The sequence below is a fragment of the Leuciscus leuciscus genome (assembly GCF_965113295.1).
Source record: "Leuciscus leuciscus genome assembly, chromosome: 25".
Classification (NCBI taxonomy): Eukaryota; Metazoa; Chordata; class Actinopteri; order Cypriniformes; family Leuciscidae; genus Leuciscus; species Leuciscus leuciscus.
Window position 1 is genome coordinate 22062919 of NC_138724.1, and position 144179 is coordinate 22207097.

The window sequence follows — 144179 nt, forward strand, 5'->3', positions numbered from 1 at the left end:
CTGTCCCAAAAGCCATTTTTCTCCTAAGGGTATTGCGTAAAAGCTCTGGTCTCGCATCAGCTGCTGTGGCCTAAGGAAAGCTTTCGCGTCATGTGATTGGGTGGAAAAGATTAACCAATGTCATTTGACTTCCTCTTTTACTTCTTGTTTTATCCAGGATTCAAACTATATTTTTTTTAAACAAATGAACCGCTTCAAAAGCGTGAAGGGCACTAATTCAGCCATTTAAAGTAGCCTACAGTAAATTATTTCTGCACTATTACTGGCCCCAAGTGGCATTGAAAGAATATTGGAAAACAAACTAAAACCGCTCGTACGAAAATCTTTGGACGTCAGTCTTTGGTATATAAAATCAGTTTGTTGTGTTTAAACAAGAATGCCATATAACACATATATTTTGCTGCGTGTGCTCGCTGATGGGTGTAGGAAGTCCTTATATGGACATGTTTTTTTGGCGCGTTTTATGCAAATTACTAGCTGCAACCACTGAAGGTCGCTCACAACGAAATCGGAATTTCGGATTATATTGTCGGATTATATCGGATATCATATAGCAACACCAAAAACTTCCATTCAGACTCAGTGGCCGTGCATAATAATAAAAAGTTGGCTGTTTTTTTTTATCTACCAACATTAAAACGAGGTAGAATAAATGTATGTGCAAACATGTAGGCTAGTTGTGAACATTTTGTCTGAGAACCTTTTCTACGCACATTAATACGTGATAAATTACGTAAATTAAATTAAATTAAAGGCCCAGCTGGTCGTTTGATTTCAGCAACGGGAAATACTTTATATATATATATATATTTCTTTTTTACGAGTTTATAAAACTTTTTTGTGGGAAGCAGAAAAGTTAATGAATTAAATTAGAAATATTCTGCTCTTTGCATTTGGAAAATGAGCTAATCATTTTTTTATGTTTTACATGACATAACATTACAACCTTATTGTGAATTGTTTTAACAAGTCAAGCACCCTAAAAGTGCCAATGCTAATGAAGAGACTATTCAACCATAAATACTTTTTTTTTGTCAGCATTTACTCACCCTCTTGTTGTTCCAAACCTGTAAGAGTTTCTTTCTAATTTTGAACTCAAAAGAAGATATTTTAAAGACTATTGGTAACCAGACAGTTGACGGCACCCATGACCTCTATATAGGCTTTTTTTTCCCTACGATGGAAGTCAATGGCTACCGTCAACAGTTTGATTACCAACATTCTTCAAAATATCTTCTTTTGTGTTCGACAGAAGAAAGAAACTCATACAGGTTTGAGGGTGAGTAAATGCTGATAAAGTTTACATTTTTGGGTGAACTATCCCTTTAAGTTTCAAGGCACGGGGCTTGTCTATACACAACATTTTTGACAAAGTGTTTGTGTAATAACTTCGAGTAGCTTTAGACTGTTAAATGTAACATGTAGACACCGACTGACCTGACTGCAGGCCTCATCATGTGAAAGGACAGTGTGTCGTCTGTCAACAACAGCACCTCTTGTCGACTGACCGGTGTGATGCTTGACACATAAGTCAGATCTGCAGTTCTATTTTCTAATTTTGTATGAAATGTTGGAGAACCTGTCAGGTAAGTTATGTCCTTGTTTGAAGTCAAAGAATCAACAGCTCCTGTTAGTCAAATAATTTTAGTGATATTTTTGGTATTGCATGAAATGTGAGCATTTTTTGTAATCAACATTTCTTTAATCATCTGCTTTCTAAATGTTTTTTTTTTTTCACTGAGCTTGTCACAATGCATTTTGGGATGTCCATGTACACCAAGGATGTGATGCTGCCTTTTTATTTGGTAAAAAAGAACAAGCATACCTTTTTGGAAGCCTTTGTGATTGCTCCCTACATAGGCAGCACACTCGTTTTTGGAACAGAGCTTATATTACCCCTTCATCGCCCCTATCTGCACTGCTCAAAACTTCTATGCTCTCAGTGTCAGGGAACACATGTGATTTTACACCTAAGTGTTTGCTGTGATGTACATATTGGAGAACAGGGTTCTGTGTGACTTGTGTGCGAATGAGCCTGCATTACCAAAGAAAACAGACCCTCCGCTCCATCACGATATCAGCTGCACAAACGGCTTCTGTATTAGAATCGTGACCACAGAGATGTCTGTGATATAAAGAAATGAGATGAGAACGGAAATTGACCATAATGAAAATATTGAACACTGTGGAAACAAATGATGTTATCTTTGAACCAGAGAGAAATTACTGATGATTTGCCTGTTGCCAAGAGACTAAAGCAACAGAGTTATTTCTCTCAGGTAAACACACACACACACACACACACACACACACACACACACACACACACACACACACACACAATGTCATGGAAATACAATGTCAATAACTGCAATACCTTTTTATTCGAAAATTATTAATTTAGTGTATGGTAGTGTATATTAAGTAAGATTTAAAAAATTGGGAACATTAAATTGAGCAAAAGTGATAGTTATAACATGATAGACATTTATAATGTTTTGGTCTTCTATTTCAGATAAATGCTGTTCACTTGAACCTTCTATTCAAATGTTGTCATCATTGATAATAATAAGTAATGTTTCTTGAGCAGCAAATCATCATATTAGAATGATTTCTGAATGATCATGTGACACTGAAGACTGGAGTATTGATGCTGAAAATTTAGCTTCGCATCACAGGGAATACATTATATTTTTAAATATATCAAAATAGAAAACAGCTATTATAAATTGTTATAATATTTCACAATAATACAGTTTTTACTGTATTTTTTATCTAATAAATGCAGCCTTGGTGAGCATACTGTGTAAGAAACTTCTCAAAAACATTTAAAAATCTTACCAATTTTGTCACAATTCCGGTTCTGTGTTCAGTGAGGTGATTCATGTTATTGTGATTGGCTTGTAACCTTCTAGCAAATTTCAGGATCTCAAACCTCTTATTTACCTCAGGCAGACTGACGTGGCTCTGAGTCTGACTGTGAGCAAAGCATTACTAAACCTCTATGACCAATAAATATTATTTTCCTTTCTCTGTGTTCTGACGTAGACATTTCCATCCGGTTGCCACATCTGAAAACGAACCTCATTGGCACTTAATCATTTAGCAGACACTTTTATCCAACACTTTACAATAAGGTCCCATTTGTTAACATAAGTTCTTCTTTGTAGTTCACAGTACATTAAGTGATCTTAACAGATATAACTTTTGATTTGAATAATGTATTAGTAAATGTTGAAATTAACACGAACTAAGATGCTGTAGAAATGCTGTAGAACTATTGTTCATTGTTAGTCTAATTTTAATTGGACTATTTTACACTACATTAATTGCTCTATAGATTTTAGAGTGTCTAGTTAGCTTAGCAATATGCTAATGTAATCATGGCTATAATGTCCACCATAAGCACACTATAGTCTCAGCCTCATACATCACGCCTAAGGACCGTTGGTTGAACGTCTGATGCATATGGCACACAGAATTGGAAACACTTCAGGAGTTTCAAAGTTGACATCCATTGCGTCCAAAATCGCATACTGAGTACGTACTACATTTGAATTTGAATTTACTTTGTGACCATAGTATGCTCTATACAGTATGAATATAGGTAGTATGAATGAAATTCGAATGTACTACATTCGCCATGTTGTTACTGTCACGTGACGTACCAGCGTCACTTGCATCGCTTCACTTCCATTAATAAATCCCCTCCCGTGGCCTCATGGGATTGCAAAGTGTCAATTGAATGCGCACTTCAGAATGTCGGTGGAAGTAGTAGGTCATCCGGGACCGAACTGTGATTGGTTGCTTTACATGTCAATCAGACGGCCTCTGGGCGGTCCTTGGCCAAGAAAAGCTGCGATGGAGTCCAGACCTTCTGCCATCAGCCTGAAGGTCTGGTTACGCGAGACAAGACCACACTAACACGTTGACATTTGAACAAATGACCGCCCACATTTACATATCAACACTTTTTAAGTATTTAGCAAGTTTCTGATAAACAACTTGAACTATGTCGGTGTTCGTAAGTTAGCCAACCATATCAATCATTTTACATAAAGAAGTCTTAAAAGTACAGCCTTCTAAGGGTAAAAAGAGGGTGCGAAATGGTCATGTAATGCTAAATTATGTCTATTTTTGGTGCAAAACTAAGACTAACATGATAAGTAGATAGAGGTTAACAAAAAGTATACAGCATGTCTCTTTAACATATTGGAAATAATCATATCTGTCCTCAGTGATCCTGCTTGTTGTGCACTCATATACAAGAAATGAAGCAGAGAAATCACTCCTGACAGGCCTCGTGTCCTTCTGCACCATTTGTTTTTACGGAAAACGCATGGCTGGACAAAAAAACAACAGGAGGCTGGGATTGGAATGGGTGGAGAGACAGAGGTGAAAAGGTGTGGGGGTGAGACGTATTACTGGAAGTCTGGAGGCAGAGAGGCTCACACACAAACACACACACACACACACACACACACACGCACGCACGCACGCACGCACGCACGCACGCACGCACGCACGCACGCACGCACGCACGCACGCACGCACGCACGCACACACACACACACACACACACACACACACACACACACACACACACACACACACACACACACACACACACACACACACACACACACACACACACACACACACACACACACACACACACACACACACAAAAACAAACACACACAGAGAATTAGAAAAATCTCACTGAAGGTCACAATTCCACCCTCACAATGGCGGTCAGGTGACTGGAAGAAAGATTCAAGCAGTCATGTGCTTGGCAACAGACTTTTATTTGTCCTTTATGTTAGAAAGATTTAAAAGGGACAGTGCGCCATATCCACTAACCAAGGTTGGTTTTTGTTTTGTTTTTTACTTTGCTTGGGAGATTTTTTAATCAAAATGCACTGTTATACTCACTAAAATTGCTTGTATGAACTAATTTTTTGGGATCACTTTAAAGCCTATTTTCATGGTCTCATTTTTCACTTTTGAGGCCAACTGTTTCCACAGTGTGTAAAGAAAACCAATGACATTTCATACAGTTTCTCTTGCACATACATAGTACTGACTAGTAATAAATAAGAGTGCCCGTCTGATAAGGATATCTCCTCTGCTCCTGAGTGTCAACAGTACGAGAGGATATGTCTCACAGATTCAGATCATTTTAATTTCCTCTGGCCTCCTGGACCGTTACGTAACACTGAAACGTGCCGCGTAACAGAGTAGTGTCATTGTTTTGTTTGTCGAGTCAACACCTTATAATGGATGTGACTTTCGATAAAATATTTGTTCAATATTCCACATTATTATGGAAAAAGCTTTGCATGGGACATGTATGTTAATTAGTGTCACAGTTATGAGGAGGATGGGAAACAGCTTCATGTGGGTCAGGGCCCGTAGGAGTGGTCCCATGGTAAACGAATGTAAACCTTATCAGTTCACTCTGTTAACACATTCCACATTGTTCAGGGGAATGTAGAGGCTTCATATTCATACATGATTTGACATATGACCTTTTCTGGGTCAGCAAATTATAAAACACTATCTATAATATATGACCAAAGCCCCCTGCTGTTTGTTGCATGATGTTGTGCAGTATATCGTTCCAAGACGTAGGGCCTATGACTGGAAGAATTTTTTTTGGTGCTATTTCCATTTTTAAAGATGTTTAGTTTTAGACATTGTTGTATTTGTGATATATCAGTGAAAACAAGTTACTATTGGACGGTGTACTGCAATTCACAGCAGCTCACCCAGACCAGCAAGTGTCGCTGTAGCGCAGGAGCGTTCACAACAAACCATCGAGCGTGTTGTTGGCGGAAGTATATCGTACGTCCGTCTTGTAGTTCATTTAAATCTCCATGTGGCTGTAATTGTCACGCTTACTTCATTCTGCGTTCTCTAAAGCATTCAAAATGGGTAAAAAGGGCAAAAAAGAAAAGAAAGTGAAAGGAGCGGAGAAAACCGCCGCCAAAATGGAGAAGAAGGTGTCAAAACGATCGAAAAGAGAAGAGGTGAGAGAATATATACCAACACAACACTCTAAACCAGCATACATGTCAGAAAACTATACTTTTGTTCTGTGTTTTATTGAAATAGGAGGATTTAGAGGCTTTAATAGCAGAATTTCAGTCTCTGGACGCGAAAAAGACGCAGGTGATCGAGAGTGCGTGTGACCCTCCGTCACCCAGGTGCGCGTTCATGTGTACAGGTGTGAATCAATCACGTGACTGTTACTGTGACATTTGACTGACAGCTCGTTCTCTTCACAGGTTGAACGCCTCTCTATGTGCGCATCCTGAAAAAGACGAGCTGATTTTATTCGGAGGGGAATTTTTTAATGGGAAGAAAGTAGGTTTTTGATTGTACGCCTGTTGGTGAATGTGTAGCTATGCTTTGGAGCTGGTTCTAGCTGATCTATGGTGGTCATTAGCTTGTCAATCAGCTGTCATGTTTCGAAAACCATCTTGACCACCTTATTCTGGTTTGGTTCTGGTGCAAGATGGTCTACCAGGTAATGACCAGCTTGGACCAACTAGAAAACCAGATACGAGATACCAGTTTATTTTCCAGCACAGGTCATATCATATACCTTACAAAACGGTGCCATTGTAAATTAAACCATATAGCAAATGCCACAGTTTTCAAACTGGAGTCTCCCAAGTGTAGAGAAAAATAGTGAGGGAAAATAACAAAAAAAGATTAAACTAGATGACTAACTAACTAAATAAAAATGGATAAAATTAAATAAAAGTTCTATTAAAATGATACAAATTAATTAAAATAACACATCTAACAGGACAGTATTATAGTGTAGGAAAAAAACAATTGTATGATATGATAGAAACTAAATACTTTCCAAACAATATTTTTACATATACATTTTTCACAGTATAAATTTTGTCTTTATACATGAGAATATATAGCTGGCTTTTAAGTTTTAGGATGGGGCTCCCTTGCATGAGGTTGTATATATTTGAGTGTGATTGTGGCATCAAAAAGATTGAACAGACTTAAAAAAATTCAATGTAAATTTACAAATGTACAGAACAGCTGATATATTAAGTGTTTAAATGGAAACTGTGAAGGCTTTGGTTGATAATTACTATGTGCAAACTATATCCTTCCCCAAAAAACCTTGACTTGATGTCACTTAAATGTTTCCATTCTTCCAGACTTTTCTGTACAATGAATTATTCTTCTACAACATTAAGAAGAACACCTGGGTGAAGGCAGAGATCCCGAACCCTCCTCCAAGACGCTGCGCTCAACAGGTACTTGAAATATGTAAAAAATTATATTTATTTTTTTACAGAAAATATATGAACAAAAAGCATTATGCAGCAAAGGAACCATGTTCTATTTTGGTAATGAAGGACATGTTATTACAGACTTCACCACCAGGGGTCAGACTGTCTTTACATAATAATAATTTATCTCAAGCATATTTCTGTAGCTCTCTCTCCATCTCCCTGCAGGCAGTGATAGTTCCCCAGGGTGGGGGGCAGATGTGGATATTTGGGGGGGAGTTTGCGTCCCCTGACGGCGAGCAGTTCTATCACTATAAAGATCTGTGGGTGCTTCACCTGGGGACACGCACATGGGAGCAAATCAAGTAAGTACTGTTTTGTTTTTGTCAACTCACTGTGGACTATGCAATACTCAACAATGTATTACAAGTGAAAGACAATGCAATCTGAGCTAATATCTAGACACCATCATCACATACTTAGTTTTTGCAAGCCAAAAGCTGTTAAAATCTGCTTAAAGAGAACATGACATCATAAAAGACCCTATTTACACAAGCAACAAGTTATTTTTAGTTTTATTATTATTATTTTCAATACTATAGTTGATAAAAAGGTAATCATTCAGTACCATAATATACTGGTATATCAAAATTCTTTAGTGCATGTGATACTACTAAAATGTTTGTTTTTGCAATCTTTCAAGTCAAGTCATCTTCATTTATATAGCGCTTTTAACAATGCAGATTGTTCCAAAGCAGCTTTACAGTGATAATAGGAAATTACAGTAACAGAGATAAAGTTATTGTCCAGCTAAAGTTAGTTTTGATTGATTCACTTCCGTCGCAACGATCATTAGTTATTAACTTAGGGGCCGCTAACACGACACCGTTTTAACAGAAAACTCTTTCATCATAATATAATATATAATAGCATAATAGTAAGAAAAATATAGCTTTTTTCTGCTTAACATCGAATATTGTGGGATTTGTGACATCATATGGGCAAATACATTTGCATATGCCTGCCTCCAGAGCAAGACATTGGCGAATCGTTTTTCATCATCACACCATAGGCCCCTCCTTCTGGCGTTCACTTGCCTACACCGGATGTGAGCGATGCGCCGCGTCAAATGCAAATATAACCCATTATTATCACTGACGCTGTCGACACTGGATACAGTATACAGATGTTTGTTCAGTTTCTGACTTACTCCATGCACGTGTGTTTGCCAACGACAAGACATATGGAAAAATAAATTTAAGCATGAAGTAACATTCACTTTGAGCCTGTTTAAACGGCTCATTTACTAATTTGTATAGAGACTTCAGAATGATACCAGCGTCAGGAACAAGTGGATGTTTTATTTTTAACGGTGTCATGGATCACAAAACTTATATTGTTATTTATTAACATTATAAGTGAATGTTAAAATATAAAACAAATCCATGTTATGAGTCCTTCTAAGTCGGCATGAATCGGAATTTGCAACAGTTTTTTCTTTTTGACGTAAAACGACTACCCAAATGATCAAAATGTATTATAAATGTATAATAAATACTGCAATATTTAATAAAAAATAAAATAAAAATAAGAATTGATTTTTGTTTTTATGGTGACTCTAACTAAAGCTAAAGCTAAGAGCAAAAAACCAAAAAAATTTTTTACATTAAATAAAAGTAAATGTTAACTGAAATCAAATATGAAAAACATCACTTTTTATGTACTAAAATAAAAAAGTATATAATAAAAAAAATAGACATTGACAAAACATACAACAAAATAACTAAAATGTTAATTAAAATGAAAATGGAAAACAGAAAAATAAAAACGAATATAAAATATTAAGGAAAACGATAATGGTATCTCGATAGTAAAACAACTCTGACACAATCCATTTATGAAGACCGTATTCATTAAGTCGAACTGGAAGTCTAATTGTATTTGCCCTTTATGGAAGCTCAGCAGGGACTTTAAGACGTCTGTCCACTGTTGTGTCGTCATGCTGTGACTAGAGTTTATAGAGGTTATCCCTAAACTAACAGGATTGACTTTAGACTTGGCATCCTGACCACCTGTTGAAATATGTCTTCTTTGTCCTCTCAGAGCTCCTGGCGCTCCGTCTGGCAGGAGTGGACATCGCATGGTCCTGAGCAAACGACAGCTGCTTGTGTTTGGAGGTTTCCATGAGAGCACCAGGTACAGGCAGATGCAGAGGTCCCCATCTTCAACTTGTCATTATTAAAATCAGTATTGTAAGGAAAATATTAACTTTTTGTTGTACCCTGAAGCGGGAATGAGATCTGCGTCCCTGGCTACAGGCTCCAAAAAATGTGTATAAGAATATGAATTAATATATTCAGTGAGTGTTTTTATTTATTTATTAGAAGAGATGACCTTCTAATAATAAATAATAATATTATATATATAATAATAATAATAATAATAATAATATAGTATGTTAATTTGAATATTGGATTTAAATATACAAATACATATACATACACATATAGATATATTGGAAATCAATATTCAAATGAATGTTAATACTGTTTGAATATTCTCTATTCTCTGCTCTACAGGGATTATATCTATTACAATGATATCCATGCATTTAACCTGGACACATTGACATGGAGCCGTCTCCAGCCCACAGGAACTGGCCCCTGTCCACGTTCAGCCTGTCAAATGACCCCCACCCCCGACGGCAATGGCGTCATCATCTATGGCGGATACTCCAAATCGGTATGTGTTTTGGTTATTACTGTGTTTTTCCTTTATTATTCACACTGCAATTGATAACTCAGATTTTACACTTAAAGGGGTTCTTCACTGCTGGCAAAATGGGCTTTCAATAAAACTAGGCTGCATATACAGAAGAAATGCAAAACATTTTGTTTTTTAAAATCGGTGTTACCTGACTAGAGACAACAGAGAAAAAAAAGGCTGTTGTCTTCCCTTTTGTACTTCAACACTCATAATTCACTGGGCATGTTGCCATCCAAGGCCACTTCCACCACACTGCTATGGATATGGTTGACCAGAGTCAAACTTGCTTTAGTAGGAAATACTTCTTAGCAAACTTTTATTCATAATTGTATCGACTTGTGCAAGAATTTATAGAGTAAATGTTTAGCGGAGTGAGTTACTTTTGGTTTCCAGTGAGGATCCAGCACGTTGTAGGAAGTGGCTAAAGGCTGCAAAGAATCAGAAGTACAGAGAGAGCGCTGCGATGGAGAATCAGAAAAACCTCTGTGTTTGTACTCAACATTTCAAACTGGATGACCATCATGAACAAAGTGTTTTAGGCCGAACGGAGGGGAAAAGCTCTCTCTATCCGAGTCATCCAACTGTTCGTGGGTGGGGATTTAAAAATGCGCAATCTGTAGTTTTCACGAAAGCCCTGAGAGCTGATGACGCAAAGCTTTTGTTGACAAATAAACATGAGTTTCTCTGTCCAGGCAAAGCGGAGACCAAGTAAAAATTGTTCATTTAGGTATTTGTCCATTACATTGTAACAATACAAAGCAGTTACGCCTCATTAGATCTAGCATTCTTTCCGCTTTGAATCAGACACCGAGATAAAGTAGTGCGTAAGATTACATCTGTGTATGTGTGTGTGCGCTTCAATGAAAACAGCGCATTGATATAGAATGGTGATTCAACTGACTTGGAACTACCTGTGCATTAAATGGTTTTATTGCACACCTTCCAGCCAATCAGAATCGAGTATTCAGACAGACCATGGTATAAATAATATATTATATATAAATATATAATATAATTTACCAGCACAACTGTTTTCATCATTGATAATGGTGAGCAGGAAATCAGCATATTAGATTGATTTATGAAGGATCATGTGACACTGAAGACTGGAGTAATGATGCTGAAAATTCAGCTTTGATCACAATATTTTTATGTATATCAAAATATTCACTTTCTACTATAGTGGTCCTACTATAGTATACGTACTGTGGGAATACTGTGTTTTTTGTACATGTCCAATAAATCATGGTAATAGTTGCTAAGCAACTTGCCACATTATTATAGAATCCTATTGATGTCTGGTCACATAAACTATTTTACAGTGCCTTAATTTGTACAGCCAACTATTCCAATATTATGCAACAAAATATGAACATGACAATTGAATTGAAGGCTGTTCATTTTAAAGGTTTAAAATGGGGATATTCAGCACCTCCGTATTTAACATGCAAGTTTGTGTAATTAATTTAAAAGTATGTTTTGCCTTATTTGTCCATCATTAGGTAAGCTATGTTGTGTTTAGCCTCGCTTTGCATGAGCATGTTGATGCCAACTTCAACTGCTCTACACAGAGAGCAAGGCATTCTGTCATGTCCAGGAGCTTGTCCTTGAGTAAACCCACAAGAGTAAACAGACGTAGGTGGTAATGGCCGCTTTTCTCTTCCAGAGAGCGAAGAAGGATGTGGATAAAGGAACCATCCATTCTGACATGTTCCTGCTGAGGAGGGAAGGCAAAGAGGAGCAAGGTACCATAATTAGAGCCTCAGTGATCGCTTGTTTAATGTGGGCAGCTTTTCTCTCCATTTCTCCATACACTTTCCCATTTCTGAGAAAAAGAGAAGCTCATGATTTTTGGCCCCTGTCCTACAGAAAAGTGGACATGGACGCGAGTGAACCCTGCAGGAGTGAAGCCCCCTCCTCGTTCTGGCTTCTCATTGGCTGTGGGCCCCGGGGGCCGAGCGCTCCTCTTCGGTGGCGTCTGCGATGAGGAAGATGAGGAGTCTTTGGAAGGAGACTTCTTTAATGACCTTTACTTTTATGATATCAACAAAAATCGGTGGTTTCCTGCCCAGCTAAAGGTGATGTTTTGCTTTAGTTAAGCCCCTGAATAGAGACATTAATATATATATATATATATATATTTATTTTACTTTTCTTGGCAGGGTAACAAGTCAGAAAAGAAGAAGAGGCGCCGTGGTGCGAAGGTAGAACAGACGAATGAAACTGAAGAGGAGAAAGAGGAGGCACAGGGTCCCACCGAGATTGTTAAAGAGATTGTCGCCGAGGACGGAACGGTTATGACCATCAAGGAAGTGATTTCAGCCGCAAAGGCAGAGGAGGACATTGAGGACGAGGAGGAGGAGGATGACGAAGAGGTGGAGGCGGCTGCAATGGCTTCCCTGGTGGAGCCCTGTCCTCGCTCTAGCGCCATGGCAACAGTAAAGTACGGCAAGTTGTACTTGTATGGCGGTATGTTTGAGGTGGGAGATCGACAGTTCACCCTCAGCGATCTCTATAGCCTGGACCTCCATAAGATGGACCTGTGGGACGTCCTAGTGGAAATGGACCCCAGTAAGTGGAAAGAGCCCCAGAATTCCCTTACCTTAATCTATCTATCTATCTGTCTATCTATCTGTCTATCTGTCTGTCTATCTATCTATCTATCTATCTATCTATCTATCTATCTATCTATCTATCTATCTATCTATCTATCTATCTATCTATCTGTCTATCTATCTATCTATCTATCTATCTATCTATCTATCTATCTGTCTATTTGTCTGTCTGTCTGTCTGTCTGTCTATATCCACAGTTTTCAGAGAATGCTAAAAGTTCTCATAGACTGCTGTTCAAACTAACGTCACATATAAATGTTCAGTGGCTGAAGTATACCAACAGTATTTTGATATTGCCACACTCGAGCACTAAATTCCTTATTTTAGAGACGCAGGAGTGGCTGGAAGAATCAGAAGAGGAAGAGGAAGATGAAGAAGAGGAGGCAAAGGGAGGTGATGAGGAGGAAGATGATGAGGAAGAGGAGGAATCTGAAGAGGAGGGTGAAGAAGGTATGTATTTTGCCACTGTCCTCTTAATTTTGAAGTTCTCTTCATACACATTTATGACAGGGAAAAGTATTTTGATAGTAAGTTTTACTTTCAAAACTGATCAAAATAATCTGTTTCATACCCGTTTAAGCAATTCAAAGCCCATCCCTGGACACACACATTTTCCTTTAATGATCAAGGCCATGATTTGGGTCAGGTCCATGAGGTAGACATGACCAAGGGTTTAGCTGCCAAGACCCAGATCAACATCCACTGATCCTCTTTGACAACCAGAGCTGTGTGTTTTGCTTTGGGGTCCTTCTCGCTTAAATTCATTATTGTTAGATGCCTGTTTCGCTTGTCAGTTGTAATAACATCACTGATTGTTAGCTTGTGGCTGCCTAATGGTTGGGTAGCACGCTAAACAAAGAGACTTTGTTGCCTCATCATCCTTATCAGGGGTGTTTCGTGTTCAAAGTATCTCCATTTCAGTATTTCAGGTCCCAGATTTTACATTTAACATAAAGTGGCAATACCAAAGTTGTTGAGGTGAACAAAAAGGTATATTTTGGGGATTTTTAAAGAAAGCGGAAGAGGTAATCTGAACAGGTGTTGACATTTTCTCTGTATCTCTCTATTAGATGCGGACCATCCCCCAGTAAATCCCGGAGAAGCTCTTGCGGATTATCAAACACGGACTGAGAAGTATTGGCTGGGTCTGGCAAGAGCAAACATGGGTCCTGATGCCAAAGAGAAGAAAGTACAAAAGGTCGGCCACGCCATGGCAAAGGTGGTCTTTGAGGATCAGGAACGAGATTAAACATGTATAAGTGTGTGTGTGTGCTAAGATAATTAAAGGGTTTGTTTGTGAGAAGGAGAATGTATATGTGTTCTCGTGTGTGTGTGTGTGTGTGTGTGTGTGTGTGTGTGTGTGAGAAAGTGAACAAAAGAGAATGAATGGATGTGTGTTTGAGTTTTAAAAGAAGCTAAAGCATGTTCTTCTGACTTTAATGTTTATAAAACACGGCCTTACCTCTTTTTTCACCATTTTGTCCTTATCATTATTTCTCCATCACAGTAGTTCTACTATTTGCATTTAGTATTGTTTTTCCCTGTTTTCCATGACCCTTTCTGAACAGATTTGGAAGCCATTTGTGAGTAAAAAACAATGAGCACTTTAAGTGCCATTATCCCTGACTAGTGATTATCAAAAATGGATTTATAAAAGTGAATATTTCAAGAAATATTTTTTATATTCTCACATACGTGACATGTACAAATTGAGTCAAAGAGATATTAATGTCTACTAAAAGAAAGCTTAGTGAATGTTACTCTCTTTGAACAACTTTTACCCTAACTTTTTACTCCTTATCATCAGTAGCTTGACTAGGAAACCTTTTTTTTTGTCTTTTTATTGTACTTTCCTGCCATTGAGCGCTCTAAACACAATTAATAGGAATGAAATCACAAGAGGGGGGAAAAAAGCTGAATAAATGTACTGTCATAAGGATAAAAGCAGTGTTGTTGTTAATATACTATTATCATATGTATTAATTTTTTTAATGAGATTTTTATTTATTTTTATTTTAACATTTTTAAATTTCATGTGATCAAGATTTCTATTTTTCGTTGACTTTTTTTTTTTAAGTCTAAGTTTTTTATTTAACTTTAAATTAATCAAAACAATTTTAACAGTTTTAGTCAACAATAACAGCACTGGAAAAAAACTTTTTTTAAGGAAAAACTACAAAATACTCTTGCCGCCAGTAAAACAATAGAATGCGGTGGCAAAAAGCTAATTTTATAAACGTGAGAGATAATAGCAAGAACAGATTTTGTTGTGTTTTGTGAAAGACAGAAACATAAATGAGAAGTTTCCTCAAGACTTTGAGCTAAAGAAAGCTAAAGAGGATGGCCAGGCGGCAATCACAGTTTCCAAATGAAAGGCGCTTCCCACATTGACCTATTTTTTTTGTTGGCTGTGAAGAATGAGCGATGTAGAATGAGAAGCTAATGAATAATAAATGGCGGATAGAGAGATGGATGAGGTTACGATTACGCAGCCAACTGTCTCCTCATCTCCCCTCATTCTCTCTCCATCTCTCCATCTTTTTTTAAAATTCTGGATTTCAATTTAAAAAAGACAGAGTTTATAAATAACTAAAAAGTCACCATTTTTAAAACGCTGCTCTGACGTCCTGAAGCACATAAAACTGCTGTCGTCAGAGACGTGTCAGAAGAGTGAGTGTGTGTGAGAGAGAAAGACATTTAAATAAGGAGAAACGGGGACAGAATTGCTAGTTCTTTAAGATTTACGAAGATGTTTGTTGGTCACATTAGTTGATTAATTCAATCTATTTACCTAGTGGCTGTCTTTATGACCTCATTAGTCCGCTGAACCAATCAGAAAGAGAGTTTGATAAAAGATAATGATTCATAATTGAGGCTTGACTAATTCTATAGCTTGGGGACACTTTTCCTCACATTAGCTAATTTGTTTGGACACAGTTTGAATAGGCTTGTAAATGGAGCCATTTAATGATCTCTTTCTGACCAAAAGTAACAATGAAGTTTCAGAAAGCATCTGCCCAGTAGAACCTCACAATATATATATATTATATTTCAGATAAATGCTGTTTTTTCAAACTTTCTATTTATCAAAGAATACTGAAAGAAATCACGCTTTCCTCAAAAAATATTAAGCAGCACAACTGTTTTCTACATTGATCATAATAAGAAATGTTTCACAATATAATTGCAAATAATTGCAACCTTGGTGAACAAATGAGACATCTTTAAAAAAATAAAAAGTCTTAATGGCCTCAAACGTCTGAATAATAGCGTGTATATATAATCCTATTTTTATTTGTAAGATTTTTTATGAATGCATTGCATTGAATGGATTCATAAAAACATTCTCTTCACCATAATGCAAAAAATCTCATTCTCATTACTGTTTTTAAATTTCTACATTGTCATAATATTTGTTGTACTGTCTTTATGCTCATGTAAAATAATTGTATGATAATAAACTTTGATACAGTAAAAAAAACATTACTGTAATGCAATAAATTAAAAAAATACTTAAATTATACATTATTGTAATATTTGGTGTACCTTTAATTTATGCTGCTTTAAATAAAAGAATTGTATTATAGTGTGTTTTACTGTAATATAGTTACAAAAAATACAACTAGAATAATAATAAAAAAAAAAAAAGTAAAACTAAAGCATCTGGGCCCATTACAATAATGAGAATAACATTTTCTAAGCCTAACTGTCATGAAAATAATGTTACATTTTAAAAAAATCTTAATGATCCTAATAATTGGCGTAACTCATTATACAAAACATATTTGGTTTCTCTCTTTGATTTAGACATAACCTGTAAATGTTTTTGTGAGATTTGCCAATGCGCTGGAAGGGTCGTTTCTAGAACACGTCATCTTTGTCTCTTTCTCTCGCTCGCTCTCCTTCTTGACTTCCGTCTTACCAATAGATTTAAAGAAATCACCCCTAATCCTCTTCTAGTGCTGGGACAAGACTGAACTCTACACAGTGATTCTGTTACAGTAATCTCAGACAAAATTGGCTTAACTTCCTAGCAGACAGGCAACCGGTCAGACGCACAGTAATGTGGAGGGGAGACAGAGGCAGCCATGTAAAAATGCCACCGATGCCCAGTAGGGTCAAAGGAAGTACGCTGGCGTGATGTCATTAGAATATCCCACAGGTTGTAACTAACCCATACTTGCACCCATGCTGAAATTCCAGTATTATGTTCACTATGTGGTTTATTGGTATGCTGTAGTGTTAAGGCCCGTTCACACCAAGAATGATGACTATAACGATAACTATATTAGCGCCCACACCAACGCAAAATATCGGGCTGTTTATTATAGGCACACTGCCGCTTTAAATGCTCAAGCGCTTTAAAGCAGGATGGATTCTGATTGGCTGTCAATTTTTATCGTTCATCGGCTGGAAAATGTTTTTCGTCAAAGTGATTCCAATGATATCGTTCCCCTGTGTCTTGATCGTTATAGTTTTCGTCCTTGGTGTGAACGGGCCTTTATTCTTGTACCCAGCTAGCTTTAAAGGAATAGTTCACGAAAAATAAAAAAGTAGCTTAAATTGTAGTTTGTATTTTCTTGCAGCAAATTAGGTTATGTACCACTTTTATGTTACTGTTATATTTTTTGTCCCTAGTCCCCATCCACTTTCATTATATGGAAAAGAGCAGCCAGAACAGTCATCAAAATATCTTCTTTTATGTTCCACAGAAGAAAGAAAGTCATACAGGTTTAGAACGACATGAGGGTGAGTAAATGATGACACAATTTTCATTTTCATGTGAACTATTCCTTTAAGATCAAGATTTGAGGACATTTGCGAACCATCTCAAGTCAGTTATAGGGGTGGATTTTTACGCTTATTTGTAAGCATTCCACCTCCATGATTCAGTGATGTGACAATAGGAGAGATGACATGGGGTTAGTTTCTGCAGGAGAGGACAAGGATGAAAGTGAGAGAAAGAGACAAAACAAGGACATGAGAGAGACTTTGAAGATAAAATGAATTGACCTTGTGCCCCTGCAGACTGTATTTCATATTTTCAGTGCATTTCTTTTTTTTTTTTACTCGCAATCCATCAAGTAGGTTCATTTACATTCATGACAATCTTTATAGAGGACGTCCTGACAAATACGAACGGTGCTTTTTTCAAAATAAGATAACCTTCATATGTGTGAAGTGTCCAGTTAGATAGGCCACGCCCTTAATTCTTGGCCACACCCCTGGCTTGCTGGAGAACAATTCCATATTAAGGTTGCTATATTGCGATGACACACTCTCACCGGGGAAATCTGAATGCATCACCTGCTTGTCTGTTTTTGTTCACAGTCGTCTGCACTGAGAATATTGCAGCATTTTCACTGTAACTTGTGTAAAATGAACCTATGAAGATGTCTGAATTGTATTTTACCCCAAAATCAAAAGAAAAAACATAAGAATTTTATTTTGAAAGACAATGAATGACCATTACTGTACTTTTTCTTGCAGTGTAACATTTTCAAGCAAATTTTCCTCCTCTCATTGCCTTTTTTTTTGTAAATCTTATTGATGATTCTCATTATTTATTTTACTTTATTACTGTAATAAATTCTGTAATACAATAATTTTTCTATTAAAATCAACATAAAGGTTGTACAAGCATAATACAATAATGTATAAATGCTGTACAATTCAAATAATATCAGGAAAAAAAATAAGAGATTATATTTTACTGTATGTAAAGACAATGAAGCCTATTGATATTTTTTGCATTGTTTTCATGACAGTTAAGCACTTTCCCCCTAAAATCTCAGTTCAGTAATGCATCCAAATGGTTTACATTTCTTTTTCTTTTTGTAATTCTTTCAGTAATTAAATAATTTTCATCGCTGTAGTAATTTTATTTGAATAAATGTTTTTCAGAAGAAAAAATTACTTATGACATATTACACTGTAGTATTACTAGTAGCGTACAATTTAATTTAGTTTCACCACAGTAATGGTGTAAAAAGTGTATGTCTGGGGAGAGTGCATTGATATCTTAATTGCCATGAATAATCTCACAGTTAAAAATATCTGGTTACACTTTATTTTAAGGTGTCATTGTTACAGTGTAATTATATATTTAAGTACTGAGTAATATTAATTAACTACATGCACTTACATGGGTTAGGGCAGGATTAGGATTTGGTTGAGGGGAAGTTGCATGTAATTATGCATAATTTACTGTTATTACTATGGTAAGTACATGTAAAGCATGTAACAAGGACACTGTAAAATAAAGTGTAAACAGTTTTCATTGTCTGTGTCCAGATATATAATTTATTTTTGTTTTATTTTTTATTTTTTTGTTTTGGGGTGAAACATTACTTTTTTTGTCAGCTTGACCCAATGATTTTTTTTTTTTTTTAGAGTTCCACAATATCATTCCCATCTTCTGTAAATGCATCACCACATGACCGCTTGTTACTTTTGTAATAGATACAGAGAAAGACAGCAGAAACAAAAACCCAGACTCAATAACCACAACACAAGTGCTTACTTTCAAACACTTTCATTATTTTCTCCATATAACTCATAAAGAAACAGATCCCCAGGAAAAGTAAAGAACTGAATGATAGAGGAAGAGAAAGAGAGAGATAAAAGAACTGGGCATGCTTGGGCATGCTATAGGCGCATAGGGTGACGGATACATCCAGGCCAAACGGTACAAGAGCCGGCGGTGCGGGTCAACTGCAGCAACTCCCTGCTTCAAAGACCCTTTGGAATCCCACCATCCCCGTCACATACAGCCGTTGTGGTTTCAAAGTGAGCCAGTCAGCAATTCGCAAACTTTCTGGACCAACCCAAGGACTCGAGGTGAGCAAATGCACAACTCCATACATTTGGGCCCCCAGCTTGCGTTCCTTTACATCAGCATAGTTGTCATTTGTACATTTCATTTTTTTTTTTACCTTTACTATTCTTTTTTTTTACCGGCTGGATAGAGAAACGGAGAAATATGGGGAAGGAAGGGCGAGAAAGAGGGATAGAGAAAGAGTACACAAACTGTGAGTGAATCATTGCCAGGAGGACAGACTCAAGGGGGGAGAGTACAAGCCCATATACACATGCTATAAAAACATCTCAGTCTTTACGTTCTGTTAGCTGGCTATAAAAAAATAAACAAAACACCTCTCTTTGATTGTTTTAGTTTCGTCTCTGATTTTGGGGCGGAAAGGCCTCTGGATGCCGGGACCAGCACTTGGACCTCGGGTTCATCATTGGCATGCCCGATCAGACCTGTTCCACTGTGTATCATGCCGTTGGCCAATAAGGTAAAAGATTTCAAAACTTATGACAGTTTGTTGGACAATTGGTGATAATCTCATTCGTACGTTTTCATAGGGTCTGCTTACGTTCCTTTGAAGGAACGACATTCACCCAAAAATGAAAATTCTGTCATCATTCCAAACGTGTGTGCATTTCTTTCTTCTGCTGAACACAAAGGAAGATATTGAAGAATGTCGGTAACCAAACAGTTGATGGGACCCATTGACTTCCATAGTATTTTTGGAAGTCAGTCGTGCCCCACAACTGATTGGTTACAACCATTCTTCAATATCTTACTTTGTGTTCAGCAGAACAAAGAAACGCACACAGGTTTGGAACGACATGAGAGTGAGTAAATGATGACATAATAATCATTTTTGGGTGAACTATCCCTTTAAGTGTTCGTTTTAGGGGTCGGCCTTTATGGTGAAGTTTTACCAACAAATCATACATTTTCTTACGAATGAGGTCATATGAATTCATAGCCAATTCGTACAATAGCCTACTCACGAATTTATGAACATTTTGATGCAAGTCCGAATGAAATCTGTTTTTACAACGTGTCCAAAACTGCTGTCACACTTTTCCACATGTTTTTTTCCCGATAAGGTTATCTATACAAAACTAAAACATACATTAGCATGCAACTTTGTTTTTTTCTTTTACTTTTAGAAAAACAAGGCAGTCGGCATTTTTCAGACGTCTTGCAAATAGCTAAAAAAGTTTTTTTTGTTGTTTTTTATCATTAAATATTAGTTTTTTTGAAAGCAGCAGTTGGGAAAAAAACGTTAACAGTCTCTTGAATGTCTGGTTGGGAACACCAGCATCTCGCGCAGCATGGCTTTCAGGTGTGCATGGTGAGGTTGGCAGGTGCTCGCACGTTCTCGTGATTTCATCAAAGAGAGTGTAGGAGGGGTAGAGGTTTATAATGATGACCTCACAGAATGTCATGTGCTAGCCCTCATACAACATTCGAACAATGTTTAAATAACATATAATTCTGCCAAAAAAGATCAAACTTAGGAAAGTGCTTCCGAAGATCAAACCCATGCTACGTTTTGTTGAATGTACAGTGTATAATCTAACATGCAGGACCTGTTTATGAAAAGATAAATGAGTCAAACTATGTTATGATTTATTTTGCTGAAATTTGGAGCAAGATTAATGACAAAGCCCTTTCAGATCGTAGAACTTTTGCATCTGGGAATTTTTCCAAATGCATATGGGTCAGATTCGCCCGAGTGCAAATGTTGCAAATGCAGAAACTGTCTCTGTGGTTATCAGACTTGAACTTTTACTAACCCACTTTGGTGTGGTTGTGCTTGTTTGGCCGATTTCTTTTTGACATACGCAACATATTTAGGCAAAATTACAAGTGTTTAGACATCAAAAAGCTTTAAAGCCTCAGTTTAGGTCCATTATCATTAAAAAGTGTCTTTAATTCTCATTTCAGGCCCACCATGACATTCTGGGGTCCACTGGTATTTGACGTACCACACAGAAGGAAAATGGAGGTGTACAGGAAATGAGAGGAGCGCTTGGCATGTTATTCCGATGAGTGACAAAAACAAAGACATGGAAAAACACAAGCAATGCTTAGGAGTGGTGCGCGAGGGAGGCGGGTGGTGTTAGACAGGGGCCGTTTCCCATCACTTTGAACCTGTTGACATCATAGCTGTGTAACGCTGCCATCACCCGAAAAGATGTTGATGGTGGTCTCCCTTCACCCTTACGCCACCTTGCACACCCTCCCTCACCAAAGCCACCGTTCAAATGAGTCCAACACCCAAATACAAACCAAAAACCAAATGAAAACCGAGAAAAGCCACCAGCATTGTCAAGAAAAAGGCAAGTAAGAATATGAAATAAAAAAGAGAAACAAGTATATCAATTTATATCAGCATTAATGAGTGAGTGAATACATAGGATAAAACTAGAAGTTCAAAAGGATGCTTGTAACTATTTCAGAAAAAAAAAAAAAAAGGAAATTAAGAAATCAAAACGAGCTCTTTGGAGACAGAAAAGCAGACAGAACCGCTGAGCCCAGTTTTGTGTTGTTGCCTTCCTCAGTCCTCTTACTGACATGCTGTAACTTCGATAGAAGTACATTGGTCGTTTGTTTTAAAAAAACGGGCCGGAACCAGATCAGTCGTGATGATACTAGTATTGATTTGATGATAGTGTAGCTGGACAAGAGGAATTGATAGGCAATGCAGAGTTTAAATAAAAAAATGGACAAACAAAATGGCGACTCCAATGTTGAGCAAAATCACCATGACTACCAGAATAGAGTTGGAGCCCTGTTGAATGAGAAAGAGAAAAAGAGAAAGGTCAGTATTTGTTTATACAGTGTGGATTTCACTAAACACTAATAGTGTTTATTGGCATGCTGTCTAACTTGATTCACTAAAAAATGAGTATCGGGTAACAGTGCAAACACGCTCAAAAATCTGTGCTAAACACAATTTCTAATAATACAACAAGGACCCCAAAATGATTTAATTTGCTGAAAGAGCCTTTAATTAGTACTCTATTTAGTGCCTGATTAGAAATCCTACCAATTAACTTTAGTCTAAACTAAATTATGACAATTAATGTCTGAAGCAAAAACAATAGTAAAACCATTTTTGTAGTAGGTGAACTAATCACTTAGTGCACTAGCTTAGCATTCAGCTAGCATAGCCTATACCCTATGCAAGTTGCTCAAGCTTAAAGTAAACTTCAGTTTTGATGAGAACGCTTAATGTATGGATGCAGCCGAACGCATAGCTTTTCTAAGTATCACAGAGTAAACGCATCAAGTAAATCGCTTGAAACATGCCCACTTGAAAGTTTCAACCTTGTCCAGAATCTGTGCTATTTCTCTCCAGAAGTTATGACAGATACAAATTTCTTTGTACTCTTTTTGCAAACTACTTGCAGATATCTCTTAACCCCCTCACACAAGCGCTTGTAAATGCGGCTGTCTGTTGTTGTTGCTGTTTCCAGTAGTTTGTTGACATCGTTCCGTCTCTTCCTTTTCTTTTTTTAACCTTGAAACAATAGGCTGGCACAATTTTAGCACCTTGTAGACAAACTAATTAGTGCAACAACTACAACAAAATCAATGGGGTTCTCAAGCTGAGTTTACAGATTATGCACGGTTAGAAAAATCAGTCTAATCAGTATAATATGCGCATACTATGCTGATGTTGAAATTTACGTCACTCACAAACCATAGTGTATGCATTAAAATCAAAGTATATTTTGGGTTTTACCCTACACATAATCACAGCAAACCTTACTGATTTTTATGAACGTCTATAGTCAGAATTGTTTGTACCAAAATTGCCATGTTGTGGAGTTATGCAGCTGTCAGGTGTACTTTCCTGGGACATTACAGCATTGCATTACAACTACAGTCTAGGCCCCTAAACAAGCTCTTTAAAATGCCCAAAAGTGCACTTGACTACACTCTGTGTCTGGATATTAGTTGGTTATAGCGCTCTTCTCAATCTTACATTGGTTGTGGGAGTGCTGCAAATAATTAACATTAGTGCAAGTAGTTCTCACTTTTGTGAATACACTGCACTCTATAAACCTAATTTGCATAGAAAGCAAGCGTGTTTGCAGTGATAAAGAAAGACAACGACTGAAATACTCAAGCTGTTGCGTGAATATCGCTGTGAAATTGCGCTGAAATATCACATGCTAAAGTTGTGCAACTGTTTAGTGAATTTCCTCTTCAGTGTATTAAGCAGTCAACATACTAGAGTCCTAGATTCACTTCAAAACACACTTGCACACTACAGTGGGTGTTTAAAGAAAGCCTGCATGATTATTCCATTCCCCTCGGCTCACCGGAGAGATACGGTATTATCTGAATGGAAATGAGAGTCTGTACTGCATTGTGCCAGCCCTCGTAAGGACGAACGTATTTGCAAAGAGCTCCGTTTGTCGAGCACGCTTTTGTAATTAATGGGCTCATGTAAGCGTATCGTGGACAATGTTTACAACCGTTGAGCAGAGGGACACGCGCGCTGCACATGCAAGACACATGTGAGGCATGAAATTAGGCTGTGACAAGCGAACCGGACACAGTACAGTTAAGAAGATGCCGTGAGCGTTGATTTTGCACATTGAATTAGGACAATCATATCTTACACAGTCACATTTAGCGCATCTTCCTGTTAACCAACCACATTTTGCTCTCCACAGTTGTTTTATTGTATGGTCAGACAGTTGAGCCTTGTTTAGGACCTGTTCTTCTTCCTGCTGTGCTAAGCTAACCAGTTGTTTAGATATCTCGGGAATGTATAAATGTTGTTAAAAGCATTGACAGTGTTTGTTAATTCCTGAAGTAGGACTAGCTATTGTGCCGATGTGTTTCTGTTTCATGTTAACCTGTCTTACACAAGTCTGCTGCATTGCTTGCCTCTCTGCAGCTACAAACATAAACCCCCTCCTTACTAGAACTCAGTCTTGTCATTTGATTGGCCACAACCTGAGCAAGGCATAAGCTGTTCCCTAGCAACAGAGTGTGGGACAGCCAATGCAGGGCTGCGTTGTGGAAGGAGCCACTTTGCCAATTTGCTGTTACCAAGGTGTTCTTAGTGCAGCAAGAGATCGTAGGGCCGCTAGGCAGTGGAAGGGGACAGTTTGAAGTTTGGATATGTGTGCAGGTTATGTGTCTTGGGCTGTTGTCGGCTCCTATGTTCCATTGGGACTCCGAACGCCTACTCTATGTTTGTGGAGATTATTCTTCCTACCCATGCGTTCTCAGGCACCGATGCATACTAGAACATCTGGTGCGGTTGCAATTGATTAGAAATGTATTCAATCTGTTTTAATATAGTATAATAAAATGTTATGATTCAATATTCAAGTGTTTTATTGCACAATTTATTGGGCAAATATTAAGATTCTGTTGTCATTTACTCACCCTCATGTTTTTCCAAAACCCATATGACTTTCTTTCTTCCATGAAATACAAAAAAAGAGACATTCTGAAGTCTGTACTTGTCACTTTTGTCCTTGTAAATACAATGAATGGATACAAAAACACCATAAAATTGTTACGTCCAATCTTGCTCCTGGAGGGCCACAATCCTGTTGAGCTTATGCGTTTTGGTCGATCGGCTCACAAGTAGACAAGGGAGACACATTCCCGTTTACACCTGGTGTTTTAATCAGTCTCTTTTGTCAATTTTTGACCACTTCTGTCCTGATTTCTTCGTATTTGGCGTCGCCCACTTGAGATCGGATTGACGAAAATGCTCCTTAATTATCAGATGTAAACATGGTCTTAGATACAGTCATAATAAAGCACACCTGAACTAATCAAGGTCTTCAGAGTTACTAGAAATGTCCAGGCAAGTGAGTTGAGCCAGGTTGAAACTAAACACTGCAGGATATTAGCCCTTCAGGAGCAGGATTGGATACCCCTGCCATAAGATTCCATCATCTGTTTCTCACTCAGAGCTCACAAGGGCCACTTTTACCATACTTTTATGGTGTTTAGCGTCCTTTTTTAAAGCTTTAAAGCTTCTGTCTTTAAAGCTTGAGTCTTTAACAATTTCTCTTTTTGTGTTGCACAGAAGAAAGTCAAACAGATTTGGACCGACTTGAGGGTGAGTAAATTATACCAGAACTTTTCATTTTGGGTTAACTCTCCCTGTGTTCAGTGTAGTGCATCTTCACTTACCGAGTTCACTTTGAGCTGAGACTGATTCTCGTCTTCGTGCTGTAGTGCAATAGGTGGGGATTTCTGTGGGGGTGAGAGTGTGAGGTCCCTGCGGAGGGGCCGTGCCTCTAACTTTTCCCCCACTCGTAGACTGTCCAACTTTTGCACTGAGTCTGGAGCCGGCCCCTCCCGGGCATCCCTGGGCCCTGAGGCATCACGAACGTCCCGCTCCCGGTCGCGATTTTTACCTCGTCGCTGTAGTGTATGTGCTCTGGACTCCGAGTGACCAGGCCTCTCCTCCCCGTGCCCATAGGGCTTCTGGGAGTTATGGGAGTCCATTGGCTGTAACGGCCTCATCTCCATTTCATAATTGCTCAGTTTTTCCTCGTCCTGCTCTAGGAGACGGGAGTGAGCCAAACTGTCCCCTTGTACCCGCTGAGACGTCCAGGAAGCAGAGGGTCCGTCTGGCCTTCTTTCCCGTGGCGTTTTATGATTGGAGGAGCTGTGGTCTCGAGGCTTATGATTGGAGGCGTGCTTGTGGCCGTTGGCCCGTGCCGCCCCAACCCGCACCTCGTCCTGTACAGAAGGGGTTGTAGATCGGCTGCTGCCACGACTACCGCCTCTACTACTGCCCCCACGAGAGGCACGCTTGTCCTCACTCCAGCTGTTAGCCCTCAGGTACTCTCCACCTCCACCCGAACCGCCACCACCTCTCCCCTCCATCAGCACCTGGATCTCTTGCGTTCCCCCGCGCTCCTCGTCCACTGCAGTCTGTCGCAGGAAGCGGGCATTTTTGGTGCGGTGGGAAGATTTGGTGGTCGGGCTTCGGGGAGGTGTGGAGGGCCGGCTGGGAGTAGGGCTCACGTCTGGGGTCAGGTCTGGAGGTGTGGAGCCCTTCATATAGAGCTCAGTGCTGTCCGCAGTCCCACTGGAGATCACTTCTACATCGTTCTCACTCGAGTTCTGCTGTTTGGGTCGCTGGCACTCCACTCCTACACGAAGACATAGAGACAAGTCTAAGTTTTAATTTTAAAACATGTATTCATGCCACATGCTTGAAATGTACTGAAAAGGGGGTGTATGGGATAGGAACATGCTCTTGAAGAAGCTTCCATCTGTCTTAATTCACTTTTAGGATTTAAAATGAATTTGGAGTATTTTATTAAGACAAAATGGTTAGAATGGTTGATATCTACCATTAATCAGTTAATGGCTATGAGACATGAAAACAACTATCAGCTTATCATATCAGCCAGAATTTTAATATTTGTGCTTCCCTTATGTTTTTTATAGTCTTTTTGATGGTATGGTCACTTTAAGCTGTAGATATATGAAAAAAGAACGGCAAGAAGATTCTTCAGTAATTCTCCTTTTGTGTTCCACAGGAAAAAAATAACAGCTCAGTTGGTGGATTTGGAACAACATAAGGGTAAATCATAACAGATTTTTTATTTTGGGGGTGAATTATTCCTGTACCTCGCTTGATTGCTTGAAGCACATGAACCATTCCTGGTAGTACAGTTTAACTTATCAAATCTTTCCTGAGTCAGCACCATGGCTGCTCGAATCAGCTCGGCTAATGAGAATGAAGATTTCATCCCTATGCGCCTGTACGTACATAACTTTCAACTTAACCTTATAAAGGCTTGTATTGCAACTGTAAACATAATTTACAAATCTGTTGCAAGTCAGCACATCTCAGCCAAGTTTGTCCTAACATCTCTAAGGTCATCACATGACGTAAATTTATCATTTAGAAATATCAACCGTTCCAGGAGGTCTCATACACTGATCCAGCACAGCGTGTGTGCTTATAGCTCTCCTGTAAAGGGGTGTTTTGTGATGGGATTGGCATAAATTCTGCCAATGTGTGGGGGTGTGACAGCGACCGAAAGAGTGACTGCGTTTACAGTATGTGTGTTTATGTGTGTGGGTGGTGTGAATATGTGTGTGTGGGTATTGTGTGTGCATGCATAAATTTCATTGTGTATGTCGGCTAGCTTCGCGTGGGCTTGTCGGAAAGGTCAGCGCTGACCTCCCCTTATCTTCTTATTGCCTCTTCTATCACTCATTCCCCCCGCACGGCACGGTAGGAGCATTGACCCCTACAGCCCTGAACCCATCCGGCACCTACACGTACGCACATGGACGCTTTCACCGTCACTCTGTTGTTCCTACACTGAGCTATTACTAACGTGTACATCTACCTCTTGCTGCTCGCAAGCACTAAATTGTAAGTCATCTAGAGAATCGGTGAATAATATTTACAGCTTTTAAATCACGGTTGGAGAGTGTTTGTAAAGTTAACTAATTGGCATATTTAGCATTCGCAGTGAACCGTAAAAGCTTAGTCGTACTGTCAAACAGTTTGAAGTCCCAGTTATTTTTAGTCTCCAGACTCGGCTGGTTGCACTCACTGTTTCCTCTGTGCTGGAAAGAAGGGGAAAACTCTTTGGCGGTGATCCGGGCCAGCCTGCTCTCTTCCTGGGCTTTCTGCGCTGCCGTTGTCGCGGCGTCAGCTTTCCCTCTGGCGTGAGCTGTCCTGTGGATGTTGCGGTCCGGGCCAAAGCGGTTTAGATGTAGAGAGAAAGACAGGGTTAGAAAAGGACAGGGCTGGTGGTCTTGCATTTAAGTTGAAGTGTTTAGTTTATGAACCACTAGGGTTACCAAAAGGAATTGAAAAGATGCTTTTTAACACTGAAACAATTACACACTTTAGTTTTAAACTCAAATATTTGACAACTAAAGACACACACACACACACATGTGTATTTATTCATTTTAAAATGTATTTTATGTTGTCATTAAATTCAAAATATATAATAAACATGTTCTAATGTAAATATGACATGCTGTGGTTAAATGATACTTTATCAAAACTTTATCCAGAAACTATTTCAGGGATGTTTGAGACAAAATGTTAAATCTTTATAGGCTAAAAAGCTAATCTAGGGACCAGGGACATTTAAAGTCAAATTTAGCCAGTTTACTTGCAAGTTCCTGGTCTTATTGTAAATAAATCACCAATGATTACACACATGATTACAAATAAAAACATGCCTTTGAATTCTTAAATTACTTTTCCTCTGAAAAGTCTTTCTTTTTCCTTTTTCTGATATTTAAGCATGTTTTTTTGCAAACTCTCATTCTGGCTCCATTCTGGTACGTAACACACATTAACAAAAAACTGTTTATAAATCTCTCATTATTCTATATTATCACCAAATATTGGATTCAATCTTTTTGTCAACTTGTTTTCTTTTAATTAGGACAGGTTTTGTATTTATTTTTTAAAACTGATTTATAATAGGCCTCGTTGATCTGAGCTTATGCACCTCAGTTTTTGAGTGAAAAAAAAAAATTATTTGTGGATAAATTTGTGAATATTCAACAAAATGTGGAAATTCTTTTCACTGTTTATCACACCAGTGTGCTTTTAATATTTAACCAGGAACTTTGTTTTGAAAAGCTTTTATATTGTACAAAATGGCAAAAAGTATTGTGGTGTACCTGGTAAAAAAATTACTCTTTCAATTAGGACAGGTTTTGTATTTATGTTACTTATTGATCGTAGGCCTCATTGATCTGAGGATAGAGTTCATCTCTGTGAAAAAGAAAGCCAGTAATACTCAAAATAGTTTGTTTGTTTACATGATTGTGTGTGTGTGTGTGTGTGTGTGTGTGTGTGTGTGTGTGTGTATCCATGCATGCACAGGTCTGAGGCTTTTATCTTTGCAAGCACTCATGTTAATATGTGAACATGAACATGATTAACATGCTCCTGAACACTAAATGTTTATCTTATTTTCCATTTCCCCCATTCATTCATGCCAAAATTACCCACAACAAATAATGCTTTTATTTTTGGTCAAAAAAGGGGCATAAGCTCAGTTAAAGGAAGCCTACGATCAATCAGTTTCAAAAAGAAATACAAAACCTGTCCTAATTGAAAGAAAACAAGTTGACAAAAAGATTGAATCCAATATATGGTGATAATATAGAATAATGAGAGATTTATAAGCAATTTTTTATAGGCTGTTAATTTTTTACCAGGAACACCACAAGTTGTAACAAGGTGAGTGAAATAATCACAAAGAAATAGAAAAATTCTCAAAAATTGTTGGGTGAGGTAGTTATACCCTGGGTGAGTAAAGTCAGTAAGTTTTATTCCAACGCGATAACTTTAAATAGCATAGTTTGGGTCCAAATGACCCGAACACAACATGGGGGTTAAAGGTATGTCACATTAAAGAAAGTTTTACACTGAAATTTCAGTCAAAAGTATACATAAGTATAGGCTTACCATTATAGTTTTATCATGTTTTATGGATGGTGTTTTTGTTGTTTGGTTTTTATCTGGGAAAACCTTGCTTTACGAGGCAGACCACAGCGAAATGCACATAAGTACATGGTTTAGCCAATGATCAATCTGGTCATTAAGTTTATAAGGCACATGCTTCACCGAGATCGTGACACTCCGATTATCCAAGGGTTGACGATAAATACAGGGTGAAGGCAAACAATTACACAGCTTCACACATCCTCACTCCGAGAGACGCTCTCGGGACTCCACAGAGTCATGCCTTTCTGACACTGTAATTCTAACTTGTTTTAACTCTGTGAAATTGCCAAGACTCTACTTCATGATCTGTAAAACCAACTTTACTGCAGTTTAAATACCCACATTTAAATGTAAATATCACATGCTGTCAAATGGTTGCAGAATTCTCCAGGAACTTTTTTTATTTAGTTTGAGGCAAAATTTGAAAGCTTCAGGCTAAACATTTTCCAAAATGTTACAATTATCTTCTACAATACACAAGTACTGTTTGCTAATTCCCATCTGGACCTCTAAAGGTGATGATACACAGGGCAACTTTTTGAGCAATGTTGCTGTGTAATCTTGTCGAGCGATTGTTGCTTGGGCACTTTCCCATTGAAAATGAGCAATACATTTCTATCTGGATAATTTTTATCGGTCGTGGGCCCTGTGTCTCATCTGGTTGCCCGTTGACGGCAACATTGCCCGGCAACATTGCCCAAAATGTTGCCCTGTGCATCTTCACCTTAAAAACAGGCAACAGTGCTTGCTTCGGCTGCTAAATAATTCACTGAGGAAATCAATGTGCTCTGTGTCTAAGAGAATAAAAGAGAGCTAGCGTTCACAACCTCGCCTTTTAATGTGTGATTCCCCATTCATCACAGCCTTCTGTTTTAACTGTGTGCGATCGAGACTTCGACTTTGCATGATGATGACGCACAGCATCATGCTGACATGTGGGATTGCGTACTGCAAAACAAATCATTTCTTAATCAGTATTTTTGCCCAGTTTTCCAGTAAATATAAAATTAGATGAACTGATTTGAGAGGCAAAATTGTGCACGATAGGAAAATATTACTTTGATACATTATTGGCAAAATAATATATTAATGAATTATTTATTTATTTATTTATTTTTAGTTTATTATAAGTATTTTTTATTTAATTGTATTTATTAAAATGATTAATTTCATAAAAAATATGAAATTATTAATAAAATGTAATTTTTTATTGAGTACATTTTGACATTAAATGATTCATTATTTAATTTTAGTTAGTTTGAAATTGTTTGCTAGTAGTAGTAGTTAATTTAATCATTTAATTAAAGTTGTATTAATCAGGGTTATTATAGTTAAATAAAACTCAAACTGAAACTAAAACCATAAATACATTTCCGTTACTTGAAATAAAATAAATGTTAACTGAAATTAAATCAAATCTATAAAGCTTAAACTTATTTCACATTTTCATTTAGTTTCACTTGATTTACTAAAATAATTAAAACTAAAATGCAAATGAAAAATTGATAAAAACTATAATCGTATCTAAATTATTCTAAAATAACAATACCTATATTATTAGATAATTAATAAATTATTCAAATATCAGTATATGCTATTGAATAAATATTCAAATATAATACTTGTGCTGGAAAATAAAACAAAAATACTTAATTGTACTTATTTTCAGATTTTTAATGAACACTTGTTGTTTCGACAGACTTGATGTTTTGCATTCTGCCACAGAGAGATTATTCATGTGAGTGGACCACACAAAGCCCAGGTATGAAGATGCTCTCCCTTTCTCACTGAACTTTTCCCCCCTTCTCGTTCTCTGCTTGTTTGTGCAGTGGCTGTCTTGGTGCAGTATTGCATGTCGATGCTCATCGATTGCACCCTCTTCCTCTCTGCTCTAGGCTGTCTTCACCCAGCCAGCCAAACCAAGTGCATGTTTGTGCAAGAAAGTGTGTTTGTGTGTTTAAATGGGGTTATAGCGTGTGTGGTGTGGTCAGAACATGTGGGCGCGAGAGCATTCGAGTGTGTGACGGTGAGCTACGGCGAGGCAGGTCGGATGAAGAGATCTTAGGATTGCATTCACCCCGTGCCTTGCCGGTTGTCCTGGCAACGGCAGAGGAGAGAAAGTGAGGGAGAGAATAAGATGGCGTGGGGTATAAAAAGGACAAACAATTAGATAACAGAGGAGAATGAGAGGAGGATTGTGGGATGCTTCTGGAGGTGTTGAGAGTACAGTCAGAGAGTGAGGGCTGGATGTGAGAAACGTCCATTCACTAATAGAGGGCTTCTAAATTATATGGTCTCACACACACACACACACACACACACACACACACACACACACACACACACACACACACACACACACACACACACACACACACACACACACACACACACACACACACACACACACACACACACACACACACACACACACACACACACACACACACACACACACACACACACACACACACACACACACACACACACACACACACACACACACACACTCTGGATCCTGATCCATAGGCGCTGTGAGTCTGGGTCGAGCTGTGCTGGTTACCGTTCTATTTATATACTGCTGAACAGTAGCAATGTTTCTACACACTTTCTGATGGAAACAGAGACTAAACGCTGTTTCACAGCAAGTCCCGCTAACTCACACAGTTAAAGGGATAGTTCAGCAAAAAAAGGGTTCATTTATTCACCCTTGTGTTGTTTTAAACCCAACTGACTTACTTTCTTCCACTGAACACATAAAGTAAACTTTCTGAAGAATAACCTGGCCACTCTTTTTTTTGCTCAAATGAGCTTCTCATTTAAAAAAAAAAATATATATATCTTAAAACATGATGCATTGACTTAAGAAGCAAAAAAAAACAACAACTTGTCAACAACTGACAGTAAAGACTTTGACATTATTACAAAAGATTTCTATTTCAAATAAATGCTGTTCTTTTGAACTTTCTATTCATCAACGAATCCTGAAAAAAAAGGAATCATTGTTTCCACAAAGATATTAAGCAGCACAACTGTTTTCAACATTGATAATAATAAGAACATTAGAATGATTTCTGAAGGATCGTGTGAAACTAAAGAGTAATGATGCTGAAAATTCAGCTTTGCATCACAGGAATAAATTACATTTCGAAACATTTTTGAATATATTTAGTTATTTTAAATTGTAAGAATATTTCACAGTATTACTGTTTTTACTGTGTTTTTGATCAAATAAATGAAGCCTTTGTGAGCATAAAAAAACATTAAACCTTTGGTCTGTAGTATATCTTCAATAAAGTTACTTTTTCATACGTCATTGGAAAAAATATATTTAAATTATTATTTATTGAATTGTCAATTAATAGATTGTCAATTGTTTAAAAAATAGATTGTCAATTGTCATCTCCAATCCCCATTCACTTTCATTAGATTGAGAGAAAAAAGTAGCCAGGATATTTTTTTTAAAATATGACTCTGTTTTCCACTCAAGAAAGTAAATCATATGGATTTGAACCAGCATTCTGAATCAAATGAGTTTCATTTTTGGGTGAACTATCTCTTTAAACATATATTTAACACTCATCCACGTGCAAACTCTCTCACCCTTCTCTGACGCTAACACAGATTCTCACTCTCTTTTTTTCTTCCGTCCTTCCTCTCAACACTCAGACACGTGCAGGCACCTCCCATCGCTTCTTTCACTCTCTTTCATACACACGCACTCTTTTTTTTCTAAAGCCCTGCCTCTCATTCACATTCTCCTACTCGCGTGACTTTACTAAATGATCTGAACACCCGGCCTTCTTTTTTAGGATCACATTCACACATCCGTAACCTACAGTGCAACTACACCATCAATTTAAAAAGATGGATCTTCCAGTCACCTTAATTTAAAGGCATTTATAATGGTAAACAGGATTTTTCTTGCATTTTTTACATAAAAAGAGCTAATATATGCTAATGTTCACAATGCAAAGCTTTCGCCCCCGTCCACTCAGAGATAATGGTGTGGGTCAATTAGAAACAATGTTTATGACATCAAAACTCAAAACAAAATCAAGCACATTAACATACAGTATGACCATCCACGTTTAAGCATCAGTGCCAATACAGCACAACACAACAATCTGGTTCCATAAGTAAAAATCTCATTCATTTTCTCCATACAAAGATGCCAAACTTTCAACTCAGACCGACCTTGATCTCTGTGATCAAGCAATGACGATATGCTTAGAAGCCACAAGTCAATATTTTTAAAATCTGTTTATTGTCCAAATTTGAGTAAAATACCCCAAGATCCATCAATTAGTGGATCGTGGCGTCTGTCTTAAATGAGACTCAGTCCCATGAAGTATTGAGATTGAGGTAATCAAATCAGTCTCTCTACACTCTCAATTTACTTTTATATTTGTATATATTGTTGCACATTTCTAAAGTATTGTATTTAATAATTTTAGCCAATGACTTGCAGTACAGTCAATTATTTTATATCTTAGCATTTTTGTTGATTCTATTTCAGTTAGAACAGAGTTAATTTGTTCATAATGACTTATAGTGAATGATTTTAGATCTGGCCTTTTTTTGTTGTTGTTGATTTTATAACACAATTTGAAAAGATTGATAAGATGAGTAGTTAATTTGTTCATAATCACTTATAGTCATAGATTTTTTTTATGTTACATTATTCAAAAAGATTCATAGGACGAGTAGTTGGATTTGTTCATAATGACTTATAGTCATAGATTTCATATGTCAGCGTTTATTTTTCTTACATTATTCCAAAAGATTCATAGGATGAGCAGTTAATTTGTTCATAATGACTTAGTCTGATTTTATATTAGCGTTTTTATTTTTATTTTACATTATTCAAAAATATTCATATTGAGCAGTTAATTTGTTCATAATTACTTAAAGTCAGTGATTTTATGTTAGTGGTTTTTTATTTTCTACATTATTCAAAAATATTAATAGGATGAGAAGTTAATTTGTTCACAATGACCTATAGATGATTTTATATGTGACCAATGATTTTATGTTAGTGGTTTTGTTGATTCTCTGACTCGAAAAGATTCATAGGATAAGTGCTCATTTGCTCAGTTAATTTGTTTATAATAATAGTGTATATTATGTAATGTAAATTTAGTATATAATAATAATGTCTCTCAGAATCAAATGTTGTAATGTGAATCATTTTATTTAGAGTTAAATGTTGTGATTCAGAGCTGATTGGATGAATTCAAGGTTTTGAAAATTGTGTTGTTGTTTTTGTGTGTGTGAAATGTTAAGAAAATAAATGGGAACAATACCAGAACCAGAGCCTCTGAAAAAGTGGGTGGTCACTTTTTGATCAAATAATATACTGACACATTTGTAACAAAGTCCAAAGATGGATTTCTTGTGACAACTAAGACGTCCTATGGATGGCCCAAATAAGCCGCCCCGTGACCACCAGAACAAAGCTTTAAGTTGCAGATGAGTCACGGTTGCTTCCGGTGTTAGCAGGTCTACTGTAGTAGCTACTTTGACCAGGTTGACCCTAGCGAGCTAATCAGATTAACTGTTATGTGATCTTCTCAGTCGTTTAGATCTCCACTAGTCTATCCTACATCCTGTTATGTGTTGTGTCTGCGTACATTTTGGCCGGAAGTGTTTGTATTTGTATATTTTGGAATTGTATGGCAAATCTTGATGGACCTTTTCTAGACTACCCTTTTTAAATTGATAAAAGTATAGTTTAAAAAGGACTATATTTATCAGAAATCAAGTTTTTCTTAATCTTTTGGACTAAAAGATTCAATTATTCTTCAAAAGTTCCTCCCCGAAAACGAAGTTGCAAAAACAGTTCTGAACTACCAGCGGATGACCGGCCACACTGTAAAAAAAAATGACATGATCAATAAATCATGGCAACATATGTTTTTACATCACTTCAACTCATCAAAATAAGTTAAACCGTTTTAAACTTAATTTTTTAAGTGAGATTCAACTCATTTTTTTTAAGTCAGTTTAATGTCATTTAAGTTAAAATTACTTAAGACAGCCAAGTTGATTGTACCTTAAGTTTTTTTTTTCAGTGCATAAACATCAATGACACGTATTCAGTGTTAAGAAGCTTGAATCATGGCCATGAAACCCACAGTAAGCTCTGCAAAGCTCTGTTTATCATTTCACACGCAAAGAGAGAATTCACAGAAAGAAAAAAACAGCTTATTTGTAGGGTCAAAGCCTAGGGTCCAAGAGAGGGTGGAAAATTGCAAAGAAAAGCTAGATCATGACTGTTTTTGCTTAAATGGATCTTATGGGAACAAAATTATATAACAATGCATGGCATGACTCCTTGCTTTGGAAAAATCATGGTTTGAGAGGTTTTTTTGAGAAAAACAATGTTTTAGAGTAAGCTTGATGGTTGAGAATCCATTAGCAATCCTTTCTTCTCAAACTATTACTCCCTTTAGAGCAATTAGGCTTTTCCTCGAAACAATCTTTTCTTGTTTTCTTCTCCTTGGGTCACACAGCGAACCCCAAGGAATGATCCATTCAGGGTAAACTGTTTCAGGTATGGTTAAAAAAATAGAATCCACCCTCTCCATCAACAAACACACAATAGTACAAGTTTAATATGAATGTCTTTTTTTCTTCAATTCATCATCAAGCAGTTTGTAAATGTTAGCGTTTTTTTACATGTTAGATGTGTGAATGTTTCTTTTGAAAAACATGAATTTGACTTGTAAATGTCACAAAATCATGTGACTTTTGATATTTTGCACGGTTAAATAAAGTTAAATAAAACTTTCCCAATTTTTTACACATTACATTACATGGTTTCAAATGTGTAAGCTTCAAATGTTTTCATGGCTGATATGTTTTAAATAGTAATATATATATATAAAAAAAAGAAGAAAAAAAAGAAAATATTAATATAATTTTTTTTATATTATCTTGGATGGCGAGGTCTTCATTTCAGTGGAATAGGATTTTGTTTAACTATAACAACAGTAGTTTTTATCATTTTGAATAACATGAACCAATAATTAATTTACAATAAAGATCAGAAACATGCATTAAGAAATAAATGGGTCAATTTTGAGTAATTTTTTTATTAAAAATAATTTCCGTTTAAATAAAACTGTAAAGTAAAATATTAATCTTGGATCAAAAATAAACGTAAAAAACTGAAACGAAAATGTGAAATGTTGCTTTGGCAAAAAAACTTAACTAAATATATATTGACTTATATGTATATTTATAAATATATTTAATTTACTATTTTTTCAATTACCAAAGCAGGTCACATGGATGCACACAGTGCGCGTCCACAACATGTGTGAGGCAATAAGCTACTGTGATTGAGTGTGTGTGTGTGTATATATATATAAATAAATATAAATGAAAGCACATAACAGCATTACAAAATTACATTAACTAAAAATGAACTAAAATGAATTAAATCTACTTCAAAATATTAATAAATACTATAATAGTATATAAATAAAACTAAAACAACACTGGTTCATTTCCAATTTAACATGTTCAATTTATGTTTTTTTCCTTAAGAGTTTGCAAATTAGGTAATAATTAAAATACCTTTAGAACCTGAAAAAAGTGTAAATCATTTAATGATTTATTTCTACATTTCTAGCTTAATTTCATTGGTTGCTGCGAGAGCGCTGTGTGTATATGCGTGTATGTGTGTGTTGGCAGGGGCAGTGCTAAGCTGTAGTGATAGCATTGCTGAGAATATAATGAGGTCAGTGGGATTTGTGGGGTGAGTGACGCTCTTAATATAGTAAATGCATACCTATGCACGTTTGTATGAATGCAAACATATGTAGGCGCCATCAATAGGCAGGCGCAAGCATATAAACTCACATATGTGCTTACACACACATTTCCTAACATGTCTGTACAGGTCACATGGAGTCACACAGTGCACGTCCACAACATGTGTGAGGCAATAAGCTACTGTGAGTTTGTGAGGGTTTGAGAGTGGTTGAAATGGATAGAGTGATAAAAAAATAAATAGGCAAACTGGCTTAGTTCCAATTTTGCCTGCCTATCTCCGGCAAGTCTCCAGAACTCTTGGCATAATGCGGAAATCTCTGATTCTCTCTCACCCTCGTTTTTCTCCTGGTTTCTCATCCTGAACCCAATCTCGATCTCCTTTTTCTTCTGCTGACCTATGTGTCACCTAAACAACCTGAACTAGACCAGTGATTCCTATCCAGGGGCGTACAGCGTACTCCACTGGGTTCTTGGAAAGATTTTGATTTAGCTTTTGCTACCTAAAACAAAACGAGACTTAAAGTGATAGTTCACCTAGAAAGGAAAAATGATGTACTCATCCTCATGTTGTTCCAAACTGGTATTACTTTATTTCTTCTGTGGAATGCAAAAATGAGATATTGTTAGACTGTGCTAGTCGCTGTTTTCCGTGCAATGACAATGAATGGGGAACACAAAAGCACCATAAAAGTATTTGAAGTTCCCCTATTATGCTTTTTTCGAATATTACGGAATATTTCCGTTAGCGGTTCGTCTTGTGTACATGTCGAGAAGACGCTGTTTTGTGCTCTGCTAAAGCAAATTCTCTTTGTAAACACTTAGACTTCATGTGAAGTTAAAAATTATAACCTTTTGTTGTGTTCATTTTTCTGATGATTGCTTCTCAAATCTCTGTGAGGTCTAAATGGGATTTACAAAACGCCTATTCATTAAAGATGGGACAGTACCCACTTTATTTAGACCAACTTGCAGAATCACAACCTGTAAGTATGAATAATTATTGATGTATATATTTTCTACCGCTTGTTCAAAATACGTAGTTTTGTGTGTTATATTGAGTAGGTCTCCGGCTAACTGCTAATCAGCTGAGGGCCCAAAATTACCTAAAATTGTGTCCAATAATGTGAAATGCCTGTTTTTCTTGCTACTTTGAATAATGATAAAGGATGGCGCAAGATTTGTTTTACAAACTTTAATGTTACATCAGTCATTCACCTTAGTGCTTGGCTAACGTATGCGCTGTTATTGATACATTTCCTGCATGTACATCTCAATAAATTAGAAATATACACATCAGTTTGTTGATGGACATACACTTGTTAATGCTGATGGTGAGGAATTACAGGTGCAACATTTCATAATGTACCTCAAACTGAGTAGTGTATCACTGAGAAACGCTCTCCTCAAGTTGTCCTTGCGATTGAGGTTTGGCTTGAATAACTAGTTCTGCCAATGTTTCATCATCGAACTCGCACTCGGATTGATATGGTCAAATTTACGCTATCGTTACTGTCTTTACAGTGTGTATAATCACTTAGTTTTAGGAAGCCTCTGGAGCTGAAGTTCAGTTATGGTAATGGGTGTTTCGTTTCTGACTTGCGCTGTAAACGGTAGACCAATCACAACAAACTGGGCCATCTGACCAATCAGAGCGGAGCAGGCTCTCGGAAAAGAGGGATTTAGAGAGACTGAATCTTCTGACGAGTCATTTAAGAATCATTGAAAAAATTTGTTGATGTTCAATGTATATTATGAGAAAATTAAAGTTTATTTAAATTTTTTTACCTTTAATGCATGTAAACATGTTGTAGAAGACCTCCAAAACAAAATTAGGAACCTTTAAAATAGCATAATAGGGGCACTTTAAACGAGAAACGTGACTTTCTCCTAAAGTCATTTGATAGCTTATTGTGAGGAATTTAAATCAATATTTTAATAAATATCAGTTGTAAACTGCTGATCACTGAGTCAGTGAGTTGAACATCAACTGAATCAGTTGTTTGTTGACAAACTGAAACATTTGTCAAATATCATTCAGACCCATTTTGTGTACCAAATCAACTGATTCAATTAAGAGACTTGAGTAAAAAAAAAAAGATTATTTCATGATCTCACATTGCTGTTTTTCAAAAGGTCATAGGCTGTTCCATAATTATGTTCCATAGGTTTGGAACAAAATGAGGCAAATGATGACTTCATTTTCACTTGAAACAGTATGATTTTAGTATTAGTTATACTACTATAGTATTTATTCATATTTTGAATTTGCTTGTTTTAATATTTTTAGTTTTCATTTTAATTTTAGTTTACATTTTATTTAATTTTTGTCTTTTTTATTAGTTTTAGTTTTTAATATTTTTATGTATTTAATTTGAGTACTTTAAGTACCTCAACTTATTTTATTGCAGTTAGTTGCTAATGCAATTCTGTACATTTTTCTATGTTTGTTTATCTAAAAATGACATATTATTTCAGCTTTATCTAAATTAAAGAAAATGATTTTGATTAGTTTTAGTCTCAGTTAACAGTAACAGCACTGTTTTGAAATTAATTACAGTATTTTGTTTCTTTCTCCCCTTTTAAAGGAAATTCAGTATAATGTCAGTTGGAACACATTTTCGTTTTGGTGTCAGTGAAGGAGCGTTTGTTCTGATGTGACAGTGGTGCTAAGACAACAAAGGTTGGAAAACACTGCTCTTCTAGACAACGTCAACAAAGAGACATGGCAGACAACAAGGTGAAAAATGCTTGCATTTTTTCAATTAGCATTCAATATTAAACCAAACTATATACGGTTCATAAACACTTTATCACACACACACACACACACACACACACACACACACACACACACACACACACACACACACACACACACACACACACACACACACACACACACACACACACACACACACACACACACCTTAACAGCATCAGGCAATTTATGACTATGACATTCCACATGTCCATGTTATTGATTGTGCCACTGTTGCTCTGCATCAATAAAGACATCAGTCAGTCTGCTGATACACCCAGAATCTACATGACTCTCATTAAGTGAATCCAGACTTATGTATTCTCTCTCCACGCTGACACCGACACAAATCATTCACGTTTCCTTAGCAACCACACCACATAGCGGCACCAGCAAGCCCTATTTAACAGGTCCCAAGCCACCGCTAGAAATATGGCCTTCGTTTGGATGCTGTGTAAAGAAAGCGATAGGATACATGTTGTAGAACTATACACTAATGTCAACAAGCACATGTGTAGTCCAAGCATATGTTTGTTTGAGTGTGCTTGCTAATGCTAAGGGACATGCTATCAACTTTAAGACTCCATTCATTCAAGAAGAGTTTTGGTTACTTTGTCCATGTTTGTTAGCTCTGAAGCCATATTTTTGCTAACGTACTCTAAAATGAGTTGGAAAAAAATAGCTTTTAACACAAATACTCGTTTCATGTTTACAGTATTTTTCTACCAGGAAAATGGGACGAAAATATTCATGACTCATCCTGCCCAACACAGATTTTGTCCAATCAAATGCTTTGTAAATTAAGAACGACCCTCCCACTTAAGCTCAACGTATATTTTAGTTTACCCTAGCGTAAGTGCAGTGTGCGAAGTGTGACAAATTTCATTATCAGTATAGTACGCACATATTCTACCTGCGCTCTCAAAAGAACCTTGATTTTATTTTATTTTTTTATGTATTTATTTGTTGGTCCATAATGTGGCAACACTGGCCCGACTATTGTTTCACAGTCGAAAAAAAGAAACAATAACAATTTCCAGCATTTTTTACTTTTGGCTTTTTACCACCTGCAACCAGGTACATAGGCTCATGGCTGTGATGTAACTAAAGCTTATAATGGCTATTTGTTTTTGAAGAGCGCTTCAGGATGTCCTGCCCAAACTTTGTTTCAAAAAGATTTTGCTACGTCATGACCATGAACCAAGTACTTGGTAGTCGGTTGGTATTAAGGGGGAAGGACATACTTATTATAAAGCATCTGATTGGACAAAAATCATTGTAGTGCAAAATGAGTCATCAACATTTTTGGTCTATTCGGAAAATGTATGTGTGCTATTAGGAACACTTTAGCATATGATTGCACAAACATTTGTGTAGTGCAAACCGTGCTTGTCAAATTGGTCGTTGAACCATTTAGGAGCCAGTTTATTAAAATCATGAAGTTGGGGGCAAATTAAAAGCATTATTTTCACCCCAAAATGAGGATATTGCTTTGGTTTGCTTTGAGAATGTATGTTAGCATTAGGTTGGTCAAGTGCTTTTTGAGGACAAGCAGCAAGCAAAGATATTCAAAGTGAAACCCTGCGTCTTACCTTGAGAGTGCAATCTCTGCCTTCTGCTTCGCAATGTCAGCGGCCTTGTCTGCCGCTTCGACTGCTCTGTCTACTTTCTCGCGAATCTTGCTGGCACGTAGCGGGATGAGGTTCTTGCGTTTGCCACTGACAAGCATGTTCTGTTTGTATTTGCCTTCCTCTTTGGTGCCGTCAGGAAATGTGGTGCATCCATAGCCGTGCCTCTTGTTGCCCAACCACTCGCCCTGATACTGCAGTCCGTCCGAACGCCGGCTCACCCCACAGCCCGTCCTCTTGTCGTTTTTCCATTCACCGCCATAACTCTCGGTGGTAGTGGCGTCTACGTCGTCGTCGCCCACCGGCAGCTCGCCCTCCCCTTCCCCAAGGCTGATGGTTGAGTTGATGTCGGATGCAGCGGAGCTCACCGTACTCATTCCGGCCTCACTGCGAAAGGAACTCTGCTTGCTCCGTTGGCTGGCTAATGAGCTCTTGGATTCGGATTTTCGCAGCTTGAGGCCACTCAATAGTGAGCGACGGAACAGGCCCTTCTTTTTGTTCTTCAACAGCTCTGCCTCACTGTGGGCCGTCAGAACAAAGCCTCCACGGGACACGGCCGGGCTGCCCGCTGCTAGGACGCCGCCACCCCCCACACCAGCCACAGGTGCCCGATCACCCGTCAGCAGAGCTGTGCCATTGCTGTGCTCGGAGCGTAGAGAGTTTATGGAGGTACGCAGAGGTGAACGGATGACGGCCGCCATGCCGTACGGAACGCTCTGCCGTACGCCATATCCATGCCGCATGCCGCCCACCCATTGGCCCTGGTATGTACCTGCAGGAAAAGACAGGAGGTAAGAGGCAGCTGTACACAATAAATCAACAATTTAATTCAGAATGAAGCTGTCTGTTGCAGGATTTTGCAGAACTGCAGTAGATGTAAAACCCAGGGTTCCCCTGCTGAGTCTGCTGCCCTTGGGTTTCTCCAGTTTGGAGAGTTGCCTCATGTTTTCAGCTCTGGAAGTCTTTACAATTGCCCTGTGACTATGCTGAGAAAAGCATTTTATAAAGAAAATGTTCTGAATAGGCTACCTTTTAGCAGCGGTGGTCACAGCGATGAATTCTGGTCAAAGAAATCAGTCTTCCTAATGGTTTTGGGTAACTTGAAAAAGTTCCCAAACAGCTAGTTGCACAATGGTTTCACGCATTTGTTAAACTCAACCTTTCAACACTGTTACCCTCTTATACTCAAAATGTTTTTACCTATTTTTATGTTTTATATATTATATATTGATTGTCTTTATGCTATAAAAATTACAAAATAGTACACATTATTTATTGCTATATACTGTACTTAGACATGTCCCAAATTATCATCAGTCATTTTCTGGAAGTTAAGCACCTCCACTGACTATTTGTTTTTATCTTATTCATGGGAAGTTTCAAAAATATGCCTGTCGTAACTTAAATTTCTGATGACAATGGAAGGTGACCTTATGTGATACCAGTTTGTACTGACAAACAGGTGCTTTGAGTTTCAGTCCTTTTGAACATGTGAATGTGATTGAGAACCAAAGGACAGTGAAGACAACAATTTAGCTGCAGGCACTGCCATTTTACCTGCCTTGGCACTTTAAACTTAACCACCAGAGAGATCATACAGTGAACACGATTTCACCAAGTGCAACATGTTCCTGGATCAACATCTTTGTTCATCCTGGAACAAAACATTCCAATCAACCAATCAGATATGAGGAACAAGCTTACACTTTATGCCAAGTTTAGGCTTACAACCATCAGTGTTATTCACATTTTCTCTGATTTTAGGGATAAGTTATTGGTAGGGTTAGGTTTAGGTAGTTAGGACTACATTTTCAGACAGGAATGTTGTTCCAGGATCAACAAAATATGTTGATCAAGGAACTTGTCTTACTCTGCAAAATCACAGTGACCGAGATGATACTGCAATTCACATCTCTGTAAAATGTTTGTGCCTTTTGAGTTACTCAATACAGTTGGGAGAGGATTACAGAGCGTGTTACTCCAGGCACAAACAGTAATAATTCTCGTGAGCTCAATAAAATGCTTCTCTCATTGCTTTTGTGCCACGCAATGAGGCAGAGTAACAACTTAATGAAAAAAGAATGAAATGTAGCAGGGCAGTGCATAAAAATAACTTGTAAAAGGTGCCCGATACTTCAATACAGCAACCGCATGTTTAAATAGAGTGCAAGCAATTGTATTCCACCTGAAGATTTAGACCAAGAAGTTGATCAGATCATCAGATTTTTTAATGTGGACTGTAAATGCTTCTGCTCTTAACACATATTATACTGTACTTATATAAAGAATTACAATTGTCTCATTTCATCTAGGGCACCGATGCACACCATGATTACAGTTGTGATCATTTGTACCATCATCAGCATGACCAACCTCATGGCATGCACAGAATGTGACAAAATGGCAACAGTGGAAGAGTGTTTTTGGCAGCCATGATCTCCAGACCTGGCTCTATTACTTCATTTATTGTGATGGTTCCCCCAGAGGACCAAGTGTTCCTCTCATCGATCTTAATCTCCATGAGATATCACAATGTCCATCTGTTTAGCCGCCAGCAGTGTTATTTATTGGTGAATGTGCCAACAAAATAATGGAATGTCGCGTTCTGTAAAATTTCCTTTATGGCGCTGGCAGCCTGATCTTTCTGTCAGGAGTCTTGATGGATGACCATCTTGGAACCTTCATTAAGTGACATGGGTAACCAATAACACTAAAGTTCTCGCACGTTATAAGAACAGTGCTGATGGGCCTTAATCTGAAAATGTTGCCACTGGAAGAAGAAAAAGAGTGTTTTAATCCCTACAGTTGTTGTTTCAGTACTAGGGCTGGTGCCTGATTAATCGCAACTAATGCCATATATCAATATCTGCTGAGAGAAGCCAAAGAACGAAGATAATTTAAGACGTTATATAGTTGAGCAAAGCATTGAATAGATGAATTAGAAGTCAATATTTGTTGTTTTTTGTTTAGTTTTTTTCATATTAGCTAAACACTATGTCTTTTGGATGCCTAGTCATGTTACAAGTAGTTAAAATGTAAAAAAAACAACAACGCATCTTCAGATTTCTGCATTTCAGGCATGATCAATTGTGTTTATTTTTATTGTTAATTTCCTAACAGTTAATCAGACTAAATTGACGGATTAAATTGACAGCCCTACTCATTACGGTTTCTAAAATAACTGATTTGTAATTGGTTGCCCATGTCACTTTAAGCTAACAAAATCAACAAATGAAGCAAATAGACATTGCTTTAAATATGATTCCAGACTGAGATGAGCTCTGTAATCCATACGTCTTTTTTGTCTCTCTCTAAGTTTTCTGATCTCACACTTAAAACCAAGTCCAGTTACAGAGTTGCTCTCTCCGTGGTGCTGAAATATGGGATAACACACTTTTACACAGATATGTTTAAAGGGAAAGTTCACCGCAGAATCTAAATTGTCATCATTTACCTTATAATGTAAGAGAATACGGACTGGACCTGTCAAGCTCAAAAAGTGGTTTGGACAACTTGTGAATTATTATATTCAAAAAGTATTTAAATGTATTTAAAAAGAGTGTTCATATAAAAATTTACTTTTTGTTCTCCACAGAATAAAGTCGTGGGATTTTTGAACAATGTGATGGTGAGTAAATGATGAAAATTTTTGGGTGAACTATCTCTTTAATAGTTTGCACTCATCTAGCATTGATCTTTTATACTGGAACGTGTATATTCATGATCCACCTGATCTGTCCTGTACTTTTTTGCGTTCTATGAGATCACCTCTGATGTAACCACTATCCCTACATGCTGATGATTCATCCTGGCCAACATTCTAGAACATGCTGGCACTATTACTGTGGCAGTCACACACACACACACACACACACACACACACACACACACACACACACACACACACACACACACACACACACACACACACACACACACACACACACACACACACACACACACACACACACACACACACAGCTCACTGTGCTACTTCCGTTATCTCACCATCTCTCCCACCTCTTATCCGTTCTCACCCTTTTTTCTTCTCTCCCATCCCTTTTGTCTTTACATTATCAGCTTTCTCATCCTGTTAGCTACATGCATACACATTCAGCCATACGAACGCCCCCATTCCCTCTGCCTGTATTGATCTCTGTGGGTTGGCATGTCAGCGAGGGCTGCTGGATGGCTCAATGGGGCTGGAGCTGTGCTTGGTGGATTTTCCCAGCCCCCCACTTCAATATACATACTTTCCTGGCTCACAAACTGCTCTGCATCTATCTATCTATCTATCTATCTATCTATCTATCTATCTATCTATCTATCTATCTATCTATCTATCTATCTATCTATCTATCTATCTATCTATCTATCATCTATCTATCATCTATCTATCTATCTATCTTATCCATTTGTTCCTCCTATCTATCTATCTATCTATCTATCTATCTATCTATCTATCTATCTATCTATCTATCTATCTATCTATCTATCTATCTATCTATCTATCTATTTGTTCCTCCTATCTATCTATCTATCTATCTATCTATCTATCTATCTATCTATCTATCTATCTATCTATCTATCTATCTATCTATCTATCTATCTATCTATCTATCTATCTATCAGCCCCCCACTTCAATATACTTATATTCCTAAACAGCTCTGCCTCTATCTATCTATCTATCTATCTATCTATCTATCTATCTATCTATCTATCTATCTATCTATCTATCTATCTATCTATCTATCTATCTATCTATCTATCTATCTTTTTCCCAGCCCCCCACTTCAATATACTTATATTCCTAAACAGCTCTGCATCTATCTATCTATCTATCTATCTATCTATCTATCTATCTATCTATCTATCTATCTATCTATCTATCTATCTATCTATCTATCTATCTATCTATCTATCTATCTTGTTCTATCATTCTATTTATCCATTTGTTCCTATCTATCTATCTATCTATCTATCTATCTATCTATCTATCTATCTATCTATCTATCTATCTATCTATCTATCTATCTATCTATCTATCTATCTATCTATCCGTCCGTCCGTCCGTCTGTATCTTTTAGAAACCATCAAAAAAACTTAGTAAAACCCAACACTCTCAAATTAAATTTGTAACCTTTTTATATTACAACTTCATACAAAGGTGGCAAATTTGTATGAATTCATATGATCTCATTAATCCTTTTTTTTTAACTATTTGCTTACAGATAGACCTTCATGTGACACAGTTCATACAAAGTCATACCAAATTGCCAACTCATAAAATAGTTACTTTTTCCTCATGAAAAACCCTTCAAAGATTTGATAATTATATGTGAAGAAGAATTCTTGCAGGCAAATAGTGTGTATGAAGGAGTGAAAGCAAGTACTGCAACTGAAGTGAGAACAGGAAACTGACACACTGTCACAGGCCTGTAGCTGTTGTCATTCTGATGCTGTATTCAGCGGAGTGGCCAATATCTTGCTGATGCTTTCTTCATATTGTCGGGCAGCAGCTGCGTGCTGTGTGATATGTAGATCAAACACAGACCTAAAGTGATGGGATTAGCTCAGAAAGTTCCCACACACACCGACACATAGAAAGAGAGGAGGCATCAGTTCACACCTCCCAAACAATCACAGTGTAGTTCTTTCGCACAAACACACACATACCCACACTTCCATTCATTATCTACTGCACATTTTTGCCCGCTTCAGATTTAACCGTAACAGCTAAAACAAAGCAAGATTTTGAGAAAACAATAGCTAAATATCTTCATCATACCAACATTATTGTAACTTCTACAAGCCACAAATGAAAAAATCTCATCTCTGTTCTCATTTTTCACAATTATAGATCTCTACAGACCTGTATAGTAAACAAATTTTGTGGATAATCAGTAACATCATTAGCATCCGTAAAACAAAAGCAAATCTAATAGATAGTTCAATGGATTATAGACGAGAGAGGATTTTTGATTATGATGCATTGGCAGGCCTTCCAGAATAAAGGCAGCCTGACAGTGATGTAAAACTGCTGACGTCCGTAGTGCTCTGATTGATGGGCACAGCGTTAGCACAGACACGAAACTAAGCATCCGACTCGGAGTCTGGCGGTCTGAGGACAAGATACGCCCACTGGCTGAAATGGTTTTGTACATTACGTCTTCCCGTTTGAGGTATGTGAAGGGGAAACTTGTCCTTGATTAGCCTTTGAACTGCTCCGTGTTCCTTGAAGGCCTCGGGCAGATTCCCAAGTCACAGTGACTGAAATTAAGATGCAATCTTCACTGTTTTTAACAGGATGTGCAAGAAGAGCAAAAGATTAGTGACACTTTACATTAGATGATATTTATGTACAAAAGTATATTCCAGTGTGTTTACAAGCAGCATCACAAAATAATGAAACATTAAGTAGGCTACATGTTTGTTAGTATTCAGTTTTTACAGTAAGGCTCATCATTTGCATACTCTTTAGGCAGATGTTTATATTAAAAGATAAGACTTAATTATTATCATGTTCCAAGATTTTAAATACGAATCTTTTTTAATATTGTGTTGATTATAACTGATTTTGTTTTGCAGCCTTTTATGGTAATTATGAGTTGCAAATATGGATCTCAACATCATATAGCCACTGCAACCATTCAAAGCATGTTGGTAATCTTACAATACCTCAAGGATTTTTTGTATTTTTTTTTAAAAAAGTGGACCGCTTCACTGTTCAGGACAAACCAGAGAGTCAAGGATGCAACACACAATATAGAGACTTTGGATTGGATAAATCCAGGTATTGTTTTGTCTTGGAATATATGTCAATATCTGTCATTCTTCATCTGGAGAAGTGCAAAATGTGTCAAAATACTGTTTGCTAGCACTCTTCTCTTGAACTGATCCATAACTGAACCTTTTTTTTTTTTTTTTTTTTTGAAACAGGAACAGTCAGGATAAATAAAAAAAATCAACTATTTGGACATTTGTTACTCAAATTAAGTTCTTTCGATTTCACACTTTGACGTTCAGAAAATGTTATTGTCGGTTAAAACAAATTCTAAAGGGTCCCTTATGTACGTTTTCCCTGTGAGGTCAGGCAGGGGAGTGAAAGTGAGATCTCTTGTGGTACAAACACACGCAATCTTCCAGTCCTTTGATAATTCTGCAGGTAGTCATAGGAACTTCTCATTAAAAGAGGCGGCTAAAGAGGTGTTAGAAGTAAACAGCCTGACAGGTGGGCCTAATGAAGAGAATTTGTTAGATAATCGGTGTGCTCTTCTCTTGTATTACTATGATATCGTGGGAAAGCTCCTCTCAGGGAGAGAGAGATAGAGGGAGAACAGTCACGACACTGGCGCGCTGCTGGCGCTCTCCATGGTTCTGAAGATAAGAGTGGGTGTATAGCCTGCCTGTTTCAGTTGAGTTTTATATCCTCCTGAGATTCAGCAATTCATTTTTGTTCACTGTAGTGGACATAAGTTGTTTGCTAATATCTCTTAGACCATATATATCACAGTGTGAAGTGTTTCATATATATCATGAAAAGGACATCCTGGGCTTTTCTTTCATATTCAATATTATAATGATATGATGTAATTATGTAAAACTACTTATAATATAATATATCTCTATTTTTATAGGGTCACAAACATCAGGGGAAAATACAATCCAAAATGCAATTAATGAACTGAAATTAATAAACTAACCATAAACCATGCTTAGTTCATATCATCACATTTTAAAAGTGAAGTGAAAATTATTCCCATATCATTTGTTTTTGCTGTTCAAGGCCGCACGTTTGATCAAACTGTTTGGTATTTCAACTGTGCATCTGGTATTTTTGCATCTGTCACTTGTTAGAAGAAATAATCTAAATGACAAAACCTGTGTTTGTTTGTTTGCTGCGTCTCAGGAGGTTAAGATGTTCAGATATCCAATACAATGTGTATTCTTTCCATGAGGTAGATGTCAGATCTCTTGCTTTGTGAGATCTAACAAGTCTGTTTGAACAAACCAAGTGTGAATATGCAATATAGAGAGCGGGAGCTCTCTGAGGATGCAGACGTTAGTATTAATCAGAGGAACATCTAATTGAATCACTGCACTGCTGTGAAAACAGCAATACCAATGAAAATGCAGTAGCAAAAAAAGAAAATGCTGACTTACTGGATGGGACATGCAAACAACAGTAGCCTTGTATGAGCATGGGACATCCCACATGGGTCACATGGTTATGTGATTAGTGGTCCGGTATTGGCTTTCTATGAGTCCTGCAACCCACATGTCAAAACTAATTCGCTTGCGTTTCTGCCGGAGGCCTATGAGATGCATTGTGCAACAGCGCGGGGCACACAGAACGGAAACGGTTAATGCGGAAAGATCAAAGACGCGGAAACATCACAGGACAGATTTAATCACGCGCCTTCCCCCGGGTTGAATTTATAATGGTTTCTTTAACAATGCTCGCTGTTCTGTTTCGAGGTTGAATACTTCTTGTTTTTTCCTTTTCATGTGTCGTGATCAGGGACGCGTCTGTCTAAAGAAATGATGACGTTGTGGCTCACTTGGCCTAAATATCTCGTATTCAATACTAATTAGAATTCATACCAGGAAAAGGCAGACTCCCGCAAAGCAGGCAGAATGTCTGTTTGGATCGGCTCTTCCATGAATTATTAATCTCTTGTCTTTTTCACAAAGTCAGCAATAGCAGAGTAATTGTTGCATGCGTGTGGTTGCGGGCCAGACTCTCGCAGAGTACACATCTGTCGGCCATGCTCATCTCTAGTGGCCTTAAATCCAGGACAGTACACTTCTCAGAATGAAACAGGTGTTCGTATCCATAGATGGACTAAAGAGATCTCTTATCCTTAACCTACTCTAATATAAACCATCCATTGGGCATTTATAGCTTTGGAAATAATAGGTGCTTCACATGGCAGGCCAAAGGCGACTTTACCCTGATGCAAACCACACACTTTTATAGCATTGTCAATCTTATATAAACAATGCCATAAAATTGTTGTTTATTCAGGCAATGTTTTCTGTATATGGGGCAATGGTATTGCGACAACGCTCCACAATACAAAATAAAGCTACACTTAAAACCAAATCTCTCTAAGCCTACATAGACTAGCAGGCTGTTATCCGTTTAAGGGGATTTCAGTTTGACTTTTCTTTTTTTTTTATGTTATGTAGGTGATGCATTTGAGAAGTGGAATAGTCCCCATTTTAGGATTATGAACATAATAAAATAATCCTGAATGTATTGGAACCACATAACTGATATGTATGCTTCCTTTTGTTGTCAAGCCAGCTCTAGGTATTTCGATTTGCTTTTGAGCAATGCAGAATGGCGCTTTTCAGAGGCCAAATTGATCAGCATTTGAGTTTTAGTCATGCAAAAGTGCTGGGAATTGCTGTACATAAGCCACATAGTGGACATGATAACACTGTTGGCCTCAAGCAACACAGAGTTCCACATCGATGTATGTAAGTACTTTACTCCCTGACTTCTAAATAATCATTAGAGTTACATCAGAAACTGAAATCAGAGCAGCCATAAAAGCAAAAATCATCCATATCCTGTACAATGCCATTCTCTGTAGACAAGTAATCCCTAAGGGGCCGACTGAGGGGTAAAACATGACAAGACATGTTATTGAATCAAAGATTAATGCATGTGATGTAACGTTAATAGTAATGAAATATCACATATTTACAGCAAGCCTAGAAATGTCAGTTTATATTTATAGCAAAGATGTGTTTATAATATTGCATACTATGAGAGCAGAAGAAGCTAATGGAAACTAACTTGCCCTCTTCAAACCTGTCCTCTTTAGTGTGATGGTGGAATTCAGGTCATAATGTGAACAGATGCTTTCATGTGTGGCAGCTGTAGTGTACTCAGACAGCACTGAGAGCTGATAATGCCACTGTAACCTCTTTGTGGCCCTATTAACCTCCTCGTGTCTTGTCTCTCCCTTCTTTGGCTCATTTTCTTTCTTTCTTTCTTTTTTTTTTTATATCAATCTTTGTCTTCTCTGACTGCTTACTGTGGTTGTGATTAAGTGGTCCAGATTAGTACCAAAGTAAGTAAACGCCATTAACGAGTCAGCCAGCCAATCAGAGTTGCGAGCATTGAGTCTCCAGTGACACGCTGACCTGCTGCCAGAGTCTGTGTGTGTTTCCACAGCAACTTGGTGTAAAAGACTCACAGGCAACACTTCCATAATGCAAAGAAAATTAAACAAAGAGAGAGAGGTTATGCTGCTCTGAAAATAGATAGACTGTTGATACAAGTATATGCCTCATTCACCAGAATTGACACTTTCTTCAACTTAAAACAGCCAAAGGGGTGCTGATTTTACTTTTCACACTCACTGAAATGATATCTTCAGAGAGTGAGAGGATGCATATGTGGATATGTTTCTCCACATCTATACATTCAGCTACCTTTAGATCAATGAGACAAAAATCTATTATGAGTATGTCACACTCCTACTCTACCTATTTACTTAAAGGGACAGTTCACCCAAAATTGAAATTTATTTTATTATTTACTCACTCTCATGTGAAAGCCCAATGTTACGCAAAAACATTTCAAACAATCTTCAAATTGTATATTTTTGTGTCTTCTACAGAAGAAATAAAGTATTACAGGTTTGGAATGAAATGAGGGTGAGTAAATAAAGACAGAATTTAAATTTTTGGGCGAACCATCCTTTTAATAGTTGGTATTACAATGTTACATACCTATTACGTATTAATATTGCACCTTTACTAACAAAGACACTAAGGGTGATCAAATGGGAGATTTCTTTTACAAAAAGGCACAGAACTGAGGGTTCAGGTCACGTGACTCTGCACTGGTATGCATTTACATTCAACAACTGTGATTCTTCTTGAATAATCACTGACAGAACAATTTATTATAAAAAAATTTAAAAAAGTTTTTACTCTAGGCCAGTTAAAGGTAAGCCATTGCATAAGTGTTATGTCAAGTATATTCTACAGTGGTGGTTTTGCTTGTTTCAAGTAAATGAGCCTATTGTTACTTTCATGGCCATTGATCTTCGTCACTTATCTTGCCTTCATATCATCTTGACTTTTGTTTTGGCAATTTTAGTTTGTACTGTCTCCAGAACAGTAAAACAGAAACCTTGTTCCAGCTCAAATAGGGTGTTCTGGTATTTTGTCAAGGGCTTTTACAAGACTTGTAGGTTGACTAAAATCTCTCGTTCTTCCTCTCTCTCTCTCTCTAGATGTCCAATTGGCCTTAATTTGAGCCTCCAAATTGATCTCCTCAGCAGCTTGTGGACGATGGAGGAATTCGCTTGTCCAAATGATGAGTAGAGGAAGAATAAAAAAAAATCTGACTACAAATAAAAAAGTGATGAGTGGTGCAAAAATGGAAATTACAAGGTATTCTAGAAATATCTCTCTCTGCTGTAATAGTTTTTGTGTTATCCATTAAAGGGACAGTTCATGCAAAAATCCCATCAACATTTATTCACCCTCATGTTGTTCAAAACTGGTATGACTTTCTTCTGTTGAATACACAAGAAAATACTTTGAAGAACACTGGGGTCCAACGTTAGGGTGTTCCACAGAAAAAAATCATATGGGTTTGTAATGACAAGAGGGATTCAATTAAACTATCCCTTGTCCAGAGATGTCACTATTTTGTGGTGTCATTTAGTTGGAAGACTTTTTTAAAACTTGAACTCAAACTCTTTACCAAAACAATTTCATAACTCTTACCTCCATCAGAGTATGTCTCCGTTCCGTATCCATCCTGTAGGCCGTTGTTCCATGTACCCTCGTACTTGCCGCTGGTTCCTGTGCTTTCCCGCACACCGTAGCGTCCCTTAAATCCATGTGTCCATTCACCTTTATAAACCCACTTGCCCTTGTTTTCAACACCAATGCCATGGCGCTTACCTTGCGCCCATGTCCCCTGATAGGTGTTCCCACTGGGCCATGTATAGATGCCCACCACCTCAAAGCCGTGGCTCCAGGAGCCTGCATACTCGCCTTGGCCCTTGGGTCCTGTGCAGATGCCATGGCCATGGGCCTTTCCCTCTTCCCACCCTCCACAGTATGATCCCCCATCATCAAAGTTGAACCTGCCCCCAGTGGACATGCATGAAATAGGTTTTGGCAAATACCCCAAATCTCAAAAAGAAAAGAAAAAGAAGTAAGACCCAAACAAAATCAGATTTGGAAATGGGGCCAGGGTGTTGGTGGAAAGCTGGGGAATGAAAAAACCTGTAAACTCTCCCTTGATTGGCCTTTAAAAAACAATGCAAAAAGTTAAAAGAAAGAAAGAGGTGCCCTCCTAGGCAGTAGTCCCCTCCTGTCAAACTAGGCAGGAGCAGCTTGAGTCCTCTCAGACCATCCTCTTCTAGGAGTGGAGCTTTTTATTCACAAGTTGCTTTCCTGCAGTTGCTTCTTAGTGATGAAAGTGGGCCCACGCCAGCCATGCGCCTTGTTCTACCGTTACCAGCGCAGCAACAATTCTTTCGGTTCTGGTGCTCTGGCCCCCTCCTCGTTCCTGCCTCCACAGAGGGCACCTGTGCCAGCACACACCTACCCTCACTCCCGCTCTCCCTCTCTGGGGCTTTGAGCTGTTTCACTTCCCCTCCCAGTCGCTGAGACCACCAGGCTCCACCTAGAAACCTGTGAGAACTCAGAGTGACGGCCGATAGATGAAGCAAGCAGGTAGCATTTACAAATGCATCCCCTCTGCCAGGAGCTCACTTACTGTTGTACCAAATCCACCCGACATGCTGATGCCACACAGGGAGACTGAGTGCAAGAGAAACAAGAAAAAAAGAGCGATGGATTTTGCAAGCTTCAGTCTCTGTCTTCTAGCAGCAATGCAGTCTCTATCCACACACAATCGCATGCATATATATGCACGCTCTCGCCAGCGCTGGATGAGCGCACAGCTTGATCGTAAACAAACTGATGTGATTAATTCCTTATCTGGACACTGTTTCGTCGTTGTCTCTGCTTTCCTCTCTGCTTTCTTTTCAGGTCTGTATAAAAATCCTGTGCTCCGGTTTGCTTGCAGGTGGGAAAACCAGATTCATTGTTCCTGATTTACCTTCTTCTGTTCTTCCTTGACTCAATCACGCTGTTAGAATGATTTTCATGTGACGCTGATGGTCTTTTACTCCGTCGTCATCTTATTCCCCCATATGATGTCTCTCTCTCTCTCTCTCTCTCTTACACTGGTGTCTCTCAAATCTGCTCATTAGAGGTGGACTGTTCCAACGCAGCCAACTCCCCCTCCCCCTTGCACATGCTCTCTCTCCCTCGCTCTCCCTTCATTTAAAGAGACATGTACTGCGTTAATACTCACCGCTCTCTCTCTATCTCTCTCTCTCTCTCTATCCACCTCAGGGAGCAAAGATTGCTTTTCCTAATTGCCCGGCTTAGTCCTCCCCCTACCCTCCCACTAAATCTCCATTGCTTTGCCCTCATAGAATAATTAGAGCATTTGTCAGTTAATGATATGGCTTGAGATGGAGCATTAAATCTCTTTGTTGCAGGTGAGATCATATTAAATCTGCTCTGTTGACCTTGGCCCTTGATCATCCTGACTATTCTTCTCTGGATTCCATGGTATCTGTAAGGCACAAGGGTCTCTTTTACTGTGGCGACATATGATTCATACTGTAGACAAAATAGGTTATAATTGAAGACATATCACTGAGATTACAGAGAACACAATGTATTACAGTATTTCTCCGTCTTCCTTCTCAAACAACTTTTCCTTAGAAGTATCCTGTAATGAAAAAAGCCCATGATGATTCAAGAGGGTACATGGAGACGTACCTGTACTTCAAAATACAGTATGTAAAATTCTTTATATACACGAAAACAAGGGACTTGATTTATATATGTTATCATATCATTAAAATTGCAATTGTGTGTAACAATCTGTTTGTAAAGAGGAGGAGGAGGGATATTTATCCTCTCAATTACAGGGGATCAACTCTGACAGAGCTGGGTAAAAATACTCTGACATGCTGCTTTGGCTCAGCAGGTACTGAGAACCAAGTTTCATGCAGTAAACAGGTCACCTATATTTTGAATCAAGAAGATTCATGTATTTGACTCATTACACTACATGTTTTTGACTGAGCAATGCTAACTCATTGCTTCTGGTGGTTTAGCTTATCAGGCTATTTTAGTGATAGCCTGCTGTTGGCTTGATTAGTATTAGAGTAGGAGAGGGAGATTTTATGAAGTGGGATCAGCAGCCATAGTGTGGGAGTATGTGTGTGTGTATAAGATAGAGATTGCAGGGGAAGTGCGAACATTCCTCTCAGATTGACGGATTTTGCAAGGTTGTTCTTACAAACAACTACACCCTTTCTTGAAAACCTACAAAAGAGAAATAATTTGACAGTTAGACGTCAAAAGCCAAACAATATTGCCATGTTAACCATTAAAATAATATTTTTGACCAAAAAACAAACATGCATATGCTATATAATTCATTACCTGTAATTGCACTGGCGTTATCCTGTTCTGATCCACAAGTCTTACATTTTGAAAAAGTAATTGTATAGTTTCTGCTTCACCATGGAGGATTTGATGCAGACACGCTATGTTTGAGGCCTGAGGAGCATTACCATGAGTTTAAGCCCAGAGACACAAGATCACTCAGAATTGTTAGCAAAACAGGCCGAGATGACTCACGCTCCCCTGCAGCACAACTGAAAAAAAATCAAGGCTGTTATTGAAAATTTGGAGAGTTATTAAATTAGCTTTCCTTACTTGTTTAACCACAGGGCAGTAATAGCAGAAACAGGAACATTTGCTAACTTTGGAGGGTATGTAATGAGCATGTTAAATCAACTCGAATACTTGAGTACATATATAGGGCTATGGTTTAAATCTGAATTGTTGTTGAATGTTATTCTACATACATCAGACAAACATCTTTGGCATCCCATTCACTTGCCAATGGGATGGAATGTCTCTTTGCTTTTCCTGCTGATTACTGTAATTATCTTGATAAATAGTGCACCTCTATTTTCTTGTGTAGTTTTGGAGTAAATTGATGTCTGATCATGAATTGGTCCACAAAGTACCACTGAAAATGATAACTTGACAGTAAATTAAAAATAACACCATTATTTGACATTTTCATGTATAACTTTGAATTCATTAAAAGTTACGTCATGCATGATCATGACCAATCCTTGTTTTCGTGATCACCTGTCACCTTTGCTTGAGCACAGAAAAAGCTTTCAAATTACAGTCATAAAGTGAGAGCCAACTGCTCCCTCTAGTGTTCATTTATGATCAGCAACAGTTTAATTTGCCAGCACTGTACATTTATTAGGTTATACTAAAGTTTGCTCATCTTCTACATTTGTATTTGATTATAAAGATTTAGCAGTAGGGTCTTCTCGTATATCAGTGGTTCTAAATTAGATGTCATAAACTAAAAATGAACAACCGTTTTTACAGCATTTATTAATCTACAGTACAGGCCAAAAGTTTGGAAACATTACTATTTTTAATGTTTTTGAAAGAAGTTTCTTCTGCTCATCAAGCCTGCATTTATTTGATAAAAAATACAGATTTTTTTTTTTAATATTGTGATATATTATTACAATTTAAAATAATTGGTTTTCAATTTATTATACTTTAAATTATCATTTATTTCTGTGATGCAAAGCTGAATTTTCAGGATCATTACTCCAGTCTATCACATGATCCTTTAGAAATCATTCTAATATTCTGATTTATTATTTATTATTATTATTGTTGGAAACAGTTCTGCTGCCTAATATATTTGATGAATAAAAGGTTAAAAAGAAATGCATTTATTTAAAATAAAATAAATATTTTCTAATAATATAAATCTTCTTTACTATTACTTTTTTTTTAATCAATTTAACACATCCTTGCTGAATAAAAGTATTGATTTATTTCAAAAAAAGAAAGAAAAAAAATTACTGACCCCAAATTACTGACCAGTAGTGTATATTGTTGTTACAAAAGATTTCTATTTTTAAAACATTTGCTTCTTTTTTTTACTATTTTTTTTTTTTTTTTTACTTTTTATTCATCAAAGTATCCTAAAAAAGTATCACAGGTTATGAAAAAATATTAAGCAGCAGAACTGTTTCCAACTTTGATAATGAATCATCATATTAGAATGATTTCTAAAAGATGTGATAGACTGGAGTAATGATCCTGAAAATTCAGCTTTGCATCACAGAAATAAATGATAATTTAAAGTATAATAAATTGAAAACCAATTATTTTAAATTGTAATAATATATCACAATATTAAAACATTTTCTGTATTTTTAATCAAATAAATGCAGGCTTGATGAGCAGAAGAAACTTCTTTCAAAAACATTAAAAATAGTAATGTTTCCAAACTTTTGGCCGGTACTGTAGATTAATGTTCATTTATAAATATACTATTAATATTCATTGTTAATTTTTGGTCATACTGTAACATACAAATTTATGTAAAAAATGTAATCAGTGTATGTAGAAATTAACGTGTACCCAGATTAAAAATAAATGTTGTAAAAGTATTATTCATAGTTTATAATACCTAATGCCTTAAATAATGGCAACATGTAACAAGCTTTTCGTGAATCCATAAAAGTTCATTGCTATTCACTCTGCTCAACTAATATGCTAAAATATAAAGAGTAAATATCTCTGAGGAGTAAAACAATCGCTAATGCAAACGTTTTAGATCCAATGAAAATGGCTTAGGGGACCAAAAAAAAATAAAAATAAAAATATTTTGTATGCTGTAGCCTATTTAAAAAGTTGGCCGATGAATAAAAAGTGACACTATGCTTACAGTTCATTCATGCATGCACTGAATCTTTTTGGAGAAGTAAAACTATAACACGATACAAACACATCACGCAAGTACAAAAACACTGGATAACCATTGAAAAGTCTGCGATGAAGATCTTTAAGATCAACAACTTCACGTGCAATTTATGAATGACTTGGGTGATTTTGAGATTGAATTCAATAAGTGGTGTCATGTTCTTGTCTTTTTTTAGATGTTTTGTCTTGACAGTATGTGTCCTGTGTCTGGTTAATTGTTTTAGCGTAAATGTAGAAAATGTCTGTCAAAGCTTGTAGAGCAATTTGCTTTTTTCTCTGAAACAACTTTTTGAGTAGCTTGTCCAAAACGGTCCAAAGTTGTATGAGACTAGCCATATTAGTTTCGTAAGAAGTTTTGACTTTTACGCTGTTTCTGCTCAAAAATTCAGTTCCACAAAATCCAAACCTTTTCCAGGCAGCCTGACAACAAATACAGATTTGGGGTTTCTTCCTTGATTTAAACCCTTACAGTTACTTAGATATGTGACCAATTGTCCTATGATGACATATAACAATGTGGTATAATTAAAATTAAAATTACAACATTTGGAATCAAAATTTGTTTTCTAGATATTACAAATCATCACCCAACGCTCACTTTTGTCCACTCCACTTGTCAACCATAGTTTCACCCCTGCAAGTAAATCTTTTTATCTAGAATAAGAATTATGATGCATACAGTATTTTAAGACGATTTTGCATTTTAATTATTAAATTATTTCAATACAAAATCATTTATTTTTAATTTAATAAAGAAATATTGTGTTCCAAATCTGAAACGCAAAAATATAATTAAAAATAAACAACAACAAATCACTAGGGGAAAATAAAATAGTAACCGTTACTAATTGTACTAGGTTGTAAACAAAGAAAAATAGGACAGAGTGGAAAGTACAGTAGTCAACATTTGAAGTGGATCAAAACCTTTTATCAAAGTTATACGTAAATTTTGAACAATAGGCCTACCCATTCTTGTCCGAGGACAACTTTGATTAACTTTTTTCTTTTTTTTTTTTAGTTACTGTATTTAAGAAAATATATAATCCACTAGATTGGGTGAGGATATTATGACTTGGTTCTTGATGGAGCCCTGGGACAACTGGCGCCATCTTCGGGAAAGTTGACATCATTAAATGACAAAACCAGAGATTTCCAATATATGCCTAGTGGCTATCCAAAGGCATACTTCAGAAAAGGGGTTTTCCTGTACAAAACCGCCACAGGAATAATTCATAGTATTTTATTTTATTTTAATAAATTTACTTTATGTCTAAAATTCGGTTAAGAATGTATGTTAAGGTGAATGTACTCTATCTCTTTAAATAATACAATATTTTACTGTCCACATCAAATATGACTGCAGGCGCTTGAGAGATATAAGAGAATGGCGTTTTGGCCAATCACGGCGCAGAATGTGATGACTGACAAGCTGCTCATCCAATAAAAATCAGCAAAGGGCAGGGTTTGCGTGAAGTTCGGGATAGTGAACTACACTCAGTTCTCCTTACTCGACTTGAAGACAGGATAATGATAGACAACGAAACCGTAGATTAATTCACTCGTGTGAAGTGCAAACAAAAGCAGCGGGTAAAGTGTCACGTTTTTAAATAAATGTAACAAATCGTCCGAGGAAGGAATATACGGATATATTGACGTCCATTCGACCAGTAAAACTGTTAAAACCGGGGAGTTTTCCACACAAAATGTTTATTGCCCGAAGACGGTTCCTTTGCGCGTGCACAGCAATGCCGATAATTTCATCTGGACGAATCGTTCTAACGGATACTGTAAGATCTGAAAGAAATGAGCTTGTTTTATAATGTGTCCTGGAGACTATTGAATAACTGGCTGACGTGGGGATCACGTAGGGGGGCTTGCCGAAAAAGGAGAGACACGGGCGGGCAGAGGGGCTGCGCCGCCGCGCGTCTGGGATTACAGTGAACACAATTTGTTTCTTTACCAACTTGATATGGCTTTGACGAGATAATGCAATCGCTGGCATATAAAACACGAAGGAAACCATGTAGCATGTCTTGTTTTAGGGGTTCTCAGACGCTCAGACTGACCACTGCCTATAACTTCATGGATGTTTACGTCAGTGAATGATTTGGAAGTTTGTAAAGTTCGTAAAGGCCATCGACCACTGCTGTATGAACTTTGTTTTTAATATCTGATGCATTTTACAAGTGCTGTCTAAGATGGTTGAGAACAGATGCTTTGTTCAGAGAGAGGAGGTTTACCGCTGGTTCTCCGTGTTGAGTTCGGCGCAGAGGGCTGAGTTCTTCTGCGGCCTTTTGGACCTATGCGTTCCCATTGAGCTGCGCTTCCTCGGTTCGTGTTTGGAAGACCTAGCCCGAAAAGACTACCACTCACTGAGGGATGCAGAAATCAAAGCCAACAACCCGGCTGACCTCGCCAACCTGGCCAACATCACGGATGTGGTCGTGAGGAGCAAACTGCTCGTCTCACTCGCGCTCCTCAGCTCGGACAACCGCGTAGCGGCAGGAGTTTTGTTTCGCACCCTAACTCACATCGACACCATCATTAATAACTACGGACTTAAGCTTAACGATGGCCAGACGGGAGAGCAATTTTTGCTCCTCTTCACCATGGCTTCGAACCATCCCGCCTTTAGTTTTCATCAAAAGCAGGTGCTGAGGCAAGAGTTGACACAAATCCAGAAGATCCTACAGGTGACAGTTGGTGAGGCGTCGTCGACGTCACATGGGGGCGGGGCTTGTGCTGCTGCTCTCCCAAACGTGAGCGTGACCCCGACCTTCTCTTCCTTCATCACCTCATCCACCTTAAACTCCTGCCAGGCCGGATGTCCGTGCTGCAAGGTGGGAAACATTTAGAGTCTGCATGTAATGGAATTCGCCCTGCATATTCTCTCAAATGCGTTTTATTGATCTTATTGTGAACCATTCATACATGCATATGTTTCATTTTAGTAAAAAAAAAAAAAAAAAAATGTCATAACTGCATCTTCCAGCGAAAACGACAGACTTCTGTCTGGTGATGTATGGAGGACCTCTCCAATCATTTAGTCTGTTCAAACCCCGTTCATCTGCCTTCACTTTTGTGTGCAAAGCCCCACATTTTTTAAATCCAATCAACAACCGATGCATAAAACCAATTCCCTGCCCTACATTTTTCTTTTTCGATACTTTGATGTACGTCACAATACGAAAGAAAAGATCTGCACTACTTCCGTTTCATTGCGACTTCCAAACCTGTGTAACTGACTTTCATCCATATAACACAAAAAGAGATATTTTGCTGAATGTCAGAGAAAGTGAATGGGTCACATGGTTGACTAATTGATTATTACCAATCTAAATAGATTATTAGTATTTCTAATTCTCAGAAAAGTTGCATCTTTAAATTTAACCCTTTCATGCATGAATTATGATAACCTCAGTCAGGATTTTTTTATTGCTCTTAGGGCATGAAAAACAAGAATTGATTTTTATTTTATTTTTTTTACAAATTTTTCAAAGAGATCTTCAGATGTCCACTTGAGTGGACAGCATGCGGTTATGGTTTAAACTGAAGATATACTGTATTAAATATAAGACAATAATCAAACAGATAAAGTATGTGAATTTAACAAACTAATCAATACAATTATATCAAATCATGTGAAAACTATAAAACATATACAAAAAATATAAATGCAAAATATTGCAAAGGCTTCATACAAGTTGCACTTTGCGTATCTTTGATATCAGAACATGAGGACGTGATTCCATCAGAATCTTCTACAGCCTGTCAAGGTACAACTGTGGAAACCACTCAGATGCTCCCTCCAGTGCACCAGAGTATGGAGATTTACCCTTATTAGCTGATAATGCTGATTATGTTCAAGATGGACATGCACATTTCTATCATAGCCCTCCTCTGAGAAAACCTAACGATACGTTTTTTCAATCTCATCTGAAATGAGCAGTGTTGGGGGTAACGCATTACAAGTAACATGCATAACGCATTCAGATTACTTTTTTGATGTTACAAGTAAAGTAATGTGTTACAAGTAACATGCATTACCTAATCAGATTACTTTTTGATTTAACAAGTAATTAACTACAAGTAATGTGCATTACCTAATCAGATTACTTTTTGATGTAACGAGTAAAGAAACGCATTACAAGTAACATTCATTACGTAATCAGATTACTTTTTGATGTTAGGAGTAAGGAAACGCATTACAATAACATGCATTACGAAATCAGATTACTTTTTGATGTTATGAGTAAAGAAACACATTACAAGTAACATGCATTACATAATCAGGTTACTTTTTGATGTTATGAGTAAAAAAACACATTACAATTACGTGCATTAAGAAATCAGATTACTTTTTGATCTAACAAGTAAAGTAATGCATTACAAGTGTCATACATTATGTAATCACATGACTTTTTTCGATGTCAATGAAAATTACATTCTAATAATACCAAATACATTTATTTACAGTAAAAAAAGTCACTGCAGATTAAGTTTTTAAGTTTTAAGTTTCAAAAACAATATTCACATCATAATTATGAATTGTAGCTGAAATATTGCAATTGATGCATGACGTCCACTATAGTGGACATGTGATTAATCAGAGTTTTCTCTCAATCTAAAATCAAAACTTGGAAAGTTTTACTGTGATATGACTCATTAGATATTTCTTGATGCTGCAATATTTTTTTTACCTACAAGAGTCTCCTAGGATAGAAGGAATGGGTGGATATTCCGGAGCAACTTGGCATGTCTGACTGACCCTTGGCCATCTTGGTTTGGAGGGGGAAAAAATCGAAACACAAAGGCTTGCCACTTGGTTGCAATTTATAGGATGATGCACCAGGGTCCAATGAAGAGGCTGATGTGCAACTTTGCCATAAAAACCCGTGCAAATTCAAGAAAATGCTTTTTTAATAGCTGTCCACTGTAGTGACCACTATGCGTGAAAGGGTTAAGATCCATATTATATAGGCATATACATATATATATATATATTACATAAAGCTTCTGTATAACTGCAGAAGACTTAGAATATTGCTTTAGTTGAATAGACTATTTATTTTTATGGTCCATACAACATTTTGTTAAATTAAAATATCCACACACTTTCCTTGTATGGAAAACAATGGATGTGCAAAATGTATCTTTTTTGTTTTCAGTAAATCAAAGAAAGTCACAAGGTGATGAACAAGATGAATGTCACTAAATAAATAGTGACAATTTTATTTTTAGATGAACTATCCCTTTAAGGTGTTAAACGAGTTTATGAATGTATGCTAAATATTGTTAGTGTGGTTAATTTAGCCTATAACTAATTCCTTATAGGACCAACATTTTTATCCAAAGCAACCTGGGGTTAAGTGTCTCAGTTCAACAATGTTGATGGTCCATAAAACCCCTTTTGGTGGTTGAACCCACAACCTTTTTGCTTACTAGCCTCAACTTTTAAGCGCTAGGCCATACACCCCAAGATATACAGATCAGACCTGATTTATTCAACAGTATCTATGGGGAACACCAAGAGCAACAATAATGAACTGGGGTCATCTGGCAAAGACAAACAATTCAGCCATGAGATCTCACACAACTCCAACCAATGAGTGTTTACTGTTTAAATCTGTTCCATCCTCTCATGGGGGTTCCAAGTGCGGGAGTGATCTCAATGAATCAATGCCTTTACGATGACGCGAGACTCACACTTACACTTTCTTAAACCCAGCGTGTAATGTAATATTGCAAATGTATAATTATGTTGTAACTCAAAAATGTTAGCTTGGTGAGTCAACAAACAGGCTTTGAAAACTGACAGAAGCAGCAAAACCCTTTCATTATAGAATATGATATTATACAACAGTTCCAGAATAAATAGATGTAAAAATGACATTAAATGTGCTGACACGATGCACACACAGATCTGAAGAATATTGCATAGCATCTGCTATGGATTTTTTATTTATTTTTTGCTCTTAGCTGGTGTTATTAAAACCACACCAGGACTGTCTGTCTTTATGGCATCTTGTTGTCTTCATGTCATCTTGTTCTTGATATGTCTAAGCAGAGATTGAAATGCCTCCACAGCACCGTCTGTGTAAGACTGAGACTGAAAGAAAGAACCACACCACTTTTTTTGTAATTTGTAATGACTTTCGACGTTCGATATTTAGTGGTCTTTTAATTGTCTTAACCATTTTAATCACGAATCACTGTTCAGGAAATTAGCAAGAATTGCACAAATACTGTAGATAAAGTAACTTAGCACGGGAATAGCTTTTTACAGCTTTTTCACTCAATTTTATTGGATTTAACAGTTCATAGTAGTTGAAAAATGTCTCCCAGTTTAAGTTTAAGGCTTTAAGCTTAATGTGAGACCAAATATTCACTATTTTTTGCCCAGTAGTGTATATACACTAACACTATCAGTCAAAAGTTTGGAATAGCGGGCCGTTTTTTAGCGTTGGTTGGCTTAGTTTCTTCTGTATGTTCCGCACCGTTGGCTTTAGTCGAACGCCATTTGGTCTTTTTTGGGCTGATTCAGCAAGTTAAATCGGCGTCAGGCCATCACTAAGAGAGAGAACTCTGATTGGCTGTTCAGCTTAGCGAACGAGTCGGTGCACGAGAATAAAAGCGAAATGATGAAAGCGAGCAAAGAAGTCATGAAAGCACAGACAGAAGGCTGTTCAAATTTTGCATCATCTTACCTGAGCATTCGAATACACAAATATTTTCTTAATAACATGAGCTGGCTATAATGAAGAAAGTGATCAGAATGACTGATATTCCAAATGGTAAGCAAGAACTGCTTTGTTTTCGGGTTTGTATATCTGCAGGCCTATTTTCGGTTTCCCTTTTTGAATGACGAAAATAGACTAGTTACTAGTTGACAGTCGCTTGTAGTCCTTGTGTTGTGTTCAAGCGCAGCTTTTTGGCCGAGATGCAGCCAATGAGAGGCGACAACACAGTCGGCTTGGTGTGTCCTGGGCTTTATGCTCACCAGGGCTGTATTTATATGACCAATAATACAGTAAAGTATTCAAATGAAAAATAATTGTTTTCTATTTGAATACATTTTAAAGGGTAATTCACTGTTGTGATGGCAAAGCTGAATTTTACTGTATTTTACTGACTGTATTTTCAGCAGCCATTTCCTCAGTCTCTACTGTCACATAATCCTTCAGAAATCAGTGTGTGTGTTTTGTTTTTATTGTGATTTCCTGATTAAAATAACTTTTTGGTTATGTGATATTGGTTTCTATACTTACAGTACTACAGTGAAGGATCAATGTGCGGTTAAAACGGTAAAAATGCATGTTGACAAAATGTGATAAAACACTTCCTAATGTATGTTGAGTCTTTTATTGTGTGATCCCAGTGTTGTCAGACCTAAATATCTCTGGTGGAGTGTTATCTGTACTGACATGGGCTCATGAGGCACACATGCTGCCGAGACCTGTGCTTCAGCGGGTGTAGTGGGAAAGTACCCTGTGAAGGCAGAGAAGGCGGTTCTATTTAGTGATTTGTTGGTTTTGGCTTTCATGAAGTGAAGCTCAGCACATTTCTCCATGCTTAAATCAGCCCTCTGTGTAACTCTCCTGTGATTCATCAGGAAGCACCGACTGCTCGCTTGTTCAAGAGACCTTTATACTAGCCTAAACATCAACAAAAACACATGCTCTTTTGTCTTGAGAATCTTTTTGTGATACTTTGATTGTAATCGCCAACATTTATTTGAATAACATGTCTAATGGCACTGTTTAAAGATGCCATGACATCCAAATTGGGCCCATTTGAGCACTTTCCACATATTGTGTTTTTAAAGCAATAGAGGCACCATATACTGTATAATGTTTGACAGGAATGAAAACGAGGCTGTGGGGTATAGAGGTACAGTGTGTTCAATGGAATGTACTGCAGTTTAACAACATAAGTTTTGAAAATTGTGAGTTCTTTTGAAATATTAAGCAACGCAACGGTTTTCAACGGTTGATAACAATGAGAAATGTTTATGGAGCACCAAATCAGTAAGGATCATGTGACACTGAAGACTGAAGAAATGGCTGCAGAAAATTCTGCTTTGCCATCACAGGAATAAATTACAGTTGAAATATATAAAAATAGAAAACAGTTGTTTTAAAGGGATACTCCACTTTTTTGGGAAATAGGCTCATTTTACAACTCCCCCAGAGTTAAACAGTTGAGTTTACCGTTTTCGAATCCATTCAGCCGATCTCCGGGTCTGGCGGTACCACTTTTAGCATAGCTTAGCATAGATCATTGAATCGGACAGGACCATTAGCATCTCTCTAAAAAAAATGACCAAAGAGTTTTGATATTTTTCCTATTTAAAACTTGACTCTTCTGTAGTTACATCGTGTACTAAGACCGACGGAAAATGAAAAGTTTCAAAATTATAGAATGTCTTCCTGACCCCAAACTTTTGTACTTATATGTTCACTAAACAATTATATAGATAGTTTTAAACGCATCCAGTGTCGGTATCCAAATGTTTTTTGGCTTGTCCCATTTCAGAGATCTTGACCTTCTCGATTGTATCCCACAATTAAAATAATACAACATTGCCAAAATGGTCATAATCTGTTATGAATAAACGCCCATGTTTCACGTTCCAGTCAATTCCTGATGGATAAAATCAAGTTCCCTCCTACATTTTTCCATTGGCTCTTATTTTACACTAAATTACTGTATATCAGATTGTTTAGTTAAAGGAGTAGTGAAGGCCATATCATGCTGACTTTAACCTGACACAAAAACAATATTTTTGGTTACATCAAACACAGCTTGTCAAATAATCCTTAAAAATAAGGCTAATTCACTTTTTGTCTTTCGCCTTGCTCTTCTTTGTCTGCTATGAACGGATTTTCTCAGCTGTATTTTTCCAAGGAGTTCTTTCCTTTGTGTTATGATCCACACTTCAGCTGAGTCTTCAACAGAAGGGCATGTTTTTCAAAGAGAGGAAGAGAGGAACGGAGATTTGGCAGCGTGGGATGTGGATGTGGCAGCAGTGGACTGTACGGTAGTCCTAATTGGTTTCAGAGCTGGCTTTTACTAGCTGCTGTGCTTAGCATTTGTGGTACCGGCCTCCTTTTGCTTCAACTCTACTTTAGCAAGCTGGAAGATGTAACCTCAGATCAGAAATCAGAATGGGTTGTGGAATTTGTAATCCGATTATGTGATAAAGCAAAGCTAAAATGGGAAACATTTGCATTTATCCCCCGGTTTCACAGACAAGGCTAAAGCCTAGTCCCAGACTAAAATGCATGTTTGAGATGTTTTAACTGAAAGTAACTTGCACTGACATTTCTTAAAATACATCAGTGCCATTGTTTTGTCTCAATATGCACACCATAAATGTTTTTTTCTAAGGCACGTTTATAAAAGCTACTTAAATGTCCTAATTGAACTAAGGCCTAATCCTGCCTTAAACTAAGTCCTGTCTGTGAAATAAGGCCTATATGTTTTATTTTTAATTCTTAGATGTGCTGTTCAGAAGAAAATGACATAATGGCTCATGTGTATTGAGTTGGCTTGATTACCAGGATGACTAATTATAGAACAGTCATCTACCAGGAAGTCCATGACTCACTTTTTAGTCAGTTTTTAGGAAGTTGCTTCATTGAACATGAATATGTTTGCCAACAACATAGTAACAAAAGTGTTTAGCGACATACAAGAGTAAAAAAAAAAGTTTACAACTTTATTTCTCATAATTGCAACTTTATATCTCTTAATTCTGAGTTCACATGTCACATTGAGATTTGGTATCTTGCAATTGTGACTTTATTGTAATTTCATCTTTTTGGGTCCTATCATACACCCGGCTCAATGCTTTTTTGCCAGTTTCAGCCTGACGCAGTTATCATTTACACGTCCTGCGCCACGTTGTTTAAATGCATTTAAATGCAAGACCCACCCACCCAAGTGTGACAGCACGCCCGTGTTCAACCTGACCTATGCTTAACCTTTGACTTATTTTCCAGACTGTACAACGAGAGGTCACAGGAGGTCAGACAGATGAAGGCTTGGGTCCTGAAATGGTGCCGCCAAGTCCGTCGCTCTTGTGCCAGGAAATGCCACTCAAAGTGCACGTCCGAAAACCCAGCAAAGGTGAGTTCCGCAACTTTAGTTGCAATATGATTAACAAACGCACTCCACATTGTTGGGTGCAAGACATGCTAATACAGAAGCTGGAACAAGAATGCGCTGGCTGAAATCTTTTAAACCAAAGTTTCATTCATGTGAGACAGCTGGCTGAAAATATGTTCTCCCCTCCTCTCAGGCCTTTTCCAGCAGGAGGAGGATGAATTAATCAGAGTGACAGTTAGTTTGCAGAAAGAGATTAGTTTTAGGTGGTAATCCAAGGATCTGTTATATCTAGCCAGAAGCCAGTTTTTGACCTGAACCGTTTCAATTGGTAGTTTTCAGCCAAGAGCAACCATGAGGCGACCTCTTGCGATGTCCAAATGTAGTAGACGTTTATTTTTTTGTATGCTTTGCCAATATGTCGCATCGAACAAAGTTTACAATGAGGGACTGTTTTGTCCACGTGTTTTTGACCATCGCTGTTATAACGTATTGGGAAGCAAGAATGTTCCCAGACAGGAGATTTATATGATGCAGGCAGCGGCTTGTATCAGGAGCACAAACAGAATTAAGTTGATACCCACACACACATATCTACAAAGACTAAATAAGCAGTATCTCAGAAGCAAGGGCTTTGTTGTACTGAATATAGAAGTTGTTATTAAGTAATATTAAATAAATTGCATTTCCAACAAAGTATGGATAGCTGTTGTGTTTATGTTTGCCTCACTAACAAACCTCGCATCTCCATATTCCGTCATTTTTATTTTATTTTATAAATCATTACTATTGGTCACCCTTTACATCTGTGTTTTTTTTTATTTTTTTTTACTAATATTTAACCAATGAAACGTATAAAAAAGAGCTTGTGACTAAACTTTGGATCCTCAAACTGTCAGTAAAACCTTATAACTCCACTCCAGCTCAATCTTGAATGAAGTGCCGCTCACTGTTTGGACCGTCTCTGCTTGTTTGCAATGCAATGGAAAATAAATAACTCTTTGAATGAGTACTGCGTTTTCTTTACTCAAGCATTTTGAGGAGCAGAGAAGAGTGTCTCAGTCTAGGATTTGTGACAGAGTCATCTCCAATTCTGTCTTAAATAGCCTGTGTGAAGGACGTTTTTTATAACATGAGATTTTGGCCAAATGACGCCCACATAGCTGCAGTAAACTTTATAACCTGTAAGTTGATGAAAACGCAATGCACTTACTGCCTCAGATGCGGCCGTTCTATTGACGGACACAACACGTATGTCTGAAATTCTTCAAATATGTGCTGGTCAAAAACCTCGTAACTCCATTTGAGCTTGATTTTGGTAAAATGTTAATAATATAATGACACATGCAAGTGTATGAACATATATAAAGCACAGTGTTTAATTATTTTAAAATATACAGTGTTTTTTCCATTTCTTGAGGTTTTGGAGATACAAGGTTTCAGCCCGACCGCAATGAAGTATAGTTTATTTTAACATTCCTTTATGGGGTTTGGAATGCAATGTTTTTCTATTGTTATTAAAACCGAAATGCATGCTACATGAAATCCATTTATTATGAATTCCATATCTGGTTGAAGATTGAGCCTCACTCATAAGGGTCTGCTTATCAGGTTTAATGGGTTCTTTAGCTGTAGTTATGAGATTTTTGATCATTTGCTCTGGTGGACTCTGCACTCTGTGTGAACTTTTGGGTCTTATTGTGGACAGACTGTAAATACACATGGGTATGAGTCCTCAGAGTTTGCATTCTTAACTTGTGGAACATGAGAGAGTTGGCCTCATGTTTAATGGAATATCTTGGCCTGGCACTTTTCAAGACTGGTTTGTGTGTTATTGAAAGACTGTGTAGTTTTCTGTTTTAATCCTGTGGAGACTATTAGAGACACAACCTACTACATCTTACACAGACTCACATGTCCACACAAGTTTCCTGGGATGTGTGCTGTCATTTCTTGAATTACGCTCTGTTGTGAGCATAAGTGTGTTGGCTAATGTAACAGTAGCACCAGTAGGGCCCAGTTGTTCAAAATTAATCTGATCAGATTTCGGCTAGCGGATTTGATTAGATTTTGGAAATGGGTTGTTCATAAGAAAATAGGGATTCTGAAATCAGATTAGATCAAGGAATCCATTTGGGTTTTGATCTGGATGAAACCTTCAGTATGTGTTGTTCAAAACTTTTTAGTAGGATTGGGTAACTTCGATCAAAAAAAAATCAGGATTTAAAATTGGTCAAATAATACAATGTTAGAATCATGTAGTAGTATAGCTATTTATTTATATTTTTAACTTAAAGGACAAATCCAGTGAAAAATGAACCTAGGGGTAATTAACACATGGTTACCGAGTCGATCGTTCCCTGAGATGCGTTTTCATGATAATCGAATATAAAGTGTTTTATCTTTAAAAACAGATTAGCTCATAACAATAGTATATGGGGCACAGAGTAAGTAAAAGTAAATCGCTAGTTAATACCACTAACAAGGCTCAAAATAGTCTCACACTAACACGGTAGCATAATGAGGGTCCATACATGCAAACCGAAGCATTGAGAACTTTGTAAGTGTACAGACAGTTTAATAAGAAGATACTTTATAAAGACAGTACATTACGCGTTTACATGCAGGATCCATCTTGGAAAACAGTCTCGACTAGTCGAGCAACGAACACCGCGCTAAGTGAGCTGGTCGATAGGAATTACGCATAGTGAAATCTAACGTAGCACGGCGTTCGTGACTCGATTAGTCGAGACTGTTTTCCAAAATGGATCCTGCATGTAAACGCGTAATGTACTGTCTTCATAAAGTATCTTCTTATTAAACTGTCTGTACACTTACAAAGTTCTCAATGCTTCGGTTTGCATGTATGGACCCTCATTATGCTACCGTGTTAGTGTGAGGCTATTTTGAGCCTTGTTAGTGGTATTAAATAGCGATTTACTTTTACTTACTCTGTGCCCCATATACTATTGTTATGAGCTAATCTGTTTTTAAAGATAAAACACTTTATATTCGATTATCATGAAAACGCATCTCAGGGAACGATCGACTCGGTAACCATGTGTTAATTACCCCTAGGTTCATTTTTCACTGGATTTGTCCTTTAAATTTTATTCTACTGTTAAAATATTAAAGTATAAATTAGGCTACCTATTACGTCTTTTAATACAGTATAGTAAAAATAAAAAGGTCCCCATAAAATAATCCCCTAAACAGTTGCCAATATCAAACAAAATTAATATATTTAACTTTAACTAGCAGTGTTAGTTTTTTACACTGCATATTAATTACAATGACTCAATCATCAGAGACAGTCAAAAGTAGTTTCTAAATATTGTATCCCTTATTGCATATATTTGTTTTGCATACATAGTATATTTGCATAGATTTCCCCTATTTTTTCCATCATCATGTCCCTTTATTGGGTCTTTATTGTGCTGTTTTCTTTCTCTTCAAATAAAAACACTTAAAGTGACCCCACATGTACTATTCTACCTGTTGTTCTTTACATAGCTAGTTCAGTACATTCAGTACCTTTATATAGACAGCAATATTCCGATATTAAGCCGATCAAGACAACAATACTCTGATTAAGAAACTACCATTTAAACAGGGATCGCTGGTTACCTTAATCCGGCTAAAGTCATACTCGAAGTGAACAAAAATCGAATTAAGATTTTTAAGTCGCATTATCGAAGTGCATATAGACATGTACACACCTTAATCAACGTTGTGTGGGAGTTTTTTGCTGGATTTTACGGCAGGACACATAGGCTACACACACGGCATTGGTCAACCGTTTGACAGCAAACAAGAAATCTGGCTTCAGAATATGTATCTGCCGCCATCTATTAGCACGTATAGCATGACAAATAATGAACTGCACTTGAATCTTTTGTGAAATTAAAAATGAAACACCCAAAACTGTATATGGTACCATAACGAAGATGAACTGTATGTTGATACGTGAAATTCTGGAGGTAACGTCGGACGGCGTCAGTGGCATGGTGATGAAATGACGTGTGCCATTAATCAATCTGTGTTCTATATCATGTAAACACCTAACCTAGAAATCTAGACGCACGCAAATTTTATTTTGCAGCCAGGGTAGTCTAGCAACTCACCGTTGACTTTCGAGCTGGAAAAAACCCAAGGGGGTAATCCAGCACCCGGAAAGCGTACCTTCCCTGGGGGCCGCCATTGGTTAGCAAGCCATTACCTGCTGCTAGCATTCCATTGACTCCCATTCATTTTGGCGTCACTTTGACAGCGAATAACTTTACATCTGAGGCGTTTAAAGACTCCATTTGTCCATTGTTTATTTCTAAAGAAACACGACAATATATAAAAGGCTCCATTACCTTGTATCTTGCCGTTTTTATAAAAATAGGCTAACGATTGCGTCATAACCACGCAACTCTCTGTCGCACAGTAGAGAAATTACAGTATAGACAGGAGGAGAAACTCGCAGGCAATCGGGGGGACGTGGAGGCAAAATGACTAAATAATTAATCAGAATACTTAGCAGAAGTTGCTCCTGCTCCTAGCTCATGGACACCTCCTACTCATGCTTTCCGTCTCTTCAAGATTCGGAAGGGAATGATCCAGATTTCCCTTTGCACAGCTACTAGAAGACTTACAACTCTCAGACAGGTTGCTCACGTCACATCTACGTCGTCAAGCTCAGTTTGAGTCTGCGCAGTACGCTCAGACATCAGGATGTGAATGCTTCTAATTGGCTTTACTTTTCTCCGTTGAAGTCTATGGGGTCGCTGTGTCCATTTCTTTTACTGTCTATGGAAAAAACAAACTCTAGTCAGGCCAATCACATCGTGTATAGAGTCGATGGGCGGGCTTAACATAATGACGACAGAGTTGTGATGGTTCCGTGTGAATTCCCTGCTACTTGAAAACAAAGAATGGCTGCTGCTGCTGGCGAACAGCGGTCTTCGAATCGGCTTTGGCCGCGACTCTGGAGGACTTGGAGTTAAGCTTTTCTTTGAGAAAAGAACAAAGAACGGCACTTAAGTCATTCTTAAAAAAGGAAGATGTGTTCATAGTTTTGTCGACCAGATATGGCAAAAGTTTAACCTATCAACTTGCTCCGCTGGTGGGAAAACGCTCTGGTTGGTTGTAGCGCTATCTTATTGCGTGCAGAGGGAATTTGAAAGACAACCGTTTATCCCGCCCCTTGGATTGAGTCCTGCCAATGGTGAGTTTCCAGACTCAACATCTTTATGTGGGTCTGGCTTGCCAGGCTAGTAAACACCTTAATCAGAATAGTGTCTAATTCAGAATAAGGTCAATGATTAGATTACTGCTGTCCATGTAAACGTAGTCATTTACCCCTTTTCCACCAAAAAAGAACTGGTTCGGAACTGGTGCTGGTTCAATGTTGGTTCAACTTGCAAACCTTCTCAGAACCTGTTTGTTTTTCCACTGACTAGAGAGCCCAGCGAACGACGTCGTTACGTCACTCTGTACGTTGCCATAGGCTACGTCTTAGCTTTCCTAGAAACGCTTGCGCAAAATTCAAGCATAATAATTACAATGGCGGACCACATCGTCTTTCTGCAAATGTTTCTCCTGGCCTTGCGATCCTATATTGGGGTCAGAAGAAGACGTTTAGAACACATTTGTGCTGCTCGTCTGGATTACTATAGACAGAGGTTACGTTCGAGAAGAAGTTCGACAATAACCCCGCCCCCAACCCCCGACATAAGCATGACGTGGTAAAAGAACGGTTCTAGTCTAGAGTTGGTGCCGCTTTGGAACCAATTTTCCTGGCCGAGAACCGGTTCTTTGGCTGTCGAAACACAAAGAACTGGTTCACGAGTAGGCACCGGCTCCGAACCGGCACCAGTACTGCCTTGGTGGAAAAGGGGTGATTGTGATCCCATTTACAGCACTGGTAATTCAGATTTGGTAATGTGAAAAAGAAATCTGGCTTAGGGTGATCCAATCCAATTTTGCTTTGAAAATCTAGCACAAAAGGAAGATGGATTACCTGATTCTGGATAGCAAAACAACAGAAATCCCGTTTTTTTCCAAAGAAAAAAAAAAAAAATTTCCCCAGAAAACACTTGCATACTAGCATGTCATGCATATTCTCAGCTTATCTGAGTGATTTATTTATATTTCATCAGCATAATATATTTATAGATTTTTACATTTGCAAAAGAAAATGTCAGTGACGTTTGACATGTAGAACCATGTGTTTGTGTATATATATAAAACTAAGATGCCTGAAGCTAAAAGATATGGTCGGTTGTGTATATAGCTTATTGTTATGACCTGGGATCATATTGCTCCGTTCATTGCATATCTATACCATAACATAATGGAAATGTCAGTCCAGGAAGGCTTTTGTGCTCAGCGGGTGTGCTGGAGGCACTGGCCATTGGAATCGAACAGAGCAGAGATAGACTGTTGTTTTGTCTGCTGGTAATTTAATGCTTCTCTGCTGCATTACCTCAATGCTTCACCGCATGCCTTCAGCACGAGCCGTAGCAATCCGTCAACACCCTCACACACATACACACACATCCATATTTATTGGGTTTAATCGAACATACTCAACTCACATTGAATATTGGACTTTGTTAAAACCTGTGAGGTTTATATACTTGTACACGAGTCAGATCAAAGACTTTCAAAACAGCTATTCTTCACAGGATCTCACAATGATAACGACATTTTCGGGATCCTTTGGAATTCCCAGAAGCTCGGCCGAGTTCGGCTGTTTGTCGAGTTGATGTTGGAAAGGATGTGTATGCATCCATGACTCTAGATCTGCTTGTCCGTTCTTGAATGTTTGTCTGTGTGTGGAGTTATGATGTGTGCATAATAATGCTCGCTGGGTAACTAGAGCTGTAAGAATGGGAGAATGCCTCGGATTACCCGGCCTGGCATCAGGCATGCGGCAACTGCAAGCCCCAGGGCATCCAAAGTATACAGAGCATAGAGAGGAAGGTATGTGTGTGGGAGTGTATTAAAAAAGTATAGAAATGTGTTTGTTTGTGTGATTCAAAGAGACAGAGAGAGATGTTATAGGGTTGTGAACGTGATTTCATCAAGTACATTCCAATCAACCAATCAGTTAACAGCGTATGTCAAGTTTTGGCTTACAACAAGGGTTAGGAGCTTCTGCACCATTCTTATTCACCTATCATTTCCCTTTGATTTTAGGGATAAGTTATGGGTAGGGTTAGGTTTAGGGGTAGGGGTAGGGATAAGGTTAGGACTACATTTTCGGACAGGAATGTTGTTCCAGGAGAAACAAAATACCGGGTATATTTGTGAACCGCTGATAGACGCTGCTTTTAAACACTCTCGTTCGTGTTTGTTTGAGTGCTCTCTGAGCGTCAAAGGTTTCTGTTTACACTACAGCGTGTTTTTACAAGCGTTGAGCATTGTAGCCAATCACAATCGTATCTGTTGAGCTCATGACCGCAGTGGCCAATCAGAGGTGCTAGTCAGTACGTTAGTCAGAATCCGCTTAACCTTAACCGCTTAATCCTTTCATTATAACCAACAAAGATTAAAAACGATTTAAAGAAGAGATTCTTTGTGCAATTAAGACAGCTTTTTTTATAACATTTTATAACAGTTTTCTTGAGAGTGCAGGATTCAGTGAGCTTGCGCTTCAGAGATTATAATGGGAGGCTCTTCTCTTGCTTTCTGTTTATGAACCATTCACAATCTGAGTACAAGTTTAGTTTCTCATGCTGCTAAGTGCAAGGCGAAGTTTTTGAATTGACAACCGTATTTAAATGTGCGATTGAATCAGAAACTGCGATGATTGACAGTGATAACCAACGGACGAGACAAAATGGATTTTTTTTAAAGTATTTAATTCGACAGTTTTTGATACCGAAAATCATGAAATTTTACTGGTATTGGTACCGACTGCTGAAATTTTACTGGTATTGGTACCGACTACTGAAATTTTGGTACCTTGACAACCCTGCATGTTCAAATGTGGTGGGTTGTTAACAGGAACTTTTAAGGCGGAATTCAAAAGAACAGTTTCATAAATGTACTTTAAGACTCCGATTTTTTCTCATTTATTTTGACATTTGTTGAATGAAACTAAAGCTAAATTTGTTGTCTCGTCACCTGGTGCACCTCCATTATGGACATAGACTTTCTAGATCAAATAACAGATTAATTAAAGTACTGCAGGCATCTTGTGCTATTAATTAAAAGAGAGAATTAAAACTACAGAGATCCCAATCCAATATTTAAAAAACTAATTGTTATTTTGTGTGATACGATTGAGAGCAGAAGTATTATGGAAACCCATCCTACAGTTTTCTAAGAAAACTTGAAGTTCCTCCTTCTGACCATGAAAAGACTTTTCATGAGTGATTGAATTGGCCTGACAGGATGTTAACTTTTAATTGGAATGAAAGGAAAAGGAAATGACTGAATTTCATTTCAAAGTAATTTGGCACAGTTACTCAAACGTTTTGTGACGAAACACAAATAATCATCACATCACTAGTTTTAACTAATTATTCTTATATTTTTGTTTAATATTTATAATGTTTTTTTTTTTATCTATAGATTATACATATTTCTCTCTCATCTAAGTTCAGTCATATCAAAACAGTTTATAATAGATCACAATGTTTTAAAACTTCTAAATCAATATTGACAAAGAAACATGGTGTAGATTAGATCTTTCTGGGAAATTAAATGTTTCCTCATAAAATGATGATTATTTTAAATATAATGAACTGTATATAGTATTAATGATAAAATATATACTTTTATAGGTGGCATTTCAAACATTAATTATTACTATCATCTAATATTTATATAATCATATGTATGTTTTGAGTATGATAACATTTAATTCATACTGAAGTATATAATTAAAAAACTACATTTATAAGAGTTTTTAAAATAAGTCTCTTCTGCTTACCAAGGCTGAATTTATTTGATCAAAAATACAGTTAGCATTATGAAATATTATTACAATTTAAAATAGCTGTTTTCTATTTTAAAATATTTTTAAATGGAATTTATTCCTGTGATGCAAAGCTGAATTTTCAGCAGCATCATTACTCCAGTCTTCAGTGTCACATGATCCATGATAAATCATTCTAATATGTTGATTTTATGTTCAAGAAACATTTGTTATTATTATCAATGTTGAATTTTCCCAGAATTCTTTGATAAATCGAACGTTGAAAATAACATTTATTTATTTAATTTTTTTGTAACAAAATGTAAAAGTATTTACAGTCACTTTTGATCAATTTAATTATTTATTTATTCATTTTTTTGTCCTACTGTCCCCAAACCATTGAATGGAGGTGTATTTACCAAGAAACGTTTCCATAACGTTATTTGAAACATTCAAAGCAAAATGACATAACCATATAGAAAACCAACCTCTATCATTTCAGGAGGTTCAGACAGGAGAGGTGAAGAAAGAAAGAAGCAAAAAGTGACAGATGAAAGAAAACAACTTGTTCAGGTCAGCTGCACCTGTGCATATCCATGAGTTATTAGAGCCCAGTGCTGAAAACTCACGTGGGAGGACAGGAGAGATGGCAGGTGTGTTCCCATAATGCCCCTGTGCAGTGAGCAAAGCTTGAAAAGTGCAATGATGCCTCAGTGAAAGGTCAGAGGGAGGGGGAGGATAATGAACAATGTATTTGTGCTGTGTCCTCGAATATTATTGCTGTATTTTTCACTCACTTAATATTACACCAATTTTTAAATAGCAATGAAAATAATAATAATAATAATAATAATTAATAATAATATAATCATATTTATATATATATATATATATTTTATATATAATATATATCAAATAGTATATTTTAATGTGTTGGTACTACATATTAATTCAATATATTTTATATAAATATAATAATATTATTGCTGTATTTTTCACTCACACCAAAAAAAATTACACCAATTTTTAAATAGCAATGATGATAATAATAATAATAATAATAATTAATAATAATATTTGTATATATATTTGTATATATAATATATTTATATATAATATATATCAATAGTTTATTTTAATATGTTGGCTATATATTAATTCAATATTTTATATAAATATAATAATTGTATCATTAATAACATGTATTTTTGTAATATATGCTTTTTATATAGCAATAATAATAATAAAAAGTTGTATTACTGCTATATAAAATAATACATGTATATACATAATAAATGTATTATAAATGAACATTATTATTGATATTATTAATATTTTTTAAATTAATATACAACAATAATGTGTAAAATTTACACCAATTTGCCTTTCTGTTCTCTACAGGATTTTCATGTTTAATGTGCTGCTTTTGAGCTCTTTGTGATTCATGAATAATTTAAATTGTTTATAGTCTGCTTTGTTACAACAATAGTGTAAAAATGCATAACCTACTGGAGAAATGAAATATTTTAGTGTGATAGAAGAGTGTTTCAGAGCAAAATACTCTAAAATGACATCTTCTAAAGGAAAACGCATCACGTTCTATTTTAAGCATCATATATGCGTATAAATGTTTGATTCCCATGCAATCGTAATCGTAAACATCATGAAAACACCTGAATGTAATTGTAACATCCGGCATTGAATGTTTAAGTGATGCTGCACATTCGAGCGAATACTCTAAAATAAATTTTTTTTCTTACAGATTAAAAATACTTTGCATCTCATCCCATTTGTACTTCACACATTTGCCTTTGTCCGTCTGTCATCTCAAACCACTTCACAAATCTCTTCCTCCTCTGGCGGTGACCTCTCTCTGGGTTTGTGGTTCACTTTCACTCCATGGCGCACACTCACACACACACACACACACACACACACACACACACACACACACACACATAAAAACACAGTGTAATGAGGGGTTTGGTGGGTGGAATGGGAGGAGCAGACATGCATCTCTTTTTGCCAAAGGGAAAAGCCTCTTGCTCTCCGGAACATTCCAGATGAGCTCACACTCGCCTGCCGGAGTTGCGGAAAGAGATGAGACCATGAAAAAGCTCTAAAGTCTGTGCAACAACAAAGAAAGTTCTGCGATCGATTAATAACTCTCATGTCGTTTCAAATCCGTATGGCTTATACTTTCTTTTTTGAGGACCCCATTTTTTTGTGCTAGTTGCTTGATCTTATATTTAGAAATGGCTAAAATATTCATCTCAGTGAATGAGAGAATTGAAGGCGATCTTCTGTTCTCGGATATGTAGAACTCGCAGAATTACATTCAGCTCTCTTTGTCCACACACACACACACACACACACACACACACACTACAGGAAGTGCTGACTCTGCAGGGTATATTAAACACGCTCGCCCATGTTTACGGTGAGCAGACTCTGGATGTGTTCCTGCTCGCTTGTGTGTGAACGTGTGTGTGTGTGCATATGTACACACTTAAGCTGGACACTTGAGTCACACTTATAATATATGAATATCACGAACATTACCATACCAAAGCTTGGAGTTGTTTACATTTTTTTACGTTTTTGAAAGGATTCTCTTCTGCTCACAAAGGCTGCTTTTTTTAAAAGTGAAAAACACAGTAAAACGGTGTATTATTACAGTAATATTGTGAAATATTATTACAATTTAAAATAGCGGTTTTGTATTTTTATATATTTTCAAATGTAATTTATATACGTGTTGCAAAGTTGAATTTTCAGCATCATTACTCCAGTCTTCAGTGTCACATGATCCTTTAGAAATCTTTCTAATATGCCGATTTGGTCTTATTATCATTGTTGAAAACAGTTGTGTTGCAATCCATTTTATTTCAGGATTCTTTGATGAATAGAAAGTTCAAAAGAACAGCGTTTGAAATACAAATCTTTTGTACCATTTTAAATGTATTTACTCTCACTTTTGATCAATATAATGCATCCTTGCTGAACAAAAGTATTAACTTTCTTTCAAAGAAATCTCACTAACCCCAAACTTTTTAACATCAAACCATTTAAAGATGACAAAGTTATGAAACAATATTGTCTTCTGTCGCTCCTTATTTTCTCTCTGATGCTCTTGCTCACGTTTAACCTCACTGTCTGTTTTGAACTTCACTGCTTTGCCACCAAAATATGTTGTGAAATGAACTGCCCGGAGGCTTCTCTCGGGTTCTTCCTCCTTAGCTGAATATGCTCGAATGCGTTCTGACCTGCCAGAAACCGTCTGAGAGGTTATTAAGTTCTGGAGGATTTTCTCACATACTCTTCTCCTCTAATAGAATCCAAACAGTCTGTGATAATACAACCATAATTCATTATGGAGAGTATGTGTGTAATTCACATTCAAAGCTTGGGGAGTGAATGTAACACATTCAGTTATTTGGGGTGAATGTAACTATATTTTTATGCGGGAATGCAAGAGTGAAACAATCCAGCATTTCAAGAAAAATCTCAACTTTGTGGCGAATATGATTTCATATATTCTGCATGATTTGATGCTCAAGAACCATTTCTTATTATCATACAATTTTGTGCTGCTTGATATTTTTGTGGAAACCGTGATGCATTTTTTTTTAAAGGATTCTTTGATTAATAGAAAGAACAGCATTTAACGCAACAATTTAAAAGTCTTCTGTAACCAAACAGATTTGAACCTTTCTTGTCTTTTTTTGTGCTTTTTTTCCTCCAGTTTATGTTGAAAGAATTGAACTAAGAGGAGTTACACCCAAATCAGACAAACCAACAGAATACATCCTGGAGGTGAGTTTTGTGTCAGTTTCCTGTAAAGTTTGTTGGAAAAACAGTAACCGTTGATCAAAATCTCCTGCATATTATCGATATTTTATCCCAAGCAAAAAGAGGTCCTTTCTGTAGTTGTGTCATATGTTTTACAGAATAATTGTAGCCAAAATGTAAAATGTAGCTGGCATGTTATATGTTTGTCATACTGATGTCTTGGTTGAAGGCCTTGTGGTCCGACTCCACTTTGTCGACTGTCAGCAAAACCCCTCAGGAAGTGCTGGAGTTCATCTCCCAGGTGAGTGACAGTCATGTGTGTGTCGTTACATGCGTGTTAGAAATGTTGAACCTGTGCGTAAAGACCAAAAGTCGTAAAAATAAAGCATTAGCATTCCTGTTTATCCCAATTTCTTGCCCATCACTGGAACCGCTGGAAAGTTGAATAGTCGAAAAATGCTTTGACTTTGATTGAAGAATAATCAATGCTGTAAACTTGAAAACCAGTGAATCTTTACAACCTGTCAGCACTCAACAATGAACTGTGAAAAAGTATGATTGTGTCTCTGTTCTCTCTCTTCAGCTGTCTCAGCTCTTTCCTGATGAATGTCTGGAGAAACTTCTGCCTCAGATGTCTGGACTTGATTCCACTCATGAACTAGATCCTCGGTATTTCTGCTTCTGAATCCTAACACGAAATGCACAAACAGATACACTAAATCTCATTTATATAATGTTTTTTTTATCAGGTTAATGTAAATGTAATATTTACAATATATTTTCAGACAGATAGATTTTAAAATGCAGTTGCAAAAACTTAAAGAAGGCCTTTTTTTTAAGTATTAATAGGTTTAGTAAAAATATATGTGGGGAAATATTGTTGTTTATTATTCTATATTGTTAGAAATTAAAATGCTCATTTAATAAAATATCTTAATTTTATTATACGTTTATGGCTAAATATATTTACACGTATATATATATATATATATATATATATATATATATATATATATATATATATATATATATATATATATATATATAAATATCACATATACAGTATATAGATATATCATTCTCTCTCTATATCATTCAAAGAAATTAATAGTTTTATTCAGCAAGTATTCATTAAAATTGTATTTATATATATAAACTCAAATAAATTAAGTTTTTTACTTTCGATTGATCAAAGAATCCTGACAAAAAAGTACCACTGTTTTTGATTCATTTGATTTTGTGTCTAACAAAAATCTAACAAAATAAATAAATAGATAATTATATATATATATATATATATATATATATATATAATAAATTTTTTACAGGAAGAAGAGTCAGTATTGTTGTTCCACTCAATGTTTATGGCTTCAAATAGTTCATTAGTAGGTGAAAAATGACTCCCAGTTAGTTTAAGTTTAATGTGAGACCAATCAACCAGGCCAAAACATGAGCCTGATGGACTTGTTCTCAAGCCACTTCTTGGTTGTCTTTGCAATTTGGGCAGGAACATTGTCTTTTTCCAAACATCTGATCATTCCTCTTTAGATAACAACTTATTCTGCAAAATCCTCCTGTACTCCGAAGCATTAAATGACTTTTCACAGTGAAGTAGCTCACCAATACCAGCAGTTAAAAAGTCCCCACACAATGACACTGTTCCTCCATGCTTCACTTTGCTAGAGATGCATTTTTTATTATATTTCTTACAAGATTTTTAAAAATCACCATCCAACTCATGTTTCATTGTGATTCATCAAAGTTCTCACAATTCTCCCCACAACTATGCTGAACCACTCTGAGTCAATCTTCCTATATTCTGCCAAAAACTGTTTTTCTGAGACAGCAATGGTTTTTAAGTAGTGCATTTGCTTAAATTGAGCTAATTCCTGATCAATAAATTGTAGTTAAAACAAAGTGTTTAGCCATATATATACATACTCATTTATTTATTTTGTTACATTTCTGTATTCATTTTGTATCTCATATTTTGTTTGGTAGATCGTCCAGGCTTGGTTTTTGCTATATCAAAACCTAATCAAAATTGTATTAAATTTGTGGATTTTTCCTCAATCCCACAGATGCTTGACCTCTTTTCCGCCTCATGTTCTCAAACACGACAAAGTCTGTTTATTCTTCAGCACGTCGTCCGCACCGCAGCTCCCTACTAGCACAAGTAAGCCCCTTATTTCCCCCTTGCAATGGTTCATCCCTGCCACTTCACCATAGAGGTTTGTTTCAGGACCACACCATCTCTTGGGGAAACGGGGTTGGAGTTTGTTTCAGCTCAGATGGAATTTGATTTGACCTGCTTGTGCTGAGATGCTTCAGAAGTGACCTCATCTTGGGAAACTATTAATAGGGCGAAAGGCCACTAGAACCTAGATGTGTATCTGTGATGTTATTTTTAGTGGTGGGGGAAGGGACAGACACCCCCTTGGATAGAAAATAAGTGCAAAATTCTTATTTATTGATAATGTGAATTGTATAATAGTCATTGCAGATGTATTTTTCACCTATATTAGCCATCAAATACAATAAGAGAGGGCTCTGCAATAAGCAAACAATTCATTATGGACACTATTATTATTATTATTGTTAATATTATAATTGTTTACAACTCAATAGCCTGTAGTTAAAATAATATCAGTGCAAATGGGCCATTTGGTGCAGTGCTGGGCCTGTACCACTTTTATAGCTTTAAAATGTTGGTTTTATAGCCTTCCCCTTGAATTGGGCTCATAGGGGAAAAAACTCAAAATAAAGTTTCTGTACATAAGGGTAAGTCATGGTAAGAGGAAATAAATCTGTATATATATTTAAAATTAATTATTCAAATGAATTATATATATTTTCAATTTGATGTGAAAAGTGATGTGTATGTGAGATGTTCTTTTCTGTCCTTTTTTGACATGCATCTTTTCATGTCAAATCATCCTATACTCCTTAATCACACTTTATCACTTCCATGTTTTTCAGATCTGGGCTGTTTGCTTCAGTATAGGGGAGCGAGCAGGTGAGTTTAACAACCCCTCACCCCAAACACTAACACATCTCTCTTCTCTCCATCCATAATCCTCTGTCACTCTGTCCCAGGCCCATTTGTGGTGTCGCCAGCATCCAGCCTGTCCTAAGCGTCCATGCCCCCCTCCCGCAGAGCACCCCTGCCCACCTACCCCCTCTCCCCCCTCAGACAGCGGTGGCCATCCTCCCCGGCACTGCTGTTCCTATGGGGGAGGGCAGTCCACCGCAGACGCACCTCATAAACCCCGGACCCCTATCCCAGCAGCCCAGCCCGGAGCAGAACGGCATCCTGGACTGGCTTCGTAAACTACGGTTGCATAAATATTACCCTGTCTTCAAACAGCTAACCATGGAGGAGGTACGTGACTTAAAGTGGCTCTTTCCCTTGGTATGAGAATCATCTCTCAGATAAGAGATTAAATGTATTTAGGTTCAGGGAACAGATTTCGGATATTGCTGCCAAGAAATACATCTGTCCTTCCTAACAAATCTCTCCCACTACAACTTATCTAAATTATGATCTCTTTATTCACTTTCTCAGTTCCTCGCTCTCACAGAAGAGGATCTCAACAAGTACGACCTCACTCAGGGGGCCAAGAAGAAACTAAAGACTCAGCTGGAGCTTCAGAAGTGAGTGTGATTTGTGCTCATAATATGACACTGACACATTTAAATCTGTGTGTATTGTGCCATAAACCACCTTAGAAACATTCAGTTGTTGTTTAAACGCAGTTATTGCTGCTATGATAAATATAAAATGCACTCAAACATCTCTTTTACATTTGCTTTCCATGGGTGTAAAAAACGCAACTGGTTAGCACATTTAGCACATTATCAAACACAGATGAGCCAAAATATTATGACCACCTGCCTAATTTGCTGTTGGCCCTCCGCGTGCTGCCAAAACAGCGCCGACCTCTACAAGACCCCTCAAGGTGTCCTGTGGTATTTTGAACCAAGACGTTACCAGCAGATTCTTCAAGTCCAGTAGGTTGGATTGAACTTGTTGGTCCAGCACATCCCACAGATGCTTGAGATCTGTGGAATTTGGAGGCCAGGGCAACACCTTGAACTCTTTATTGTGTTCCTTAAACCATTCCTCAACAATGTCTGCTGTGGCCACTGCAGATGCCCACCTCCACCAGGGAACACCATTGTCATGAAGGGGTGTACCTGGTCTGCAACAATGTTTAGAAAGGTAACACATGTCAAATTCACATCCACATGAATGGCCGGACTCAAGGTATCCCAGCAGAACATTTCCCAGAGCATCAATTCTCTCCACCGGCTTGTCCTCGTCCCACAGTGCATCCTGGTGACATCACTTCCCCAGGTAAACGGCACACATGTACGGCCATCCACGTGATGTAAAAGGAAACGGGACTCAAAGGACCAGGTGAACTTCTTCCACTGCTCCACAGTCCAGTTCTGACGCTCATGTGCCTATTGTCGGCGCTTTCGACAGTGGACAGGGGTCATCATAGGCAGTCTGATTGGTCCGTGGCTATGCAGCCCTATACGCAGCAGTTTTGACACATTCCTTCTATTACCATCATTCAAATTTGACTGTATGCCACAGTAGACCTTCTGTTGGCTCGGACCAGACGGGATAGCCTTCGTTGCCCTTGTGCATCGATGAGCATTGGGCGCCAGTTTGTGGTTTATCCATCTTTGGACCTCTGTTGGTAAATTCTCACCACTGCTGACCCGGAGCAGCCCACAAGCCTTGCTGTTTCAGAGATACTCTGCCCCAGTCGCCTTGCCATAAAAATATGGTCCTTGTCAAAGTCACTCCGATCTTTATTCCTGCCCATTTCTCCTTCATCCAACACACTGATTACAAGAACTGATTGTTTGCTTTCCATCTAATCTACACAGTCCTTAATATGTGGCCTTGTTAGGAGATGATCAATGATATTTGCTTCAATTGCGGCTGGTCATAATGTTTTGGCTCATCAATATATAAATGCAGCCTTGGTGAGCAGAAGAGACTTCTTTCAAAAACATCAATACCAACCTCAAACTTTTGAACTTTAATGCATGTAGATTGTATTTAAAGGACAAGTTCGGTATTTTACACTTAAAGCCCTGTTTACAGATCGTTTCTGATGAAATAGAACGGTTAAGATTAAAATTTGGACACATGCTCCTGTCTCGAGAATTTGAGGTTTCTTTCGCTTTCCTCCAGAATGGCTGCATATGTGCACTGGAACAATCCTTCCTAAAACTTATTAAACTTTCGTTTACAAAGACGTGAAACTCACAGAGTGGTCAGGGGTGTTCACTGATATGCTCACACAAAAATCGCTGCAAAAGATGCTTTCCAACAGGTGTTTTACCATTCGTTGTAAAACTGTGGACCTATTTTCCCAAACGCCTCACACCCGTACATTCTTCCGTTGAGAACTTGAATAATAGACACTCCAGCCCGGCGGCGGAGTAATACCGTACCTCACAGCACATCCAATACAAGTCAATGGAGTTGGACAAAAACTACGATAAAACCTGTTGGAAAGCATCTTTTGCAGCGATTTTTGTGTGAGCATATCAGTGAACACCCCTGACCACTCGGTGAGTTTCACGTCTTTGTAAACGAAAGTTTAATGCGTTTTAGGAAGGATTGTTCCAGTGCACCTATGCAGCCATTCTGGAGGTGGGGGGGAAAGCGAAAGAAACCTAAAATTCTCGGGACAGCAGCATGTGTCCAAATTTCAATCTTAGGCCCTGTCCACACGGAGACGCGTTTCGCTGTATACGTATACATTTTTTATCGTATTGGCGTTTCGTCCACACGGATCCGGCGTTTTCGGACACTGAAACCGCTATTTTTTTAAACCGGGTCCCAAGGTGGATAAATCTGAAAACGCCGCCCTTGCGTTTTCGTGTGTACGGCCAATCCGTATATTTTGCGAAACGATGATGTCATCACACCAAGTGTCAACTAGTCAGACACCGTTAAGTCACAGCAACTACATTTATGGTTTTTCATATTGTTCAACAAAGTTCTTGATTAAAAAAGAAAAAAAGAAGCTACTGTGCCTAATATTATTGTTGTATACAGCGTGCAAGGTTTATGCGCGAGCTCCAAGTCTTCTTCTCCGTTTTTAGTGTATGTCTGAGGCAGAATTACAGCGCCACATACTGGTCTGGCATGTATACTACATCGTTTTGAGTCGGTTTCAGTGGTTTCGTGTGTACGCAGATATTTCTTGAGACGACGCCGTGTTTACGGAATTTTTTTTGAACGGGAAAAAAAAAATCGGATAGGGAAAGCTCTGGCTTCGTGTGGATGTGGCCTTAACCATTCTATTTAATCAGAAATGATCTGTAAACAGGGCTTTAAGTGTAAAATACCGAACTTGTCCTTTAAGACATTAATGTACCATTAAAGAAATAGTTACTTTTTTCCTAGTGAGAAAAAATAACAGCATGTAGGTTTGGAACCACATGATGGGGAGTAAATTATGACACGTTTGTTGACACGTATTTGTAGCATGTTAACAGTCTGTGAATTTTCAAGCAATTAACATGTTAGTAAATGGACAACTTACACTGTAGCAGAGCAGATCGCTTCCTTCAGATAAGAGTTTGGTGTTGAAAGTTCACTGTCAGCACGGAAGTGGAGCAAACCATTATTCCTTTGTAAAAACACACCATTCTAATTATTTTTCCATTTATCACATCAGCAAGTTTCCATTGCTCAGGTAGAGCTGTGGGAGCAAAGATATCAAACAGATAACAGGAAATAATCCACAGCTTTTCCATGCCTGGAAACAACAACAAATGCAAGGTTATACTGGTTCACGGGTCTCATTCTCAATTAAACGGTTCTCACTGACACTAGCTAAAACTTAAAGAGTGTTTATTTTTATTCCACGTGGTAAAGTGTCTGAACTGAAAGGCCCTGTAAGAAATGTGTCCAGTTCTGAACCAGCCTAATTATACAGACCTAGCCGTATCGACTATATTTTAAAAATATGTCTTGCAAACCAGACAACTGTTTCTAAAATCCCACTTGAACCGAAGTTGTCAGTATCTACATAGATGATCAGATTTAAGCTGATGCACTGCCAAAATTATGCACATGCATTGAGTGCTGGGATGTTTTTGTACACAGCGCCATCTAGGTGTCATTGCTGGGAAATTATGTTCTATAAAAAAAGAAAGAAACTTTGACATTTAGGATCCAGTCATTGTTTATAATCAAATGGTATATTTAAAAAATAAACTTTAATTTTTGTTTTTCTGTCAGAGAGAAGCTGGAGAAAAGATATGTGGTGTCTCACTTTCCTGTTTCCTGTGGTGGGGTTGCCAGAGTGACCCCTTCCAGTCACATCGGACCCCTGACACACATACACCCTGGAAGTGGCACTGGTACATCATACTAATCATACTAATTTAATATGTTTTACATTTAAATTAAAATATCCAAAAGATTAAAGGAATGCCACCTAATTTTTTGAAGTGCATCACACTGCAAGAGGTTATAATATTTTTTTTATATGTGTGTGTATGTTAAGAGTTACGGGTAGACGTCGAGAACAGCTCGTTGCCCATTCCACGGGACAGCAGTTCCTCCTCGGGCTATTCCAGTGCTCCTTCCAGTCCAATGACCCCTTTATCACGTGACACTTCCTTCGACCGGGTCAAAGACCCTCACAGACGTAAGAATATTTACATATTTTAATTACGTTTGCTTGTGTCAATATATAATAAATCAAGAAAGGGATATTTAAAGTATCTAATAGTTTCATTCATAGGTTCATTCATTAACCTGAATGATTATGGGATGCACTACCCAGTAGTCTGATTACTTCTGTATACTGCACATTTGGCAAATGTAGTTGGTAACTGGAGTATTAAGTAAATTGAAAACTAACATGCAGTGAAAATGAAACATTTATTAAAATTATTAAGAATTACAATGAATAAATATTATTATTTATAAAACACATTTTTATTCAAATTAAAACTTTAAATGTTTTTAGTTGTATTATTATCATCATCATGTTATATTTTTAAAAATACTTATAAATTGTTAATTGCATTATGAATGCATATTTCACTTTTGGTCTTTATCTTCTATCAGGTTTGGAGTCTGGTTTGGATCCTGGCGAGAAAGAGCGGTCATGCTTTCTCCTCAATCATGCGGTATCCACCGGTCCTACCCGTCCCACTGCCCAAGTCCTCCCAGTCCAGAATGATCCCTCCCAAATGAGTTTGCCCCCTCCCTCCCTACCCCTCCTCTCCCCAGGCCGGGTTCTCAACTCCCCTCGCAAACCTCGCCCACCCCCTCTCTGTTCAGAAGAACGTCCTAAACCAGTGGGGTCTGGGGTTGCTCTGGGTGTCCGACTTGAGAACATTTTCCCTGGGCTGAGTCTTGACGGTTCCCCAGGACACCAGGACATGTCGTCCCCCCGTGGGCCCCTCGCGGTGCTTCGTTCCCCTCCAGGTCTCATGGTGGAGACCAGCACTGCTCTCACCGCCACATCTAACACCCTCCACCACGTCTCTCACCCACCCTTACACTTACAAGTGTCTTCTTCTGTTCCAAGCACAGGATCGTACCATTTCTCTCCCCCGTCCTCCTGCCCGTCATCATGTTCCTCCACCAGACCCTCTTTCTCACCAGCCAGCAGTGTTCCCATGGCGGCAGTACCTGGCAATACCTACTGTCTAAACAGCACACCCGTGGTCACGCACAGTTCTAGCCCAGCGTCCACAGAGAATAGCGGCTACGCCTCGGTGCAAGCAAACAGCATTAACTCCAGTTCCTCATTGTGCGTTTGTAGCTCTTGCGGGTGTAGCCGCAACTGTGGCTCCTACGGGGCACTTCCAGCTAGCTACGCCGGCTACTTTCCACATCCGTTCTCAGGAACGTCAGTGTTCACGTTAGGTCCTTTGCTTCATTTCAGCCCGCTCCTCACAGGAAGTGGTACCGCCTCCCCTTTTTCCTACCCCCTGGTGGCCCCGCCTATCTACAACAGCAGCCTATCACATGACTCTCAACAGAATCTTGTGCTTCCGCCAGTGCAGGGTTTTCTTGGAGGAGGGGGTGGTGTGTACCAGCCCCATGGAATCATGGGAAACGGAAGCTCTGGGCATAAGAAAACAGGGAATATATCCTGCTATAACTGTGGGCTGAGTGGGCATCGTGCACAAGACTGCAAGCAGCCAGCAATGGACTCTGCACAACAAGGTAACAGCATTGTTTATTAGTAATACTCGCTAGTTGACTCCTAACACATTAGCAACCTAGAACCCAGACCTAGAACACCCTAACATCAAATTAGCAATGCCCAAGCAACCACCCAAAACCACCCAGGAAATGCGGCCAAGAACATCCCAACAAATGTAGAGCAACTTGCTAAAAACCAGAACACCTATGGCACTAACCTTCAAACGCACTAGCAAAAATGGAGGTATGTGCTTTAAAACCACTCCACAAACCTCAGGAACCACCCTAACAACCATATAGAACACCCTAACAACCATATAGAACACCCTATCAACCATAGAGCAGTGTACTAAAAAACACTAAAAAAAAACCAAGCAAGCACATAGTAAGCTCTTGGAATGCTCCAGAACGCCCTAGCATCCATCCTGAATACTCTTGTAACTGTCTTGAAGAAGGCCGCGTGTCCACCAAAGTGTTTTTAGCCAGCTGAAGACGCCTAGCTGTGGGCGCTTGAGAGCGTTTTGGCAGCGCAGCGGTTTTTTAGTTGAGACGCTTTGCTTGCTATGATGTGGAATATCCGCGGAAGTGTTACTAGCATCTCATTTCACAGATAGTTTGTTTCTGTGTTGTTTCTATATAAAAATGTCGATAAAGTATTTGCTCTGGCTCTTGTTTTACATTATTTTGTTCCGTTATTATGCTTGTTGTTGTCATCTGTTGACGTTGTACAAGCAGATTGTGAAGGTTGGTCGGTATGGTATTTGTCCCGCGCCTCCTCCACTGTGATTGGATAGCTAGGTAAAAAGTAACAGTGAAGAGTGCTTCCGCGTGAAATAGACGCTCAGCGCCTCTATATGCTCCTGGTGTATTAAAAATGTGGCGCTCCCATTGAAAACAATTGGAAAAATATGCCAGCCGCGTGGAAAAAAATGCTTTGGTGGACACAGGGCCTAACTGTAGCAACTACTCAGAACACTCTAACAACGACAAAACAAAACAACATTCATCAATCCTTAACAACCACAAAGAAACAACCTGGAAACCACTCACAACATTCTAACAAATGCAGAGAAACTTGCTGAAAATAATTCAGAACACCTTAGCAACCGCATAGTAACAACCATCCAGAACACCTTTGCACCCTAATTAATAATTATTAATTAATTATATAAATGTATTTATTTACAAATATTTGAAATAGTAAAAAAATAAAAAAAATAAAGCTGAAATAAAATATAAATATTAGGGGGAAAAATACTTAAAACTCAGAAACCTAAAAACCTTTCCTATGTGTTATAGAAATAAATGTTGATTGGTGACTAATTGATATATATTTATTTATTTTTATTTTTATTGCTGTCAAATCGATTAATCATGGTTAATCACTTCTAACATAAAAGTTTGTAAATATATATATAAATATATATATATATATGTGTGTGTGTGTGTATATATATATATATATATTTATATATATATATATATATATATATATATATATATATATATATGTGTGTGTGTGTATGTGTGTGTTTGTGTGTGTGTGCACAAGCATTACCCACATCTTCTTCAGAAATTGTCAAAAATAAGTGATTTTTTGAAGAAAAATACAACAACATGTTTTGTTTTTGCAGGGACATTTCGTCTGAAATATTCTCCGCAGTCAGACAGCCAGGACTCAGGGGACTAAACGATGAGTATGGCCTGGTTTGGACCTGCACTTTCCTCAGTGTGTGTAAACATACTTGATGTGAGACCCCCGCTGAGCAAAGACGGTATCTCTTTACAGGAAAGATCGCTTTTGATCACTTATATGGCTTTCGATGAAAGCCTTGTGCCAAAGAATCACTTCACAGTGGATCTTTGTAAAGGGATGCTCAAAGAAGTGTGTTCTTCATACTCTTCACACTGTTCGTTTCACTTGAGACTCGCTTGAGCAAGTCACTGTGGAGCAGCCAACAGTGTATCAGTCAACATTTATCGCACATGTCATTCTTGGAAGGTAAAATGACAGATTTTGCTAGCCAAATAACGTGCAATGATGGCCAAGTCTTTTTGCTCTTGGTGTGACAAGTCAACCTTTGGGAATAAAATACTGGCAGTTTTTTTTTTCTGTAAATTCATAAAGGAAAGAACAAGCTGACAATTGAGGAAGTGGAAATGTTATTTTCCATTTTAAGAGGTCATTTTTTGGCCTTTTGACTTCCGAACACCTTCTTAATCATCGTGTGTTATGTTCCTGTTTGTTGTAATCATGGTATATTTGTTAATGTCCTGGTTTTTGCTACTTTTGAATAATATTTTTATTACATGTTCTCTTCGCAATAAAGGTGCCATGTCAGCGGGACACTAAAATAAAAGACGTTTATACAGTCAAAGCACTCGAGACCGTTTAAGTCGAACCTTTTAATTTACTAGCGTTTTTAAAACTGTAATGAAAAAGAAATTGCTTCCCAGCTTCTGAACTGAGAACTGAACTCTAGAGGAAACCATTTTTAATATTTCACACTAAAAAGGTCAAAACAGTGGGCTTTTCCACATTGTTTCTCAATTACATGGGCATATCATTTTTCCAAAGTGTTGAAAAGGGTCAGACTTACACAATAAGACCCATTTAGCCAATAGATGCCATTCCATTGATGCTGTTTCAAAGCAAATGGTGATATTTATGATCAGTGTTTTTCAGTGTCTAGCTGCCTTTTACAGAACATTTCTGTTTTTAATTATAGATCTTGCAGTTGCTGGATATGCATGTTGCCTGATGATGAATTACTACGTGCTGTATATATTATGTGTATTATTATTATTGCAGGAAAGCTTTTGACCTAAAACGACAATGCTGACGCAGCCATTTTGTATTCAGAGGTGAATGTTCATTGAAGATTGATTGTTGAATTTTTGTATCAATTTGTCACTTTTTAAAATGAATTAAAAATGTTTTTGAGAATTCCGGTTTAAGCAGATTGATTTAACCGGGAAAGGTTATGTTATGCAATAAAATTATGAAATATTATTGCAATTTAAAATAACTGTTTTCTACTTGAATATATTTACCGATGTAATTTATTCCTGTGATGATAAAGCTGAATTTTCAGCATCATTACTCCAGTCTTCTGTCATATGATCCATTAGAAATCATTCTAATATGCTGATTTGCTGCTCAAGAAAATTTCTTATTATCATCATCAATGTTGCAAAACGTTTTCAACATTTTTTTTTTTTCAGGAGGAAACCCCCCCCCCCCCCCAACAAAAATTGAAATCTTTTACATTATAAAAGTCTTCACTGTCATTTTTGATCAATTTAATGCATCCTTGTTGAATAAAAGTATTAATTTCTTTCAAAAAAGATAATGAAAAAAAGACAAAATATTGGTTTAACGGTATTGTATATATTTTTAATTAAGTCATAATTTTCCTATACCTAACCAATACAAAATAACCTTTAAATGCAGTGATGTTTCCCATATTAAATCATTTTGAGGGAAAACTTCAAAGAAAAGGCCAAACAGGATGCATATTCCTCTTTTATTTTTAAAATATCAACAGAAATAGAAGTGTAATATTGCTGTAAATCTGAGCAGGAGAAACACAGAAATGAGCTTTAGTTCGATAATGAGTTATAAACTCTCATTCAAACAGTCACTTTTGTAAATTGCACAATAGTATCACATATGAATGTTTTTTGCATGAACAAAACGGGAAGAAAAAAAAAAACATTTTAAATAAGAGCAAATAAATGCTCAGGAGAAAAGGCATCTAAGCTTATCTGTACAGATTACTGTAAGACATACAGATGGAAAGAGGTACGACAGCTCACGGTTATGTATTTATAAAGGCGTAAATATTCTTCTAATAAAATTGAAAGTCTAAAAAGCGTGCATCTATACAAGAGCAAGGATGTTCGGGCGGCACCCGTGTCCATGGATTGAGGCCACAATCGCTAAAGCCACATTCATTCGCTCAATGTACCATTGATTATAATTCTATTTTCCTTCCTAAGCTTGCACTTTCAAAGCTTCACACAACAATCAACGCAGAATTTCTTGTATTTTAAATAGCTTACTATTTATTTTCCTCGGGTACGTCCCACTGGAGCACACTTCAAATGTCAACGTCAAGTAAGACGGCGTTTTGAACCTTGACTTACCCAAAGAGTTGTGAAATCCGAGAACCTCCACGCTCATGACCCAATTAGCAAAAAGCTCGAGGGGGAGGTGAAAAGACTGAATTGCTTCTAACAGGAGAATGGAACGGCAGAAAACACAGCCGAACTCCACAAATAAAGAGATTCGACGGACAACAGGAGGGGTTAAAGGTCACCAGAGTGCGCTGGCAGCAACATGACCCCTCCAAGCTGACATGGACCTAACGAATAAACCTCCAAAACTATTTGGCCGCCTAACGTTACACTAGATGCCATTTCGGAAATGTAACCGCCAAGTTAATCAGATGATTCAATCATTACACACAGAAGTCTTTCGTTCAAGATTTGTGTTGAGTAAACCTGGAGAATTAGTCCAATTTACCATAACCTGTCCTACAACCTAAACACAATTACTCCTCATCCACTATGAAAACACAAATGAACAGAAGGGAGTTGAGGTTAAGGGGCTGAGACGTGGGAAGTTAGAGCTTTGGATAATGTCTGGGATTGGTGAGGGATTCGAGCCAAATGACTAAAAGTTCAGATGGTTCCTGTTTGGATGGGGGGGGGGAGGGAAAGTGGATATGGATATATGTAGAGGAAAGGTCTAGAGTTCAGGGTAGGTTGTATCATTGTCCAAAAGAGTGAAAGCCAATCGTTTTGCCCTTTTTTACAGAGGACGCACAGATCCAAATGTCTCCTGGGATGCGTAGACCATGTACAGGAAGCCGTCCTCGTCTCGCTCGCGCTCGTAGACCTCAGAGATGGCAGTGGACACGGAGACCATGCTGTGACCGTTGACAAGCAGGAAGAAAGCCTGGTTGGAGTTGAGCTGGAGGCGTCTCCTATTAAAACCAGAAATGCGTTAGCGAAGTTGATTTTTCCCCCAAAAAATAATAATGAAAGAGATAAATAATAACGAAAGGCAAGAGGTAAAAAAACTACCTGATTATCTTAATAAGTTCGCTCATGTTTACGTGGTCAGGAACTAAAAACTTGGTTTTGTCAAGAATCGGCAGTTGCTTCTCTCCCTTGTATCTCTCAATGATGACCTGAAACAGAATCATTTGAAACTTTAGCATATATGCATAAATATCATTTATTTTATTTTTAAATAGTGAAGGAATGCACACACACACACATATAAATATATATATACAAACTTTTAAGTTAGATGAGATGCGATTAATCGAGTTGACAGCTCTAATAAAATGTAATATATACTGTATATATCAGTAAGAATGTTTTAAAATATTGTCTCAAGCTCAGCATGGCTGCATTTATTTGATCTGAAATTCAGTAAAATTCCATATTGTGAGATATTATTACAATTGAAAATTTCTATATACATATAAATAAACATATAAATAATGTAATTTATACATATAAATAAATGTTAATTATTCCTGTGATGCAAAACTGAATTTTCAGCATCATTACTCCAGTCATGTCACATGATCCTTCAGGAATCATTCTAATATGCTGATCTGGTGCTTAAAAAAACATTTCTTATCTTATCATCAATGTTGAAAACAGTTGTGCTGCTTAATAAAGCTCAAAAGAATAGCATTTATGTAATATAGAAATCTTTTGTAACTTTATAAATGTATTAACTGTCACATTTGATCAATTTAATGCACCCTTGCTGAATAAAAGTATTAATTTATTTAAAATAAAGTAAACTGACCCTCAATCTTTAAATGATATATACGCCATTTTTATAGTTTTTTTTTTAATTAGATTTAAATATTTATAATATTATCTTTGTCCACCACTTTCTGGCCCATTTAAAAAACAAAAAAAACATTGAATTTAAAGTTTAATATTTGTGTGTCCAGACTTTCCCATTGAAAAGAGCTGCTCTGGGTGGAGGTTTGTGTGTGTTCAGCAGATGGGAAGTTGACCACTCTATCCTGGTCAGCTTGAATAACAATTGGCTCTGGTAACCCTGAGGCGCTGTCAATAGAGGTGACACCTGGCTACAATACCAATGACTGGTCTTTAAGAGGTCGATAAAGACCCTCTAAATACATGCAAACGCAGCCATTCATATGCTAGTTGTTTAACTAGGCCTATTGACAACCTTCCTTTTAAGATTATCCATAAGATTAACCTATTCTGTCCAATTCACACAGCTGAGCATGTTTGAAACTTTTACATAATGGCCCTGATCCCGAGGCCATCGGCTTTTGGGCCATTTACTTAATTGTTTTAATTTTACATTTACTTTATATCTTTTTTGTGTTACACAGGAAAAGAACATATGATGATGAGTAAATGATGACAGATTTTCATTTTAGAGTCAGTGAACTATTCCTTTAAATCCAGTGTTTTGTGATGGTAAAAAAAAAATGTATAGGATGCAAATGAGCTATACCGTTTTACTTCCTCAAAAAAGGCACACCTAGAACAAACAGGAAAAATGTGACCATATTCTAATAACAATTCCATTAAATTTACCTGTACTTAATTATTTATCATTTCAAGGTCTATACTGGTAAAAACGTCTCCCATGCTAAGTGTGGAAGCCTTTTTAATTGGTTAACAAGTTTCATTTTCATCTCCAGCTCCACAGACACACACATCCGCTTACCGGGATCTTGTTTGGATGCTGTTCACGGATCAGCCGAACATCCTCCACCCGCTGCTCTGTAGGGAGGAAGTAGGAGCGGATATTAGATACAGGCAGATCACAATACAGGACGCATTAAACCACAGACATTTTACTGGGCTGGATATGGGTCTCAAGTATCAATCCATTCTCTAATGGACCAAGCTAAAATGTGTTTAACAGGTCCAAGTTAAACTTGTCAACTCTATTCTGTCGCTCAGTTTCAACCGAACAAGTAAGGTCATCGATGCAATTAAGGTTCTGTTCCAGATGAAACTGTTCTGTTGGCATACGAGAGTGCATAAATAATGACAAAATATTCATTTTTGGTCAGCTATCCCTTTAACGACACACTCAAAAACAAGACTCCTGTGTTTATGTCTGTTCTTCCGAGTTAAATTGCTTGGAATATTAGTTTATTTCTGTGTTGTATAAGCATTTGTTCCACATCATTTTCTCTTAATGAGTTAATGAACCATGCTAACTAGACTTTGAACAAAAGGCATGACTCAGCATGAGATCGCAAGCCAGTATCTACAGCAACCATAAAATAATATAAAACACTGCTTTGATATTTCAGGAAATGTGCGTGTGAGTGATGTTCATGACAGCACATGTTGCTGATGTATCACACGTGCATATTGAGCAACTGTGGTAACTTTAGGAGGCTTGACAACTAACCACACTCATTTCCGTGAAACTCGCCCTTTAGTTTCGTTTTAAAGACCTGGTTCATCCTTTTGATGATGTTTTATTAACAAGAGCATTCACTGTAGCTTAATGTGGAGCAGTTCAGATGGTTGAAGTCATGATTCTTCAGTTCTTTTAAAAACAAAGCAATTAAGAACCCTAAGAATGTAAAATTACATTCATTAAAATTATGTTTGGTATGCGTGTTCATAAAACTGTAATACAATTAAGTCATGAACATATTTCGAATCACTGGGAGTCAAAACACGTTCAACCGACTCGATTAAGTGTTACCGAGTCCGATTCATCAACATCCAGTTTGGGTCGATTCATTGAATTAATTCATTATTAAAAGACTTAAACTCATGAGTTACATCGCGGCTAGCATGTTCTTGTTTGGGCTGGTTATCCCAACATTGGTTGTAAGATGAATTGGGTCATTTAAGGGCTGATAAATTATTTGTTTTTATAGCTATTTACAACAAGAAACAGATGCTTTTGTAAAATCTCAAATAATTTTCTCTTAAAAGTATCAATCAAAAGAGAGTAGGCTACATTATGAATGCAAAGCCTAATATGTTGTCCGATTTAAGGGATAGTTCCCCCAAAAAAATTAATTGTCATAATTTACTCACCCTTCTGTTGTTCTAAACCTGTATGGGTTTCCTTCTTCTGTTGAACTAAAAAGAAGGTATTTTGAAGAATGTTTGTAACCAAGCAATTTATGGTACCCATTGATTTCCATAAAAATTTTTTTTTTTTTTTTAAAAACCTATGGAAGTCAATGGGTGACGTCAACTGTCTGGTTACAAACATTCTTCAAAATATCTTCTTTTTTGTTCAACAAACAAAAGAAACTCGTACAGGTTTGGAACAACATATGGACGAGTAAATGACGACAGAATTGTCATTTTTTGGGTGAACTATCCCTTTAAGTCTCTGACTAGCCTATGTTATCCGTTATTTTCCACTTCAGTCCCAAAACGGGATGGAAACATGACTGACAAGAGTAACGGTTGTGAAAAGGGAAACAATTAAACGTCGTTACTTCACCTTCAAACAGGCCTGTAACTGAGCGCAACGATGACAATATCCGCAATAATATTAGGCCTATTCTTTTTTAAACTGTCGAGGTGAACAGTCGCTAAATTGAAAATACGTAATAATCATTCGGCATCGTTGTTTACTCGAGTCCTTCCAAATAACCTTAAACGTCGAGTCCCATCCCCCAATCCTGCAGCGCGGAGTTTAGCTAACATCTGCCCACAAACAAAGACATTGCGACATAGGTTTTGATTGTGGTAACTTACGTTGAAAATAAAGTAAGAGTAATTCTTTATGTTGTTTGTTATGAGTCTGCAGTCTCTTGTTTGTACAGACTGATCATTAAGATAGCGCCTATACCCGGCCGACACCCTTAGCATATAACCCAGTTTGACTACAGAGCAACAAGACCTATTTTTCTATAACGAAATTAATATACGATTATCATAGAAGATGCGTGTATTACATTTATAAATACTTCAATACAATAACTACTGGACTAGGTAACTTACTGTATACACGATCATAAATAAAGGACAACCATTAACTTTCCCTGAATATAGTCTAATGTAAAGTGTCATGCTGTAAAATCTATACTGAGGATTTTATTTAAGAAATACAGTACAAAAGTACATTTCTGATGATATTAACTCGATTCACTTACCAAATGTCCTCCTTTGTTTAAATGTCTTCTCCGAAGGCATGTTTAAAATTAGATTAGACACCGTATTCTTTAGGCAAACCTGCCTACTTTGCTTTCTTTTCTTTCCCTGAACAGATCTTAATCTATAATGTGTTTTATAATGCGAAATCGTATAATTCAGTTGCGTGTCGTTGCTTCGTCCTGTGAAGTCTGTCTTACCCAGCAAAACAAACCAGTCAGCTGATCTAGGACGTCACGGCGCATATGCCGTGTACACGGAGGAAAGGGGAAGAGCTTGAGGTTAGTCACTCTCTGATCCCTCACTGCTAGTTTTATACAGTGGCTCACTGAGGCATATTTTTTCGGACATTTTGTGTATTTGGCAGTTCTTTTTTTTTATTGTACAGGCTTACTGAATTCTCGGGATTTGTACAAAAGCTGTTTTCAAGTCGTTCTTGAAAGATAATCATTTTAGCCTGTCAACTGAATATTTCTCAGGATAGCTTAACATTCCCTTAAAGGGATAGTTCACCCAAAAATGAAAATTAGGTCATGATCCCCCTGAAGCCATCCTAGGTGTATATGACATTCTTCTTTCAGACGAATTCAATCAGAGTTATATAAAAAAATGTCCTGGCTTTTCCAAGATTTATAATAGCAGTGAATGGCCGTATATTTTTTGAAGTCCATCAAAGCGCATCCATTCGTGTAAGAAAAATGTCCATATTTAAAACTTTATAGACTAAAATAACTAGCTTCCAGGCAGACTGCCGTACACAAGTCGACTTACGCAAAGAGTAACACTTGACGATGTCTATGACATAGGATGTAGGAGTAGCGTAAGCTTTGACGCCTATCGTGGTTCAAAACAGGGCTGGGTAACCGCGTTCGTCATTACATTGTGCGTCAAGTTCAAGGGTTAGTCTTTCGCCGTAAATCAATGTGTACGGCCCTCTGCCGGAAGCTAGTTATTTTAGTCGATAAAGTTTTAAATATGGATATTTTTCTTACACGAACGCATCGCTTCACTTCAGAAGGCCGAGACGCGTGGAGCACTTTTATCATGGATGGATGCGCTTTGATGGACTTCCAAAAAAATATACCCATTCTCTCCCATTATAAAGCTTGGAAGAGACAAGACATTTTTTAATATAACTCCGATTGTATTCGTCTGAAAGCAGAATGTCATACACACCTAGGATGACTTCAGGGTGAGTAAATCATGGGCTAATTTTCATTGTTGGGGGAACTATCCCTTTAACATGTTAGGGCATGTTGTTGATATGTTTGTTGCAATGGCCTTTCCATTAAACAGGCTTTTCAAACAGTAGGCTATTTAAACAGCAAAACAATTGTGATTTTGCATAGACAGTTTACACAAGCTATAGTGTGCATTAGCCTATGCTTGTCCAGATAATAAAACGCAGTAATACTGTTGTTTAAGTAGTGCATAGATGAGTCAGACAGGGGTTGAGACTGAATCATAGGTAATTTCAAGAAAATTGATTTGTGGCTTTTTTTTCTTTTTTTTTTCTTGTAAGTAACTACCATCATGGTATAGGCCCCGGGTATGTTCATCAGTGTTGTTAGAGGGACCGTGAAAATGAAAGTGAAACAATATAGACATTTCAGCATTGTTAGCTGCAAGGCTTCCATGAGCCATGCTGTAAAATGATTAATTTAATCAAATTCAACCTCTTGAATACTGAGTGGATTTAATGAAATGCGGGAGAATATTAATAACAGCAGAGCATTTATAGGTGAAAAATACAAAATACAGTTAGAGGGGAATTTGGCCAACTCAACATAAGTTTTGAAAAATTTTTTTTTTAGTTATTTCGAACTTGCCATATGAGTCACATAATAGACTACTTTTTTTTTTTTTTTACATTTTATGATTCAAATGACATCAGTGCTCTAACATTTTGTACAGTGGACAAGATAATTAACCAACAGGCTATTAATAGGTAAACATATGAACGTTTTTTTTCCCTCTCACACAGATTTTCCCATTAACCTTCTGTTTTGTTGGATGCGGTTCACTTGCAACTGGAACATCTGTGCTATAATTACACATTAGCATATTTATTTTTTAGATGACAAAGGAAAATCTTAAATATGTGTTTCTAAAATTCATACCCCAGTTCAAACTACTGGCTATTTGGAGACTTTAAGATGCATAAATAAGACAATACATAAAAAGTATTATTATAACTATCATATCATTATTTGAACAGCAGATGCATCGGTGAGATATGACTGGGAAAAAATCCCACCCGACACATTGTCATCCATATTCTATGAGTATTTCCGCAGTAAAAACCTGTTTTCTTGGAGGTTAGAACTCATTAAAACCACCCAGATGTTCAGAAGCTATACATTCCTCTGGAAAATAATATCTTGCAACATCTGTGTAAAAATACCCCCATACTTATTCAGATTTAACCTCAGGAATTGGTATCGTTTAATCTTTAAATGTAAATGAAAAAGTAATTTTCAGGGCACAATCTTTACTGAAACGTTTGAAACCCACCTAAAACCTATAATGTATGGTTGCATTATAAGGAAAACCCAATTCTGATATCACACATGATAGTAAACGTGATGACAAAATCAAAAAGTGTAAATTAAATTGGCAAAAAAAACTGCATCTAATTCACATGCTTTGCTTGTTGGTTCGACTTCAGAGTATATCGTAACAGAAACATTGCATTAGAACTTAAGAATATTAAGTTGGCTAAACCAAAATCGAATCCACTACAGCCTATGAGTCTCCATATAAAACTGTAGAAAGACAGAGACTAGCAACATGACAGTAAAGCAAATTGCAAGTAAATCCAAGAAGGACAGTTCATTTATATTCACATCTCAATTTTCTTACCAACCACATGACATTGATGTAAAGAGATGTGCATTGATCTGTGAGTGAGTGTGTGGCTTGGTAAACCCTACATTAAGAGGACAGAAAGTCCCCACAGAGATGGCAATATCCGAAATCCTTGTCCTTGTGTGGACTTTTTTTTTTTGGTCCTCATGAGGATAACGGCATAAATCATACTAAGTGATGTTTTTTTGAAAATGTAAAAATGCAGAAAGTTTTACGTGATGCTAGGGTTAGTGTGTAAGAGGATAGAGTATACAGTTAGTAGTCTTTAAATCATAATGTCTATGGAAAGTCCCCATAAAACATGAAAACACAACGCGCGCGCGCTCGTGTGTGTGTGTGTGTGTGTGTGTGTTATTATGGATCACTCCCAGTCACACTCCGTGTTCCTGTCATCCTCCCAGTCATCAGATGGTGGGCAGGCTCACTCACGGCTGGGCACTCAACTGATGGCAGCTGTCCTGTAGGAAGTGCAGTTGGCACGGGTTTATCTGCGATGTCTCTCCGTTATCTCGCCTTGGCATCGTGTCATGGTATACATATTCAATATTTCGGAGCTCAGTTTTTAGTCTCAACTTCGGGTTGGTCCAAAAATGTGTAGAATCTTGTTAAATCGCAGCATAATAAGGTGTTTCGTAATTGTATTCATTATAAAATCGCAATTAGCCTCATATTGTCCATACTCGGCTTGGGCGTCTGTAGGGTTTGTCAGCGTACAGCAGGTGGCGCTCTTACACAATCACTGCCCGTCAGGATTACAGTCAGGCTTCTCAAGGGACTGTGTGTGTGTGAGAGGCAGTCTGCTATTTCTGACACGTCCTCTCAAACAACAAGCCTGCTTTCGGCTTTCAGCTTTCAGAAACATAAAAGCTGCCACGAAACACAAAAGATTTAATCCTGTAATTCTAACATTTATGATCCGGAGCGCATAACGTAGAATCGTTCTTGCAAAATACAGTGTAGCCTATGATTTATTGGCATTGTGCACCCTGTTCTTAACTGTACAATCTGATTTTTTTTTTTATCATTTTGATCCTTTAAGGGAGAAAAGAACACTTGATGCATTTTAGATTTTCACAGTGTTACACATGCACTAAAATGTAACCCACATGATGCTTAGTATGGTGTGATTTTACTTAGACATTTACCTTTGACCCTTATATCCTCTTTATATGTCATTGGGGGTTTTATGCCTTTGATGATTTAATCATTTTAATTAATTTATTGATTGCATTTTTTATACATTCAAAGTTTCTGATGAAAGTGGTGATGCTACCATTTTGTATTGCAGTGGACAGATGAGCAACTCTCTAACAAGATATATATGAAGAGTTCAGATGCAAAAGCCTCTAAATGCCATCTGAAATTTTCTTATAGAATGATCATTTTTATCAAGCTTGTGTATTTAAGTTCAGTAATTTCACTTAAATGACAATTAATAGGTAATCTTCATTGCCATTTAAGTGAAATTATTGAATTTAAATATACGAGCTTGATAAAAATGATCATTCTATAAGAAAATTTCAGATGGCATTTAGAGGCTTTTGCATCTGAACTCTTCATATATATATATATATATATATATATATATATATTTAAATCTTGTTAGAGAGTTGCTCATCTGTCCACTGCAATACAAAACGGTAGCATCACCACTTTCATCAGAAACTTTGAATGCATAAAAAATGCACATATACACATACAAACTTTATGTAAGAAGTGATTAATTTATATATATATATATATATATATATATATATATATATAATGTATATGTGTGTATATATATATATATACACACATATATACACATGTATATATAATGTACATATGTGTATATGTATGCATGTGTGTGTGTATATATACAAATATATATATATATATATATATTGGTTTGAAGTAAAAAGGATGATTCATTTTTGTTTTCCCTTTGTGATCTAATAATTTCTAATAAACCTTTAGGGTCATTTTATGTCCAGTGCAGTACATTTCATAATGAAAATGCTGTTTACTTCATAAAATATTTAAGCAAGGTCTTATTGGTGCAATTGGAAATGATAAGCTGATGAACCTGTTGAACCCTGCTCTGTAGACCAGGATGTTGAGAGCTTGTGTGGCAGTAATTGAAATCCTTTGACCCATCACCAGGGCCGGAGGACAGAGGGAAAGATTTGAGCATAATGTAAAGCATCATTGCAAATGAAAATGGTGCGCTCTCTCAATCTCCAACCCATTTTTCCCCCTTGAATAACACTGAACTGAACGAGTTCATTCGGATCAATCCGTGGATGACCCTGAATGGGCTTTTTTGGGAGGAGCAATATCTTATTAAATGAATTACTCTTAAAGTAATGGAGTCGTAATAACCTAGTGCTCTCTATAGTTTTAGCATGATAAAAGCAGGCGGCGAGTATTGTCGACAACAGCCCCTCTCAAGGCCGAGGCTAGTAATTCAGCACAGCGTTGCCATGGTGGTCGCCATGGAAACATCCTACACCGTTCGCTGAGAGTTGAAGGTAACACCCACTCTCATTGTTCATCGTTCGCTGGGCTAATGCATATTCATAGACACAGCGAAGCCATTACCAAAGGCTTTTATTGGTCTGTGTATCCATCAGCTGCACAATACCATTACAAATGCTGCAATTCACCCATCTATGGCCTCTTAATTAAGAGGGACTAGATTAATAACCTCAGCTGATTTGATTAATAAAGCAACAGGAGTGCATCTGATTTGTGTGGAAGCACAATTACTTTTTCTCCGTGGTTTGTTTCAGTCAAACTTGTGTAGAGAAGAAAAAAAGGAGGCGACTCAGGCAGGTATCAGGATGGCGTTTTTAATCAGTTTGAAAGAAAATATTGATGCAATTGCATATCGTTTAACAGACAGAACAAAAGCGATTTGCTTCTGAGATAATTGCTTCATCAGAAGTGTACAAGGTTTGCATGAATAAAAGATCAACTCAGAGCTCGAGGCCTTGAAACACATCACCCTCCTACACAAAAACATTCACCTTAAGTTGGTCCGCGCAATCGCGTCCTACAGGGCTACGTTTGCAACACCACAAATCAAATCCAACTCTCAGATGAACAATTTCGCATTTACACATACAAAACAAAAGACATGGCTAACAGCGCTGTTTGAATATTCAAAATTATGTTTTGTTTAAAAAAAAAACCCAAAGCCAGTTAATCAGCTGCATTGTTAGGCAGCATGTTCATGGGTCCAAAACATGGTTAATTATGAGCGTTAGCTACAAGCAACAATCAGACACGACTTACCTGTCTAATGAAGGAGAAAACGAACGCATCTGGTCATAGATGAGCCTCTCATTTGGCAGAGGGCATGGTTTAGACACCATTAGACAATGGACCTGGTCACTGAGGTAGACTGTGACTTGTTGTCAGAAAGCACAAGGAACAACAACAAAATCACTAGTCTTCCACAGCGCCCCAGGCCAACATCTGCTGAAACTGAAGTCTGTATTTGTAGAAATACTTAAGTGGAAGGCGTTGAGAGTCACTTCAATATCTTCGTGGACAGGGCTTTCTGTAATCTTTTTCAATATATTGGATGGATGTTCTGCAATATCAGCACTGGGATAAAACCAGCAGTATGCCCAACACATTTTATAGGAGATGGAATTGACTTCCTGTCTATGAAGATGAATATTTATTAAGAGCTCTTCTATGTGTGTGCTTTCAGCTTCAGAAGCAACACGAGCTAAAGCTCTCCAGAGAGCCAGTGGGAATCCGGAGAACTCCGAGACTGACGGGAGCTCATAATGTGGTATTACTTGAAGCATACCTGCCCTTTCCATTGAGAAGACTTCACACACCCTGCAAAATGTCGCCCGTATCTGAAGGCTACTGTGGCAACCTTGTGTCCTCGTGTGCGGTCCGATGAGGATCAAAGCGAAAGATGATTCAGCCAACAATCCCCTAGTTCGAAAACAGGTCTGCTTGAAAAGTCCCAGAAAAAGCTTTAGGTGTGAATCACACATCGAATGGTTAACAAGTGGAAACCTTTAAAAAAAATAGAGAAGAAATGCAAGTATTACAAATGCAATACCAAGAATTAAAGTACAGTGTTGACTATATTTGCCACACCTGCCAATGTTAAGTGACATGAGAAAATGAACATATAATCATTTTTATTACATTTTTTTATTATAAATATAAAATAAAATTATTATAAATATACAATTATAGATATTAATATTGATTATAAATATGTATTTATATCTCTATACATATTTATCTAGATATACAATTAAAATATATTTTATTTATAACATATATACTATATTATATATAATATTTTATTATAAAGATTATAAAATATGCATTTTGCATTGTATTATATTTTCTAAATATATTATATAAAGTATTTTTCAATTATTATATTTTTGTCGTTATGATATTGCAACTATTCATTTAGATTTTCTCTTGCATTTGTTTGTTAATGCTTTACTTCATGCAAGACATTTTCCACAGTCAAAGCTGTTCGAAGACACAAGAGTCACATATTTTAGACTTTGATGTACAAAAAAAAAATCTAATTATTAAAGAATCGCTAATGCCTATTTACTCGCATTTGCCAATTGCTGAACGTTAATTTTTAACCCTGTGAATAACAATTTTTTAGTGTAGCCATGTAAATCTGACCATCAGCACTGCATAGCCCCGCCCACCAAATCTCATTGGTCAAAATCCTGTGAAACATTTTGCACGAAACTTGGTTACATAGTTAAGACACTTAGTATTTCTAAGCATTAAACTAAGGTCCCATCAATCCTATGTTCCCTGACTTACCATTAGCCACCGAAGCAGTATAAAAAGCTGCCTATAAACCAGAAAGCACTCAGTTAAGCGTGCTCACGACTCCCACGTAACGCCCGCCGTTCAGGAGATAATGAAGTGATCAGTTTTAAATGACAGATCAATGCACGGAAGAGAGAGCGACAGCAAAGGCGAGGCAGGAAAGGTGCAGCGAGCTGGCCTTTTCTTATAGCTTGCACATCATTTCGCTAAAACCTCTCCACACACACACACATCCTAGACCTTTGATAGTGACATTTGAAGAAGGACAGCTGAGTGCATTTAGTTCTACCTTCCTCAGAAGACACGAGCGACAGGACTGTGCCCTCTTCCCTCTGAAGGAAACACTCTATTTGCTTTCAGTCCAGAGAGGGCGGAGGGCTCAACAAAAACAACAACAAAATACAAGAAGAAAAAAAAAGCCTTGGTCATGGATCGGCCCGCGCGACGTAACGCGAACCGCAAGTTTCTGTCTTAGCGCAGAAGTGTGTACGGCGTGCTCCGTCAAACTCACCTGTTCGAACAACAAAAGCATGACTGACAGGTGTTTTGGGATGGCAGGGGACCGTCAAAGCTAAGGTTACATCGGCCCATTCATTTTGTATAAGGCCCTGCTTGGGTTAGCACATACAAAAGAGAAAGCAACAATCGGGAGGGCATTGTGTCGGAGACGCCATTGAGCGGAGACTGACAGCGCGATTCTTTAGCCCTCTGAAGGAGAGCTTCATTAGAGACGTGGCTACTTGCCGCCACCGCCTCATACTGAGGTGATGGATTACTTTCAGAGCCCAAGCCGCACAAGGGAAATTAGCTCGGATCAACTATGGTTTTTCCCATTAAAAAAACATATTAGCCATAATAGGCTCTTCACTTTGTATGAATAAAGTCGGGGCCGTCCTTTTTTCTTTCGGTCCCCTCTCATTTTCTTTAAGTAGCTGAACCCGTTTCCGCACGCACTTATACATTTACTTAAGATTCCAGAGAAGTGGGAGCAAGTGAGAGAAAAAAAAAAAAAAGGTGAGAGTACCGTTCCTATTGATCTCCTGTCGGGAGTCTGGCTGGAAAATAATGGGCTCTACGTTGAATAGTAATCCTTTATTAAGGCCAGTTAAATTATGCTCTTCAGTTTAGGATGGCCGCCTTTCACCGGGCACAATTAGAAAAAGCAAACGCGCCGCGTGGAGAGAAAGAGCTCGGTGTCCAGCCAAGAGGAGCGAGCATTCAATTCAGCTCCTGTAACATGCGAATTAAGACTAATGTCCAATTATACTGTCGCCACCATTTGTCTAAAGATGATTCGATGGAGAGAGAGAAATCTTTTTCCTTTGAGAATGTGCATAGATCATAACCTCGGGGATTCGTCATGCTTGTAAAACTTTATTACCATCATTCTTGGCAGGCGGAAATCAATTGTCTCCATTTTTTGGATTGTTGAGCATGTTACAGGGATCTTTATTGGCTCTGGGATGTGACAGTTCGGACGTCAGACGGATTCATCGCGTCTCGCTAATGGAGAGACCTGAAATAGCTGGTCAGGCAGATGACGAGATGTTCATTTAATAGGTAGTACTTTTTTCCTTCTCTACTCATGTGTGGAACATGTATGGGGGAAAGAAAACAATTAAAAAATGCATTAGGGCAGCCGATTATGGAGCTTAGACGGCAGATAATGATGTCAGTTAGCTTAGAAATCTTGTCAGAGACGTGTTCGACTCACATTCAGATGTTTAAATGAAAATGTTCCACAGCAGATGTGGAGCGTGATAATGACTAATTGCAAAAAAAACAAAAAAATGTAAACTACAAAAGCACATTTTTCCATCTGAAGCGGTAAATAACTCTGAGAGTTCAGGTATGAATCAATTTTCGATTTTAAGTAAACAAAAACTCTGCTTTTAAAGCAAAGATAGATAGATAGATAGATAGATAGATGGATAGATGGATAGATGGATAGATGGATAGATGGATAGATGGATGCATTTTTAAAATATTGAGCTATATTACAGGCAAAATGGCGGCAAATGAATTTGAGCTGCATGGAAAACTTTGATTTATATAAATATTATAAACACTGAAGTCCAAAAATATGTGATTTCAAAGAAATATGGCATTTCTTTAGTAAAAATAAAGTGTAATTATTTTGAAAAAGTTAAAACAAAGAAATGTTATGTAAAAGATAGACAAAAACAAGACAACCATAATGCAAAAACTGTATTCACTGTGAGCAAATATAATCAGTTATCTCACTTGTTAGTTCGCTAACCCTATGCATCAAAAAAAATCTTCCTGATATATTTCTTTAATGCAATAACACCACAGTAACACGGTCACGTCGGCCCCCAACCCAGATGGCCACCTCTCCTAATTTGATTCCCTTCACATCTAGTGAACCCGTCCTTTGAGGGAACATAGCAGGAACACCTTACATGAATGTTCAGTCACCCCTTAAAATTGTTACCTCTCTCACTCTTTTCCTCTCTCTCTCTCTCCCCAGGCACTGAGCTGAGCTGATTAGGTGGGTGACTTACAGTGACGGAGGTGACTTCCCACTTCCTACTCGCTCTCTCTCCGTCTCGCTCTATCTTTGAGGAAGAAGCACTGCAGAGATGCTTGAATCCATCTCTTACTGACTTGCTGTGAGCGGTTGAGAGACAGAGAGAGAGAGAGAGAGAGAGAGCGAGAGAGAGAGAGCTGCTGAGCTGAGAGGCAAACTGTGCCTGTGGTTCCTCAGCACCATTCCTGTAGTTACAAATCTACAATAATAGAAACGCTGAGGAGAAATATACAGTCTGGAATAGAAGTCGGCCTCGGCACTAAATAAAATTTCTTACGTTAATGGTAAAGATTTGTGGAGTAAAGAAGTGGTTTATAGTGGAGTTCATTAGTTTAAATGCCATTTTGAATTTTTCAAATTTAATAATTTTTGTTAATTTAAAAGTATATTATTCACATAAATCCCTGAGCCCCAGTTTCACAGACAATGCATAAGCTAGTCCCAAATCCTGGCCTAATCCTGGCCCAATCTAAGCCCTGTCTGTGAAACCAGGCTGAAGGTTTCTATCTATCTATCTATCTATCTATCTATCTATCTATCTATCTATCTATCTATCTATCTATCTATCTATCTATCTATCTATCATTTTTGTTTGAACTTTTTCCAAATAATTACACTATTTTCACTAAAGAATTGCCAGATTTTCACTGAGGACTTTGACTCCAGTGTTTATAATATTTATATAAATCAAATTTTTCCATGCAGCTCCAATTCATCTTCCACCATTTTGCCTGTAATCTAGCTCTTTATATCATAATAAATGCAATATACTATTACCATTTCATGTTTGAAACTAATCTCAGTGAAAATAAGTTGTTCCTTTTTCATTCTGAATTTGAAACTATCACAAATGATTAATAGGTTAAATTAATAGCACAGACCTTTACCCCTTTCCCCAATTTAAATAGCTGTGGTTACATTTTACAAGCAATATCTGTTTTGACCACAGCTGTTACAGATGTAACGGTACATCGGATAATTGTTATTGTTGTAAATATGTGCAGGCCAGACTGTGGTTGTCAGTCAGTGGTGTACAGACCGATTTCGCGGTAATTAACGCGGGTAAGAGCATATGATTTACGGTAATTGCCTTGACAAGGGGGCTGAGTGAAGCTACACTTAATTACCTGAACATGCTCGCTCCCAGGAGCCCAGTCAAAACGACCTTTTACCGTTTTTTCTTTTTATTTTACAGTGCTGAAATTGGAGAGATGTGGAGGTGGTGAATGTGCTCCACACCCCCCAATCTGCCTGTCAGAGGGATGTTGAAAAATATTCGGTGGAGGTCTGAGAGTGCGTATATATCTGCAGTTTTATGTTTGTCTGTGATAATTCTCCCTTTTTAGATGGGAATACATCTCATCCAAGGCGAATTTCACCAAAAACTTCCTTTATGGAAACGGCCTGGTCTTTTTAAAGAAACACCTGCATACAGAATGTAAACCTCTGATTCACTTAAGATTTCCTAGGCTGCAATCAGATTACCTCGATTGTGCATCCATGGCAAACCATCCAAGCCTGTTTTTATAGCATCAAAAATCAATTCTGCCATTTTCTAAACTGCAGAACGTCGCAATGAAGTCAGATGACCTCATGGCCATTGCGCTCAAATTGAATCCGATTGTCTCTTATAGTCACCGTCGTCAATTCAATACGCCCGAGCGTTTTGGAACGGGCACGTATCTTGTTAATCAATAGGTCGAAATTTAATTTAACACATTTCAGGCTGCATTCAAAGAGAGTTAAGCGAAATACAGCACCGTTTCCTGGACGTGCCGTGCCACCTGCCGCTATCAAAACACTTGGAAGGGCGAAATAGAGGATTCTAGTGCTAAAAATCTAAAGAGACAGAGGGAACAGTGAAGACAGCTGCTGCAAATGGAGTGACGGTTGTTAAAAACGGCAACATGACGATATGCGTCACGTGACTGTGTGGGGGAAGTGCTAGCGGGGAGTTTCCTGGAGTGGACGCCCGAACGGTGTTAGCGATCAGTAGACATGTGCGTGTCAACTCCAGCTTTCCCCGTCAGTCAGGACCCCTCGCTGTGCCCACCTCTGATGTCGAATTTCAGTCTGACTTTCCTCTCCCAACCCCCTTCCTATCCTTTCCGCCCCCCACCCCCATTCCTCTTTCTGAAGCTCAGATAGGTCGCTGGGCAGTTTATGGCACCGCAGCGGTGAGGCGAAATGCTTTTTGTCCCTCCATCATGTTTTTGTGTACACTCCGCGTGCACCTGTACTTGGCGCCGAACAAAGGTCCATAGCAACGGGAGGATCGCGGCAGCTGGATACCACACCTGTTTGATCTTTAAGTCCTCTTCTTGATAAGTGGCTGTAACCAGGGCAACCAGGACGAAAAGGGTTCAATGCATTGTTTCGATAGGTAGGGCTTAGGTAGGCAGCACAGGTCAGGATTTGTTGGAGTATAGACGAAAAGGGTACGGATAAAATTGGATTATAGATGAAAAGGGTACGGATAAATATTCAAGCCGATACCGATAAGCTGATAGTTGTTTTTAATTACTATATAATAATAATAATAATAATTCATTACATTTATATAGCGCTTTTCTCGGCACACAAAGCGCTTTACATAGAAGGGGGAATCTCCTCAACCACCAATGGTGGTTATATGTTATGGTCAAGAACCGATTATTTTTCACATGATGAAAACAACTGATTAAAAGCCAAAAACTGATAAATGGTTTATATATATACGGATGTATGTATGTATGTATATATGTATGTATGTGTGTGTGTGTTCATTTCAACCATTTGTATATACAAACAAATATACATTTATCCTATATATATATATATATATATATATATATATAGGATAAATGTATATTTGTATGTATATACAAATGGTATATACATACAATATATACATACATATATATATATATATATATATAAAATAATCATAAATACAAAAAATGCTACAACTGATTTTAGGCTTCACAAAATTAAAAGGTACAGTATGCAATTTGGATAGTCATTTCAAGATTTGTTAAATATTACAGTTAACTGTGTTATTGAATTATTAGTTTAAATATTACAGTTAACTGTGTTATTGAATTATTAGTTTAAAACAGCACTATGACAGGTAATCTAAATGTAAAAATAGGGGAACTGTGCAATTTAATATAATATTAGAAATATAATATCGGATTATTTGATTATTGGGCTGAAAAAAATAAAATAAAAAATAACATTAGTAAATACATACTCACACAGCACCAATTCTTCAACGCTTCTCTCCACAGTTGTTTCGTGAAGACCTGAAAAGAAATAAGAATTATCATGGTTGCATAACGGATAAATGCACATATCGACTCCCATTCCACATTCATTTCAAGTCTCTGTGGTCGATGTTTATCTGTAATTAAAACTAGAGCGGAAAAGATGGCAATATCTCTCCCGAGACCTGCTCTGATTTGCACAGCGTACATGCACCGTCTTCTCCACTGCGGCCGAAGCCTGTTGTGCACAATCTTGGTCCTGCTCACTTCCTGCTTTGTAATTCAATTGCATGGCCTAACAGACACTCTCTCACCAAGAGGAAAGCTGAGCTTCTTAGCCTACATACCCTTGGGATCCGTGTGCTTGGCTCTCCGTGGAGGCGAATGACACACTGGACCATGAAGAAGTATTCTGCTGGATCACTAGTAAGTAGTTTGAAAATAAATATAAAAAAAGGTTACCAAAGAGTGTCTGCTAATTTATTAATGTATTATGTTTTTCCACAGCTAGTCAAAGTATAATAGTGAACATAAACGCTGTTAATCACTACTATTTTTTCTTTCTGTACCAGCGGGTGTAGTTTAAGGCCTCTTACGACCCCTCCCAACGCCTCCGGTCCCTCAGCGGACAGCTGCTCCACAGCTCCACATCCACCCTCGCGTCCCCCACTGCTAGACTGTCACTGGCATTGGCTGATTCACACTTCAAACACACACCACAAATGGCCATCGCTTGTACGCAGATTCTCTCACGTTTTGATGTCCAACCTACTCTGGAAAATGTGCATGTGGAAAAAACGGATTGCCATCTTCAAGGTTAGGGGCCAATGTTAAAACGGCTGTGTTAAAAGGCCCTTGAGGTCTTGATGATGCTTCAGTAGATTCCACAATATTACACAGGGCTACCCTGCAGTCTAATATCGCTCTGAAATATCAACACCAACAAGAGGAGCCAAATCCTCTTGAAGCTCAAATCCAATTCAGAGCAACAGTTCAAATGTGCAGCACGGTCTAGATAGCAAACACTATCTAGGAGGAACCTGTTACTGCCGGGGAGCTAAGTAAGCAGAGGCTCTCTTAAGATTTATATATATTTACACAGCTGTTATTTGATATTGGACTGGGGAGTTGTAACACTGTCAGACGAACCGATTAGAAATGGGCTGAAATCACTCTCGTACATGACCACGTCTTCCTGATAAAAACGGTTTTACCAAACACTTTGTTTAGAATTTGCTATCAAGTAAAATGATTTATATGATTTAGCTTCACGTTTTAATTTGATATGCAACATTCACACATTAGGCTATGTAAAAAAAATGATTTCTATTTGTATGCCATTTTATATGCGGTTTTTAATTAAATGTTTGCCATAGTCACCATTTTGAATTAAAATGCTTAAAATGAAATTAGGATGGGGATGGGAGTGAAATTAAATGTGTAAATTTGATTATCACATTAATTATTGCACAAAATCTTCTCTTTTAATGCTACCATTCAGCTAGGCTGCAACCACAGCACTCTTTGTAGACTACTTGATATCAATTTAGACCGTTTAAGGATAAACTACATTTCTAAACAACTTGAATTTGTAGCTTACAGATATGAAGACACCCTGAGACGTGTAGGCTAATGCAAAAAAAAAAAAAAAAAAAAAAAAGTTAGACGTTTAAACGAAATGTTTTCTTTGCCTGCCACTTTAAATGGATCCACTGACTAAAACCATCTGTTGAAAACGATACAGACACAAGACAGCCACGTTTAACGTTTTGTTTAGTGGCTCTGGTGATTTTATCTACATGTGAAAAGTCAACACATTGTATTTTACTCAGACCTACTCCCGTGTTTTGGTAACCAAGCTGCATCTAATTGCATTAATTGCGCATATCCTCTTGTTTGAACACCTGCTGTAAACGATTTCCCCCCCTCTTGCTTGCGAAGTACAGACCGCGACACGCACCGAACCATTTGGACTGCCATTTCTGGAAGTGTTTTTCCATGTAAATGTGTCATCACGACGCTCACAGGCAACCTGTCACCTCCGCCTGCTCGCGCCGAGTCGCGCGCATCCACAGCATCCGCACGTGATCGATCAATTCTGTATGTAACTCGATAGAACAGCGAGGATTTATCGATAATTTCGCTGTTTATCAACCATTTCAGTGTTTTGTGCGATTATTTATCAGTTAACAGGCTGATAGACTTATTCAGTTCGGTTTATTGGCATGACTATTGGAGTACTAAAGATTTTTAGTTTATATCCTATGTCTTTGTACGTGAAACCAGGGAGTGCAACACAATTTGTTTAAAACGTCTGTAACGCGGTGTTTTTTTGCTAGAATATTCCAATATTTATATGCGTTACAAATGTAAGTAGTAGCCTATAGAAATATAGCTACTACTTATCCCAGTGTGCCGTTGATACAACCTTTCTCAGTAACACTAATAGAAAACATGGGCGTGTATGAATTACTAAGGTAACCAAATATTGTTCAATATAATTCATTAGCCTACATTTGAAAGCAAATAGAATTGATATAAAAATACATAAAATATAGGCTAGCAACCCATTTAGTGTGTTCCCTTGTCATGTTTCTCATCTTGTGGATCCAGTTGTAGTACACTAGGAAGTGTTGCAACCCTTGAGTTTTTAACATGTAGATGTTGGCTAAAGCTTATGTGAATGCGAAACCTGCTGATGCAGATTATACCAGTGGGTCTTACCTCAAAATTGTGTTTATTTTTTGTCCTAAAAAAAAAAAAAAACACAGACAACTTTCAAATGTCACCTTAGAAGGGTGGTGGTCAATGTAAGATTTCTCCCCTAGCTCATTTCTAATTGGTAAAACTGACAGGTTTACAGCTCCCGGGTCTCTCCCTCACATAATGTATATCTGTAAATCAGACAGTACCACAAGAGTGACCAGCCATAATTACATACAGCACGCTTAATTTAATTTCCTGACAGATAACACCGTTTATTTATTATATTTATAATGAAAAGTGGTTATCAATATGGCACAGAACATCTCCAAGTGCGGTTTATAGGTGCATCAACACAACAGTGGAATCGTTTTTAAGGATCTCGCAATATGCACTTTCGCATCAGCATCTAACAGGTGGTTCAGAACATCTGTTCAGTGCTTCAGAGGTTCTTCACTAAGCCCCACGCAAGAAATAATTCATTCTGACTAGATTAACCAGCCTACACCTCAGTCTAGCATTTGTTCATCTAGAATTATTTATTTTTTTTGTCAATTTTTTTCCATTGTATGCAAAACAACATCTTTGTTTCCACCCTTTTAAATTGTCAAATCAAATCAGTTCATGATTTCGTCATTAGTAAACGATGTAAAAAGTGGCCTATTTAACTCATCATTGCAGGTTATAACTTTGAAACCACTTTGATTTCAATTTTAGTGTTGAAATTCTGTAGTGCACTAAATAGTGCCTAGATTTACATACACCAACAATATACATTCAGAAAGCAAAAGCTAACAGGAGGAGTACTTAGGGGTCAAAACTGTGATTTGCTCAGGGAGGCTTTAACATTAGTGTGTCTGCTTCCAAATAAATCATTCATTTGTTAAATTGTCCCAGGGGCTGATCCCGTGCTGTTGGAAATGATTGCCATTGACTTCCTCGTTCTGTGCAGTGACACTGGGAGCTGTCCACCGCTGTGGTGCTGAAATTGATTGAAGCGCAGATGCCTAGTGCATATCCGGCGGAAGCTAATTATATGCGCCCTTTTCCTTGCATATTTTTTTGTAAGTGGGCATTTGAGCACATTGTTTTCAATGTTTACAAGAGTTCATCCACCTCCTTGATGCTTCCCCCCGCACACACACCTTTTTTTACATTCTGCTTGAGTTCCACACCCAGGACAACAACATAAACTGGGTCTTTTAACAATTATTTTCCCCTAAAGATGCATGTACAAATTATTACCCCTAGAGCTGATGCATGTGTTTTAGGGGGGGTTTATGTTGTAAAAGATCAAATTGCATGATTAAAGGGATGGAGCATCTAAATGATCCTTCATGTCGTCCCAAACCTATTTTCTTTTTTTCCATGGAGCACAAAAGGAGATGTTAGGCAAGAATGGCAGCCTTAGTCACTATTCACTTTCATTGTATGGAGCAAGATGGAATGAAAACGAATGGTGACTGAGGCTGTCAGTCCCTAACATCTCCTTTTGTGCTCCACCGAATAAAGTCAGTCAGCTCGGAATTGTAAATGGCCGAATTTAAATGTTTTGGCTGAACTATCCCTTTAAGCAAGCCTCCCCCACTCACTGCGTACTGAACAAGATATGAGCGACTCCCCACACAAGCCCACCTGGAGATGTGTGAATTCACATATTCCCCCCGAGGGCTGGAGTTCAGCCAGGAGAGCATGTCACTTCATTGCATTAAATTGCCATCGGAATACATCGGAGCTAAACGTTGAGGGAAGGCCAGCAGGACCTCCTCTATATGATTAGCACCGGCAGAAAAATGAGGATGTTGAGGACTGCTCTGATATTGGATTTGCCAAGGATAACTATAATAAACAGCTCTTCAAATCTAATTGTAGTCATTCGCTCAACACACCAGCTGGGGAATTAGGGATCTTGAAGGAGCTCTTCTCCTATAATCAATAGAAGTTTTGCAAAAGCATATTGACTTGGGGGGAGAGCGATTATTTTGATTGAATAGGAGATAGAACAGAATTAACAATAATGAATAATGTCGCCGTTTCTGACCCTGAGGCTTTTCAATAGAGGGAGAAAAAAAAAATTCTGCCTTTTCAATTGAAAAACACCGTTGAGTCATTTATAAAGGGCTGCATTCATATGGGTTTACAATAGACGTTCATCATGTTTTACTCAGACATTCGACATGCAAATCCCACCGCAAATTACATCTAAGTGACTTCAAGAAGACATACTGATGCTCTTGTAACCTGTTGATCAGGATCATCAACACTTGTTGCTACTTTCCCTACAAAACGCATTTTATTTTAGTGTTTAAAAATGTGATTGACACCAAATGCATTCGGCTCCGACACCACAATCTCGTAGTTTATATTCTAGACACATTTTGTTACAAATTCGAATCATTATTTTACGAATAGTTTGATATGAAAGACAATATTTTCTGGATTATAAAAGAAATCAGCAGAATACATTGTTCGGATCGCTTTAGGGCGTTGTATGTTTAAAGAAGAAATATTTTAAAAAAAATCTTAAATGAACTCTATTCTCACCACTTTGTTTTTGGTTGACATCGTCTGTCCTAAATCTCTCGAAAACCTCTTTTTTTTTCTGTGACAGAAAGATATGAAATGAAGGATATCTTACGTGTCTTTGCTGATGCGCTTCGGAGGACGCTTCTCCGGAGATGACAGCCCGTCTTCTTCTCGCCATGTGCTGTAACAAAAGCATCTCATGCATCCGATGCCTGTCCCTTTAAAGCCTTGCTGCATCCCTGCAGGTGGCCTGTCAATTTAGCGGATCTGAATGACGTCACCGCATGGCTGAAAAAGCTGTGAGTCAACTTTCATAATAAAAGTCATTCGGGATTTTAGTCAATACACCGAAGAGGTTTTGCCTGTTTTTTTTTTTTTTTGTTTGTTTTTTTAGCTGATTTAAGATTATCTCCCTACCTGGCTTTTAAAAAAATCATTTATTTTATTTATTATAATTTTATTTTATTTTTTTTTGCCAAAAGTGCCCAAACCCATTTTAAAAACCAGCCTGACCAGCAATGTTACTATTGTTAACATGAAATAAAACAAAATGTAGCCTAAATGAAAATATTTTCAATGAATGGAATAAAAATTAAAACTTACATAATTGGGACATTTGTAAAGAAAACTAAACCTAGACTACATCAAACTATCTATCTATCTATCTATCTATCTATCTATCTATCTATCTATCTATCTATCTATCTATCTATCTATCTATCTATCTATCTATCTATCTATCTATCGATTTTAGCAGAGATGACTTCAAAACTTATTAAAAAAACACAAAAAAACATCACAATAATTAGTTTTTGTTTTTTATACACTTTATTATTCAGTTTTAACCTTTACAACTCACCTTCATTAAACAAGAAGAATTTGCCCAAAAGTGTGTTGATGTGCCATTTATCTTTCTAATACTCAATTTATCTCTTAATAATTAATCCATTAAACGATTAATCTCTTACTGTAATCTTTTTTTTTTTCAACAAATAATTAGGTAAATGTCTGAGTTAAATTTAATGACATTAAAAATATTAAAATAATGTTCATTATTGCATTAACTAAATTAAAATAAATATCAAAACCAAAATGTAAAAAAAAATTTAAACACACCCCAATTTCAACTAAAGGGGGACAAAAAGCATTTAAATCTAAAAAAAAAAAAAAATAGAAAACTGTAATAATCTTGCTGACCAGGGTGGACCAATTAATACCAGCAAACCACCAATAGACTGGCTTAAGCTTCCCTCCCCCAGTAGAATATATCTTATTGATTATCCAGAATTGATTGCCTCTTTATTTAATTACTTCTTCGTTTGTTTGTTTGTTTGCTTCAATTATTAGCTCACCATCATAAATAGGCGACACAAAATCAGCAGCCAGGAAGAATACGAAGGTTAAAAACATGCAATTAATGTGTGTAATGTAAAGCACCCACCCACACACAGCATGATTTAGATGCAGCAGTGTGTCAGTTGGCATCGTGCTTTTCCTTGGCACCTGCAGATTTGTCTAGTCACAACAACAATATAAGGATATTTGCTTTGTTCAAAACACAGTAGGCTATATATAGGCTATTTTCTTTCTGTTCATTCACATTTAATCGTATCCATCCTTGTTTTGGATGCCTCTCTTATCTGACACACACAGTTCAGGTCTTGGATCCTGTTCTAATGATCTGATGATGTAAATCATGTGCGTTAAACTGTATGAAACAAGAACCTGGGTTTCCCAAAGAACCTTCCTGAGAACCTTCCTTTCACTCTTAGAAAAATAAAAAGGTTAAGTAGGGTTCTATATAGAAGCCTATAGGGTTCTTCTTGACTCAATTTGTAAGAAAAGGTTCCAAGCCAAAAAGGTTCAATAAAAGGATCCTTAAATCATGTTTAATGTTTTTTTTCTAGTGATAAAGTATGTTTATGAGCTGTTTAATTGATAAAATCTTAGTACAATTAAGAATGAATTAAAACAAAATTAATGAATTCAAATTAAATCCATAAAAAGATGGGAACATAAAGTGCCTGACAGAACCTTTTCTTTTAAGAGTGTATTGCATGTAAATTGTATTGCATTATATATCCCATATGCATCTATATGGATGCAAATCAGTTTTTAAAATTAATGTTTAACACGTCAGTCACCTTTATTTGCTATCATGACCTCAAATTTTTACAAAGCCCTAAAATTGCACAATGCACAATGCCCTGTCCGGAGGGCTTTGATTAACTTTGGTCAGGGTGCACCAGAGCCCTGCGTGAAGCAAATGGGTAGCAGCATTTATTTATTTATTTATTATTATTTTAGGCTTGCACCGTTCCCTTTACAAGTGGGGGAGGTACATTGTTGGTTTTAGCAGAAGAGACAGGCAAAAAAAAAAAAAAAAAAACGGTTCGTAATTCGTATGCAAAGAGTCATGTATTAAACACAGGAAAGAGACTTTTTTTTTTTTTATCATTCCAAATTTCACTTTGATTTTATTGACCGGATTCAGAGCTTCCGATTAGTAGGCTACTCCGTGATTTCATATTGCCTACTGTGTCCTTTTTTCCCCGCACATTGTCAAAACATTAAAAAGCAGCAAGGAACCATTCACAAGAGGTTTTATGGAGCTACACTCTTTAAAAATAAAGGTGCCAGGAAGAACCAAAAAGGGGGTTTCACAGCGATACTATAGAAGAACCTTTTTTGGTTCCCCAAAGAACCTTGCACTGAAAGGTTCCTTGAAGAACCTATTTTTTTCTTAGTGCCATAAAGAACCTTTTTCGGTACCGCAAAGAACCCTTCTCAAAGGTTCCTTTTATGTTACTATTGTAAGTTTACATATATTTCCGGGCCGCCACAGTTTAGTTAACATATAGGAAGCACAAATCTATTTGTGGCGGTCAGTGTAGATATTGTGGCAGGCCGCCACAAATAAATCAATGCATGGGAAACACAAATTTACTCCAACAATGTGAGGTCACATGAGATTGATGGTTAAGAACCCTTTAATAATCTAAAGAACCTTTTGTGCAATGGAAAGGTTCCTTGGTTGTTAAAGGTTCTTCATGGAGCCATATACCCCAACAAAGAACCTTTTAAGAACCTTTATTTTTAAGAGTAGTTGTCCGTGTGTATGCCCGTTCACATCAAGGACGATAATTATAATTATAACGATAAAGATATAGCCTATAGTTTTAAAAATCGTTCTAAATATAAAACAATAGCAGAGTCCCCACGCCACAACTTAACGGCACAGACAGAGAAACATTATCGTTGGAATCCCTTTCATTACGATTTTTCCGACTGATGATCGATAAAAACATTGACGGCAAATCAGAATCCGTCCTGCTTTAAAGACCTCGAGCATTTAAAGCGACAGATGACATAACTGCAGCGCGCGCCGATTCATGATTTAAAACCGCCCTCCGTCCACACTAACGTTTCAGGCGCTTTTCAAAAGTATCTCATCCACACTGAAACGTCGGAAAACGCTAAATTCACGCAACTGTTCTCATGTTTTGCCACAGGACAGCAATTGCAAGTACATTTTCTGTCATCTTTTCAGGACTGCGATATGAAGAGTGTGCAAAGTAACATATTTTGCAGCAGTGTGAACGTGAGTAACGTTAGTAGGCTACAGGCACAATAGCGGTATAAACATACACATCTATCGGTTCAATATGCGTCACATGACTAAACTCGCATCATTGTTTTCAAATACCTCAGTTTTCACAGTCCACCACACAGGATAAAGGACGCAGGACAAAAACGCGGTGGCAGTGTAAACGGAAGGCAAGAAAAATATGAGTTTTCAAACGAAAACGTATTAGTATGGACAAGGCCTTAAGGCCTGTTCACATTAAGAACGAAAGATAACTATATTAGCGTCCACACCAGTGGATGATATCTTTCTGTTTATTCTAAGCTTGTGCTTGTCTGCCGCTTTACTGTAAATTCTCGATCTCGTACCAGCAGGATGGATTCTGATTGGCTGTCAATGTTTCTATTGTTCATCAGCTGGATAAAATCGCTCTGAAAGTGATTCCAATGATATCGTTTCTCTGTGCCGTTATCGTTATAGCTGCGGTGTGAACTCTGCTATTCTTTAATATTGAGAACGATTTTCAAACCTATATCTTTATCGTTATCTTAAATTATCGTCCTTGGTGTGAACAGGCCTTTAGAATAAACAGAAGGATATTGTCTTCTGGTGTGGATGCTAATATAGTTATCGTTATCATTCTTGGTGTGAACTGGCATTTAGGCTACTGTAATGTTTATTTATTAATTAATATTTAATTTCAGTTTGCTGCACATACTGCCTCCTTCACACTCACAGTATTGCTCTTAGCCATTTTAGACACAGGGTTGGGCTGATTTTAAAAGGATCACCATATATTAAGCAAGTGGACCTTTGATTTAAATAATTTTTATGCAGGAATAAGCAGCTAACTGTAATGAGCCAGGCAGGCATCATCAGGTTCAAATATAAACAGTCTCTGCTTAGCCTTTTAATTCATTATTTTTATGAAACCCAACCAAAAAACGAGTTTAAATCTGGTTTATCTTTTACTCATCTTGCAGGTGCTGAATATTATAATCAGACTCTCCATCACTCCCATAAGAGCTTTTCATTTAAGCTGTTTGCTTGAAATGATGTCAAGAAATTTTGCATGTTTAATGAAATATTGTATATTTAAAGCATACACTGAATTCGTATTGTCTTTTAGGATGTGACAAACCCAGGATACTGATTTCCAAGCTCATTAAATGGACACCTAATGATGGTTTGTCCTCAGTAAGTGAGATCGATGTGAGTCCTCAGTGTGTGCCGAGGAAGTGAAGATGTTACACAATTGGAGAAGACACTGATGAGTCCGCATGGGAGGTGCCCCATTCTTGCTTCCACTTTATTTAAATGCTAGTCTTACTCGATTACAAAACCTACACGGCTTTGTGTTGTAAGTCATAACGGCTTTGATTCATTCCACGAGACATTAGATCAGTAGTTCTGAGTGTCCATCACCTTGCAACTGATCTAATGAAGAAAAAACATCCTATGGCTTTACATGTTGGTGGCTTTATGTCCAAACGGATGCAACAGGCCTGTGCACTTCTCCTCTGAAAATGTAGGAACATTTAGTTTGCCATATTTCCCCAGCTAAATTGAACCTCTTTTCCGTTAAATTTAACACATTCTTGTTTCAGCTCAGAACCTTTGTGTGCTTCATAAGATGGGCCAATTTTAAATGCCAGAATCTCCTTCACAATAATAAATGGGATTAAAGTGCTGTCTATGCTCAACAAAGAAATTGGGAAATTATGTTTTTACCTTAGCATGAATTTTATCCACTTAGGAGACGGCAGCTGCAAGGAAGCGCAGACAGCCATTTTACATTTCCATAATTTGGTTGGAAAAAGCCACAAGAGGTGTATTTTCAGGCACAAATGTGCTATTTGTCCCCCCCATTGTGTTCCCAGCACTATTTTGGTGTGCTCCGGGACTGAAATGTTTGGTTCATCATGTTGTTTTGTGAGGCCTTTGTGGATTTCTGTGCCATTCTACTGTACATTATCAGGCATTTGCATGATTGGTTTTGTATTTCAACACTGTTTCCTCTACCTATTTTAGCACAAGGCTGCTTGTACGACAGAGGTCATCGTGTAGGTACTGTCATTTGTTTATTTGATTTAGCAAGGAGGCAATTTTAAAACAGCGTAGCATGAATCGCTGATTCTGTTTTGCAAGTGCTGATCACAGAAGTGCACGCTTGTTAAGAGGGTTTGTAAACAATACTGTAGCTGCATCATTCGATCTTAAGAGTAAATATGAGATGTGAACACTTCACAAAGAGCATGTTTGAAAGGGCACAAGTGTTTGGAGATTTGTGTTCTCCATAATCACTAATAATTTGTATCTTTGCTGTCACGCCACACAAATGACATGTGGGTAATTAGGACCAAATTAAGAGGGTATTTATCATGGAGATTGCAATCAATTAATTAAAACCAATAATCTCAATATGCGCAAATTGGAATTTGGTATACAATGTAATTGTCAAACTGCATGCATGGAAAAACAGGGACAATTTGAGATCCAATTTGATGCAGGGAAGAAAGTGCCCTCTTAAAAATTAAAAAAGTGTCAGCTGCTTCACATGCTCAAAATTATTGCCAAAATTAGTCAAAAATAACAAATAAGTATAATAGATTATATATTTGATCCATTATATTTACAAGCACAACATGTTCAGCATTGTAATTAAATTATAAACAAAAGTAAATATTATACATATACACTCATATTGCTGAGCATTTTGTAATGTTTTGTATATATATATGTTTACTACACACACACAATTCAATTTTTAAGCGCAATCAACTTGGATGTTTAAGTAATTTCAACTCAAATTACATTAAACTGACATTAAACTGAAAAATTTGTTGAAACTTATGCATTTAAAAAAAAAATTGCTTAACACTTTTTGATGAGTTAAAGCAATGTAAAAACGCATTGTTATAACTTATTGATCAAATAATTTTTTACAGTGAATATATATATTTATATATATCCTGTAAAGTTATTTATGGTTGAACTTTGTCATCTGAGGTGCTGGTAAGGGTTTATTTGGACCTCTGCATCCCAAACCAAAGCCAATGTTATATTTTAGACTTTTTATATACACATGATTCTTAATTTATATACGCTAACTGCGAAGGAAATCTCCCGATTTGAAGGGTCAGCTTGGGCTAAAGGTGTTTACATTATTCATTAAAGAGATCTATGGTTGCCGGTGTCCCTAATCTACCCCGTGGCCCAACGGCACAGTGATAAGCGTCAGGTTACCTGCCAGGCCGAGGCAGAGGCAGTTCAAAAGTCACATTGACAGATGTCCGTATCTGTGTTATGCAAACCTGTACAGAGCGATTCCTTGTTTAGCTAAGCGGCCCATAAGTAATTCATTGCATTTAGCGAGAAGCAGCATCTGTTCGGCAGCCCCTGCGAGGAAACCCCGATTACCCGGCAGAAGGTGCAGCCTTTCCAGGTACCCGTGCTAATCAGCTAATGATCTCAGCGCTGAAGATTATTTTCCCAGCATTCACATTGGGGATTTTGCAAACTCTGGCACCCACGCATCAAGCCTGGCAAGAAAAGTATAAAGTCCTCTGGGGAATATGGGTGGGAGAGAACCACAAGCAGCTCGACAAGTTCTTCTGACACTAATGTTTCCTTCACTGGCACTAATAATAGAAAAGTGCCCATCAATTTCCTTTCACCTGTGATCCCCAAGTGGCAGAAATTGCCGCTGCACACTGATGGCCGGCTTTCTCGGCGCAGGCGTGGTGCGGTGCCCAGGCTTCCCTGCTGAGAACCCCCTTAGCTTTCTTAAGGGGTGAGAAGGTAATTCTGCCTGAGTGTGGTTTCTGCACTTGACCTCTCTTTGCCTGCCTGTAAAGAGCGTGTTTTGATGAAATGGTGAAATCATTTCTTTCTAAACTTCTGGTCCATCTCTGCTGACCTAAACTGAGAGGTGTCCTCTCTGAAAAGCTGCTGATATTGTCCTACTTGCTCTTCCACTTTGGCCCCCGGAGCCCCATAAAAGCTCAAGCTTTGCGATCCATACAAGCAAAAAAACAAGAAAACAGGGCTCCCGAAGCAATCAGTCTGTGCTAAGGAGAGTGGCTGCAATTACAGAAATGCGAGACAAAAGCCATTTAAAGGTACTCGCCTAAAACATTTTCACCATCATCTTGTGTGATTCTTTCCCGCCTTTTCTTTGCACCCGGCGACCAAATTCAAGGTCTTGCGTGGTGCAACTTTGTGGCATTGTAGCGGTGTATCAACGTACATTTTAAAACCATATTAGAACCATATAGGATACCCCAATGATGCTTTTATGAAACTCCAATGAGCCTTTTGTGAAATGGAAAGGTTCCATGGATATTAAAGGTTCTTCATAAAAATAAAGGTTCCAAAAGTTTTTTTTTTTGCAGTAATGCCATAAACTCTTCAAACTTTCTTGGCATCTATGGTTCAATGAAGAATGTTTAACATCCATGAAACCTTTCCATTCCACAAAAGGTCCTTCAGTGGAAAAAATTTCTTCAATTATTAAAATGTTCTTCACACTGAGAAAAATGGTGATATTAAAGGTGACATATTATGCCCCTTTTCTCAAGATGTATTATAAATCTATGGTGTCCCCAGAATGTGTCTGTGAAATTTCAGCTCAATATACCCCTCCAGATCATTTATTATAGCTTGTCAAAGTTGCCCCTTTTTGGGTGTGACCAAAATCACACCGTTTTGTGTGTGTCCCTTTAAATGTAAATGAGTTGCTGCTCCCCACCTCTAATTTACAGGAGCTTTGGATACTCTAGCAATATCAAACGCAAATTTCAGTCAAATCTCAGAAATAACCCCGAGTGCAGCCTTACAGAGAGACCCAGGAAGAGTTTGTAACTTTTAGACGCATCTGGACGTTTCTGAATGGTTAGTGGATATATGGATGTAGTTGTTGTGGAGTTACATTGATTAATCTCATTGACTTGCATGTACTGTCATGTTTAACTTTTACACAGGTTGACAGTTCCCTGAGGTCTTTATAAGACAGCTCTTACATTTTTTGGTCAAATAGTGTTCTGCTCATCTGTGCAGCAACGACAGAACAGTTTGTATGCGTTGCTCAAACTTTTGCCATTGCGTTTGAACTGGTTACACTGTTGCTGTTTGCGAAAACCAAATGGCGGCACCACGGGTGGAAACATACAGATTACGGGGCGGTAATATTATAATAAAATCCCCTTCCTACGTCAGAAAGGGAAGCGGAATATGATCGACTTAATTTTTGACATGAGTGCAGAGAAAGGCTTACCAAAACAAAGTTACTGTGTTGTCACTTTTCACGTTTTCAGGGTTGGTAGATGCACAAGGGGACTCAATTATAGCACTTAAACATGGAAAAAGTCAGATTTTCATGATATGTCCCCTTTATGAACTTTTCATTGAAAGGTTCATTGAGGAACCCTAAATGGTTCTTATGTCATCGTTGCGAAAACCCTTTTGAAAACTTTATTTTTTAAGAGTATAGAAGACCCATTCTGGGCTCATCAAAGAACATTTCAGTTCTAAAAGAACCACTATTTTCTTAATGCTGTGAGCATTTGGATAATTTAGGGCCAGTTGTTCAAAAAGTTTAATCTGGATCAGAATGATCTGGATTTGGAAATCCCATGTTTTGCTATCCAGGATCAGGTAATCTTACTTTTGTGCCGGTTTTTCAAAGCAAAATTTGGATTGGATCACCCTGATCTGGATGTAAACTTTTTCCAAATACCAAATCTGGATTACTGGTGCTCTACGGAACCCCCAAAGGGACATGGTCATGTAAAAAATATGAGATAGGTAAAAAAAAAAATATTTCAATGCTTTTGCGTTCTCATTTTTTTCTTTTTTCTCAAAAGTTTTGTATAGCGTTCAACAAAAAAACGTTGTGTTCGCTTGCAAAGATCTTTTGACTGGTTCATCTCTTATGATTGTGCCAATGTAGTTTAGAAACAGTGATAAAACACTTTGAATTAAATATAATATTTTTGTTTGATTTTTACAGCTGTTTGGGGATTATTTAATGGTGCCTCAAAATCTCTTTTTTACAGTAGGCTACCGAAAGCCTAATGTCTACTTCTAATGTATTACTTTTAACAGTTAAGATAATCAAAAGCAAAATAAAAATATGAGTGTGTGTGCATATTACATGATACAAATGTTTTAAAGTTTTACAACATTTTCTTCCTGGAATCCACCTTGAAATCCGACCCCCTGTTGGGATCAGGATAATCCTGTTTTTTTGGATCAAAGTTATCCAAATCCTACTGACAAGTTTTGAACAACACAAACTGAAGGTTTGATCCAAATTAAAACTAGGATTGGATTCCATGATCTAATCTGATTTCAGATTCCTTCTTTCCCTTTTGAACAACCCATTTTCAAGATTTGATCCAATCCGCTTACCTTTGAACAACTGGCCCCTAAAGAAGCTGTTTCACTTTAAAAAACCATTTGCAGTGGAAAGATCCAATGGATGTTAAAGGTTCTTCATGGAACCTCCGGCAACCTAATTCAAGGTCTTGCGGGATGCAAAGTTGCAGGATTGTTGCGGTATATCAACCTCCACTCTTAAGGCCAATTCACACCACACAGACAAACGGAAACAGACACCAACAAGCAAGTTGGCCGTTGGATTTAGAATTTTATGAAAAATAACTCGTGTTCACACTGCCACAACAAACACCAACAAACACTGATTGAACATGTTCAGTCAGGTGAAAACAAACCCTGACCAAAGCCAACAGATGAAACATGTTCGTTAAGCGTTTGTTTGAGCGGTGTGAATTGGCCTTTAAAAATAAATGTTCCAAAAGCGTGTTTCCAACCATTTTGGATTCCCCAAAGAACCTTTCAGTGAACAGTTCTTAAAAGAAGCATTATTTACATAGTGTAAAGAACAATTTAATATTCACTTTAAAAAAACCGTGCTGCCTTAAATTTTTAAGTACTGTAGGTTCAATCAACTTGGATGTTTAAGTAATTTCAACATAAATTACATTAAACTTACTTAAAAAATGAGTTGAATCTTATATAATCTTGTTAAGTAAATTGAGTTTAAGCAATGTAAAAACATACGTTTTCATAACTTATTGATCATATATATTTTTTGTGTTCTAAAGAACCTTTTTCTGCTATAAACCATTTGTTTTATCGCCTACAAACAGTCATTCATAGTCTTTTAAAAAAAAAAGGCTGAATTCATGAGAAAGATACGCATGGGCATATTTGCTGAAAGGGAAATATGACAAGGAGTAAACAAACTCAAAATCTGCCGAAATACGTGGAGGAGATGAAGCAGAGGGTGTTGAAATCACTCCTGATTTGCATGCCCTGCAGTCTCCGGCTCTCAACGAGGACTGATGTACAAGGAGATGCGAGCACTCTTTACACGTAGTCCCATGACACGCTGTACGCGCTCATTATGAACCCAACTATGCCTGTCCAGAATGTTTCCCTCCCCCATAACACACACGCACACATATCGCACACAAGCCTTCTTGCATGCACGCTCACACACGCATCCACAAAAGAAAGATCGGCATCCTGCACTTGTCCTTTACCCTTCATCCATTGTTTGGCTCTGAGAGGTTTCCACGGAAACCAGAATTAGAATTTGCCTGATACTTAAAGACAAGGCTGAAATGCGTTGTGTAGCATCTGTAATCCGTATTGCATGCAAACAATTTGATTTCTGATGACCACGACACTCATTCGCTCACAAAATGCATGTTTATTGCATACAGAAAGTGTATCGATAACCTCATCAGTTATCTAAACATATAGTCCACTTAATCATTTAAATGAGGCACTTGAATCAATTATAAGAATGATGATTTTATGAGATGCAACACATTTAGACACGTTTGAAATACAGCATGAGATTTAAGCTAGCAGTCTGTGACCACATTGATTGGACTGGCAAGGCTGCAGAGAAGGGTTGGCTTTGGTAGGAAACAATGTTTCTAAGCAACAGCATCCTGTCAGCTGATCAGGACGACCAATAGAATGCAGCCATGTATTCTGGTCAGCCAATGAGGGAGCACACGCCTTTATTTCTATCTGTGAGGGTTTAGTGTTAGGAGAATATATTTACACACACTGACCAAGCAGCAGCAGGCAGATCTACATAATTCTGTTCGGTCCATAAAGGCCTTTTCTTCTGAATATGACACAAAAATGGCTTGAAACTCTGCGATAAAGTTTTATTTTAGAGCTTTATGATATGAAGCATGATAATATGAAACACACACCCACAGGAAAATGCAACCTGTTGCTTAATCTATTCTGGTCATAATGTGTCAGAACTTTAAACAATGATAATTATATTTTTTTTTTTCAAGAATGTTATTGTAAGCTCCCTGATGGGCTTTTTGATCTGCGTTATTAGATTTTTTTTTTTTTTTTTTTTGTGCATAATAATTCCTTTTTTTTCTTTTTAGAGAAACAGAATATGCATTAATATAAGTCAAGCTGCCTGTACAATATGTTATCAATTGGACATAAATGCATTAAGAAAAGGAATTGTGACTTGAGAAAAAAAATACATTGTGGAAAAAAATCCCCCTAAAGTTTGAAGGAAGCTACAATTACGGCAACATTCTATTATTTTGCTGAGTACCAATATTGAGAAGGTAAAAGCTTCTTTTTAAATGTCAAACACTGCCTCTATGCAACGTAGATTTTCAGAAATGTTAAAAAAGTAGCATCTTCGCTTCTTCTGCGCAAAAAGCAACCTTTTAAAACTGCTTTTTTTCAATTACGGCTAGCATGCAATAGGTTTGTAATTAAGGCTATATGCCAGCGGTTTGAGTGTACTTGGAGTTCCTACTGGCCTGGTCATTTTCTAGTCTGGAATCGGCAGTGAAAGTTTCATTACCACAGAATTTGTGATTTCCCTGTGCTCTTTGTTTTGTTTCTTCAGCATTAGGCCCTCATATCAGTCTAAAAACCAGCCTTAAGGACCCTCCATCTACCACTCGGGCTCTGGATGCAGAGGAAATGAATCTTCCTCGTGCATTTTGCCAGAGACTGAGGAGGGGGACGTAAAAAAACAAAAACAAAACCTGAAAGGAAAGATGATGACCCTTGACAAAGAGAAAAGAGCCGAATGAAAGGCCATTATTAGGAAAAATCTCAAATGCAAACCCTATACCATAATGTTATAGCTGCCATGTTTTTGGCCCCTAAGCGAAGCGCTTTGGCCCATGGGTAGAGAGTGCACTCAAAACGCTGGCACATAGCATTTGGAGGGCTCTAATGTTCTTTTTCCATGTTTTTCCACTGGAATACCTTTCATGCTCACAACCTGCCATTACTGAAGATTACAACTTATATAATCTACCAACTGGGTCTCTACATACTTGGGTCGAGGATAATTGGGTACAAATCCATTATCATACTCTCAAGGCCAAGCGCACAGGTTTCCTTCTGTGCTCAGTTCTTATTCATTTTTCTTTTTCAATTTTTTCAGCCCTCATAATCCATTTTGGAGAAAGAACACTAAATGAATTTGGGCAAATTAGACTTTATCTCTTGTTCCCTTTTTGGAGCTCCACATCAGAACTACTGCAAAAGATTGAGCTTAAAATCTTATTCGGTCATACAAACGCATGTGTGTATGAATCAGCCAGTATATTCATGTACACGGGGGGGGGGGGGGGGGGGGGGGAAATGGTGTAGGATTTACAATTTTAACTCCGAAATTGCTAGCAAATAATTAGCAAGTAACACTGAAGTACACATAAACTTTTGAAGTAGAAACACTGAAATGGGGTTTACATATGGCAATAATCGTTGTCTCATTTGCAAAAATGTTTTACATTACATGCTCACTCAGGGTCATATACACACACACACACACATATATATATATATATATATAGTTTGCTAAATACATTTTTATTTTTATTTTTTTAGTACCTGATTTTTATTGTGTAATCTCACTTATGGAATATTTTCTCCAAAAAACAAAAACAAAAAAAGTAAACCCCCCAAAAACTCACCATAACAATTTCAAACCGAACCAGAAAAGCACCTCCATTAGTGGTGTTCTGTAAAGATTTATTGACCTCTGTCCTAATCATCATGGAACTACCCTGTCAATTGACATTTAAAAATGGTTTGTTAATATCATAATTTTAAACATTTTCTGGAAGACCAGCATGCTGCCTATTGAATACGGAATTAAAAGTGTATTTACAAAGTCCAAATGCTCCATAAAACGTGGAAGTGAAAAGGCATTTTAAGCATTCGTCATTTTTTTCTATGGCAGAAAGGGAAGACAAAGGAGTGAGATGACCTCATCTGTCACTGCTTTGCCTTTTCAGTGTACTCTGCTAATGGGTGCATAAATGGGAAGTGCTTTGTCCCTAATAATCAGTTCTAAATTTTCCTTTTGTTATACCTCTTGCCAACCAAACCCTGACCAAGAAATGTCTTATACCAGAAAAGTAGATTTAATAATCCTGCTAAAAAATTAAAATCCAGGTCAAAATGATGTTTGCCTTAGTATAACACAAAATTTGACATTTCTTTATTTGTTTTACAATAGGGAAATAAAAGTTTCAACTAAAAGCCTTCTGTTCATCAATTCACTGCTCAACAGGTAATCTTATACTCATCTGTGAGTATTACCAGATGTTCCAACTTAAACAATCAAACAACTCAACTCCATCATTAAATAACTGAAGGAACAATAACACATCAGGCACACACAATTACCAATACATACAAATATTGTACCTTGAAGAAAAATAAAAAACAAAACAAAAACGCATCTCTTTTGAAACTATTTTTGGTCAGTGTCTCCATCTTGATCAGACTTCACAACCTTCTCAATAATGCATTTTGGATGTTTAGTGCTGTGATTATGATCAATGAAATGGCAATGCAGGCAATGTCTTGTCGGCGGGTGGCCATTTTGTTTTTACTCACTCTAATCCTTAACACTCTCTAGTCTCTGGCAGCATCCGAAATCGCATGCTTCCCTACTATATAGCAGACTATAGGTGATGACTGAATTCACAGTAGCTACTCATAAAAGAGTAGGCAAAAAGTACCCGGATGACCTACTTCCGCTGAGATTCTGAAGTGTGCATACGATGGACATTTTACAATCCCATGAGGCCACATGAGAGGAATGGCAGTGAAGCGACATAAATGACACCGGTAGGTCACATGATAATGATAGCATGGTGGATTTAGTACATCCAGATTACATTCATACACATATAGAACATACTTTTTTTTTAGCAGTCATTCAAAATATTCAAAATAAGTACCAACTTAAGATCGTATAAGATTTGGGATGCAGACTCTATGTTTTCCCAACAAACAGTAAAAAAAACAAAAAAACATGGGCAAAATCAAGTGAGACCATTTGAAAAGTGCCCAAAACCTCCCTATAGCTAATCAGCTTGTTGGTTTAAGCAGGGTTTAGTGCTCTCACCAGCACAATCCTCAACAAGCAATATCTTATTATTTTCTGCATGTTCCAATAGTCCTGCTGAAAAAGCATCCTAAATCAGACCAAAATTGCACGTTTAAATTAGTGGTGTTCAGCTGGTGAGCAAGCTAGTCTCCCAGCCTGACCAATCTAACCATGCTGAGAGCCCAGCAAACCAGCTTAGTTCGGTTTAGACGGTTTTTATCAGCAGGAATTTTTTCCTAAATAATTTATTATAGCCTATGTCGTCACTAACAGACAGTAATAATCTACTCGGAGAATCAAACTGATTATCATTAGCAGGGTAATACACCCCACAGAGGTGTAGTTGCGCTGTTTCGCCGCTGCTGAAGGGGGCGCTCTGACACTCTGTGCACCTCATGTCACTGTTTATGCGCAGACCTCGCCGATGCCTCTTACTTCCGCCGGTTAGACAGCGAACAGATTTCTAAACTTACACTCCTGAAGAAACTTTTAAACAGCATTGTACCTCCCTTTCAAACGTTTTTGCTCTTATGTTTTATTTTATGCGGGTGTAGGTTGCCTTTTGGCCATGCTTGTACTCCCTGAGAGATAAAGCTGCACAGATATGAACATGAGAAGTGTTTAAATGAACGTCCAGGTAAGAGATGCATAACTTAATCAACTGCGTGTGTTTTGGTGTTTATACTGATGTTTTATTTTGCTAAATTTTTAAAAGAGCTCATTTTAAGCTTTAAGTATATTATAAACCCGAAAAAGCAACAAAAGAGTCATAGCAGGAAGATCTGTCTGTTTATGTATATTTGTTTGTTTTTTTGTATATAAACTTTAGTAGATCTACTCTAACGTTACTTGCTTTGCATTTATCATATTATTATGATCCAATAATGTCTTAGTTTCTCATTTGCAATGGTACAGCTGCTATTATGGCTACCTTCTGTCTATATATTTGTATTATAAAAAGTATTTATATAAAACGATTTTGCAGGGAAATCTGCTCTGCCTGCTTTGCATTTATTAACTTGATTTCTCATTTGCTGTTGTAAATTTGTCATCATGGCTCCCTGCCTGTCTATTTGATTATATTTTTGCATTATAAAAAGTATAATATAAAATAATTTTTGCTTTTCATTTATTAACTTCATTATTAATCTCTTCCAATAATGTTTTAATTTCTCATTTGCATCGGTACAGCTGTTAGTATGGCTACCTACCAGCCTAATTGTTTATTATTAGTATTATATAAAACTATTTTGTAGAGAGATCTGCTCCCCTGCATTTATTAACTTGGTTATTTAATTTCTCATTTACAGTGGTAACGCTGTTATTATGGCTGCTCACCGCAACACTACATCGGAGGATGGTTTCTCCACTCTGAAGCCGAGACGCATCCAGAACCAGAATGTGGTCTACAGGCTAGAGAGGCGTCGGATCTGCTCCGGTCCACTCGGGGCTCATTGGTACCGGGTGCGCTGTTTCCATCAGAACCTGTTTCCTAACTTCACAGTGGTGAACGTGGAGAAGCCGCCCTGCTTCCTGCGCAAGTTCTCCCCTGACGGACGATGCTTTATTGCATTCTCCTCTGATCAAACTTCCTTGGAAATCTACGAGTACCAGGGATGCCAAGCCGCTGAAGATCTTCTCCAGGGTCAGGAGGGAGAAACGTTGGCCAATGGGAACGACCAGCGCTCCCTCAACATCAGAGGCAGACTCTTCGAACGCTTCTTCTCCCTGCTCCACGTCACCAACGTGGCCTCCAACGGTGAGCACTTGAATAGAGAGTGCAGTCTTTTCACCGACGACTGCCGCTATGTGATCGTCGGCTCTGCTGCCTACTTGCCAGAAGAACCTCATCCGCACTTTTTCGAGGTGTACAGAAACAACGAATCCGTGACACCAAACCCACGCTCACCACTTGAAGACTACTCGCTGCACATCATAGACCTGCACACGGGCCGACTGTGTGATACACGCACCTTTAAGTGTGACAAAATCATCCTGTCACACAATCAAGGACTGTACCTGTACAGAAATATACTGGCTGTGCTTTCCGTGCAGCAACAGACCATTCATGTTTTTCAGGTAAGAGTAACTGCGTCTAAGACTTCACTGTCCAACACAAATGTTTCTAATATGTTGTATTTGTATCTTATTTTTATTCCCTGTCAGTTCTCTATTGTTCATACAAATAGAAAGATAATTCTGATGTACATTTCTGTACATTTTGGACAAATAGAAATACCAAAAATGGCATTAAAGAGATAACTACACTCACCAGCCACTTTATTAGGTACACCTTGCTGGTACTGGGTTGGACCCCCTTTTGCCTTCAGAACTGCTTTAATTCTTCGTGGCATAGAATCAAGAAGCTACTGGAAACATTCCTCAGAGATTTTGGTCCATATTGACATGATAGCATCACGCAGTTGCTGTAGATTTGTCGGCTGCACATCTACGGTACGAATCTCCCATTCCACCACATCCCAAAGATGCTCTATTGGATTGATATCTTGAGACTGTGGAGGACATTTGAGTTTAGTGAACTCATTGTCATGTTCAAGAAACCAGTTTAAGATGATTTAAGCTTTGTGACATGGTGCGTTATTCTGCTGGAATATTTGGTCATAAAGGGATAGACATGGTCAGCAACAAATATTTAGGTAGGCTGTCGCATTTAAATGGTCAATGGGGCCCAAAGTGTGCCAAGATCAGATGCACACAAATCTGTACCTGAATACACTACAGTTAGACCTTACTTTATTTGATGCAATTTGATTGCATCGTTGATGCAAGGCAGGATGGATTCATGCTTTCATGCTGTTTATGCCAAATTCTGACCCTACCATCTGAATGTCGCAGCAGAAATCGAGTCTCATCAGACCAGGCAACATTTTTACAATCTTCTATTGTCCAATTTTGGTGATGAGCCCATGCAAAATGCAGCCTCAGTTTCCTGTTCTTAGCTGACAGGAGAGGCACCGCTGGGTCTGCTGCTGCAGCTAATGTGCTTCAAGGTTTGACGTGTTGTGCGTTCTGAGATGCTCTTCTGCAGACCTCTGTTGTAACGTTATTTGAATTAATGTTGCCTTTCTATCAGCTCGAACCAGTCTGGCCATTCTCCTCTGACCTCTGGCATCAAGGCATTTTCGCCCCCACAGAACGGCTGCTCACTGGATATTTTCTCTCTTTCAGATCTTTCTCTGTAAACCCTATACATAGTTGTGTGTGAATTTCTGTAGGCTAGATCAGCAGTTTCTGAAATACTCAGAACACCAAATCACCATTCTTCCCGATTCTGATGCTCATTTTGAACTTCAGCAGATCGTCTTGACCATGTCTACATGCCTATGTGCATTGAGTTGCTGCCATTTGCGTTATTGAGCAGTTGAACAGGTGTACCCAATAAAGTGGCCGGTGAGTGTATGGATGCTTCTCAATTTGAAGGATACTTGCAAGGCAGTCTTCGTTTTGTGTCGTTCATTCAGCACATTTTGAAGAATGCATCAAGTGTATCCTTCACGTCCATCATTCACTCACAATTCTTTGCACACATTCCAGTTCACGAAAAAGAACTGACAGAAAATGAGTTCATTATGAAATGTAAGATGAAGGCATACATGTTATCTTTTGTTTAGGTGTAATTATTCACTTAACACTACACTGCCATAATGTCAGTCAATGGAACACCACAGACAGTTGTCATTCACTCTATTGCATTAATAGTATTTTTCACAAATTGAGTTTTAATAGTATTTTCCTGCTATGACTATCGGGGTAGAAACATGTGTGACATACTGTAGCCATGCATTGACAATTGTTTATCAAAGTACATTTATTTTGTCAGACCGTGTTGCTCAGGTGGGCGACAGGTTTCAACCCAGTTCGGTATGTTTGACTGGTCCAATCCATTCTCCATAATTTTCTGTCATTTCTCTACTGTTTGTACAAATAAAAATTGGAAAAAGACAAATAAAGTGCCCCCGCCCCCCCTTTTGTTACTATTGACCCAAAAATATTGACACTAAATTATTAAACTGTATTAATTTTCGATCCTTCCTCCTGCCCAGGTGACACCAGAAGGAACCTTCCTTGACGTGCGCACCATCGGCCGTTTTTGTTACGAGGACGACCTGCTGACGCTGTCTGCGGTTTACTCCGAGGCCCAGGCTGAAGGCCAGCCCGGTTTCTCCCGCCTTTATAAGGAGAAAACCATCAACTCCTTGAAGCACCGTCTTCTGGTGTACCTGTGGAGGAGGGCAGAGCAGGACGGCAGCGCCACGGCCAAGCGGCGGTTCTTTCAATTCTTCGATCAGCTCAGGCAGCTGCGCATGTGGAAGATGCAGCTCCTGGACGAACATCACCTGTTCATCAAGTACACCAGCGAAGATGTAGTCACACTGAGGGTCACCGACCCCTCGCAGGTAAAAAAAAAACAAAAAACACATGCACTGGAGTAACCAGAGACTGAATCAGATATAGCCATTGCTGGCGTCATCGCTTAATCTTTGCTAGTGTAAGATAATGGCCCGGTTTCACAGACAGGACTTAGATTAAGCCTTAGTTCAATTAGGACATTTAAGTAGCTTTTGTAAATGTGCCTTAGAGAAAAACATTACTGGTGAGCATCTTGAGACAAAACAATGGCATATTGTTTATTTTAAGATTTGTCAGTGTAAGTTGCTTTCAGTTAAGACAACTCAAACATGCATTTTAGTCTGGGACTAGCTTAAGCCTTGTCTGTAAAACCATAATGTTTGTTATCGTTTTGTTGTGAATTTCTAAACGGGTGGGATTTGTGTTAAGTCATGTTTGGTGGATCGGTTGTGTAGTCGATAGTTTATATGAAACCATCAATGTGTAAACTACCGTCTCAATTCTCCTCTCCTCTTTATTTTTAGCCCTCTTTCTTCGTGGTTTACAATATGCTAACCACCGAGGTTATTGCAGTTTTCGAGAACACTTCTGACAAACTTCTGGAGCTTTTTGAAAACTTCTGCGACCTCTTCCGTAACGCTACACTCCACAGCGAGGCTGTGCAGTTCCCCTGCTCCGCCTCCAGCAACAACTTTGCCCGTCAGGTACAACGCAGGTGAGATATAAATATCAGGCATTGCCAAATTCACAAGCCACAGTTTGATGGTCGAGCGAGAGGAGGCCTGCCTCACTTTTTCTCACAAAAGGCCTGATAATGACTCAGTATAAATGTGCAGCTCTACATATTGGGTGAGAACTCGCTCATGCTGACACCTTTTGATATTAAAAACTTGAATTATGTCTCAAATGCAGGCTGCTTTAAAAAAGTTTCTGAAACTTTAAGAAAAACCTTATGCACCTTAAGTGAGGCAGGCAGACTTTTGTTTGTACACTACCATTCAAACATTTTGGTGTTAGTTAGATTTTAGCTTGTGTTTTGTTTTTGAAAGAAGTCTCTTATGCTCACCAAGGCTGCGTATTGTGAAATATTATCACAAATTTAAAATAACCATTTTCTATTAAAACATATTTTAAAATGTAATTTATTCCTGTGATGCAAAGCTGAATTTTCAGTATCATTTCTCCAGTCTTCAGTGTCACATGATCCTTCAGAAATCATTCTAATATGCTGATTTAAGGTCCTTTCACACTGGACGCGATTTTGACGCACGAATCATTCGCGCGATGGTTTTATTTTTCGATCAGCTGTTTGTGTAATGAGTGCTTCCACACCGAACGCGAATGCGCAGCGGCGAAAAAACGACTTTTATTTTATTCGCTTCGATGTCGATTTTTTTTTTTACTTTTGCGGCGACAGAATGCTTCAGCCAATCACATACTACAAGGACAACGATTTGAAAGACAATGTGTGGCGTTGCATTGCCAACCAACTCGGTTATCTTGACTGTGAGTTTGTTGTGTGATAGTTTTAGTCATATAGTCCTGTGCTGTGTAGGCTAGCAGGCCAAACTACATTTGGGAGACAAAGCTAACACTATTATCGTCAAAGATAGAGACAGAGACCGTACGTGTTTACTTTGAACACGTAACAAAATGTAGTGAGACTATTTAGGGCTGCTTTTAGTATACTATACATTCTTTGTGTGATATCTACAGTTTCTAGTCGAATGATTTTTAACTTACTTACTTCGTGTAACATGTAATGTGTAGTTACATTACAAAACGCACTGTGTTTAGTTGAAGACGCAAAAAAAAAAAAAAACTGTGCACATAAACCCCTTCAGACTCTCTGTTCTGTAAGATTGGGTGCACCCAAAACCTTCTTTTCTGTCTTTTAAATAAAATGAAAAGCTCGTCTTCACTGGATGCTATGACTGGATGATGATGATGATGAAGTGTCCATGTTTTCTCAGCTGTCGGCGCGATTCGCGCGAAAGTTTGGGAATGTTGAAGCTCTCTGAACGTCACAGACGTCGCAAATTCGCGTCGCGGCTGATGTGAATGGTTTTGATGCAAACTATTCGCACACGAACTATTCGCTTTTTCGTTACGCTTTTTCGTTACGCATCCGGTGTGAAAGGGCCTTTAGTGGTAAAAAAACGATTATTGTTATTGATGTTGAAATCATTTGTGCTGCTTAATGTTTTTGTGGAAAGTGTGATACAATTTTTCAGGATTCTTTGATAAATATAAAGTAAAAAAAAAAGCGTTTATTTGAAATGGCAATTTTTTGCAACATTATAAATGTCTTTACAGCCAACAAATGTCTTTTGATCAATATAACGCATCCTTGCTGAAAGAATAACATTTTCTTAAAAAAAACCCTGACCCAACAGTTGTGTACATTGTGTATTATTGCTGACTTTTTTGCTGACTTTTTTGCTGACTTTTTTTACCTATCATATCTTGTAATTTTGTATAAATTACAAGTAATAAAAATAAGTAATAACATTTGTATAAACATGTAATAATCTTGTAATATTTCCCCTCCCCCTACCAAGGTGACAAGCTCTCTCTTCCATTTTGATCCAAGGTTTTTTCCTAAGCAGCTGTTCCTTGGTTTCTATTTGTTTGCCATCACATTTGGTAGCACCGCCCACACTGAAGGGGTTTTGCTGTTTAACTCTTTGCCTGCCAACTTTTGTTTTCTTTTAAGTTGCCAGCCACCAGCAATTTAAGATTTTTCACAAAAATGTCATGGCCCCGAGAATATTATTTTGTATGAATGTCTGAACATGCAATTTCTCAAAAGAAAGAACAGCCACTCTGCTTTAAAAAACTAAAACAAAAAACGTTTTATTCTAGCTTCATACATTCTTTTTTTTTAAATCAACACTTGAATGTGGGTAATTTTCATAAAAAAAGCAACAATTTGAGCAAAAAGCTGAGAAAATCATGTTTTTGTCAAAAGCTACATCTGGATGGGATTCAGAATGAGGATCAAATCACAGATGGAGTAGATGGAGACCATCAACACCCCCAAAGCTTGCACAGTCCTATAGCCCGTCCTGGGTCAACATTTCATTCAGTAACGTTAGGCAGTTTTGATTTATATGCCGTTTAATGTTCGTGATCGTGTTATTTTACATATGCATATGACTGCATTATGAGAGGGCTTGTTTCTGCTTTTTCTTGGTCTGTGTTTTGATCAGGAGATTCAGTATTCGTTCAGAAGATGCGTAATAGCGCCCCCCTACCGTATAACAGTGAAAACACGAATACCCGGAAAAAAAATTCCATGTTTGGCGGGGAGAGAGTTAGTTAATGTGAGTTCCTTAAGTCTGCACATTATTTATGGACAGGTTTGTTTGTGTGCAGGTTCAAAGACACCATCGTGAATGCCAAATACGGAGGGCACACAGAAGCGGTCCGGAGGCTTCTTGGGCAGCTGCCCATCAGTGCTCAGTCCTACAGCAGTAGCCCGTATCTGGATCTTTCCCTCTTCAGCTACGATGACAAGTGGGTGTCTGTCATGGAGCGGCCAAAGACCTGTGGCGATCATCCCATACGGTACCTCTAAGCTTAAGAGTCCCTTCTGTTAAGCAGTACAGTAGTGGACTTTTTATTGAAATATCATTTAAAAAACATTTTGTGGTTACTTTTAAAGCATTCCTGAATATTATTGAGTTTTATTTTATCCTTAAATGTAGACATACGCACAGACTAAAGATTGTTGACAAAGAGAGTGAATTGCAGAAGAGGCCAGAATGTACGCCCACTTTCCCAGTATAGTGAAAAATGAGGCTCAGCGTGAGGTCTACATCAACTTCCTTGTTAAATCTTGAAACACTGATGTGTAGTTTCATGCCATGACAGGCGATATTTAAAACACTTCCTGAGAGCTCTCAAAAATTTCAAACTGACAAATGTTACCATAATTTTCTGACAGTTCACTTATGCTGTAAAATACATGGGTTTCTTGCTGTCGCCATGCCATTTGCCATCATAATAAACTGGCACTGCTTTTTTCCCCTCCTGCAGGTTCTACGCGAGGGACTCTGGATTGCTGAAATTTAAGATCCAGGCAGGCCTGCTGGGCAGACCCATTAACCACGCTGTCAGGAGACTGGTCGCGTTCACCTTCCATCCCTTCGAGCCCTTCGCCATCTCTGTGCAGCGCACCAACGCCGAATACGTTGTCAACTTTCACATGCGCCACGTATGCGTATGATATTGCATGTGTGAGTACAGATGTGTGAGACTCATGGAGTTTTTTTTTCTGTCTTTTTATACATCCTTTTTTATATTAAAGTTTTATTTATTACAAATGTGATGTCTTTTATGCACTTACACTAAATCCTTTTATATATTTGATTTTTTTTTTAAGTTTACTAAGCAGTGTGCGAAATAAATAAAATGTCTAATATTTATATTATAGTATTGTATCATGTTTTATAGTGTGTATTGTCTTTTCTCGCTGAAAGTGAAAGGTTATTGTCAAAACAGATGACAGAACATTAAGATATTCACAGTTGACATTCATCTACTGCCATTTTTAAATAGCTGAGAAAGTATAGAATATGCTAATGCCCCCTTTTAGCAGTTTTCCCCCTCAAAAGCCTAATGAAATAGTTCAGCTTCCATTACCTAGCCAGCTCCCACAGTCGACCAGCATTAACCAAAAAACAAAACAAAAAAAACGGAGGTGGGTTCGAAGCACACAACACCACACCAACACTAATGCCACAATAATAACAACAAAAACTAATTCTGAAAATGATTCATTATAGCCAGTTTACTAAGTGAGAAGCTTCCCTGTGGGAATACGATTGTTCAGTTGATAGAGCAGAGGTTGAAGAAAATGCATCTGTTTTAACAAGCACTTCAACGCTGATTGAAGGACAATTTTAAATACGGGAGATTGTGACAGCTTTAAAACGGCTGTGTTGTGAACTTCCACTCGGAGGGAGGGGGAAGATTTCCCCCCCTTCATAATGAAGAAAAACAATTAGAACTAATAAATCGAACGCATAAATCCCAGGCGACTCGTGTTTGGAGTCGCTTGTCTCGGTGGGAAAGGACTATGTCAAATTTCCCCCCACCAGTCTAAAAGCTTTCTTTTCTTGAAGTTCCCCAGAGTGCCATTTTTTTTTTGAGTGGACCCCTAAGTGCAACTACTGTAAGTGTAATCATTCTCTCAAGGCTTTATGAATACGAATCCCTGATATCCCGCTAGTTACTGACAGAAATTTCCCGTCCGGCGAGATGACCGCGTTCTTGTAGGTGCTCCAGGCACGGTTGTGCGCGGGGCCCCTGAACGCAGGAATGAATGCTTTTAGCCATGGACCGGATTGAAAAGTGTGATCCTAGGGTTCGGCGTGGGCGGGAGTGGGAGGGTGTCGACTGTGCTTCGTAGGGCTTCTCTCTCATTTAATTCATCTGTAATGGTGCTGCCGCTGTACGGAACAAAAAAATCTTACCAGGGTTATAATTTCCCTGCGCAATCAGTTCAGTTTTGCTCTGCATGGAGAAAAAAGAGAAAGAAGAGAGAGAGAAAGAAAGGTGAAACGCACGGAACACTTGATTGAGGAGAAAATTAAGTGAAACGTTGTGAATTGTGATTGCATTATTCAACGTTTTCCATCGCATTCTTCCTCCTTTTGTGTCTCTATTATGCGTCGCGTTGACCTGTCCCCATCGCAAATGATCCACATTGCTCCGGGTATGAGATAATTAATTAGATAAAGAGAGAGAAGAACTAAAACATTTACCACAACAGAATTGGTTGCCGACAGAGATGTTATGCCATGCTCTTTCAGTCCGACCTCGTCGCGAGCTTTAATAGCTGTCATTGTTGTGGCTGCCTGCGCTGTTAGAAAGAGACAGTGCGTCTTTCATTGCAGT

At 37.6% G+C, this 144179-nt stretch overlaps 5 protein-coding genes across 6 annotated transcripts in view; 3 read left to right on the forward strand and 2 right to left on the reverse strand.

Annotated features, from left to right (window-relative positions):
- The first annotated feature begins 5828 nt into the window (after positions 1 to 5828).
- Positions 5829 to 14122, forward strand: klhdc4 (kelch domain containing 4). 2 transcript variants are annotated; one of them, XR_014202684.1, is made up of 13 exons: positions 5829 to 6032; positions 6118 to 6209; positions 6291 to 6369; positions 7194 to 7292; positions 7497 to 7633; positions 9372 to 9464; positions 9848 to 10010; positions 11701 to 11779; positions 11904 to 12112; positions 12197 to 12605; positions 12977 to 13099; positions 13720 to 13973; positions 14004 to 14122. XR_014202684.1 is itself a non-coding variant. In XM_082159608.1 (12 exons), exons 1-12 carry the CDS (start codon positions 5934 to 5936, stop codon positions 13896 to 13898), a joined length of 1761 nt encoding a protein of 586 aa, XP_082015734.1. In that variant the 5' UTR covers positions 5829 to 5933; the 3' UTR covers positions 13899 to 14122. The 2 variants fall into 2 exon arrangements, 1 of the variants encoding a protein (XP_082015734.1); XM_082159608.1 differs by having other exon boundaries at positions 13720 to 14122.
- Positions 14123 to 19935: 5813 nt separating this feature from the next.
- jph3b (junctophilin 3b) lies at positions 19936 to 55404 on the reverse strand. Its single transcript, XM_082160191.1, has 5 exons — positions 53873 to 55404; positions 42079 to 42886; positions 28022 to 28146; positions 25626 to 26596; positions 19936 to 22242 (listed from the first exon to the last, which is right to left on the reverse strand). The coding sequence occupies exons 1-5, from the start codon at positions 54252 to 54254 to the stop codon at positions 22162 to 22164; spliced, it is 2367 nt and encodes a 788-aa protein (XP_082016317.1). The 5' UTR covers positions 54255 to 55404; the 3' UTR covers positions 19936 to 22161.
- A 4843-nt stretch (positions 55405 to 60247) lies between these two features.
- Positions 60248 to 94515, forward strand: zcchc14 (zinc finger, CCHC domain containing 14). Its single transcript, XM_082160186.1, has 13 exons — positions 60248 to 61839; positions 69004 to 69130; positions 81766 to 81836; positions 82042 to 82113; positions 82396 to 82481; positions 83894 to 83988; positions 84792 to 84828; positions 84909 to 85194; positions 85378 to 85466; positions 89089 to 89210; positions 89357 to 89500; positions 89926 to 91035; positions 92649 to 94515. Exons 1-13 carry the CDS (start codon positions 61198 to 61200, stop codon positions 92702 to 92704), a joined length of 2937 nt encoding a protein of 978 aa, XP_082016312.1. The 5' UTR covers positions 60248 to 61197; the 3' UTR covers positions 92705 to 94515.
- A 7-nt stretch (positions 94516 to 94522) lies between these two features.
- Positions 94523 to 100366, reverse strand: map1lc3b (microtubule-associated protein 1 light chain 3 beta). Its single transcript, XM_082160243.1, has 4 exons — positions 100170 to 100366; positions 97754 to 97809; positions 96106 to 96212; positions 94523 to 96005 (listed from the first exon to the last, which is right to left on the reverse strand). Exons 1-4 carry the CDS (start codon positions 100207 to 100209, stop codon positions 95831 to 95833), a joined length of 378 nt encoding a protein of 125 aa, XP_082016369.1. The 5' UTR covers positions 100210 to 100366; the 3' UTR covers positions 94523 to 95830.
- Positions 100367 to 134327: 33961 nt separating this feature from the next.
- The window catches only part of det1 (DET1 partner of COP1 E3 ubiquitin ligase), a 10298-nt gene continuing 446 nt past the window's right edge, over positions 134328 to 144179 (forward strand). The window contains exons 1-6 of the mRNA XM_082159556.1: positions 134328 to 134541; positions 135215 to 135983; positions 137969 to 138322; positions 138800 to 138990; positions 141654 to 141845; positions 142317 to 144179. The exon at positions 142317 to 144179 is cut by the window's right edge and continues 446 nt beyond it. Of these exons, the coding sequence (XP_082015682.1) occupies positions 135231 to 135983; positions 137969 to 138322; positions 138800 to 138990; positions 141654 to 141845; positions 142317 to 142506 (1680 nt within the window). The 5' untranslated portion in view covers positions 134328 to 134541; positions 135215 to 135230 and the 3' untranslated portion in view covers positions 142507 to 144179. The remainder of the gene's footprint in view (positions 134542 to 135214; positions 135984 to 137968; positions 138323 to 138799; positions 138991 to 141653; positions 141846 to 142316) is intronic.

Bases quoted from the DNA above. Each gene is read 5' to 3' on its own strand.
- jph3b (XM_082160191.1), bottom strand. From the start codon at position 54,254: ATGTCCACTGGGGGCAGGTTCAACTTTGATGATGGGGGATCATACTGT. The intron at 28,147-42,078 runs GTAAGACGCAGG...CAACATCCACAG, and splicing joins GCAGAGATTGCACTCTCAAG to GACAGCTCACGCCAGAGGGA. The intron at 26,597-28,021 runs GTGAGTGCAACC...GTCTTCGTGTAG, and splicing joins TTTCCAGCACAGAGGAAACA to GAGTGGAGTGCCAGCGACCC.
- map1lc3b (XM_082160243.1), bottom strand. From the start codon at position 100,209: ATGCCTTCGGAGAAGACATTTAAACAAAGGAGGACATTTG. The intron at 97,810-100,169 runs GTAAGTGAATCG...TCCTCCCTACAG, and splicing joins TAAACAAAGGAGGACATTTG to AGCAGCGGGTGGAGGATGTT. The intron at 96,213-97,753 runs GTAAGCGGATGT...ATTCTGTTTCAG, and splicing joins AGCATCCAAACAAGATCCCG to GTCATCATTGAGAGATACAA.
- klhdc4 (XM_082159608.1), top strand. From the start codon at position 5,934: ATGGGTAAAAAGGGCAAAAAAGAAAAGAAAGTGAAAGGAGCGGAGAAA. The intron at 6,033-6,117 runs GTGAGAGAATAT...TTATTGAAATAG, and splicing joins AACGATCGAAAAGAGAAGAG to GAGGATTTAGAGGCTTTAAT. The intron at 11,780-11,903 runs GTACCATAATTA...CCTGTCCTACAG, and splicing joins GGAAGGCAAAGAGGAGCAAG to AAAAGTGGACATGGACGCGA.
- zcchc14 (XM_082160186.1), top strand. From the start codon at position 61,198: ATGGTTGAGAACAGATGCTTTGTTCAGAGAGAGGAGGTTTACCGCTGG. The intron at 82,482-83,893 runs GTATTTCTGCTT...TCAATCCCACAG, and splicing joins ACTCATGAACTAGATCCTCG to ATGCTTGACCTCTTTTCCGC. The intron at 85,195-85,377 runs GTACGTGACTTA...TCACTTTCTCAG, and splicing joins AACAGCTAACCATGGAGGAG to TTCCTCGCTCTCACAGAAGA.